The sequence below is a fragment of the Hemibagrus wyckioides genome, linkage group LG23 (genome assembly GCF_019097595.1).
Source record: "Hemibagrus wyckioides isolate EC202008001 linkage group LG23, SWU_Hwy_1.0, whole genome shotgun sequence".
Taxonomy (NCBI): Eukaryota; Metazoa; Chordata; class Actinopteri; order Siluriformes; family Bagridae; genus Hemibagrus; species Hemibagrus wyckioides.
Window position 1 is genome coordinate 9,563,345 of NC_080732.1, and position 116,070 is coordinate 9,679,414.

Here is a 116,070-nt window from a genome sequence, read left to right on the forward strand (position 1 = left end):
TAACATACAAAGAAATTTTGATTGGAAAAGAAGAATATATGAGCAGATATAGATGATAGACAACTTGACTGGGCTTCTAACTTGAATCATGCTTGAATCATCAAATGAGGTGACTCAACCCAGCACTGCATCTTATGAATGTGTGCTGCCCAGTAATAAAACTGAAAATTTGGTAGCGCCAGACCACCGCGGGGATTACATTTCTGAATGTAAATGGTGTCAAACTAAATTATCAGTATTTCAATTAGCATGAAAGGAAAGCCTTTTGAGCTACAAAAAATCTCTTAGTACTGCTAGATAATTGAAGATAACAAGAATAATTAATTTTTATTTAGTACTGTAGTAAAACCACTGTGGAAAAACATACACCATCTATATGCAGCTGCAGTGACTTCCCTTAGCACTGGCTATGTGCCTAAATGTTTTTTTTTTGTTTTTTTAAGTCAGCCCACTGCAGGGATTACATCTCTGAAGTAATGATTGTAAGAGCATACAATGATAGTTGATGTTCGACGACATTCCTAATGACACCCTTAAATAAAGTAGATGATCACAACGAAATGGCCAACGGTTCAATGAGCAAGGCAAATAGAGATTAGAGAGGGCAGCCGTGACATGTCCCACATTCCAATGGAAAATATTCTGAGCGCACATTGTTTGTTTGAGTGCTGGCTTGTGGTGATGTAAAAAGTAATTTCACCCAGCTACTAACATTATTACCAAAGACAAATATTTTAACATTAATATTTAATATTTTTTTTATTATGGAAATAAATACTCCCACTCTACCCTATCAAATGCTTTCTCTGCATCCACTGAGATCACAGTCTCAGGTACTTTCTAGGAATGTGCTGAGATTAAACCGTTTTGTTCTTCGGAAATAATACTGAGCAACACCCTCTCTAGGTGCAGAGCTATAGTTTTTGCCAGAACTTTTACATCAGCATTTAACAAAGATAGGGGCCTATAGGAACCACATAAATTTGGATCTTTATCACTCTTCAAAAGAAGAGCTATTAAAGCATGGGTCAGAGTAGTTGGAGCCTAATATTTTTAAACTAGCGGTTAACCCCTGATTAAAAAACCTTCAACCATTCTTAGCTGTCAAACTATAGGCCAATCAAACCTCCCCTTTATTTCCAAGATCCAAATCCAAATCCAAGTTTTATTGGTCACATACGAAATCATACACAGTACGACATGTAGTGAAATGCTTTTTATGACTATCTTACACAAAAAGAAAGAGTAAAAAAAAAAGAGAAAAATTTAAAATTTAAAGTGTGGAAAGTCATATATATATATATGTCTATCTATATCTATATCTATATATATTATATATATATATATATTATATATATATATATATATATATATATATATATATATATAGATATATATCATATATATATATATATAATATATATAGATATAGATATAGATATATAGATATATATATGTATATATAGATATATATGTATATAACATAAATATATAAATATGTAGTATCAATAGCAGTGAATATAAATATGAAAAAGAAAAGAAAAGAAAAACAATATAATAAAAATATTAACAAAAAAAATAGTAGTATAATATATATGTATACATATACAAATATAAAACTGCTTTATAAAAAACAAATATAAAACAAAAATATAATACACTAATATAATACAGTACAATGGTTAACTTTGAAATGGTGTCACAAAAGAATACAGTATGTACAGTGTGCATATGTAGATAATATATAAATATATATGTAGATGTCTATAGGCAAATATAAATGTCCAATTTAACAGGGAGTAAAGTGACGGTGCAGTGTGCACACAAAGATGTACAGGAAAGATGTACAGTGAGAGTGTATTGTGTGTACAGAATAGTGCAGAGTACAAAGTAGTGCAATTATTGCATGTGCAACAATCAGCTGAGGTAGAATGTCATGTCGTGTGGGAGTATGTGCAGAAAGTCCAGACTCTAGGTGTTCTGGTTGAGGGCCCGAATGGCCTGCGGGAAGAAGCTTCTCCTCATTCTCTCTGTGTTCACCTTCAAGGAACGAAAACGGTGTCCAGGTCAGGAAGCTCGGTGCGGATGGTACGCTTGGCTGATCGCACCACCCTCTGGAGAGCTTGCCTGTCCTGTTTGGTGCTGTTCCCAAACCAGGCTGTGATACTTCCCGTCAGGATGCTGTCAATGGTGCAGGTGTAGAATGTCTTTAGCACCTTTGAGGGCAGTTTAAAGTCCTTCAGGCGTCTGAGATGATAAAGATACTGCCGGGCCTTCTTCACCAGGGTGTTAACGTGGCAGGACCATGTCAGGTCCTGTGTGATGTAAACACCTAGGTACCGGAAACTGTCCACTCTCTCCACCGGCGTCCCGTCGATAGTGAGGGGCTGGTAATTCCTCTCCTGCTTTGTGCTAAAGTCCACTATCAGCTCCTTAGTCTTGCTGACGTTCAGGAGGAGATTGTTGACCTGGCATCATGTCTCCAGGTTTTTAATCTCCTCTAGGTAGGCCGTCTCATCGTTATTGGAGATCAGGCCCACTACCACAGTATCGTCCGCAAACTTCACGATGTTGGTGGAGCTGGAAGTGGCCACACAGTCAAAAGTGTACAGTGAGTACAGCAGGGGGCTCAGAACACAACCCTGGGGGGCTCCAGTGCTGAGGGTGAGTGAGGGTGAGACATGGTTGCCCACCCGTACTGCCTGAGGTCTGTCTCGCAGGAAGTTGGAGATCCATCGACACAGGGACGGGCTGAGTCCCAGGATCTCCAACTTAGTGGTGAGTATGGAGGGAATTATGGTGTTAAATGCTGAACTGTAGTCAACAAACAGCATTTTGACATAATTCCCCCTTCTGCTGTCCAGATGGCTCAGGGCTGCATGATGGAGGTGTGCGATGGCATCCTCAGTAGACCGGTTGGGACGGTACGCGAACTGTAGCGGGTCCAAGGTGTCAGGTAGAGAAGAAGTGATGAAGTGTCTGATGAGTCTTTCGAAGCACTTCATCACCACTGAGGTCAGGACCACTGGGCGGTAGTCATTCAGGCAGGCTGGCTGGGGTTTCTTGGGGACAGGAACAATGGTGGACCGTTTGAAGCACGTCGGGATTGTAGACTGTTCCAGGGAGAGGTTGAAGATCTCAGTGAACACAGGAGCAAGCTGGTCAGCACAGGCCTTCAGGACCCGACCCGTGATGCCATCTGGTCCTGCTGCCTTCCTGGTATTCACTCTCCTGAATGCCTTTCTCACGTCGTGATACGAGATGATGAATGCGCTGTCCTCTCCGGCCTGCTCCTCGTGTGTGCTGCCTATAGCACTGTTAGCATCCTAGAATAGGTTGTAGCACAGCTGTTATGCTCATACCTACATAAGAATAACATTCAGGAAATATGTCAGTCAGGATTTAAACCTCATCATAGCACAGAGACAGCACTGGTTAAAGTGGTAAATGACCTGTTACTGGCTTCTGATCAGGGTTGACTCTCCTTATCTCCTCCATTAGTGTTCTGAGTTTCCAGTGTGACCACTTCTTCTTTCCGGACCTACTTGATCCATCCAGATGCTCTATCGCTCATTGGAGTCTTGTCGCTTGGGAGTGCTCACTGCTGCTGGGGATAGATCTGCATGGACTACCTGTGACACAGGGGACCTCTGTGGATAGAATCACTTAGAGACTATTATGCTGTCTTTGAACTTCCATTGCACTTGTCAGTTTTCGTCAAGAAGAAATTAGTGCTAAGTCTATAATGAACTCAGAAACTACACTGACCTATTAGTTCCTCAAGAGCTCTTGGTTGCTGTTGTAGAAAGGGCATTATCAACATTTACATTACTTACTGTCCAGTGTCACCCAAATGAAAATGAGGTTCCCTTCTTAGCCTGGTTCCTCTCAAGGTTTCTTCTTCATATCATCACAGGGAGTTTTTTCTTGCTTCTGTCTTGCCTCAGGCTTGCTCATTAGGGATAAAAGTTAGGAATAAATATTAACTTAACTTTAAACGTTATAATTTTTTATTGACTCTAGTCTATCATTTGAAGCTCATGTAGATAAGTGCAGTAGGGTATTAAATATCGCTAAGATAAGAAATTTGATGTCACTTTATGATGCAGAATAAAAAACAGTTGATGTTTTGTTACCTCTAGGTTGGATTATTGCAATGCCTTAATGTGTGGATGTTCCAGTAGGAGCATAAACAAGCTCCGGTTAGTCCAAAACGCAGCAACTAGAGTCCTAACTAGAACCAGAAGCTATAAATGCACCACTCCAATCTTATCCACACTGCACTGGCTCCCAATCAAATTTTGCATTGATTATAAAATCGTATTACTGTCCTATAAAGCACTGAATGGTCTCACTCCACAGTACCAGAGCGATCGTTTGTTTTTTTTATGATCTGCCACACCTACTTCGATCAAAAGGTGCAGGCTATCTGCTAGTACCACAAGTAGCAAAGGTTACAGCAGGGGGCAGAGCTTTTTCTTACAAAGCCCCACAGTTATGGAACAGCCTTCCAATTAGTGTTTCGGACTCAGACACAGTTCAGGCTAAAATCACATTTGTTTAGTCAAGCTTTCAGTGTATAGTTTTTCTTTAGCAAAGAAGCAGATCTGGAAGGTCATGGGCATAGACTGTTTGGTGTACTGTTTGTTGGTTGTTTGGTTGGGTGCTGTCATGTTCTAGGTTTCCATGTTATCGTTTCATTTTGTTAATCATGTTTTATTTGTCCAGTGTCCTGTGTTAGTTTTGTTTTGAGTTATGTTAATAAAGCAGTGCTTAATTTATCTCACATGTGGGTCTGCTACACTGCGCATGGGAACTTGTGACTACCACAGAGATCAGGGCTTGATCCCTGCTTTGGGTGGTGAGATTCTTGTTGTGCTTTTTGAAAATCTCATTCTACATTTAGTCCCCCTTTGCTGTTATAACTGCCTCCACTTTTCTGGCAAGGCTTTTTTCCCCTCATTGTCATTTCCCCCATGTCAGATGAGGAGTCCTGGAGCACAGTACTCCAATGCACCCTAAAGATGTTCAGTGGGGTTGAGGTCAGGGCTTTGTGCAGACCATTTAAGTTCTTTCACTCGACATGGGCAAATCATGTCTTCATGAAGTTCACTTTGTGCACAGGTACATTTTTCATGCTGGAACATCACAGTAAAGCAATGATGATCAATAAAGAAGGATAGTTACCACATCTGATTAAGTTGTCTTCTCTGGAAAGTAGACTCCAGAAGGGGTGGTAATTTCGAATTCATTTCAGTGACTCAATTCTTTTGATTCCATTCACCAAAAAGTACACCATGCCAGTGTGTGTCTTTTTAGACATTGTTTCATTCACTCAGTATATTCATTTAAAAGATGCCAAATTTTCAAGAACAGATTTACTATAATGATTTATTAAAATTCACATGGCCTATTCAGAAAGAGGTCTGGTAAATTTATTTTCAAGAAAAACATTGCAGACATGTTGTAAATTGAAAGTTGAATTGAAAAACAGAGTGAGACGTGTTCTCTGACTTTTGGAGTCTCTCAGCTTGATCCACTGGGTGGGAGTATCTTCTTCCTTTTCCTACTGTACTGACATTCTCTTTTTAGATATATCTGCTGTAAGAGCCTATTTGCAGCCAATTATGCATGAGCAGGACATCAGATTATATATAATGATCACTGTAAACAATCATGAATGCAGTTTTATGATAGACACTGGCACACAGTTGTCAATAATTCTGATAGTGATTATAATTTTGATAGAAATTTGTATCTTTGTTTAACCAGAAATAAAATTATTATTTTGGGTGTGTGCCTCACACCATCGTCTTGGGTTCGAGTCTCGCTCCCGCTCACTGTGTGTGTGGAGTTTGCATGTTCTCCCCATGCTTGGTGGGTTTCCTCTGGGTGCTCTAGTTTCCTCCCACAGTCCAAAGACATGCATCTAGGCTGATTGGAGTCTCTAAAATTGCCCGTATTGTGTGATTGCATGCTTGAATGAGAGTGTGTGTGCCCTGCGATGGGTTGGCCGATGACTCCTGAGATAGGCACAGGCACCCTGTGACCCGAGTATAGATCAGATAAGCAGTACAGACAATCAAATGAAATGAAATGAAAAATTTTGGGTGTGACTGAAGACAGCTCTCACACTTACAGAACTGAACTTGTTCATTTATGTTTTTGTCGTAAGTCACTTTTCACATCTCTCTAATAGCAGCACAGATAAACAGATCCCCAATTCTAGACACTGAAGTGGGAAATGAAGATTTCACAATTCTATGTACAATTGGATTTTGTTCACTCCTACTCAGCCAAGGTCAGTGCTAGTGGGTTCAGTTCATTGTTTGTGTTGTTCAATTCAAATTTTAGCTGTCACTGCCAGTGCTCCAGCAGTGTTGTCACAACATCTCTTTATGCGTTTGAAGACAGACCAAGAGATTAGGATATTTGCCACGTTGCTTTGGGATGGGCCCAGAGCATATTACAGTATTGGATATAATCATTGCTATTTTACACACTCTTAGTAACGTATGACTGACAAAGGTCTCCTACCACTATCTATGCTTGTCTGAGACCCTTAGATTAGCTCTAGTCTGAAAATCTGGGGCAGTCCTGAAATTTGTTTAGTCAAGTCTTTTGTGATTAGTTTTTTCTTATGTAAAGGGTACCCTCATATCTGTCCTTCTGGCTCTCCCTTTTAGTTATTGTGCTATAGCTAGGCTTGTTGAGGTCCCTGCTTACACTCTGCATACAACTTACATTGTCTTTAACAATTAGATGATCACAAACATACTTGTCTTTCTCTTTGTCTCTCTGTTACGCTACACGAGACTGAAACTCAAACTTCTGGATTGAGTCTCATCACTGCAGCGGCTGCTCACTGCTGCTGAGGAAGACTACACATAGACAACCTTGAGATATATGGAATTGCTGTCGATAGTATACTTTAGACTGAAATTGGCACAATCAGTCAACAGTTGAAAGAACAAACTTCATGTTATAACTATAATGCATCCCCTGTTTACGCAAATGGATTTTTGACAATATAGTACTTTATATAATGTTTTATAATTGCATTCTCATGTCACCCAGATGAGGATGGGTTTGCTTTTGAGTCTGGATCCTCTCTAGGTTTCTTTCTAATGTTGTCTAATACCTTGCCACCTCTTGCTGGATCATTAGGAAAACTTTTCTATTTAAAATGTATAGCTAGTAATTTATGTTATATAGCTGCTTGCAACAATGTCCACTGTTAAACCCACATTACAAATAAAATTTATCTTCTACAGAACATTTTGCTCACAGACTTCGATTATCCTGAGGTCTCAGATTCTCAAGCTGAATTACTTTCTCATTCGCTGCATTCATGCTGGTTCTGACTGAACATCTGTCCCTACAACACACTACAGCACAGCTACGACATCAGAGACAAAGACGTTCCGATCTCATATAGCATATTTTGCCCTAACATTAGGATTCATGTTTACACAGTCCCTTTTACAAGGTTAGTTCTTTTGTTTTTGCAATACACTGAAGACATTTGGGTTTGAGGGCAAAATTCAATTCAGTCAGAAATATTTATATTTTAAATGTATAAACTTAAAAGAATCTAGCCATGGGGTCACAGTCCAGTGACTTCTGTGCCGGTCCCAAGCCTGGATAAATAGAGAGGGTTGCGTCAGGAAGGGCATCCGGCGTAAAACATTGCCAAATTTAACCATGTGAATCGTCGGTACTCTAAATTTCATACCGGATCGGTCGAGGCCCGGGTTAACAACGACCGCCATCGGCGCCGTTGACCTACAGGGCGCTGGTGGAAATTGGGCTACTGTTGGTCGAAGAAGTAGAGGAGGAAGGATAGTGTGTAGACAGAGAGAGAAGAGGAAAGGTAAGAGGGTAGGACTGAGAATAGGAACTCTGAATGTTGGTACTATGACAGGGAAAGTAGAGACCTGGCTGATATGATGGAGAGAAGGAAGGTGGATATACTGTGTGTACAGGAGACCAGGTGGAAGGGTAGCAAGGCTCGGAGTATAGGAGCAGGATTCAAGCTGATTTATTATGGTGTGGATAGTAATAGAAATGGGGTAGGTGTGGTCCTGAAGGAGGAGTTTGTGAGGAATGTTCTGGAGGTGAAGAGAGTGTCAGACAGGGTGATGAGTCTGAAGTTAGAGGTTGAAGGGGTGATGTTGAATGTTGTTAGTGGTTATGCCCCACAGGTAGGTTGTGAGTTAGAGGAGAAAGAGAGGTTCTGGAGTGAATTAGATGAGGTGATAGAGAGTATTCCCATGGGTGAGAGAGTGGTGATAGGAGCAGATTTTAATGGACATGTTGGTGAGGGGAACACAGGTGATGAGGAGGTGATGGGCAAGTTTGGAGTTAAGGAAAGGAACCTTGAAGGACAGATGGTAGTGGACTTTGCTAAGAGGATGGACATGGCTGTGGTTAACACTTATTTTCAGAAGAGGGAGGAGCATAGAGTGACTTACAAGAGTGGAGGTAGGAACACATAGGTAGACTACATCCTATGTAGAAGAGGCAATCTGAAAGAGATTAGTGACTGTAAAGACGTAGTAGGAGAGAGTGTAGCCAGACAGCATAGGATGGTGGTGTGCAGGATGACTTTGATGGTCTGTAAGAAGAAGAGGTCAAAGATAGAGATGGAGATGAAAACCAAGTGGTGGAAGCTGAAAAAGGAGGAATGTTGTGAGGAATTTAGACAGAAGTTGAGGCAGGCTCTGGGTGGTCAGGTAGTGCTGCCAGATGACTGGGAAACTACAACAGAAGTGATCAGGGAGAGAGGAAGAAAGGTGCTGGGTGTGTCATCTGGAAGGAGGAAAGAAGAAAAGGAGACTTGGTGGTGGAATGAGGAAGTTCAGGATAGTATTCAAAGGAAGAGGTTAGCCAAGAAGAAGTGGGACATGGACAGGACTGAAGAGAATAGACAGGAATACAAGGAGTTACAGCACAAAGTGAAGAGGGAGGTGTCTAAGGCCAAGCAGAAGGCATATGATGAGTGGTACACTAGGTTAGACAGTAGAGATGGAGAGAAGGACTTGTACAGGTTAGCTAGGCAGAGGGATCAAGGTGGGAAGGATGTGCGGCAAGTTAGAGTTATTAAGGATAGGGATGGAATGGTGCTCACAAGTGAGGAGAGTGTACAGAGGAGATGGAAGGAGTACTTTGAAGAGCTGATAAATGAGGAAAATGAGAGGGAAAAAAGAGTAGAAGGGGTGAACTCTGTGGAACAGAAAGTAGGTGAGATTAGAAAGAATGAAGTCAGGAAGGCTTTGAATAGGATGAAAAGTGGAAAGGCAGTTGGTCCTGACGACATCCTGGTGGAGGTCTGGAAGTGTCTAGGAGAGGCGGCAGTGGAATTTTTAACTAGTCTGTTTAACAGGGTTTTAGAGAGTGAGAAGATGCCTGAGGAATGTAAAAGAAGTGTATTAGTACCGATCTTTAAGAATAAGGGTGACGTGCAGAGTTGCAGCAACTATAGAGGGATAAAGTTGATGAGCTATACAATGAAGCTATGGGAAAGAGTAGTGGAAGCTAGGTTAAGGAAGGTAGTGGAAATTTGTGAGCAGCAGTATGGCTTCATGCCCAGAAAGAGCACAACAGATGCAATTTTTTTGCTCTGAGAATGTTGATGGAGAAGTATAGGGATGGTCAGAGAGAGTTGCACTGTGTGTTTGTAGACTTGGAGAAAGCGTATGACAGGGTGCCAAGAGAAGAGCTGTGTTACTGTATGAGGAAGTCAGGAGTAGCAGAGAAGTATGTCAGAGTGGTGCAGGACATGTATGAGAGGAGCAGGACAGTGGTGAGGTGTGCTGTAGGGCAGACAGAGGAGTTCAGAGTGGAGGTGGGACTGCATCAGGGATTGGCTCTGAGCCCCTTCCTGTTTGCTATGGTGATGGACCAGTTGTCAGAGGAGGTCAGATAGGAGTCTTCTTGGACAATGATGTTTGCAGATGACATTGTGATCTGTAGTGAGAGCAGGGAGCAGGTGGAGGAAAACCTGGAGAGGTGGAGATTTGCGCTGGAGAGAAGAGGAATGAAAGTCAGTCATAGTAAGACTGAGTACATGTGTGTGAGTGACAGGGAGTGAAGTGGAACAGTAAGATTACAGGGTGAAGAGGTGAAGAAGGTACAGGAGTTTAAGTACTTGGGGTCAACAGTCCAGAGTAATGGAGAGTGTGGGAAAGAGGTAAAAAAGCGAGTGCAGGCAGGTTGGAATGGGTGGAGAAAGGTGTCGGAAGTTCTGTGTGATAGAAAAATTTCAGTGAGAATCAAGGGGAAGGTGTACAAGACAGTGGTGAGACCGGCCATGCTGTATGGTTTAGAGGCAGTGTCACTGAGGAAGAGACAGGAGTCAGAGCTGGAGGTAGCAGAGCTGAAGATGTTGAGGTTCTCTTTGGGAGTGACAAGGTTGGACAGGATTAGGAACGAGTACATCAGAGGGACAGCTCATGGTGGACGTTTGGGGGACAAAGTTAGAGAGGCCAGGTTAAGATGGTTTGGACATGTCCAGAGGAGGGAGAGTGAGTATATTGGTAGGAGAATGTTGGACAGGGAGCTGCCAGGCAGGAGGAAAAGAGGAAGGCCAAAGAGGAGGTATATGGATGTAATAAATGAGGATATGAAGTTAGTGGTTGCAAGTGTTGAGGATTCAGAAGATAGGGATAGGTGGAGAGAGATGATTCGCTGTGGCGACCCCTGAAGGGAAAAGCCGAAAGAAGAAGAAGAAGAGAAACTTTAAAGATGAATATTAAACAAACAGTATTTCAGTTATCACTTCCTAATATTTACATCTAGATGTGTTCCACAACCCACCCAATCATCAACTGATCAAAATATTGGCCTTGTGCTCTTGCCTTTACCAGTAACTAAATTTGACAATATTCCCTCTCATTTATTTATTTATTTACGTTTGTTAGAGTGTGTAAGAGTCCACTGTAGGGTTCGTTACAGACGCATGAAATTTAAGTCTTTTAGTGCGTGGTTTTTCCTGTCCACTGTTTTTTTTTTTTTTTTACACCCTAGTACGTACAAGTAATCACATAAAAAATCGTGCTGTCTGTTCATTGATTAATTATTTCGTTCATTAATACTTTTGTTAAGAGGGACACCACATGAACACCCACTATACAAACATATTTAAATATATATACAATACGGTACTTTTTTCTTCCTTTATGTGTAATGCCATTAAGATAATGTGAAAATGTACGTGTATTTGACATTTCTACTCGTTAGGTCGCTAGTCACGGACTCGGTGATGGAGAGTGATCAGGCGTGTCGGGAGAAGCTTTTTTTCTCTTCAATCGTCTAATGCCCTTTTAAGGGTTATAGGACAATGTAGAACACGAGTGGGAGGATAGTAGAGGAAAAACTGAAGCGATGGGGGAAGTTTACGTGCGCGCGCTTGTGTGTGTGTGTTTGCGCAAGGTCTGACGTCTCCTTGAGCATGTTATAATACAGATCAGCTGAGATATATAAAAGCGAGAGCTTTTAGTTTCGTGGATCGGCCTAAAGAGAAAATCGCGGTTTCTAAACATCCCAACATACAGGTAAGTTAAAAAAAATCGTAATGTGTCAGTGATTAATAATATTTTATTAATATTTGCCAGTGGTTTTAACATAGTTTTTGTAATGTGATATAATGCACAATTTCTGGTATAATTTCCTGAAAATTTGTAGCCATCCTGTTTGGGGATAAAAGTTATAAATGCTTTAGTGAGAAAAGGACAGGTTTCAGAACATATGATTACTGATCAGCCTATGTTCAGCGTATGAGAGCAGCCTGTGTATCTTTACTGCGTTTCATTACTAAAAGTCTGTAAAGTCACTCTGTAAAACACGGAAGACATAACTTAAGCTTATTGTTATGTAATGAACCTGCCGGTCAAAGCCAGTTTATGACAGCGGATTTAGTTCTACTTAGATAAGTAAGCCAGTTAATAAGCCATCTGGCACAATACGAAACTATACAATCAACTATACAAACCTCCCCTCCCCAATACGTGTGATGTGCCAAAGTTGTTATTTATTGACATGTACCTATAAAATATCAGTTTTCTTTTGTGTTCTATACAGTTCTCCTCCGGTATGGTCTTCAAGGGTGGTTCTGTGTCTCGGCCCATGCGCACCCAGATGCCTAGGCAGCGCTCCTTTCCTCTGCGCTGGCTGACGGTGTTGATCGCGACTCTTCTCATCCTGTCCACAAGCGCCACCTGTGCGCAGTGCACCACGGTCGAGCAAGATCTGCATATCGTTCACAACGTCGACAACAGAAGTATGTAAACCGAAATGCTATTATAGACGTGTATTTGGATTTGCTTGGTACTGGGCAAGAGCCCACCATGGGTTTACAACACTTAGTCTACACCTAAGGTCTAATTTGAAGAATGTCTCATTTGACCACTCTTAAGCTGAAGATATCCTGGGGATATCTAAGGAATCTAGACATAGAGAAAATCACAAAATCACAGTAAGCACAAATACAAATAAAATTGAATCAAAATTTAAATACATTTTTAAATCGCCTGTGTTAATCGGGCATCCGTTGGGTAAATGATTAATAGAATTAAATATATATATTACTGCGCACTCTTAATGAATTTCTTTTTTTTCCCCTACAGGCCCTGAGATCGACCCGTTCTGGTATGTGGGTCGCGGCGTGAGACCCATTGGCCGCTTCGGGAAGCGCGATAGTGACGCACCCTTGCAGCAAGCGCTCCTACTACTGCTGTTCAGCGCGCTCAGAAACACAGAGAGCGCGCGCAGCGGAGTCTCCTCCCCCAAAACGGACTATTACTCAGAAGTGCACAAATCCTATACTTGAACACCTATACTAACACCAGAATTGTTATTATTACTAGACGGAAAAACAGCAACTAATTATACATAAAGTAGCTTACTGAAGTACTAGTACTACACTGAACTTTATTATCAAAAGCAAAAGGAAACATTCCATGCATAAACAATCTACATCACATAAACGAATTTAAAGGAAGCATACATGAATAAGTATGATGCTGTCTAAAACTACATAACTATTTATGAAATGTGCATTAGATACATGTCATTGGGTTACAAGTATTTAAAATCGCAATGAAGGTCAATTAGTACTACAAAAGGTGGTACTAAAGGGGCTGCACAATATCTCTCTATTATAGGTTATAATTGATCATTTTGTCTCCTAATGCCATATTTGATTGAATTTATTTCTCAGTTGCTGTTTTTACTTACAAATACATTTATGTACATATGCATCAATGCAATCTATATTCTTACTTAAACACCTGGACTGACTTCATTATTTGGTTGTTAAAAATGAACCCTTTAACTGTTTGAAGCAAAGAACCATTCAGTGTGTATGTCAGGTATGCAAACTTTATTAATGTATTCAAATTAGGCAAATTAAAATCTGAGCACATTTCATTGCTTTGTTTGTTTTTCTTATGTGAAAATGCAATGGCTTAAACTATCACAATGAAATAGTGAGAGGGAGTGCAGTTTCTAAACTTTACTTTCTCTCCTTCAAAACACAAGACGAACCATCAGAAACTAGACACACAATGAGTAGCACACAATGTCATACTGACAATTCTTGCAATTCTTACTAACACATCCTGAATATAACTTACACATCCTACTAATTTCTTTTTACAGTAGAAAAATACAAGGTATTGTCTATTTCTTCACTGTGCTTTTTCTTGGAAAATTTGTACATCTATCTGAAAGAAGAAACATGCATTTGTACACAGATATCATCACAGGACAGGACTGAAATGAAAGTAATAGAGAACTGGAATACAGTAATAGTAATATTGTCTGCTAGTAATACACAACAAACACACTAATCAGAGCTGGAAACTAAAAAAAATGATTTTGTTGATAACTTACTTTTATTTCCTTAATATTGCTAGCAATGCCCTAAATGCCCCCTGTTAACTAGGTATTTTTTGAGATTTTGAATTCTATTACTGTAATAGTTTTGTCATGGATGGCAGACACTAAATCTCCAATAAACAAGGCTAAACTGTTAAAATCAATTTGTATTGATGCTCAAAGTGAGCACTGATTAGTTTTAATTTCCAGAGGTATAATTTGGCCCATTCCATGCTTAGACCCCACTTAAGGCAAACATACATAAAATATCTAAAACAGCAGATGTAACAAAAAAATATTGAACTATCTCAGTAGGTACTATTCTCACTTTAATGAATACATACCTTTCTATTATTTTCACTGTAGTTACTAAATAATATTCTTTGAGAAGAATAGCTGTATAATAAACTGGCACTTAAAGGGGTTAAAGATGTCATGATAGAACTGTGGAGCACACAAATAAATACTGTGAGCAATGAGTTAGCATACAATTATCACAGTGAAATGACAGTATAAGAAATATACTGTAAGGTTAACTTAAATTGTACATTATTTGTCAGAATTAGCTAAAGACTAACTGTTTTGTGTCTCTGTGGCTTGTCATGTTTACCTTAGTTTGTGCATTTATGTAGATTTTTTGTTGAGTAACCATAGCCAACCAAATATGCACTTATACTAGAAAGGAAAATTTTGATCATATACATTGCAGTGTTTTTCTTGTGAGCTCGATAGTGGATAATTCGGGATCTGCATTTTCTGTCTTTTTAAGTTTTGATATGACATGGTAGTAGTCAAAAACTGTAGTATACACGTTACTATAAAATTCATCCAATTAAAATACATGGCTTTTCCTTTCATTTTTTTCAGTCAACTGGAGTTGAATATGGGCTAAACATAAAAGTTAGGAGAGTAGAGACTAAAGACAACCCTTCACTGTAGGACTGATTTGAGGAATTAACAGGAGATGATCATTTGCATTTGAATTTAATGCAAATTTCAAATTAGGCATCACTTATCTTTCTCTTGTTGGAGTCACAGAAATTTGTTATCAGATTACCAAGTAGCCAGTTTGGGCAAGGTCCTCTATATGCCACAGCTTCTGTATTATGGCTGTTCTGACTATAGCTTCCTAATAAACTAGGATATGCAAATTAATTTCACTGTACTGTATTGTTACGTGATGGACATGTTTATTTTCTGCAGTGAATGATGTACTAATGCAATGGCAACCCTAGAGAAAATTATACCCGCATTCATGCTCACTCACACACATTCTGGCAGATTCGCTTGTAATAACAAACTGTATGTATATGGATTTATGGACTGATTTTCTGGTGGGAATCAGTGTGGAATGTTTTTACTGGCTACAAGTTCAACATTGTATTCGAGGTGCTCTCCAGTTTCTAACACATTTGAACACTCCTGTTACATCTATGGGTCATTGTTATGAAAATACTATGGTAGAAATATCAACAACACAATAACAGAATGAATTATAGCCATGCTTCTGATTTGATCTGATGATTGACATATACAGGTAGATAACTGAGAGTCCTATCTGATTATCTGATTTGTCCTTATATCTGCGGTATTTTTTTTTCTTTAGTTTCAACATGACATTTCACACATATAACATTCTTAAGAAACACAGTTTGGCCTCTGTTTGGAACATAGATCATACACAATTATATTTTTTGTCACACTGTCAACATACAGACCAAAACTCAAACGCCAAAACACCTCAAGAAGGAATTTCGAGATTGCACAACAATGTGATATTTTATATATGTAAAACTCTATATATGGACTGAATGTGAATATACTCACTATGATGGTTTCTTTTAAGGCAGAAAGAAAAGAGTGAGTCCCTGGGAGGTGGCACACAGAAGTGTAGTAAAACTCCATTGTTTGGCTATGAATGTTAAGGGGCTCTGGAGTGAGATACAATAGAAAGGAAGAGATTGCTCCAAGAAAACACTTCATATCCCAATATGCTTCAGGCAGATGGGTGAAAGTGGGAGCTTGCTTCTCATGGAAGTCCTTCTTGTTCATTGGGATCTTTTTTGTGAGACTGGGGGATGGCTAAGGAGCTGTATAGTAGCAGATGTTTTGATCAAGGCACTGGTGTGGGCCTGAGGGTCAGTAGGCGGAAATGGTGAGATGGAGTTAGATGAGGTTGAGGTTCACAGACCAGGATGGAGGTTGTGTCTGTTGCTCTCATGGCTGCAACGATCTTGACTCTGCCTCTGAGTTTTCTGGAGAGAAAGAAACTTGTTTTAAGATCAATAGTTCTCAATCCATGTCTGATATGATTCCACCCTGAAGATACTCTTAAAAGTAAGCAAGTACAAGCAAGTGCTATTACCCTAACTCCCAAGCAAATGATTAACAAAAATATTTTTAATGTAAAATGGCACACTATTCTATACAAACCTGCTAGGGTCCATAATTTGGACAGGAAACTTGCATTGTGGGATTTTATGAGCACACAATCCACAATGCCTTAAGACATGACTACAAAATAGCAAATCTCCTAAAGCAGAGAGCTAGAAAGTCTGTAGAATGGTTTGCTATAAAAAAATTACAAAATTTACCTTTTGAAATTACATCTAAAGGTGAATAATTAATGGTGACCAGCCATCATCAGTGATAGAGCCAAAGAGAACTAATACTAATTAGAAATGAGCTCTTTATGGAAAAAAGGGAAGGTGAAGAGAAATTAAGGAGAGTGGGAAAAAAAGATAATATTGACTTATTCAGCTTCTCTAATGGACAGTGCTACTCATACAGACTGATGAATTTAGCTGTGCCTCTTCTTATTTTCCATGCTCACATTTTCCCTCTATATTTATCTTCATAATCAAATTGTTTAATCTTATTTAGGGGAAATAGATTCTCTGATGAATATCAATATAATGTGAAGGCGATGTGTAGTTCTTCTATGGATCAAGGAAAAGGTTCAGGCATCTTAGCATTGATCAACTGGTACACATGCACATTCGAAACGACACATGCACACATGCACACACTGGTAAGGTGCTGGCACAGACTTCACTATAAAATGAATTTATATTACTAATGTGCTTTTACAACAAAGATTTAATGTTTACATGTCAGTAAAGTAACATACATGACTACTTTTAGCATTTTTACTGAAAAAGGGTTATATATCTGTTTATACCTGGGCATAATATTAAACAGCAACTTGTCCTTTGAAAATCATATTTCCAATATTACAAAAACATCCTTCTTCCACCTTAGAAATATTGCCAAGCTTAGGAAAATTGTATCTGTATCTGATGCATAAAAGCTAGTTCATGCATTCTTGACCACCAGACTATTGTAGTGCATTACTAGGTGGTTGTCCTGCATCTTCAATAAACAAGCTACAGTTTGTTCAGAATGCAGCCACCAGAGTTCTTACCAGATCAAGAAAATATGATCATATAACCCCAATAATATCATCCCTGCACTGGCTACCTGTTAAGTTTAGAATTGATTACAAACTAGCACTACTTTAATACAAGGCTCTAAATGGTTTAGCTCCCACGTATCTACCCAGTCTTCTGACATGCAACAATCCACTACACTCTTTAAGATCACAAAACTCTGGACTTCTGGTAGTTCCCAGAATATTAAAGTCTACAAAGGGGGGTAGAGCATTTTCGTATTTAGCCCCTAAACTTTGGAATAGTCTTCCTGACAGTGTTCGATGCTCAGACACAGTCTCCCAGTTTAAAAGTAGATTAAAGACATATCTCTTTAGCCTGGCATACACATAATTCATCCCATAACCTCGTACTCCAGTACATCTGATTAAATGCACATCATCTAGTTCTGCTAATATCATGAACAGCAGCTATGCTAATTCCTTTCCACCTGTTCCTTTTTCTACTCATCCCGAGGCATCTGGAGATTGTGCTAGCTCCAGTAGACAGAGGCCAACCCTGTGAGGATCCTGAGGCATCCAGAGATGGACCAACTTCAGCTGGATTCTGCTTTGTGAGGATTTGGGTATATCAAAGCAATGCTGCCAACCCTATGTGGACTTCGAGGACATCAACAACCTGCTAATTAATACACACACTAACATTCTACATTACACTGTAGACTGTACATAACTGCAGAAAGGACATGAGGATGAGGTTCCCTTTTGAGTCTGGTTCCTCTCAAGGTTTCTTCCTCATACCATCTAAGGGAGTTTTTACTTGCCACAGTCGCCACAGTCTTGCTCACTCGGAATGAGTTTGTCTAACATCTAGGGCTTTTTACACTATGTTTTTTGTTTTCTATGTTCTGTAAAACTGCTTTGAGACAATGTTCATTGTTAAAAGAGCTATACAAATAAAATTGAATTGAATTGAATTCCTGTTTACTACTGGAGTAGTTACATTTTATTTATATTCTTTTAATGGATCTGTGCTTTACAGCATTTCATTACATTAACTTTTGACAGTAAAATGCTTTAATCTGTAATTGCTGTAATCATGCTATTTCCTGCAAAAATCTATTGCTGAGTAAATTTTCTAGATGGACCAGCATGCAAACAATATCAATGGCATATGACCAACTTCATGCAAGTTTGTTGCATGAACTATGATAAAGCTGTAAACATTCAGAAGAGGTAATGTACCTATGGTAGGTGGAGCAGGCAGCTTCCTTCTCTGCTGACGTGAGGAATCCAAGGTTTGAGGCTGAGCAATATAACTTTAAGTTAAAATACAAATATGCACCCAAATATATCAAATGAAAGGCACTTAATTCCAATAATTCTAACATTTATGGAGTACCTGCTATCCCTGCAACTAGAAATAATGGGCTTCCATGTAATTAAATCCATTATGCATTTTCTGTCTTAGCCCTCTGGATCAACCCAAGGTCTTAAATTAAATAAAAGGAAGTAACATTCTAGGACATTATAACATCACAAATACCATTACTCTAGTCTTTAATCAAATTACCATCTTAAACAAACAAAGACAAAATAATAATAAAAAAAAACATATAAACAAACAAACAAGAGCAGTTCCAAAAATTGGTGTTTTTGTTTAAAAGCCATATTCCATAGTTTTACCTTCTTGCTGCATTTTTCATACAGCATTCCAACATCTATGGATTTAATATTTAACATTCATATTTTATGTATACTCATTTGCTGTTTAATAATCATTTTGTGGTTTTGAGCATAATGTAAGATTTTAAGGAAATTTGTGGATGTGATTAAATCATCTGTACTAAACATCTGTTTTAAAAACTCTTTGCACTTAACAATTGCCATTTACCAACATAAGTATGTCTGATGAAAAATAAGTGTATACTATACTTATCAGCCATAATTTATGGAGAAGGTATTTCCCTAGACCACAGTATTAGAAAAAAGGCTCCAACATGCAGCAAAATGTAACTTATTCGATTTGTCCCTCGAGAAACCCATGCAACAGAAGATTAGACAGGGTTCTATGTAGAACCACTTTTAGGAAACGCAGAACCCTTTCTAAGCATATAAAAAGAATTAGACTGATTATAACGATAACTGTATATAAAAATTATTCCAATAAACAAATGCATGTTTAACAAAGACATTTGTTCCCTTAATACTACATAAAAATGTTACCATTACTAATTATTATAAATTTATCTATAATGTTGAATTTGCTTTTTTGTCTTTAAGAAAATATTCATAAAACTCACCTTGAGCTTGGGAAATCGAGAGCACACTGATACATTCAAACCAGCATGTTTAAGTGCTGATATTCTTGCCTCTATGTCTGAGATCTATAGAAAGAAACAGAACAGAGCAGTGATGGCTGGTGCTAAAAAAAAAATGGGGGGGGACTTTAAATCAGTTTAGTAATCAGTTAGTAATGCAGGACTTTAAATAGCCATTTATCAGGTGATTATGTATCATTATGATAAAAAAAATGAAATCGTTACTGTTAGTCAACTGTTAAAGCATGCAATAAATGTACTATGAATCAGTGAATTTGAGTTCAATGTGGGTTTATTATAAGTAATGAAGGTAATCATTAAAAAACACATACACATACTGGAAAGTTGCCTAATCACAGGCCAGTGGCACTATTTGAAAATAAATTTTGCTCTCCTTTCTTTCTGTCTTGCAAATTACTCAAAGAACTTCTGGTTAAAGTCAGTCATCTCAGTCACCAGTCTCGTTTCCATTGACAGCATGGCCAATGCATTCAATAAGAAGTGCTGGAAAAGGACTTTTTCTTTTCTTTTGTTCATCCAAAGGCCTTGTGAAAGGGTATTTTGTAAAGATATAACCGAATTTTCTTTTATCTCGAGATATTTCACTTGCTTCCACATTAATCAGTAACCGTCCATTAACTGACAATCTGCTGAGCATTAATGAGACTCGTTAATGGGGCCAAATATATTAAAACAATATTGATTCGCTAACAACAAAAGTGGGTGAGTTCGGGGTGTAGAGTGATGCGCCCCAAGGAAAATTTTAAACAAGCCAATGAGAGATCAGCCTCAAGTCACATGCTTTTCAAAAATTTACGGACCTACATACACAGTCATTTGTCCGGCACCCCACACACGCACACACACACAAACACACATGAATGAAATCAAGTAATTTTTTTAATTTGAAATAAATGATAATATGACTGGAATAGTATGACTGAATTATTTTTTCATTATTAAAATATATAATTATTGTTAACGTGTTAATGTAACATTCTTCTCTGGCTAACTTTAAAGGGGTGGCACCCTAGCGCCCCCTATTTACCCGCAGCTACTAGAACAGAGTGACATCTATGTCTAGCTAAGCTTTCTAAGAAGTGTTGCATCGCAAATATGAAAGTACATTGCAGCAAACACTTCTAAACACTTCTAAAATTCCTGTTTTTTGTTGAAATAGTTTAATTAATTTTTAATTAAATTAAAAGTAGGTTGTGTAATTAATTTAATTACACAACCTACCCGATGAATATTGCTGACTATGCTCTTTATGGCCACATACCCATCTTATAATGTTTATAATTTTATAAGGCCCAAGTCATCCCAAACTGGATCACTAAAAAGGATGAGTTCAATGTCTTTAAATGGTCACAACAGATGAATCCAATAGAGTACCTTTAGAACACAATTTTGCAGTAGTTACAAGATTAATCATAAAATAAGTCTAAAACCTTGTGGAATTGATGCCACAATGAATTAAGGGTTGTTTTTATCCATACAACATAATCAGAGTACAAAAGAAGACAAAATTGTTGGTGGTGCATCTGTGACCAAGTTTTCCCACGGTATCCAGGGTGATGACATACCACCACAAAGGACAAACCAGACATGAGTAGTTGTTGACACAAAAGGAAGCTTGTTTCCTCCAAAATCATTTGACATGAGACAGGTTCAATATTCATAGTTGGGCTGCTATAGCCAAAACTAAAACCTGTTTCAGTTTCAATGTCCAACCCTGTACACACACACCCACCCACACACCTGTAACTCAGACTGCTGCACTTGAACCGCTGCTGTAGCCACCTGATCCTCCAGGAAGGCCAGTTCAGTTTCAGTAGTAGAACTGCTGATGCTGCGTGCACAGTCCTCCAGATCACTCAATGCCTCCTCCAAGCCATAAACAGTACCCGCAGCCAAGTACACCTACAAACACACACACACACAAATGACCAATGAATCACAGATTTACAATTTGTTCACATTCCATATCACAAAAAGAGTCATAAGATCTTGAATTAAATGTCCTATTACTACTAGACTGTAGTCCAAAGACCATGACTATATTACTTAAACTATATTAACCCTGCCCACAACCTGCTGTACTTGCTGGTTATGAAGAATATTTTGTTTGTGAAACAAAAAATTTAGTAGCATATTTTGCAACCTATTTCTTTAAGCTCTTATTACTTTTATTAGCTTATGCTTCTATTAATTATTTTTAAGTCATTATATTAACTAGACTGTAAAATAACTACAAAATATGTTCACTTTGTCATAAAAAAATACAAAAAGATGAGTATACAGAATTGACATTTGATGATGTGACAAACTAATAAAATGATAGATAACAGAAAGAAAAGCAATCCTCTATATACCAATAAGACATACCATTATGAGCACTGACAGGTGAAGTGAATAACACTGATTATCTCCTCATCATGGCACCTTTTATTGGGTGGGATATATTAGGCAGCAAGTGAACATTTTGTCCTCAAAATTGATGTGTTAGAAGCAGGAAAATGGGCAAGTGTAAGGATTTGAGCGAGTTTGACAAGGGCCAAATTGTGATGGCTAGACCACTGGATCAGAGCATCTCCAAAACTGCAGCTCTTGTGGGGTGTTCCCAGTCTGCAGTGGTCAGCATCTATCAAAAGTGGCCCAAGGAAGGAACAGTGGTGAACTGGCGACAGGGTCATGGGCGGCCAAGGCTCATTGATGCACGTGGGGAGTGAAGGGTGGCCTGTGTGGTCCTGAAGAAGTGGTTACTGAAGAAGTTAATGCTGGGTTTGATAGAAAGGTGTCAGAATACACAGTGCATGATAGGTCAGGGCTGTTTTGGCAGCAGAAGGGGGACCAACACAATATTAGGCAGATGGTCATAATGTTATACCAGATTGGTGTATATAATCAGTACAAATCTCTTGGTTCTCAATTTCAGCTTTTACAAAGATACTATTAGTATGAATAACAAACACAGGAAAAGGAAATATTTTTCAGATTATTTGTACTTTACTATAATTGCTCCTATATAAGACTTTATTTATTTATTAAGAATTTATTTAATCCTCCTATTATCTTTGAGGTCAATTTGACCCCATTCAACATTTAATTCTCTACATATATGTTTGACATATTTTTTTGCTTTATAGTTAATGACTTTTCCAAATTTAATAGAGACAACCAGGTAAACATAAAATTATGATGATATGTTTTCAGTGTCATGTACACATTTTGTGGCATCAGTGTACCTTAGGGTCAATTTGACCCCAGGCTGTTTTAGCTGTATAAAACACATAAAAATACATTCATCTGCTTGTTTTTTTTTTTTTTGGATAATGTTGAGGTCACTATAACAATCAATTTTATAATCCTCAAGAACATCCCTCTATTTAAGGACCCTAATAACCTAAGATCAACATACTTGTGGTATTGTGATCACCACTGAGAGTTCTCACAATACCAAAGCAGGGGAAAACAATTTCTCAGAGACCCAGAGGGAAAAGAAATGTTACTATCCTTAATAACAGAAATTGTACTTCTTTCCAAATGTTATAAATAACAAAAATATGTACTTAGAACTAAAATAAAACCATTAAAAAAAAATCTGTGTCTTTCTGAGATCAGTGAGATTTTATGGTGATTTTTCTATACTTGCACAAATTCTGTGCGTTTAGGATATGGGGGTAATGGGGTGGGTTGGGGTGATGTTTTATTTAAAAAGCTATTTAGGTAGTAAAAAAAACATAAACTAAAAAGAATGGGCCACTCTCAGAAGCTCAGAAAACTCAAGCCTGGTACTGTGATAGGTTGCCACCTGTGCAATAAGTCCATTCGTGAAATTTCCTGATTCCATGATTTGGAGGTGTATCCCAAAACTTTTGGCAATTGCAACATCCCGAACTCAAACCCAGATCTCTGTGGAAGCCTCACACCATGGATAAGACCCATACACACGATTACAAAAGCGCTGGTTTATTAACAGGAGTATGACAAGACTAACACGAAACATAAATGCAACTAAGCATGGTTAACAGAAACACGACGTAAGCATGAAAACCAGGACATCACAGTGCCTGGACATCAAATAATCAAACATACAAACAAACTGACATCCTGTCAAACAGACAGGCAAACATATATACGAAAAATGACTGATGCAGACAGGACACAAGGGCGCTTTCTCTCTCTCTCTCTCTCTATACATATACATATATATATATATATATATATATATATATATATATATATATATATATATATATACATATACATATATACATACATATATATATATATATATATATATATATATATATATATATATATATATATATATATATATATATATACACACATATACACACATATATACACACACACACATATATATATATAAAAGGGCTGTCAATCAATTAAATTATTTAAATTAAATTAAAATATTTAATCGTGATTAATCGCATGATTGTCATGAGTTAACTCGTGATTAATCGCAACTTAATCGCACATTTTTATCCATTCTAAATGTACCTTTATGGGCATGGACAAATATTGAAATGTATGTTGTTTATTATTATTGAAATGTATGTTGTTAATTATTGAAATGTATGTTGTTTATTATCATTGAAATGTATGTTGTTAATTATTGAAATGTATGTTGTTTATTATCATTGAAATGTATGTTGTTAATTATTGAAATGTATGTTGTTTATTATTAGTGAAACCATATTCAACATAGAGCATGAAGACTAGACATGTTTCAAAGGTCATAGATATTGTTCTTGTTCATGTCTATTAAACATATGAAAAAAACCCCATAGAAAACAATTACTTCTTTCTTTGCACTGAGCTATTTACTTACACAAGCCTGTTAACATTTTCAGATCACTCATTTTAAACATGCAAAGTGTACATTTATTACTGAAACCACCTTAAATATAGAGCATAAAGAACAGACATGTTTTTCAAATAACTTGTTCATGACTATTAAACAGATGAAGAAAAGAACAGAAAACAGGTTCACATTACATCTCCGCTGAAAACAATCTAGTGTTGACTTTTGTCTTGTCGACAGAACCGTCAGACATCGTTTTATACATAAAGAAGACGCTTTTCTTTCTTAATTTCGGCTTGCTGCTGCATCTCCCATTTCCCAAACTACGGGCAAGGCCGAGGGTCAAACAGAAAATGCGCACTGCTTTAATCGCGCGTTAATAAAATTAGTGCCGTTAAAATGAATTTGCGTTAACGCATTAATAACGCGTTAATTTTGACAGCCCTTATATATATATATACACACACACATAGGTCAGCGCATCAAGGTAAATAGGGAACAGGTGACAAGGCGGGACGGCAGAACAATAGGAGGGCATGGTACAAAATACATGGGAAATACACAGCGAAGCAGGCTACGACGAACACCCCCTCCAGTCGTCTGGCAGGGAACCGTCCCAGTAGTTCCTGACAGCAATATAATATGTATATATAAATGGTCTTTATCACAGAAGTCATCCACTCCCCTTGTATGTATCATCCCCCATAGTTATATATATATTGTAAACATACCACTATGCACTTCTGGTTAGATGCTAACTGCATTTTAATGGCTTTGTATATGTACTTTGCACAATGACAATAAAGTTGAATCTAATCTAATCTAATCTAATTAACGGAGGAATGAACAATTATTTGGGCGCTGCAGGAATCTATGCCTGCGGCAACAAGTGCAAAAGCAGTCAAATTTGTTTGCTCAGTTTACTATTAGTTAAAACTCTATCCTACAGCTTTACACAGACATCTATTAAAGAGAAAGTGTAGATGTATCTGTCTGTCATTTCCTAATTATTCTAATAAGGATTTGAATAATAGTTAGAATAATGACAGATCTTACCTTATGTCCTATCAATGCCACATCATGTTACAATTCCTGAAACCAGCATCAGAAAAATGACAGATTTTCCACACTATCACAAAGATTCTATATAGAATGCCAAATAATCCATTTTTGTTTTACTTTGTCAACAGTATCTCTACTTCATTAACTATTGATGGCCATTGCATACAACTGCGCATATTACCAATATTGTTTGTACTGGCAGTTCTCATGCACAAATTTAGAATTTGTTTTACGCATGCTGTAATGAGACATCCCTAATAAATGCAGGCTTTTTGTTTATACATTTTAGCAGGTCTAAAATGGTCATTTAAATAATTATTTGTTTTTGAATTATCCACCACATTCATGCCCCATCTACAATTCATTCATCCCACAGTTTGAAGACCTTTGTGCTTTTATCTTTATCTCTTACCTGCACAGTAAACATGATTTTTTAAATTTATTTAGTTCACAGTATTAGACTTTGGTCTTACATTCTCCTCCATCTTGGTAAGATGCTGGTCCAGTTTTCTGCTGTCTGGTCCAGAAGAGAGTGGTGTCCCAGCTGGGGAATCGTGGGGGTCAGGACCTTTGCCTTCAGCCTCCCCTATTAATTCCTCTGTAGCATTTAGGACCTTCAAAACCTCTGTGGTGATGCTGCATAGGGAAGCAGCTGAATACTTCTGTCACTCACACACACACACACACACACACACAAACACACACACAAACACACACACAATGGTAGTTCATCATTTACACAGCCATGCATTAATAAATTCATAACTCTTCATGCACACTCTACACTGTAATGAAAGTATTATTTTCAAAAACTAAAATGTCATTCCTTAACTAAGAACCACAAGCACTGAACAGAGAGACTGTTAGAACCATTTACACAAGCACCTGCACAAATCAAACATTTTCATTCCCACTCTTGATACTGACCTACAGGGTTCAGTGATTTAAAAGAGGTTTGTGAAAACACAAAAAGGGATAAACAAAGCTTCACAGGAGCTCATACACTGTTAGTGATGCACTGGGAGTTAGCACAATAACATCCGTCCTATGCATGAATAAACACATAAATACAAGTACACATGTGAAGAAGCAGTATGCCAACACTGATGCAAACACCCCTCACTTCACACACACAGTGTACATCAATAAGGCACAAACATGTGCTGCCCACATTACCCTAAGCAGTGTCTGAATGTGAGAATCAGGGGGAAGAGTCATCTTGTGCTCCATTCAACAGGCACCAAGACATCCCAAAACACATCAAAGTCATGTTACCTTTGATTAATTCTTAATTCAGTGGTCCATTAAGAAAGTGACTAAGAAAGATGGAGCGCAACATGATACTGATGATCACTTCAGATGAGAGTGAAAAGCAGAGCACAGAGATGCATGATGTAACCCAGTGATCAATTAATGGTAGCCTGAAGCTTTGATCCACGGAAGAAGTAAAGCCTTCACAAAGGACAAGAGTAGAGTTATGAAAGTAAATGTGCTCATGTGTGTTTGTGTTCATGTAAGAAAAGAGCTCTGGCAGCACATTTCTGAATAAAAGCAGCATCTCCTTTCAGCTGATATTTTTAACATCTACATAAAGCCAGTAAGGTTGTACCAATGTAAGCTCAACCAAAACAACATGTGCAGGAACATATACAAAAGCACACATTCATCAATCACCCATAACATTAAAACCACTGACAGATGACATATATAACTCATTACAGCAGGCAAGGCATAGGATAGTTTAGGCAGCAAGTAAACAGTTAATTCTCAGGAAACATGGGCAAGCTTAAGGATCTAAGAAACCATGACAAAGGCCAACTTGTGATGGCTAGATGACTGGATCAGAGCATCTCCAAGACAGCATGTGCTGTATGCAGTGGTTAGTATGCAGCTGTATGCACCTCGAAAAAGTGGTCCAAGGAAGGAAAACCAACAGTATCATAAGTGCGTAAGGCTCACCGCTGTGTGTCAGCAAAGGCTGACTAGTTAGGTTTGATCACAAAGCAGCTACTGCAGCATTGCAAGAAAAGTAAAAGCTGGATATGATAGAAACATGTCAGAACACAGTGCATCACAGCTTTATGTGTATGGTGCTGTCTAGCTTGGGTCAGAGTGCCCATTCTGACACCTGTTCAAAGTGGTCTGGTCAGATGAATTTTCTAATACATCATGTGGACAGCGGCTACATTTGCATTGATGGGACCAGAATGCCATTAACCAGGATAGGTTAACTAAACTAACAAATTAATAAACATAGAACTTCCCCATTAATAAACTGTTAGTTAATAGACCAATGAGTATTTTTTAGAATGCTACTGGGTTACCATTAACTGGGGGCACAAGGTAGCTCAGTGGTTAAGATGTTGGACTTCAACCCCCAACTGCTCAGTTGTATTAAGGAGATGCATGGGGTTTCTCCTGTCTCACCTGATGTAAGAGGAAAAAGAGTAACTGCAGCCTCTTCTGCATAATGTGTTCACAAATGAGCAGTGTCAAGAGAAGTAGAAAACAAACATAGAAAGTAAAAGAGAGTGACATACAATTTTGCATAACAAACCAAGGGCTGGAAGAATATGAGGTAGAGACAGGACATGGGCCACAATGAGAGAGGAAGGGGGAAATGAAACGAAAAACCTTTAAGTGAATGGAAGGTAGAAGAACATTATCATAATGGGAAGAAGGCAAATTGTAAACAAATATACAAAAATAACAAATCACAAAGGTTGGGACAGTATAGGATGGGAAGAGAGGATGGGAAGAAGGGAAGACTTGGTGCCATACTGGGTCTTATTTGAGTGTGGAGAAATTCAACACGTGTGCCAATGATCTCACATGGACATGTTTGGGTGGTATATTAAGGACACAGTTGCAGAAAATATCTCAGCACACAATTCACCTGCAGGACCTTCTATATATAGAACAGCATCATTCTGAGTATATAATGCAATAAATCTTTGACTTGAATGTTCACATGCCATGTTCTGCACCAAAGTCTCATCAATTTGAGCCCACTATTCTACAAGCATCAACTACTATTACTTCATTAACCCTATCAGACTTGCCATGCAGGATTTGGGACAAAATTGTAATCAATTTTAAATTTTAAACAGGACAGATGCATTCCCATGGTTTGGGATTAAGCTCTGAAGATGAATTAATAAAAGAATGAAAGAAAGAATGAATGAATGAATGAATGAATGAATGAATGGATGAATGAATGAATGAAGAGAGTTGCAATTTTAATTGAATAAAATTATTATTGACTAACCAGCAAACCCTTGTTTGTCCATGTGCAAATGTGTATTTTTTTTTTATTTCCACTGATTGGGAACATCTTGCAGTATACTTTTGTATATCATAGATTCATACTTTTGTAGATTTATTTGGTGCTGGATTAAATAATAATTAACACACTCTACAAGGTAAGCAAAAAACCTTTCAAGAGATAGGAAATACTATATCTGTGCTGACATTAATGTAACCTCAGTTAGAGTGAAAGTTTTTAATAAAAGCAATTTTCTTCATATTTTTTGAAGGAAAGCTGACTTTTGTAGTCATGCAGTACACAAATATTTCTAAAATAATAATTATAAATAATATACATAATTTATAATTTATAAATTAAATTATAAATAATATAAAATTTATAAAATATTTAGCGAGCTTCTCCAATAGAAAACATATTTTATTGGCCCATTTAAGTCTGACCAAATCAACCTAGTAATGAATATACACAGATATTTCTGTTCAGATGGTGCTCATTAGGTCAATTCAATTTTTGAAATGCAAAATACAAGCAGAATAGATGTAATGTAGGTCGTAATGTGTTAATTGATTAGCCTACACTATATATGGTAGAATCAAAACCTCACAAATATTGAAGGAAATTTTCTGTGGTGAAGGGCAATTACAAAATGCACTTTAGAACTGTACTCTTCCTTCCTCGTGCTGCAATGGACACATGGCATGCACTTCCTGCAGATATGCACAGGAGGGGAAAAGTAGTCTGAAATGGAATAAACACTATTTTGTTTTCACCAAGTAAAGTATTACTTAGAAGAATGCATATGAAAGAGATGGAAGTGTAAGAGACCTGTGTGCATTGGAATTAACCCGCAGTGTTTTTCTTACTTACCTCTGTTGGCGATGTTTGCTCATCTGGGGCAGAGGCGCTGTGGCTGTGTGCTTCTGCTCTTTTTCCAGAGTCTCCCTCCAATTTGCTTCTCTGTAGCAACCCTCTATTTACCTTCTCCTTAGTCAAATAATGTCCTTTCTCACTGTGTTGGTCTTCCATACTCTTCTTTATATCCACTCCAGCCTCTTTTGCTTTCACAGTAATTATTGTCACTTGCTGTGTTTCGCTCTCTTGCAGGTCTCTTATCGTTATCATGTGTGGCATTATTTCTGCTGAATTCACTTTTTCTGCTTTTTTTTCATCCTCACTTTCTGTCTCCACCTGTCTGACTTGCCAACTCCTTTCAACTTGTTTTTCTCTCTCTATTTTTTTTTGTCTGTCCAAATCTTGTTTTTCCATTTGCATTTCTACTTCATCATTTCTTTCTCTATTCTGGTCTCTTTCTCTACGTCCCTGCCTCACCACATCACTTTCCTGACACTCTCTGCTAATCTGGCTTTGTAACCATCTTTCACTCAGTCTCTCCATTTTTATTTTATTCCTCTCCATTTCTATTTTGGCATTATTCTCTTTCTGTGACTCATTCTTTCTTTCTCTTTGTCTTACTCTATCACTTTCTTTCTCCCTTTCTCCACCATGTCGCCTATCAATGACTTTTCGGATTGGCTCATCATCTGATGAGGTCAATTCCTCCTTATTGATTTGATAAACCAGTTCAGAGAGTTTTGACCTCAGTTCATGGTCATTTTCAGATTGGGTATACATCGGGTTAGAGGCTACTGTGTTCTTGTATGCAAACTCAGGGGTCAAGGCAGGGGAAGTCACATGGTTGAGTGGGGTCACAGTGTCTGGTAAGTGATTTGTGGGAGGTGGAAGAGATGACGGTGTCTCCTGGTTATCCTGTCCTTTCATCATCATGGTGTTGAGCAATAGAGTGCTGTTCTCCTAGATATACACAGGGAGCAAATTAGTTATAACCTGAGGATAAATTAATAACCAAAATGTTGACGTAATGGTTCTAACTTATTGTATTCTTTTCTTTTATCCTAGTTTGTAAAACAAGCAAACAATTACTTATGTAAAAAAAGAAAAGAGATAGAAGCTCAGGAGAAAGAGACCAATAAAGATGCACTTATAGGGCACCTTTCATTTAGCCAAGATAATGTAGTAGTAGCAGATGCAGTATGTTCTCATAAACTGGGAAAAGGTTTGTATAAGTCTAAAGTCATGTTTTTTTTTATCATTCTTCACTTCTGTTTATTCCTTATGACGTATAAACCCATGATCTTCACGATAACCTTGGTGTCAAACATGAGCCTCTGCTTCCACCTAGTGGTGTAAAAGAATCTGTCAGAATAACAACCTGAATTTGCATCCATGGTTTTGATCAAGGGCATTAAAATAATAAAAATAATAATTTAAAAAAAGCTTCGAAATTTTGAGTACTGTGTGGCATTTGTTACAAATTGATCCAATGTTTATGAACTAAGTTAGAATTAGATACATGTATATGATAAATTACAAATGTATTGCTGCATTTATAATATATGCATATATAAAAAAACACATTTTCTAGTGCAAAGAAAATAACAGAATTTTTTTTTTTGCTCAAATCTCATATACTGGAAGGCTACATGAAATATGTGAAATAATGTCAATTCTCTCACCCCTGTGTACAGGACATTGTACACACGGCTCTCCTCAGCTGACTCGCGTTTGTTTCGCTTCCTACGTCGCAACCTTCGTATCTGCTCAGCTTGCTCCTCCCCCTCACTGCTATCTCCAACCACCTGAGGGTTAAAATTCACATCCAGGGCACCAAGCCTTGGTGAGTGTGACAGTCTAATAGCAGGTCCGTATTGCTCAAAGGGCATGTAGGGATGGGCATGTAGGAGTTCCAGTGAAGCTTCGTTTTTTTGGGTGACACTGTAAACAGGGATTTGTGTTTGTCTAGGGTTAATTAAAGAATTCTCCGAGTCTGAGTTTAGGGTCTCTGTGTTGGTGAAGTGACCCGAGGAGGGTGAGGTTACTTGTGGATAGTGCTCTGTGTCGCGTTGAGAGTTTGTTTCTTCTGAGAGACGTTGGCGAAACTGCAGCAGTGCAAGCCCCCAGCTATCACATTCTTCTCCATCCTCTGAATCTGACCCCATCTCATCGTATGCTGAAACCACGCCAGATTCCTTCTCTAGCACACTGAACACCAAGCTCTTCCGTTTGGTAAGCAGGCTTGGCCGTGAATGCTGGGAAGTCTGTAAAGCGATCCAGTTCCCATCCGGAGATTGTAGCACAGAAGAAGCACCTACACAAAGTAATATAATGAAAGGGCCAAATGTTAGCACTGTTCAGCATCAATTGTTTGCATTCCATTAGGGTAAATTTAGTTTTTAAAAAGTTTACCCTTTCCTTACTTAAATAGTTAAATGCTAATGCATCAAATTAAATCAATATTAAACACTCATAAAGACATGACAAGATCTAACATTGTAAGAGACACATACATTTATGCTACTATAGGAATGAAATATACGATGATTTAAAAAATGGTAACTGAATATATAGGTGTATTAGAATATAAAAATATTAAGATTAAATTGCTTTAAGTGATTAAAGTGTTGTTAAAGTGTAATTTAGAATAAAATGTATGTGTTGAAGAGAGAGAGAGAGAGAGAGAGAGAGAGAGCTCACTGGAGTTGTCCAGGCGGTCCACATTTTTCCACCCCAATATCGATGCTCGTGACTCTCTCCGCAAAGATGAGTAAATTTCAAGATTTGGCTCTGGTTCTGTAGCTTCAGACGCCTTATCTGCTTCAGGGCTTTTGTCTGGGGATTCATCACTAGTCAGAGATAATGCTGATAGGGACCTCTAAATAGACAAACATACAAAGGAATACACCATTAACCAGTGCTGCAGTATGGCTTCAATGAAGTTTCAATCAATAAATATATCCTGAATTGCCCTTGTGAGGATATGACCTCACCAAGAGATACCTCACTAGGAGAATAGAGGGAGGACCAAGTATTATTACTTATACTTAATACTTACTTATGGGAAGCCAGTGAAGAGTATACATGGATATGTAGATGTGGGACTCTTCCATGTCACCTGATATAACTAACCCTTCAGGTAGGAAGCAAACAGCTGCCATGCATGCAGTGCCATCCAAGACATGTGGATGAACAAGAGAGTCATGTGGTTGATGGTATAAAAGGCTGCTGAAAGGTTGGGGAGGATGAGAATTGATGACAGTTTGGCTGTACTACTTCCGGCACCGCCGCGAATGGCAGCCTTTCCAGCAGGTCCGTGCGTGCCTTGCTATTTTTTTTCCGTGTTTTTCTTTTTTTGTGTGTGCTTTTTGTGTGTTATCAGATTAACTATCCTATGGATATGGAAGGCAAAACTCATTTATTCGAGAAACCAACTCCTTGCTCTGAAAAAGTCCCCTGCCAGTGTGATTCCCCATTTACCTGACAAGGTGAGGAGGCGGTATCGTGGCTGCAGAGCCAGCGCTCAGCTAAAGGCTAAGCGGCTAGCGAAGAAGTGGTGATATAAGCCTTCGGTACCTTCTGTAATTATGGGAAACGTGAACTCGATACCGAACACGATCGACGAGCTGGCTTCGCTGGTGGAAAATGATAAAATCTACAGAGAGTGCAGTTTATTATGATTCTGTGAAACGTGGCTAATGTCTAGCATTCCGGATGCTAACGTGGAGCTAACCGGCTTCAGCATGGTCAGGGCAGACAGAGACACTAAATCCTGTGGAAGCGGAAAGCAGGAGGACTCCTACACGAGGTGGTGTAATCCTGGGCCTGTAAGCATAAAAATCTCCAAATGCTGCAGGGATATCAAACTTCTGGCTGTAAGTTTGTGTCCCTATTACTTGCCCAGAGAGTTTGGACACGCCATTGTTCTCATTGTTTTACATCCGCACACGTGCCGATGCAAAAGTAGCATGTGAGTAAGCTCACACCTTGCATGTATCACAGACTACCTGACAGGCAGACCTCAGAACGTGCGACTGGGGGATTGCAGGTCTGACACTGTGGTCAGCAGTACAGGAGCACCACAAGGGACTGTGCTCTCTCTGGTCCTGTTCACCCTGTACACCGGACTTTCAGTTTTACTCAGAGTTCTGCCACGTGCAAAAGTTCACGGACAACACTGCTATCATTGGCTGTATCAGGAAGGAACAGGAGGAGGAGTACAGAAAACTGATACAGGACTTCGTTGCATGGTGTGACTTTAACCATCTGCACCTCAAAACCACAAAGACCAGGGAGATGGTGGTGGACTTTCAGGAGGCCCAGGCCTCAACCTGAGCCTGTGGTCAAGTTTGTCAAGACCTACAAATACCTTGGAGTACAGCTGGATGATAAAATGGACTGGACTGCCAACACAGATGCTCTGTGCAAGAAAGGACAGAGCTGGCTGTACTTCCTAAGAAGGCTGGCATCCTTTAACATCTCCAAAAAGATGCTGCAGATGTTCTATCAGACTGTTGTGGCGAGTGCCCTCTTCTGTGCAGCAGTGTGCTGGGGAGGCAGCATCAAGAATAAGGACGCTTCACATCTGGACAAGCTGGTGAGGAAGGCGGGCTTGATTGTGGGCTCAGAACTGGACAGCGTGACATCAGTGGCAGAGAGGCAGGTGCTGAGCAGGCTCCTGTCCATCATGGACAATCCACTTCATCCACTGTACAGCATCATCTCCAGACAGAGGAGCAGCTTCAGTGACAGGTTGCTGTCACTGCCCTGCTCCACTGACAGACTGAGGAGGTCAATCCTCCCCCATGCCATGCGGCTCTTTAATTCCACTCAGGGTGGGAAAAGTCAGTGCTGACACTACTCTATGTCCTGAAAAGTCAGTGCTGACACTACTCTCTGTCCTGGACTGTACAACAAACTACAAACTATGCACTATGCAAAATACACTCTGGTTTGCACAGAACTCTTCAATACACTTTGAAATTTGCAGAGGACTCAAACACGCAGTTTTTGCACATCACATGCAGTTTTTGCGCATAAACGGTTTTTGCACTGTGCTTGTGGATACTGCTGGAAGCTGTACATTTTCCTTTGGGATGAATAAAGTATCTATCTATCTATCTATCTATCTATCTATCTATCTATCTATCTATCTATCTATCTATCTATCTATCTATCTATCTATCTATCTATCTATCTATCTATCTATCTATCTATCTATCTGATCTAGCAGCATGTAGCTTCTCAATGACAGACACAAGTTGTAGGATTGCAGGAAAAAATGACTTTCAGGATCTCACCTGTTGCTATATTTGGAAAATGATCCAGCTTAATGAAAAGGGGAATCCTGAATGTGTAATGTAGGAGTTGGAGTAAAATTTTGGAAGTTTTTCTCTGATTGCTGAGCAACATATATGACAGCTAAAGAAAAGGGCAATACATACATTATTCCTGATACCAGGGTCCTTTTGAACTGGTGTCTAGCTTTCTTGGTGAAGTTGATGGCTTGATTGGCAAAGGCATATCTAACACTAATAAAGTTCCCTTTCGAGGGTACTCAATGCTGTGTCATGGCTGACGCTATAGGAACACTTCATTAAGGAAGTTGTGTCTGAAGCTTAGATAGGACACATGACAAAGGGAATTATGCACCAACAAGTCCATATAAGGGCATCTTTGTCACATTACTCCAGCTTTTTTGTCTTCAGGAAGCATTCTGTGCATGTCTTCTCTGTCTAAACTAGGGAAAAAAGAAGATATTTAAAAGACTAGGAAAGAAAAAAATAGATATAGCGAGCAAGGATTTGTGTGCATTCGTGTTCCCATTTTATCATGGAGTACAACACACATGCTCTTTGCATTGTTTGTTGGGAGAGGAGCATGCCCGGTCGGCTCTCGAGGTAGCACTCTGCGTGCATTACAAGAGGTTTCCTCTTCGCAAGCTCCAATCTTGCTTGGCTGTATATTCCAGTCAAGCTTGGGTTTTGCAGGTTGAGTTGGGGGAAGCGGAACAAGAGATAGGTTCTTCCCTTTCTCTTGTACTCTCCCCTGACACCGATATCCCCATTTTGGATTCAGGAGCTCACACAGCAATATCTCATTATCCGGAAGACGATATGTTGTTTTCTGCATTGGGCTCTGAGGAGCTTAATAGAGGCGAGGAGGGGCATTCCTCTCTCAATCTGCCACTGCAGTCAGTGGCGTTGAAGAGGAGTTCCTTGAGGTTATAATGTGCATTGTCGCTAAAATGATTTTAAACTGGCCTGAAGGCAGCTGTCGTTTTTCCTGGACCTCCATGCCAAGATATCGAGGTCCTGGGGGAATCCATGCAAATCTTTTTTCCCCGGCCTCCTCTAATTGTGTGGGGCTTGAAAATCATGGGTATGCAGCCACGCCTAGAGTTGAAGAAATCCTCCAGAATGGAGATAGCCTGCGCTCCCTTCTCTGCTGTGTAGAGTCACCTCAGACATTGTGGGGAAGGCCTACATGGCAGCAGGCCACGCTGGTGCATCACTGCACACCACAGCAGTCTTGCAGGCCAACCAGGCTGACCTGCTGAAGGAACTCGATTGTGGCAAGGGATTTAACTCCGAGACAATCTCTGAGCTACGCCAAGCCACAGATCTTGCGCTCTGTGCCACAAAGCAGACAGCCCATGCCATGGGCCATGGCTGTGTTAGCTGCCATGGAGAAGCACCTGTGGGTTAATTTAACAGAGATTAAGGACAGAGATAATTCCTTTCTCCTGGATGCCCTGATTTCGCCAAAGGGCCTGTTCCACGATGAAGTGAGTATGGTCATCAGCGGGCACCAGGAGGTGAAGCACCAGTCATAGCCACAGGAGAGGCTGCGCTTACTTTGCCCAAAACTGAATTTGAAAATTTTCTCCATTTTGGTGGGTGTTGTCAAAAAGCTTACATATCAGTTACCCAGTTTTTTTAAGGAATGAAAACCGAAATCCAGAAAAAAAATCTTTCAAACATATCCATATTTTTGTGGACTAGTCCTCAGCCACTGTATAAATCTTGAAGACTGATGTGATATATCTTACCCAGGAAGTTTTGCGACAGGCCTGTGTGATAGTACTAGGCTGGGAAGTGGTGCGTATGCTTGATGCTGAGGTAGTGGAGGGCAGGTCACTGTTGTGAGTCTGAGACCAAACAAAGTCATACTCTGCCTGCATCTCTGAGCGTTGCTTCCCTCTATTAATAATCTACAGAGAAAGAGAGAAAGTAAAAGACAGAATTACTATTTCCTTACATTCATTAATTGGAAAATTATAATTCAAGAATAAATGCCTACACTCACTTTTTGGACAATTGTTGTTGCAAGTTCCTCTACAAGCTCTTCTCTATGATCACGAAGATATCGGGCTTCATTCTGCTTCTCCTAAACAGTGAAAGAAGGGTGGAGGAAATATATTAGCAAGTATGGCTGGCAAGATAATTAAAGAAAAGGTTACTTCAAAGTTGAAATGATCTGAAAATGATCCACCAATCTATGCAAGAATGAGAGAGTGAATGAATGAATAGGTACTGTAGATGTATACCTGGGGAAGTTGGATGAACAAATAGATGAATGAATGCATGAATTTATAAAATAATGGAAATATACAATGGATATAATAAGGAAGAATGTGTCTGAATGACCACACTGATGGGCTGGTGGTTGGATGGATGCTGGACAGATGGATGAATACTGAAGATAAAGGAATTGATTTTTTGATCAGTTAGTGGATGGATCTCTGAATTAGTATATTAATATGTAAATGTATACATACACTATATTGCCAAAAGTATTCGCTCACCCATCCAAATAATCAGAATCAGGTGTTCCAATCACTTCCATGGCCACAGGTGTATAAAATCAAGCACCTAGGCATGCAGACTGTTTTTACAAACATTTGTGAAAGAATGGGTCACTCTCAGGAGCTCAGTGAATTCCAGCGTGGAACTGTGATAGGATGCCACCTGTGCAACAAATCCAGTCGTGAAATTTCCTCGCTCCTAAATATTCCACAGTCAACTGTCAGCTGTATTATAAGAACGTGGAAGTGTTTGGGAACGACAGCAACTCAGCCACGAAGTGGTAGGCCACGTAAACTGACGGAGCGGGGTCAGCGGATGCTGAGGTGCATAGTGCGAAGAGGTCACCGACTTTCTGCAGAGTCAATCGCTACAGACCTCCAAACTTCATGTGGCCTTCAGATTAGCTCAAGAACAGTGCGCAGAGAGCTTCATGGAATGGGTTTCCATGGCAGAGCAGCTGCATCCAAGCCATACATCACCAAGTGCAATGCAATGCGTCGGATGCAGTGGTGTAAAGCACGCCGCCACTGGACTCTAGAGCAGTGGAGACGCGTTCTCTGGAGTGACGAATCGCACTTCTCCATCTGGCAATCTGATGGACGAGTCTGGGTTTGGCGGTTGCCAGGAGAACGGTACTTGTCTGACTGCATTGTGCCAAGTGTAAAGTTTGGTGGAGGGGGGATTATGGTGTGGGTTGTTTTTCAGGAGCTGGGCTTGGCCCCTTAGTTCCAGTGAAAGGAACTCTGAATGCTTCAGCATACCAAGACATTTTGGACAATTCCATGCTCCCAACTTTGTGGAAACAGTTTGGAGCTGGCCCCTTCTTCTTCCAACATGACTGTGCACCAGTGCACAAAGCAAGGTCCATAAAGACATGGATGACAGAGTCTGGTGTGGATGAACTTGACTGGCCTGCACAGAGTCCTGACCTCAACCTGATAGAACACCTTTGGGATGAATTAGAGCGGAGACTGAGAGCCAGGCCTTCTCGTCCAACATCAGTGTGTGACCACACAAATGCGCTTCTGGAAGAATGGTCAAAAATTCCCATAAACACACTCCTAAACCTTGTGGACAGCCTTCCCAGAAGAGTTGAAGCTGTTATAGCTGCAAAGGGTGGACTGACATCATATTGAACCCTATGGATTAGGAATGGGATGTCACTTAAGTTCATATGCGAGTCAAGGCAGGTGAGCGAATACTTTTGGCAATATAGTGTATGTGGATAGATAGATAGATAGATAGATAGATAGATAGATAGATAGATAGATAGATAGATAGATAGATAGATAGACAGACAGACAGACAGACAGACAGACAGCGGGTTGGATGGATGGATGGACTGAGGATGGGATGAGTGGACCTATAAGAGGAATGTAGAGAAGGGACAAACCAGACTGTCCCTGTAGCCCTCTGCTTTAGTGATTGCTTCTTCTATGGCCTCTTCAGCAACACGCAGGGCAACAGTGAGAGTCTCTGCGATGCTGTGACCTATGAACACACACACACACTGCATGAATTCAATACAAATTTAAATAACTGATATGAGATGTGGCATAACTGGATTGTGCCATTCTACAAACACAACTATAAACGGCTTGTATTTTATATAGTAGAACCAGAGTTTGCATCATGAGAATTTTTTGATGCATCATGTTTTCAGGGACCAGAATGTCAAAGGAATGTTTCCAGCATCTTGGGTAATTCATGCAACAAAAAGGCTGTTTGAGGCTGTTTTTAGTGCAAAGGGAGGCCATACCAAGTATTTGTATAGTGTTCCCAACAAACTACTCAGTGTCTGCAAATGAGTATGTCTGATGTCCTATCTATGCATACTGTATATGTATATTTTCGGAAACATAGTTTTTACCCTTTCCTCATAAACAGTGTTTTCAAAAATATCTCTGTCTACATGACAACAGAAACTTTATCTTTAACTGTTGGTCAGTTTGCTACCACACATTACACAAAAACATACACTTTAGGACTTACTTTCACTTTGCTTAGAGAATGCTGAGTCACTGCCACAGACACTGCCATCGATATCATTGCTGCCTTCAGGGGCACTCACTTCTAGATAAACATGGACATAGACAAAAGAGATAGTGTAAAAGAGTATTAAAATATCAGTGTAAGCTTTATTTTTGTGTAGTAAAAGCTCTGGCTAATGTGATGTGCATGGGTCAATTTTTAAAATTCTGTTTTCACATAAATGTTTACAGCACTGCTTCATGGTACACCCTCTTAGCAGTAACACAGTACAACACCAATAGAAAGATAAATACAACATACTATATAAATTAAAGACTGTGTTGTTTTATTGGAAACAAATAAACAAATTATTAAATGCTGATATACACTGAACAAAATTATAAACACAGCACTTTTGTTTTTGCCCCCATTTTTCATGAGCTGAACTCAAAGATCTAAGACTTTTTCTACGTACACAAAAGGCCTATTTCTAGTGCAAACAAACGACATGCTTTCACCTTCCTTTTCCCTACACAGAGGCACCAGACAGGGATGCCCACTGTCCCCACTGTTGTTTACCCTTGTGATAGAACCCCTTGCCCTCTGGCTGCGATCAGAGGAAAGCTTCAGAGGCAGAGCATGTCGCAACACGATCCATAAAGTTTCATTATATGCAGACGACTTGCTTTTATACGTTTCAGACCCAACTCATTCTCTCCCTGCAATATTTAATATCCTGAACCAATATGGAGCAGCCTCTGGCTATAAGCTTAATTATCAAAAGAGCGAGCTCATGCCCATCAATGCATTAGCCAAGGAACACCCACACTCTATAGCACCATTTAAGTGGGCACTTAACGGCTTCCGCTACCTGGGCATTCATGTCTCCACATCCCTTCTCTGGAAACAGAGAAGAACCTTGACCGCTGGAGGGCTTTGCCACTTTTGCTGATAGGCCGAATAAACTTAATTAAAATGGTGGTTCTCCCAAAGTTCCTTTATCTCTTTCAACACATTCCCATTCTATTAGCCAAATCATTTTTCGACAGGCTCAACAAACTGATTCGCAGGTCAATTCTGCAGTCCCCTAAGAAGAATGGGGGCCTTGCCCTTCCTAACTTGAGACATTACTATTGGTCTGCCAATGTCCAAAAACTCCCATGGTGGATGGAAGAGCAGGAGCCTCTGCCTATGTGGGTGTGTTTGGAAAGAGACTCTTCCCCATTTTCTCTCTCCTCCATACTGGGTTCACAACTGCCACTCCCAGTCTCTAACCTTCCGAGTCACCATCTGTTTCGTTTCTTTCAGATCAGAGACTACGTAAAGAAACAGTTTCCCCATTTCCCAAATTGCCCCCCTGAAAATCTAACAGAAAGTCTACTGACAGTGGGCACTGCCACTAAGAGATCCATCTCAGTTTTCTGCGGTCTTATGTGGTCAGCCTCCTCATAACCTCTCACTGTGGTTAGAGCTGCATGGGAAGATGGTCTTAACATTAAATTTGAAGATAACGAATGGGAGACAGCGCTGTCTTTAGTACACTCGTCTTCCATATGTGCCCGTCACAGCCTGATCCAGTGTAAGGTTCTTTATAAAATCCACTACACCAATGCAAGACTGGCTAGAATCTTTCCCTCTGTTAATGAAGCCTGTAACAGGTGCAGTTTAACTCCAGCTAATCATGTCCACATGTTCTGGTCGTGCCCTAAATTAACATCATTCTGGACACACATTTTTGACACTCTAAGCAGGGCATATGAACACATTATTGTCCCCAATCCATTATCTGCAATATTTGGTATGTCCCTCACAGATCTGCCCAGAGCAGCAAAACAGGCACTGGCATTTACCACCCTGCTAGCCTGAAAACTAATTTTGCTCCATTGGAAGCTCGCCCATCCCCCATCACATAAACACTGGGTCAAGGAGGTTCTGTACAACCTACTTGAGAGGCTTAGATTTTCTCTCAGGAGCTCTGTAGGGACGTTCCATAACACATGGGACCCCTTTCTGGAAATTACTACCTCACCCGAACATCCCCAAGACTTAGAGGAGGGGAAGGGAAGGGTTTTTTTGTTGTTGTTTGTTTTTAAAATCTTATTTATTTATTTATTTTGTACATGTGTGTATGTATGTGTATGTATATGTATGTATGTGTGCATGTGTGTATGTATATATGGATATGTTTATGTATATGTGTGCATGTATGTGTATATATATATATATATATATATATATATATATATATATATATATATATATATATATATATATATTTATATATACACACACTATATTGCCAAAAGTATTTGCTCACCAGCCTTGACTCGCATATGAACTTAAGTGACATCCCATTAGGGTTCAATATGACGTCAGTCCACCCTTTGCAGCTATAACAGCTTCAACTCTTCTGGGAAGGCTGTCCACAAGGTTTAGGAGTGTGTTTATGGGAATTTTTCACCATTCTTCCAGAAGCGCATTTGTGAGGTCACACACTGATGTTGGACAAGAAGGCCTGGCTCTCAGTCTCCGCTCTAATTCATCCCAAAGGTGTTCTATCGGGTTGAGGTCAGGACTCTGTGCAGGCCAGTCAAGTTCATCCACACCAGACTCTGTCATCCATGTCTTTATGGACCTTGCTTTGTGCACTGGTGCACAGTCATGTTGGAAGAGGAAGGGGCCAGCTCCAAACTGTTCCCACAAAGTTGGGAGCATGGAATTGTCCAAAATGTCTTGGTATGCTGAAGCATTCAGAGTTCCTTTCACTGGAACTAAGGGGCCAAGCCCAGCTCCTGAAAAACAACCCCACACCATAATCCCCCCTCCACCAAACTTTACACTTGGCACAATGCAGTCAGACAAGTACGTTCTCCTGGCAACCGCCAAACCCAGACTCGTTCATCAGATTGCCAGATGGAGAAGCGCGATTCGTCACTCCAGAGAACGCGTCTCCACTGCTCTAGAGTCCAGTGGCGGCGTGCTTTACACCACTGCATCCGACGCTTTGCATTGCACTTGGTGATGTATGGCTTGGATGCAGCTGCTCTGCCATGGAAATCCATTCCATGAAGCTCTCTGCGCACTGTTCTTGAGCTAATCTGAAGGCCACATGAAGTTTGGAGGTCTGTAGTGATTGACTCTGCAGAAAGTTGGCGACCTCTTCGCACTATGCACCTCAGCATCCGCTGACCCCGCTCCGTCAGTTTACGTGGCCTACCACTTCGTGGCTGAGTTGCTGTCGTTCCCAAACACTTCCACGTTCTTATAATACAGCTGACAGTTGACTGTGGAATATTTAGGAGCGAGGAAATTTCACGACTGGGTTTGTTGCACAGGTGGCATCCTATCACAGTTCCACGCTGGAATTCACTGAGCTCCTGAGAGTGACCCATTCTTTCACAAATGTTTGCAAAAACAGTCTGCATGCCTAGGTGCTTGATTTTATACACTTGTGGCCATGGAAGTGATTGGAACACCTGATTCTGATTATTTGGATGGGTGAGCGAATACTTTTGGCAATATAGTGTATATATCTTGCTTCATACAACTATTTTACTATTCATTATTATTTTGAGTACTAATACTGGATGTGTGTATGTGAATGCCATGAGTATGTCTGCGTGTCTTTGTTCATTGGGGGAAGGCCTGCGACGGGAAGGGTGGGCGGAATACGGGACATGGGTTGACATACAGCTGAACTTTTATCTATATATGTCTCTTGTTATCCTCACACTGTATGTCTGCTTGTTAAAATTGTTCAATAAAAAGAGTTGGAAAAAAAAGGCCTATTTCTCTCAAATATTGTTCACAAATCTGTCTAAATCTGTGTTAGTGAGCACTTTGCCGAGATAATTCATAGTCCGAAAACTAGTCAGTATCTGGTGTGACCACCATTTGCCTCACACAGTGCAACACATCTCCTTCACATAGTGTTGATCAGGTTGTTGATTGTGGCCTGTGGAATGTTGGTTCACTCCACTTCAATGGCTGTGCGAAGTTGCTGGATATTGGCAGGAACTGGAAAACGCTACCATATACGCCAATCCAGAGCATCCCAAACATGCTCAATGGGTGACATGTCCGGTGAGTATGCTGGCCATGCAAGAACTGGGATGTTTTCAGCTTCCAGGAATTGTGTACAGATCCTTGCAACATGGGGCCGTGCATTATCATGCTGCAACATGAGGTGATGGTCGTGGATGAATGGCACAACAATCGGCCTCAGGATCTCGTTACGGTATATCTGTGCATTCAAAATGCCATCAATAAAATGCACCTGTGTTCGTTGTCCATAACATACGCCTGCCCATACCATAACCCCACCGCCACCATGGGCCACTCAATCCACTACGTTGACATCAGCAAACTGCTCAGCCACACGACGCCATACACACTGTCTGCCATCTGCCCTGTACAGTGAAAACCCAGGATTCATCCATGAAGAGAACACCTCTCCAAAGTGCCAGACGCCATCGAATGTGAGCATTTGCCCACTCAAGTCGGTTACGACGGCAAACTGCAGTCAGGTCGAGACCCCGATGAGGACGACGAGCATGCAGATGAGCTTCCCTGAGACGGTTTCTGACAATTTGTGCAGAAATTCTTTGGTTATGCAAACCGATTTGGATGTACTGTTGGCCGTTTGGATGTACTGCCAAATTCTCTGAAACACCTTTGGAGACGGCTTATGGTAGAGAAATGAACATTCAATTCACGGGCAACAGCTCTGGTGGACATTCCTGCAGTCATCATGCCAATTGCACGCTCCCTCAAAACTTGCGACATCTGTGGCATTGTGCTGTGTGATAAAACTGCACATTTTAGAGTGGCCTTTTATTGTGGCCAGCCTAAGGCACACCTGTGCAATAATCATGCTGTCTAATCAGCATCTAGATATGCCACACCTGTGAGGTGGATGAATTTTCTTGGCAAAGGAGAAGTGCCTTATAGACTCTGTAGTACCCCCTCTGTGTTCCAGTGTCTCATTAATGATGTGCTTAGAGATATACTAGTATTAGTGACAGCAAACTGGCCCACTTCCAATACTGCTAAAGAAGAATCTATGCTTTTTTGCCTTTCCTGAAATCTCTCAATGCTTCATTCAGGGCTTTAGTGCCATAGCTCTCCCACTTACCTCTCTCAAGCAAGGCAGTCGCAATCACCTGGCATGTTACTCAGCATTCTGATAAGACATGTCCCAGCTAAGGACCCTGACAACCAAATTCATTACTTGTGCTCACTTCACTATCTACATGGATCACCAAGGCTTTAAGTGCACTGGTGGCCCTGTATGTTCTGTGATGTTCAAGACCATAACTCCATGCACCATACATGCCCAGGCAGCCCTACCCAGAGTTAAAAATATGTAATTGCCTATGCTGCAACATCCCTGGTCCCACCTGGCCCTAGATTTCCAGACCTACCCAATTCCTCAGGTAAAACAACTCTCCCAGTGGTCACTGAGCGATTCTCCAAATCCCTGCACCCCAATCTCTCCCCTTGTCTCCCATCAGCCTTCACCATTGCTGAGCTGATGTTTAACCATGCATTATGATATTATATCTCATAGGACATACTATTGGAGATTAATGTCAGTTTCATCACTGTAAGTGTCATCAATGTCTGTACTATCCAGTATCCAACACATACTCAGAATGCCACTTAGCTACACAGCTCATCCCCTTTCAATGTGTCTTAAGAAACCAAGCACCCCATTGCCCTGTTCGGTGCCATCTCTTGGACCTGCCATCTGTCCTTAGACAGTGGCCTAGTTTGTCTCCTTTATATCTCCTTTGTTTAAAAGACAGTTGAAATTAGGCAGGGGGTAAATCATAAACAGGCTTGTCAATATCTGCAAGTAAAAGTCCATGGTTTTATGGGTCCTGTGGGCAAACAATAAGAATTCCTGTACAACACTGGTCCTAATACCAAAAGGCAGGGGTGATTAACCCAGGGACACCTCTGTTTTTTTTTGTGAGCACACAAGGTTCATGATGGTTCATCACAACCACTCACTGTGACCTATTCACTCAGCTCTGTCTATACAACTGACATATAAAACCTTTGCTTGACATTGTTCATTAATTTTAAATTGTTCTTTAGGATTTAGATTCTGCCTTGCTCTTTGAAATTCTGTTTGACTATTACCTTACTTTGTGCCTGTCCCTCCACATTGTGTTTTGTCTAGTCCTTTTGATATTATCTGATTTGGGCTAAAATGTGTCATACGACATCACCATAGCCAAAGCCCTTTTTGATTCATGTGTGTTGAACATGAGTACAGCCAATTCAAGCAGTTTTCTGCAAAAAGCACAAAATAGGACAACAAAAAATCTCTGCAAAATCCTGAAGGGACAGTTTGGTAGATAAATAACCTATTTTTGTGGCACTGAGCCAGTTTAGTTTGTTAATGAAATAAAGTTTATTATTGTGAAACAATAAAGTTTGGTTTTATTTGAATATGTTCCCTTTCAAGGGAATTCGATGCTGCATCTTGGCTGAGGCTATGGGAATGCTTCATTGAGGAAGCTGTGTCTAAAGCTGTGTGCACACACCAGTTTATTGACTTGGATAGAATGTGTGACAAAGGGAATGCACGCCAACAAGTCCATATAAGGGCATCTACATCACATTACTCTAGCTTTACGAAGGTGATGTTTGTGCTGATTGTTTTCCCTGTCTATCTAGACTAGGAAAAAAATCAGACATTTAAAAGATTAGGAAAAAAAATATTATGATGAGCAAGCAGTTTAAGAGGTGTGCATCCGTGCCCCTGTTATATCACGGAGGATGACACGCATGTTCTTTGCACTGTTTTTTTGGGAAAGGAGCATGCCCGGTTGGCTCTCGAGGGAGCCAGATGTGTGCATTGTGAGAGTTTTACTCTTCACAAGCTTTGATCTCACTTGGCTGTATTTTCCAGCCAAGCTTCTGCACCTCATGGCTCGTGTCCCACATCCCCCGAGACGGCACAATGGCTTTGATCATGGGGTTCACAGGTTGAGTTGGCAGAAGCGGAACAAGAGATGGGTCCTTTCCTTTCTCTTATCCTCTCTCTTGACTCTGAAATCCCCGTTTCGGATTTGGGTGCTCGCTTGGAGATTTCTCCTATTGTTGTCTGTGTCGGGCACTGAGGAGCTTGATGTAGTCAAGGAGAGGCATTCCACTCTTGACCTGCAAATGCAATCAGTGGAGTTTGAGAAGCTCCTCAAGGTGGTAATGCATGGCATTGATAAATTAAGCTAAATTAGCTTCACAACCTCTTCCTGACTTTAGGCTAATGTGCCACCCCTATGCAGGCAACTGCTATTTTTCCTGGATGTCCATGCTGAGGTATTGAGGTCCTGAGGGAATCCATATTCTGTCCACTTCTAATTATTCGGCCATTGAAGGGCTTGAAAACTTTGGGTATGCAGCCATGCCTATGGTTGAAGAGACACTTGCAAGCTATCTCTCCCCTACATCGCCCACATGGAGGAAGCCTGCGCTCCATTCTAAGCCATTCTTAGCCCTTGCGAGGAAGGCCTACACAGCAGCAGGCCAAGCTGGTGCGGTTCTGCACACCATGATGATCTTTCAGGCCTACCAGGCTGACCTGCTAAAAGAACTCAGCTGTGCTGAGGGACTGAACCCCAGAACAATCTCAGAGCTCCGTGCCATGAAAGCAGATGGCCTGCAACAAAGGCCACTCCATAGCTGTGTAAGTTGCCAAGGAGAGGTGCCTGCAGGTTAATTTAACAAGGATTAAGGATAGGGATTGTAGTGGAAAATTTTAAACTTTCTGTGATAATGTATGTGCGAGGCTTGTGTGTACGTGCAGATTGACCATTGTGTGCAAAAAACTTCAAATATGCTGACAGTTGAATTCTTGAAGACAATATGTCCTGTTCTAAGGGGAACTAAGTTGGCAGGGTAAGGAACTGAGAGGAGACACCTGTCCAACAACTATAGCTTGAAATTTGAACTCATGCAACTTCTGTTAAGAGTGTATGCATAAAAGCAGCATGAGAAAAAGGGGAAGCACCTCTCTCTCGCAGATGCACTGTATGTGTGTGTGTGACTGAGATGTCCTGCGCAGTCTTTTTTATTAATAAACTTTTCTACTTTTACTATGACTTTAGTCAAGTCTCCAACTTATTTCAATTTGTTTAACTGATTTCTACCACAATTCTTTGGCACCCCAAGATGGGACCCTGCAGTTGAGCAGCTGGAGGAGACAGAGTAAGCGCGGCACGCAGCGCTTCGAAGGTGTTACTTTTTCTGACGCTCTCGTATTGGCTATCTGAAGCTGAGCAACTTGGAAAAATCCCCACGCCGGGGGTCAACATCAGTTGAGAGGTAAGTTTCAATTTCTGCAGATTGCCTAGGAAAGACTTATCTTATACCTGGGATTTGGTCATGGCGCGACTGGGATCGTCGTAAATTGGGCAAGATAACAGACACTGACTAGAGTCAGGAGATAGTGGACTAGAGTACCACGACGTGGGGTGAAAGACCCCCACGAGATGTCTCATTTTCTTTGCCTAGGCTTTTAGGGACTTGTCATAGTGAGTCTAGGAAAAGGAAGTCAGAGCAAAGGTTGACAGAATTAACAAGCTATCCCAAGTCCATGTCCAGTCACACCAGAGGCAAAACCAAGCTGACAACTAGCAGACCAGATCCCTACGAATCAACCATCGAGGAGCATGATGCCAAGGCCGACATCGATGACCACCGGCTGAAAGATTTCCGACTCCCAATGGTTGAAGTAACCGGGGCTGGAGGGGGCCCAATGCTTGTGCAACAACCGTGGACCCCTGCAGACATAGAAGAGGTCCACAAACATCTTCCAGACCTGAGGGAAGTCGGAGGGAAGAAGTTTGCCGAAGAATTCTCTAACTTCTGCAAAGAATTCAGACCAACTTCAAGTGAGTTAATGAGACTCCTCGGGAGGAAACTGGGAGTTGATGTCACAAGGCTGAGAATGGCGTGGCCTGCGAACCCAACCGCAATGACAACCCTGGAATGGGAAGACGAGGACAATGCCCAGTATAGGGTCCTGGTGAATGAGAGAGTGACAACGGCAGAAGCAGCTTTCCCAGTGAGAATGGACATGACTAAGATAGCAATGTGCAAACAGCGAGAGGAAGAGACCGTTTCACAATATCTGACCAGACTGATGGAGGTACATGATGCTCACAGCGGTCTAACAAAGCCTGCAGATATGTCCGCTGAAGGGGTGACGCCTTACGAGGCACACCTTAGAGATAGCTTCATGAACGGACTGAAAGAAGACATTGCAAGAAAAGTTAAAGACACATGCATAACATGGAACACTGGCAAACTCACACTGATTGAGCAGCATGCCGTCCATGCGGAAAAGCTCTTGAATCAAGATAAACAGAAGAAGCAGAGAAGGCGTGAAGATGACACACAAAGCACAGAAGGCCCTTCTCCAGATGGTCGCTGTTCAAACCCAACAAGGGCAATGTTCCAGGAACAGAGGACGTGGTAGAGGCTGGGGTAGAGGCCGAGGAGGAGGACCAGGGGGAAGTGGATGTTTTGTTTGTGGATCCGACGGACATTGGATGAAGGACTGTCCCAAGAAGTCGTCTCATCAGAGTCAGCAAAACAACGACAACATGGAAAATTGAAAAGAGGAGAGGGGAGCGGAGGAGGGGGTGCCAGTAGGGTTGGGTGAGTCACAATTTTTCATGCTATGCAAAAAAGACATGCTTAAGCTAACCCTAACCTCTCCTGTCACTAATGTAGTTGTAGTTCAAAATGCTCTCTTATTTAGAACAAAAATTTGAACCTAAGGGAACTTATGTTAAATATCAGACAGAAGGTTACACAAAATTGCTCACATTGGTACTTGAGGGAAAGCCTGTCCGATTTTTGGTAGACTTGGGGGCAGGGAGATCAGTGATTAAGTCTAGTGAATTTGCCACACCTCCTAAGCTGAGTGGACGATTTCTGCATTCTATAGGGGCGTCGGGGGTTCTGGTTACAGAACAGTTCTCAGTACCACTAAAATGCAGATTGGAGGGCTTGAGGCCATTAAAATTCTCTTTTTATCATATCTGAATGTTGCCCGGTAAATCTCCTAGGGAGAGATCTTATGTGTGAGCTTAATATTAGCATTTCCAGTGATCACACGGGATTGTCTGTCAGTTATCCTGACGGCACGGAGTTCTGCTGTGTTAAGTATGATCCGAGCAGCTTGATCTATGTATACAAGTGGAAATTGTATGACGCCGCTATAGGAACAGTAAATCGTACATTCGTTGACAAGGCACATGTCCTTACTAACCCAGTATGCAATGACTTCATGGCACCTGACAAATTGCATTGCACAGCACATGCACACGAGGGTGGGCCAGATAGTGAATATGAGTCAGAATGGTTCAGAGAAGGTAGGGAAGAAGTTTTGTTGGTGAAGACATTGTTGTGGAATGCGCATTTTTGCATGGCTGAGGTAGACCTGTCTTGCATAAAAGTTAGAATGGGTAAGCTACACCCATTCACTGTATGGAATTCGGCCCCGCATGTCTCTCTGGCAAAGCCACCTGATGACAAATGGAAGGACATTGGTCCATGGGTTTTAAAGGTTGTGAAGCATAGGGACTGGGTCCCAACTTCTGACCCAATGGTCAAATTTAGCCCATGGGCAAATGCCTACAGCATGTCCCTCAACTGGGTGACTAAGGTAGAGAGAACTGTGGAAATGATTCCTGATGGCAATCATGAACCATCTGTTTGTGCCACATGCGTACAATTGGCCATTACAGATCCTAGGCTACAAGGGGTTCCAGAAACATTATGGGCAAAACATAAGTATGACATGGGATTAATAAAGAACTGTCCTTCGGTACAAATAACTCCAAAATCTGATTATAGGCCCTGCAAGCCTCAATACCCACTGAAACCAGAGGCCATTACTGGGATAACTCCTGTGTTCAAATCCCTGCTATAGGCAGGAATTATAATTCCATGTGAAAACTCTCCAGTACGCACTCTTCTTTTTCCAGTTAGGAAAATAAGGGCTCTAGGGGAACCAGAGGAGTGGCGCTTTGTGCAAGATCTGAAAGCTGTGAATGACGCAGTCATTCCTAGAGCTCCTAATGTGCCAAATCCCTACACCATACTTATGCAATTGACACCTGATTGCAAGTGATTCATGATAATTGATCTAGCAAATGCATTCTTTAGTGTGCCAGTACATAAGGATAGTCAGTTCTGGTCCGCGTTTTTGTTTAATGGAAAATCTTACACTTTCTCCTGACTGGGACAGGGTTACTGTGAATCACCAACCATTTACAATGAGGCACTAAAACAAAGCCTGGATTCACTTCAGCTGAGTGATGGTTCAATTTTACTTCAGTATGTAGACGATTGTTAATTAGCAGTACCTACTGAAGAACAATGTGAATTGGATACAATCAAATTGCTGAAACATTTAGCCGAAGAGGGTCACAAAGCTAGTTTATCTAAATTACAATTTGTGCAGCAAGAAGTCAAATTTTTAGGGCATTTGATTTCAGGTCAGGGTAAAACGCTTGAACATAGCCGAGTTGAAGCCATTCAGAAGATACCGAAACCGGTAACCAAGAGACAGCTGATGTGTATGTGTTCCTACTGTAGAATGTTCGTTCCAGATTATGCAATCCTTGAGGCCCCTCTGAGCACAATAGCTCACAGGAAGGGTCTACAGGCCCACAGTGCACTTAGTTGGATGCCCAAGGCTGAAAAAGCCTTCATGGCGTTGAAAAGAGCTCTGCAGACCACTCCCACATTGGGCATTCCAGATCCGAATAGGCCTTTCATCCAAGCAGTAGATGAAAAACAGGTATGTATGTCATCAGTCCTACTCCAAGTTGTGCCCAGAGGCTTACTTCTCAGCAAAACTGGATCCAGTGGCAGCTGGGCTGCCAATGTGCTTAAGATATGTTGCAGCTGCAGAAAAAGCGGTAAACGCGTCTCGAGATATAGTAGGTTACAGTGAGCTCACACTTTTAGTCCCACACGCCGTATCACAACTCCTCCTAGAACAAAAAACAGCACACATGACCAAGGCAAGGTGGTTGAGATATAATACAACATTGCTTGAAATGCCTAATATAACTGTGAAAAGATGTACTGTATTTAATCGAGCTACACTTCTTCCTACAGAAGCTGACAGAGAACCACATGACTGTGTCGATGTGATTAATGAAATTTGTATCCCAAGGCCAGACATTCAAGAGATGCCGCTCCAGAATCCTGACTTGGAACTCTTTGTCGATGGATCCTCATCCAGAGATGCTGACACAGGGTGAAATTGTGTGGGGTTTGCAGTAGTTACACATCATGACACTCTGAAAGCAGAACCACTTCCAGCCAATCTCTCCTCACAAGTGGCAGAATTGATTGAGCTTACTGAAGCTTGCAAAATAGTGGAGAACCATAAACAGGTGAAGGACGCCCTACCGGAACCCAAACAGACTGACCTCCATGACCTGAAGCCAGGTGACTGGATCATGGTGAAGGACTTCAGGCGGAAGAATTGGAAAGCCAGGAGGTGCCTAGGTCCGTCCCAGATCCTGCTAACAACTCAGACAGCAGTTAAGGGGGCAGAAAGGGCAACCTGGATACACGCCAGCCACTGCAAGCAAGTTCCAGAGCCAGAGATCAACTAAGATAGAATAGTGACAGTCACGCTGTCCCTGTTGGTGTTCTAAAACCTCGTAAAGGTGGGACGAGTGCTGATCGGGTATACCAGCAGCATACGAATGAGTCATGTTACGTGTGCCATGCCCTGCCAACGGCAGTCAATTCACACACGCTGCGATCGTCAACAGCATGGGAAAATACAACACTCACAGCAGTGGCTCAAACATGTATCACTCCAATGTGTTTGAAATCTAGCAATTTAGATGCAAATCTCACACATGCCACCTATATCAAGCAATCAGGAATCAGGTGGTGCGAGAGCAACACAGACAAGGACATGTGTACACGAGTGCTGAGGACAGCCTTATATGGCTATCAAAGAAACGTTGCAGAAACGAGAGGGATCAAAGCCATTTTTCCACCACACTTCAAGTTCCCTGCATGTTTCAAGGGCAACGGGAATCAATTCCTGGGTGTAACACATAATTCATCATGTGCCACTACCTACGATTCTTACAGCAGTAATAACAGTTGCAGCGAGAAACCATGTTCCGCCTTACATCTGGGAGAAAATGGCACGTTTCCTCATAGTGATGATTGGTACTGGGTGTGTGGGCAATGGGTATACACATTTCTTCCCAAATATTGGAAAGGCATCTGCGCACCTGCGCAATTCAACATATCCCTGATTTTGGTCACAAACAGTCCCATGGGTTTAAATCACCATTACCGTGCAAAAAGAAATACAGAAGACGGGTTTCCCCCACAAGAGCACCAACTCAAGACAAAATTCACTAAGTTCTGGGATGCCTTCTTCCCACAGTATTGGGTAACACAACTGTGGAACCAACTAGAGTTAACTCACTATCAACTAGCCACCTTTCTCAATGCCACTAATGCAGCAGTTGAGGGCATTAAAAAGGAACTCACAGCGCTGCGCCTAACAGCAGTGCAAAATAGAATGGCCCTGGACATAGTACTAGCAAAGGAGGATGGTGTTTGTCAAATAGTGGGCGACACATGCTGCACTTTCATTCCAGCCAATGATGATGACCATGGGCAGATCTCCACAGTACTGGAAAAGATGCATCAAGTTGCTGACCAACTTAAAGACGATGAAAAATGCCAAGTGAGCTGGGGACTGTGGCATACTCTGTTCAGGCAATGGGCCCCATACCTCTCACTAGTGGTACCAGTGGCCATACTTCTGTGCCTATTCGGGCCCTGTTTGGTAAAATGCTTACAGAGATGGATGATAAAACAGGTCACCAGATACACCATGTTGCTGCAGAATGACGAGGAGGACGGGAAACACACCATCAGGTCAGTAAGAACAACTAGCTCGCTGCAGGGGAATGACGTTGAAGACCCCTGGTGACCACCTTTCCAAGATGAGGATCTGACTCTGGACTGGCCACTAGACCCGTTGGACACGGATTATTCACCAACTCTGAATGTGGACACTGGTGAAGAAGATGATGTGTAAAACCTAAGTAAAACAATAATGATGATGCTATTTTCTTACTGAACTCTGCATACTCATTAGAGAGTCTTTTCTCTACAAAAACAGCGGTATTGTCTTTTCTGCGATGATCTAACTATGTGACAGCATAACTGAAAACCTGGTGGGAAGGCTATGATAGATGTTTGTTAGATTATTACTTTATAAACAGCTTAACATTTTATTATGTTGTCCCTTAAGGACAAAAGGAGGGATACGTAGTGGAAAATTTTAAACTCTCTGTGATAATGTATGTGCGAGGCTTGTGTGTATGTGCAGATTGTCATGTATATGTGTGCAAAAGACTTTAAGAAAAGATTTCTTAGAATAATTCTTGAAGACAATATGTCCTGTTCTAAGGGGAACTAAGTTGGCAGGGTAAGGAACTGAGAGGAGACATCTGGCAACAACTATAGCTTGAACTTTTGAACTCATGCAACTTCTGTTAAGAGTGTATGCATAAAAGCAGTGTGAGAGAAAGGGGAAGCACCTCTCTCGCAGATGCACTGTATGTGTGTGTGTGACTGAGACGTCCTGCACAGTCTTTTTTATTAATAAACTTTTCTACTCTTACTATGACTTTAGTCAAGTCTCCAACTTATTTACATTTGTTTAACTGATTTCCACCACAGGATAAGTCCTTTCTCCTGGACATCCCAAATTCGCTGAAGAGTCTGTTTGGCAATGCAGTGAGTACTGTCGTCGACAGGCATCAGGAGATGAAGCATAAGTCGGTGGCATTCAGGGATTCTATCTGCCACCGAGCGGCCTGGGCCGTCTTCCAAACGTACCCCACCCCGTTCATTTAGATTAGACAGAAGGGCTAGTGTTGCAAGCTCACTCTACTATGGGAATTGCCTCGTCCAGTGCCCTAGCCAGGGGTGTTCCCCTCCAAGAAATATGTGCCACGGCAGACTGGTCTTCTCCCTACACCTTTATCAGGTTCTATAGCCTGGACATGGACCCCACTCCAGGGTCCTAACGTCTTTCAGGGCTAATTGATATTGTGTTCTCGTTTCGCTTGTGCTCTCTTCGCTTGTGGGTATTAAAGTTTCCATAGTGTCAGCCATGACGCAGTGTCAAGTTCCCTTGAAAGGGAACTACGCCAGGTAACATATGTACGTACCTGAAAAGGGTACGCGATGCTGCATCGCTTGTCACACCCCGGGCATCCACTCGCGATTTCTTCAGGCAAGTAGAAGCTGGAGTAACGTGACATAGATGCCCTTATACGGACTTATATGGTCGGCGTGTATTTCCACATGTCCTATCCGAAGCATTAAATTGACGTGTGTACATTCTTCAACTTCAGACACAACTTCCGTAATGTAGCTGGTGTAGTTTTCCTCATACTGGCACACATATTAGAACTGTGCACATGTGTGTGTAGACATAGCCTACCTGGCAACTCTAACAGTGCACCTCTCTCAATAATGTGCTTCTTGTAGAGGGTCTTGAGTACTTTGGCACTGCCAAACCTCTTAAAGCGACTCTTGACGTTGTTATAATACCACTCCAAAGATTGGACCCTCAGAAGCCTGTAAATGCACACACATAACAATGAAGGAACAGAAATCATTATACATTTAACAGTTGATGTCTTGGTCAATTTCTCTAAAATTAGCATTTTACTCCCAACTAACACAATCATCTGGACTTTAAGTGACTCCAGTAAGTGTAATTGGTCCCCATATATTCATTTGCAACATTTTTTTTCGAGTTTTTGTAGAGTTAGACATAGATCATATTGCATCTTTCTATCTTTTATTTCCAGACTGAAAGCTGATTTCATGCAATAAAATCAATTATATGGTCTACCCTGTGTGTGTGTGTGTGTATGTTTATTTGTATAATTATAAATATATAGTACTAAAATCACTTACTAGCAAATGAGAATAAAAAGGAAAATAATGAGTACCCTTTAAGTTGCCCCAAGCCTGCATCCTATTTCCTCAATTCCTGTTAAATCCAAATATTTGTTATCTATTGTTAGAATCAATAATAATTTCATTATTGTATTAATCAACGCTAAATCCATGATCAAATTCATCTGGGCTTCTTCTGCGATTGTAGTATGAGATTTATTTTCTGTTTCAGTGTACACATCAACATATAAGAAATGTGATTGTGATATGATGTAATTCCTCCATCAATTTCTTGGTCAAAATTGATTTCCATCAAAACAATCTTTTCATCTGAAATTCTGTGCAAGATGATATTTCATAATGGTTCATTGGCTCTTCTTTTTTTATTTGTCAAAGACAAAAAGGACAAGGCTACCCACTCTTGCAATGTGCTCCTGGTGACATGCTTCTTGGGTGCCTGCCTTGTCTGCTCTCTGGGTTTGGCCAGATGCAGTTCCCGTGACATCCCTGCATCTGCTCTAAACACCTCACTCCCTAAATTATTGTTTCTTCCGGTTCTCCTAGTGCTATTTTTCCTTTCTCCTCTCTTTGGTTGCCCCAGCCCCGCTTAATCTCTCACGTCTCCCCTACTCTTGTTTAATAGAATCCACTCATTTTGTGTACTAATCATCTCCCCTGTATATACTGTATATATATACACAGTATATATATATATAGACAGCTCTGGGAAAAAGAGCTCTGGAAAAGAGACCCCTGCAAAATAATCAGTTTCTTATGTTTTTTCTTACAGGTGCATGAATTGGTGAGATGAACAATTTTGTTTCATTTTTGTGAACTGCTGACAATATTTCTCCTAAATTCAAAATATAACTATTGTACTATTGTTATTTAGAGTGTATATTTAAAGGAAATGACAACACATCAAAATAACCCATGATCATGCAGTATTTGCAGAGCTTTAATAACTCAATAAAACAAAATGCAAATAATTTGTAAACAAATTTTGTTAATGTTATAACATTAAGAAATCAGTATTTGGTGGAATAACCCTGATTTGCATGTGTTTTGGCTCCATGCTCTCTACCAGTTTTTCACACTGCTGTTGGGTAACTTTATACCACTCTTTTTCAAAAAAGCAAAAAGCTCAGCTTTGCTTGATGGTTTGTGACTATCCATCTTCCTCTTGATGACATTCCAGAGGTTTTCAACAGGGTTCAAATCTTATAAATATACAAGTTTAAAAAAAATAATAATAAAAACCCACACCCTTTGCAGCAATAACTGCATGACAAATCTGTGGCATTCGACTGATCAGGTTTTGCAGATATTCAGGTGTGATTTCCTCCCAGGCCTTTTTCAGTACTTCCTAAAGGGCTACAGTGCTGGTTGGACAGTGTTCCTGAACTGTTTGTTCCAGCTTCTCCCAGACCAGCTTAATAGGTTTCAGCCCTATCAGTACAGCTACCAAATTCACATTAAATCCACAATATATTTATGCACAGTGAAATCTGGCACAGTGATAGAGACCAGTCTCTGCAACTTGCATTATACCATTGGTGTAGATCCCTTAAGTTAATTTCAACCATTTTGGATTTTCTGCCATTTTCCTTTTTTTTTTCTTCACAAAAATAGTTTTTTTCGTTTGTTTATTCTACTACCATTTTTTTAAATGGAGCAGGTATATTTTGCATTAAAGGACGCAGTATACTTTGTCCACAAGGTATGATGTATTCAGACCAAATTTGTAAGCACAAAATGTTTTGCCTAAATTAACTACTGTTCGGCACTATAAATCATAAATTAGTAAAACTGTTCATAACCTTTAAGTTGCTCAACATTAACCACAATTATTTCTTTGGATTTCTGGAAAGTGCATAGTGTACTCAACCATGTGTGTGTGTGTGTTTGAGAAGAAGAGTGTTATATTAATGCATTTATTTATAGTAACTAAAAAATAGAATCAAATGGAAATTAAATATGTAAAACATGCTAAAAATTGATTTAAAAGCATTTTAATTTTTGTACTTCTTCATTTACTATGCCAATGTTTTGCTGCTCACACACACATTCCTGAGACAAATACATGCATGCATACATATTATCAGTACATTATCAGGTTGATGTAAACATAATGATGTGCATTGAACTTGTTTTTAACCCCACTCTTGTCTGTTCCCAAAGGAAATCCTCAAGCGGCTGTTTGTGCTGTACTTTAAAATCAATAAAATGTAAATTAAATCATTGCACTGTGGTAAACAGTTCTATCATTACAGTGGTGTGTGCAAGAGTCTCTGCTGTGGTTTATGAATTACTATTCAATCTCACCACAGCTAGTTTAGAGTAGCACAAGACTGCTGACCAGCCAATCAAGAGTTGTTTCAATGCTACTAAGGGTGGAGTTCAATGGCATTACAGCCACTGCTGTGGATCTATTATCCTCCTCCACCATTGAACTATGAGGACAACTCTATTAATAAGCTTCCACAATAATGGTCCCAGTTACAGACTCAATGATTTTAGCTGCCTGGCTGTTCCCACTAAATTAAAATTAACATGTTGGATGGGTCACTTAACAGAAGGCACTAAAACTTTGTACTTGCGAGAGTCTGTTCTGTAAAGTCAGCATAGAATTAATAAATATACATTTACAAACACACACACACACACACACACTTCTCTTACTATACTGAGAATATTTCATTGTGAGATACTTCACTGACAATTATTAAAGCAGCTAATTAATGCCATACCTGTACCTTCATCTAACCCCAACCTTAAAGGAGAAGTTCACTTCCAGAACAAAAGTCTACAAATTTACTCACCCCCTTGTCAGTTGTAAAGAAATTATGTTTTTTGAGGAAAACATTTCAGGATTTTTCTCCATTTAGTGGACTTCAATGGTGCCCTCAAGTCTGAACTTCCAAAATGCAGTTTAAATGCAGCTTCAAAGGTCTCTAAACGATCCCAGCTGAGGAAGAAGGGTCTTATTGAGCGAAACAATTGGTCATTTTCTTAGAAAAATAAAAAATTGCATACTTGTTGACCACAAAATCTCGTCTAGCACTAACTCACATCGACAGGTCACACATGATGTAGGCAGAACTTTTTTTTTCTTTTAACCAAGAGGAAACTTTTGACTCTTTTAATCAGTTAGTATAATTTTTCCATTGAACTATGCACCAACCATAAAAATCTACATAAAATATATATCATAGCAGAAAACCACCAGTAACAAAACCATATTTTTAGGAAAAAGAGAAAAAAGAAATAAAAAAAAATATGTTTACTTTGAACTACAGCTAAGGTAATATTACGTAATCAAGACACCCTGAAGGAGATAGTCTGTCTACTGTACACTTTTTTCTGTTTTCCACTGCTGTTCATGTCAAATTTCTGGGTAAAAGAATTCACATCACACTAAAAAGACAAGCTTAAATAATCATTTATGTAGATGAACAGTGTGCAGTACCTCTGTTAGCATTTGTTCATACACAGATGGCAAGGATCAGGAACTAGGGGGCATTTTAATGCCATGGCTGCACCTCTACGTATAATGCAGAAAGCCATAATAGGCACTTAATCATTTAAGTATAAAGCCCTGTAATCCAAGAATGGCAGTAGCATACAGTAGCCACTCCAGATCCAAGCATGATTTTTTCATGGTAAATGGACACCTGAGAAATCTGTGTTCATGTATATGACTGACAAACACTAATACAGCACATACAACAGCCAAACTGCATGATGAGCTGCTGGAGAAGCTATGCAATCTTGGTTTGCTGTGGAGACCAGGCCTCCAGTCCTCAGCACTGTCTGATGCGGGTGGCTGGTAGAGGGGACATGAGAAGTGAGAAAAGCAAGAAAGCTGAAGTGGGGCAAGATGGTTGGTGTTTGTACTAGGCTAAAAACAAACTCTAGATGGCCGGCTCTCCCATGCATCATACATTCCAGTGTTTGCTGGACTTTAATGCATTTAATTGTCCAGGGATCAGAGTACACATTGTGAGTTTTTAGAGACTGCCGTGTCTTTGTTTTCACACAGACATGGCTCAGTTCATCCAGTTAGTGAAGTAACCTTGTTTTGTGTCAACAGAAATACAGCTCTGTGCAGTAAGGCTTTTGGTGGTGGCTTGTGTGTTTATATCAACACAGAATGCTGCAAGAAATCTGTGCTTGTTGCTAATTATTGATCGAGTTTGTGACTATTGGATCTTGTTCTTCTTTCGGCTTTTCCCTTCAGGGGTCTCCACAGAGAATCATCTCTCTCCACCTATCCCTATCTTCAGCATCCTCAACACTTACACCCACTACCTTCATATCCTCATTTATTACATCCATATACCTCCTCTTTGGCCTTCCTCTTTTCCTCCTGCCTGGCAGCTCCATGTACAACATTCTCCTACCAATATACTCACTCTCCCTCCTCTGGACATGTCCAAACCATCTTAACCTGGCCTCTCTAACTTTGTCCCCCAAACGTCCAACATGAGCTGTCCCTCTGATGTACTCGTTCCTAATCCTGTCCAACCTTGTCACTCCCAAAGAGAACCTCAACATCTTCAGCTCTGCTACCTCCAGCTCTGACTCCTGTCTCTTCCTCAGTGAAACTGCCTCTAAACCATACAGCATGGCTGGTCTCACCACTGTCTTGTACACCTTCCCCTTGATTCTCACTGAAATTTATCTATGACACAGAACTCCCGACACCTTTCTCCACCCATTCCAACCTGCCTGCACTCGCTTCTTTACCTCTTTCCCACACTCTCCATTACTCTGGACTGTTGACCCCAAGTACTTAAACTCCTATACCTTCTTCACCTCTTCACCCTGTAATCTTACTGTTCCACTTCCCTCCCTGTCATTCACACACATGTACTCAGTCTTACTATGACTGACTTTCATTCCTCTTCTCTCCAGCGCAAACCTCCACCTCTCCAGGTTTTCCTCCACCTGCTCCCTGCTCTCACTACAGATCACAATGTCATCTGCAAACATCATTGTCCAAGGAGACTCCTGCATGACCTCCTCTGACAACTGGTCCATCACCATAGCAAACAAGAAGGGGCTCAGAGCCGATTCCTGATGCAGTCCCACCTCCACTTTGAACTCCTCTGTCTGACCTACAGCACACCTCACCACTGTCCTGCTCCACTCATACATGTCCTGACCTCCTCATACAGTACCACAGCTCTTCTCTTGGCACCCTGTCATACGCTTTCTCCAAGTCTACAAACACACAGTGCAACTCTCTCTGACCATCCCTATACTTCTCCATCAACATTCTCAGAGCAAAAATTGCATCTGTTGTGCTCTTTCTGGGCATGAAGCCATACTGCTGCTCACAAATTTCCACTACCTTCCTTAACCTAGCTTCCACTACTCTTTCCCATAGCTTCATTGTATGGCTCATCAACTTTATCCCCCTATAGTTGCTGCAACTCTGCACGTCACCCTTATTCTTGAAGATCTGCACTAATACACTTCTTCTCTATTCCTCAGGCATCTTCTCACTCTCTAAAACCCTGTTAAACAGACTAGTTAAAAATTCCACTGCCGCCTCTCCTAGACACTTCCAGACCTCCACCAGGATGTTGTCAGGACCAACTGCCTTTCCACTTTTCATCCTCTTCAAAGCCTTCCTGACTTCATCCTTTCTAATCTTATCTACTTTCTGTTCCACAGAGTTCACCCCTTCAACTCTTTTTTCCCCTCTCATATTCCTCATTCATCAGCTCTTTAAAGTACTCCTTCCATCTCCTCTGTACACTCTCCTTACTTGTGAGCACCTTTCCATCTCTATCCTTAATAACTCTAACTTGCCGCACATCCTTCCCATCTTGATCCCTCTGCATAGCTAACCTGTACAAGTCCTTCTCTCCTTCTCTAGTGTCTAACCTAGTGTACAACTCATCATATGCCTTCTGCTTGGCCTTAGACACCTCCCTCTTCACTCTGTGCTGTAACTCCTTGTATTCCTGTCTATTCTCTTCAGTCCTGTCCATGTCCCACTTCTTCTTGGCTAACCTCTTCCTTTGAATACTATCCTAAACTTCCTCATTCCACCACCAAGTCTCCTTTTCTTCTTTCCACATTCCAGATAACACACCCAGCACCTTTCTTCCTGTCTCCCTGATCACTTCTGCTGTAGTTTCCCAGTCATCTGGCAGCACTACCTGACCACCCAGAGCCTGCCTCAACTTCTGTCTAAATTCCTCACAACATTCCTCCTTTTTCAGCTTCCCCCACTTGGTTTTCTTCTCCATCTCTATCTTTGACCTCTGCTTACAGACCATCAAATTCATCCTACACACCACCATCCTATGCTGTCTGGCTACACTCTCTCCCACTACCACTTTACAGTCACTAATCTCTTTCAGATTGCCTCTTCTACATAGGATGTAGTCTACCTGTGTGCTCCTACCTCCACTCTGGTAAGTCACTCTATGCTCCTCCCTCTTCTGAAAATAAGTGTTAACCACAGCCATGTCCATCCTCTTAGCAAAGTCCACTACCATCTGTCCTTCAAGGTTCCTTTCCTTAACTCCAAACTTGCCCATCACCTCCTCATCACCTGTGTCCCCCTCACCAACATGTCCATTAAAATCTGCTCCTATCACCACTCTCTCACCTGTTGGAATACTCTCCATCACCTCATCTAATTCACTCAAGAATCTCTCTTTCTCCTCTAACTCACAACCTACCTGTGGGGCATAACCACTAACAACATTCAACATCACCCCTTCAACCTCTAACTTCAGACTCAACACCCTGTCTGACTCTCTCTTCACCTCCAGAACATTCCTCACAAACACCTCCTTCAGGACCACACCTACCCCATTTCTCTTACTATCCACACCATAATAAAACAGCTTGAATCCTGCTCCTATACTACGAGCCTTGCTACCCTTCCACCTGGTCTCCTGTACACACAGTATATCCACCTTCCTTCTCTCCATCATATCAGCCAGCTCTCTACCTTTCCCTGTCATAGTACCAACATTCAGAGTTCCTATTCTCAGTCCTACACTCTTACCTTTCCTCTTCTCTCTCTGTCTATGCACTCTCCTTCCTCCTCTACTTCTTCGACCAACAGTAGCCCAATTTCCACCAGTGCCCTGTAGGTCAATGGCGCCGATGGCGGTCGTTGTTAACCCGGGCCTCGACCGATCCGGTATGAAATTTAGAGTTTTGACAATTTACATTGTTAAATTTCTCAATGTTTTATGCCAGATGCCCTTCCTGACGCAACCTCTCTATTTATACGGGCTTGGGACTGGCACAGAAGTCACTGGACTGTGACCCCATGGCTAGATTTTTGTGACTATTGGATGCCGACCATTTTATTTACCACAGGAATTCACCACTGTGTTTATTGTTGGCAACACCAACATGCTGGATGCCACAAACGTCTGTGGTACATATTGTGTAGAGCCCTTCCCCCACCTAGACTACTTAGACCACATCTCTGTTATGCTAATCCCATCATTCAGACCAGTCATCAACCACTCTGAAGTATGTGAAAGCCTGGCCAGCAGGAGCCATATAGGCTCTCCGGGACTCATCCCTTTGAAGGAAACCCACTGCTGCGTCATGGATTGACATTATTTGAATGCAACTTGTGGAACCGGTGTCTGAAACATGTGTGAACACATGCAAATATCATTGGCTGAAAATGGGGGCAGGTGACATAGCAGTGCACATTAGCAATCCCATACAAAGGCATCTACATCATTAAACCCCATTTAACCCCAGCATAACTCCAGCTTCTTTGTCTTCAGGAAGCACTGTATCTGCCTGTGCCACATGGCATGGGCCTCATGTCTGTCAAGGTAGGCAGCCACCTGCAGGATATTTGTGCTTCAGCAGTTTGGTCCTCTCTGCACACATTCATCAGGTTCTATAGCTTAGATTTGGACTTGACCCTGGAGTCTCAGGTCCTGAGGGGTTGATCACTTGATCTGCTTCCAGGAGTCATCCAGGCATTCTTCCTTGTGTGGAGGTGTTGATACACATAACATCAAGCAATGATACAGCATTGGGTTTCCTCCCAAAGGAACATCTCAGGCTATGTATGTAAACTGGTTCCCTGAAAGGATCCCCTAAGGAAGCCAGGTTAAACGCAACCAACAGTGATACCAACAATTAGGATGAATGCATGTTATCAATGACTAGCTAAATTGGCAAGTGAATTAATAACATGACTGTCTCCAAGACCATTACCATATGCTCCAATCATAAGTCGTGGATGACAGTAAAGGTGTGTGTGGTGCTGAAAACCAAAGACTCTGTCTTCACAACAGGTAACAAGGTGGCCCTAAGAACAACAAAGGTTAAACTGATCCATAAGAGGCAAAGCATGCACACACCCAGAGAATCCACAGCCACTTCAAAGACAGTGGTGACACCCAGCACATGTGGCACGGCCTCCAGGCCATCACTAACTACAATAAAACGTCACCAGTGACAGTAATGCCTCCCTTCCAGATGCACTGATCAACTTCTCGGCTTGAGGCACAGAACAACGTGGTGAGGAAGATCACCCCTCCTCCCAATGACCAGGTGCTTTCCTGGCAAAGAGGCTTATTTCTTTCAATAAATCATGGTGAGATCTCCCCCAGCATGATTTACAAAGGGGAAAAAAATAGTTGTTTGCGCTCACATTTGTCTTCATCACATAGACTCAATGTGTTTTCAACCACATAATACTCCATGATTTTGTCTGTGGGTCATTTACTTCTAGATGGGGTGGCAAGAGTGCTTGATAACTGGTAGTTTAATAACCCCACTGCTTTTCAAACTCTGCATCCCAATGCACTGCACTCATATGTGCTGCAGACCTGTTGGATACTGGTTTACAGATCAGCAGCTTTATATTGCAGTAATTTGTTTATTAATTTTTTTTCAGTTTTTCACCATTGTATTGTGCAGCCACCATGGGTTTCAGAAAAATAATATGAAAAGGGAATTGCACACATTGAAAACATTCTCTATTGCCCCCTCAGACAACACTGCACTCACCACCACCAAATGCAAAGGGTGTGTCAACTCCATATTAAATTCATGTTCATGGAAAAGGGAAACATCCCAGTTTTGGAATGGCTCAGAGTCCCCGCTCTAATTAATCCCAAAGGTGTTCTATCGGGTTGAGGTCAGGACTGAGCTGGCAAGTCAAGTCTGTTGGGTTGAGGTGAGGACTCTGTGGAGTTCCTCCACACCAGACTTGTTATAGAGCAAGTTTGGTAGTTGACTTGGTAGTTGACTTATTGAAACATTTTAATTTAATTGTATTTAAATTTACTTTAAATATATGTGCTACCATATATATGTGTCCTCTTGCCAAACACATGCAGATATATACACACACCTTCCCCCTTCACAACAATTTTACCAAAATCCAATGTGATCCAATCCAATCAAACTATTTCTTTCCACTGCTTCTTTTTTCAATTAGCTTCCTGAGTCACTTTGTCACAGCCTGTGTTTGTGGATCTCACTGTGAAGCTTAAATGCAATCTTTAAGAGTCTAGGAAATCTTCCAGTTGTGTGTCTCTCTCTCTCTTTCTCTCTCTCTCTCTTTCTCACTGTGCATGCTCTATGGAGGAGTGAGTGTTGTGTGTAGAAGGTGCGAGAGTGGTTGGATAAGAAGCTGTGTAAAAGTTCAACTTGCCAGCACAGTGTAGGGGTTGTGTGTGTGGCGATTGTCGCAGAATATTTTTTAGTGGTTGGTATTGTGGTGTGACATAAGAATATTGTCTCTGTTAATCATATATTTTATAATGTTAATATATAATATAATATTGCCTCACACAAATATTGCAATTGTGATTTTTAATAATGTCAGTAACTTAAGCAACTAACCTGGTTCAGAAAGGCATTGTGAGTTTAAATTAAGAAAATCCCCCTTGGTTGTAAATTCTCCACTAGTTAAAGACCTGGTGTACTTTATAAGAGTGGTTTTTATGGATTTTAAAGAAAATTTAAATTCAGTTTTAATGGGTTTGACTATAGTATCTTCATTTCTTCCGATGCTCACATTGAATGTTTTAAATATGGCAAAACAAGTTATGTTGGACTCCTGAGATATAGTATAGATTGGATAAGTGGTACAGACAATGAAATGAAATGAAATGAAAAAAGTTATGTTGTTTGGGCCTGTTCTGAGAGGCAGAGTGACCCTGGTCTGAGCCTGCAGCTACAGTTTGGCCAGCTGCTTAGGGCCCCTGGAAGGGCTTCTGCAGTGGAGCGAAAGGAGAGAGAGCCCCAAGCCCAGCCTGCAGCCCAGAAGCCCACTGGAGTCACAGCAGCCCCGGAGAAGCTCTGCTTGTTTGAACTGGCCCCAGTGAGGCCATTTGGCTGAAATGTCCCCGGAAAGGCCCAGTGAGGTGGAACCAATCCTGGAAAAGGCCAGCTTGGCTGAACTGGACCCAGACAAAAGAGCTCAGTGGGTTCTGGCACACTGCTAGAGCCACCTGCTCTGGCAGAGGCAGGCACAGAGGTGCAGGACCAACACTCAGAATCATCAGTCATTACACCAGTGCAGGGGGATGGGGAGACATGGAGATGGAGGATGAGCCAATATTTAAAGTGCTGACCAAGAGGAAAAAACAAGGTAAGGGACAAGGGGCAAAGAAGGCAAAGAAGGAAACAAAAGTAGTAGGAAGAGAGTCAAAGACTGTATGCCAGATTCTGTATTCAACAAAATGGCAAAAAAATGTATTGAGGAGTTATTAATGTAATTGAGGAGTTTTTCCCATACCAAAAACAGTTCATCCTTGACTCTCAATGCCCCTTTTAACTGCCAGAGAGAACCTTCACCTGAGTGACCCACTTCCGTGTCGGGTCACTTCCGGGTCGAAGTTGGTGCGAACACCAACAGTGGCAAGATTGTGGCACGATTGGCATTGTGCTCATACCAAGCCTTGCATATTGCCATTTATACCTTTCCTGTGTTACCTTGTTTGTATTTTGAGCAAGTTTACTCATTTTGTGTTTTTCACGCATTTGTTTTCCCTGTTCTGATTGTTTTCCCGGTTTTAACTTCTACCACCTGTCTTTTGCCAATGTTATTATTTGTATTATGATTTGGATTGGTTTGCTATTGGATTTTGCGATTAAATCTGCACATGGATCCCAAACGTGCTGCCTCTGGGGATTCCTTACAGATAAGAATATTTCAGAAGAAAACAAGCTTTATTGATGTAGAAGTCTTTCAGTTAAACAAATTGATAAAGTGAATTGTGAAAGCTGACATGATGATGACACCGAATATCTGGTATGTTTTATATTGGAGAGGTTTTTACCCTGTTTATACCTGTCAAGGGCAGAGGATCTGGCAGCATGCATGAGACTGCTGTGTCTATGCGCTATCAATCAGCTCTTACACCGCTGGCGGTCCACCCTAACATCAGAGGAACGTGTTCATAATGGACTACCAGACCCACGAAGGTGACCAGACCTGCGAAGGCAGTCCTGCAAAGGATGGACCTTTTCCCCAGCTGGACCTTAATGGGTGTTCAGGTCCCCTCCTGGAGTACCGTAGTGAAAAGGAGATGGACTTTGAGACAGCATCAGGGAACCTGCACTACAGGGCTTCTGTTATGGTTTAAATAAGAAAAAATTATGTGGGAGGGTAGACATCCCATGGTGAAGTGTACTTGGTTTTAATGATGATATTAAAGCAGAGTGGAGGGTATTGTACACACCCACCTTTAACCAAAAAAGCTGCTGACCTCAGATGGAGGATTTTACATGGTATCATTTCCATTTTAAACCGTGATGTTACACATGATTGTCTATTCTGCTGCAGCTTTTATTCACTGCTCCAGGTTAAAGTAATTTTTTTAATGCTGATTTTAAGTTTCAGTGTTGAAAAGTAAAATGGCAATATACAGTACCTGAACAGAAAAAACAAAAGTGTACAAAATGTAGACTGTCATGACAAAAAAATTTAAATCAAGAATCCTGATTGATTTTAACTTCTACAAAAGCATAAAGCATAAATGATTTGCATATGTTTGAGGCAGTGCAGTGTTGTGAGAATGCTCTGTACTCTGTTGCAGAAGGAGAACTCTGCTTTTACACCTTGTTCTGTGGATGCAGGTCGGCATGTGTGTTTGTGCCTGTTTCCTTGAGGCTGTATATTGAACCAACATGCTATGATTGTTTATAGAACAACCTTCAATTGGATGCTCATATGTAGCCCCTCATTCTTTAAAGCTGGGTGTGTACTGCTCCTTAATGCCCTTATATATTCAAACTGAGTTTCTGAAGGTTTTATGCATGTGATAATGTGGTGTGTGTGTGTGTGTGTGTGTGTGTGTGTGTGTGTGTGTGTGAGAGAGAGAGAGAGAGAGAGAGAGAGAGAGCAAGAGAGAGAGATGAAGATAGAGAGAGAGAGAGAGAGAGAGAGAGCACAATTACTGACCTGCTCTTGTGGCAAAAGGCACAAACATAACCATGTTCGTGCTGGCTGTAGGAGCAGCAGGCTTTGCAGACATTGTAGCGACAGTCTAGGCAGACACGACGTGGCTTGAGAAAGAAGCTGAATGGCCCACAGCAGCGAATGCAGCACTGCTCATTAAAGCCACGCTGCTTGGCCAATAGCAGACAGCGTGTGTCCTCTTCCTCCAGCTCATGCTTCAAATCACTAAACAGAGAAATAAGAAGGGAGAGAGTAAATGAGAGAATGTAGTTAGAATAGGAAATGTTTAGAAAGGAGGGAGAGAAAGTTTAGATAAGAGAAGATATAGGTATAAACACAGGGAGACAGAAAAGATTAAATTGAGAGGGGCAGTAAATGAGTGAGAGAGAAGAGATGGAAATTTTAAGAGGGGGTATAGAGTGTGGAGAGAGAAGAGGAGACAGAGAATGGGAGAGAAAGACAAGAAGAAAGCCAGAGGAGGAACTGGGGGAATCAGAAGTGGTTCAGAGACAGACAGAGGAGAGAAGAGAATGGTTTATTGATAGAGAAGAAAATAAGGAGAGAAAGAAATAATGGAGAGAAGCGAAAGTTGGGGAGAAAGAAAGTAAAAGAAGAGCATATAGCATATGATACAGAGAAAAAAAAACAAGACAAGTAAAGAAACTGAGCAGAGAAAGGGGTACACAAGGTCTGAGAGAGATAGAAATAGAGAGAGAAACAAGGAAGGGCAGAAAATATAAAACTGAATTGAAACCAAGGAGGAAAATTTAGAATGTGAGAAAGAAAATAGAAAAGAGAGGAGGAAAAAGAAAGTTAATGGAGATTAAAGAAGACAGGGGATGACAGAGATAGGAAAAAAGACTGTGTGTGTATGTGTGTGTGTGTGTGAGAGAGAGAGAGAGAGAGAGAATGGAAAGTGGAATGCATAGTGTAATTCATATAGAATAAGTAAGTAAAAATTAAAGTAAAAGGAAGCTACAAAACACAGACATTGAAACACTCTTTGGAACACTACTACGTCTCACACACGTAGTCATCCTCATACTATGTGCATGTGAATATGAGTGCACACACACACACACACACAGACTCCTTATAGATGTTGAAGCATATGGGCACAGATATTGTTCCTGCTGTTTAAAAGAATGGCCCAGTTTAGGCCTATATAGTAGATATATTGCCCAGTGACACAATGTACACACACACGCACCTATTTTTCACATTTTTCTTACTGTCCATGTAAGCACAACTCACACAATTATTAAACTACAGCATCGGACAGTGTCTACACATAAATCCACCTTTAACCTTAGTAACCAGAAGAAACTTCTGTAGGGACATTTAGTCCCCATTAAGGCACAAAACATACACAATCAAGTGACTAGGATCAATAGATCAAGGGACCTGTGATCAATCTGTTCACTTTTAGTGCCAAAGTTCTACATGTCTGGAGTGAAAAGATATAAGGGGTTAGTGATTAGATTCCAGCCTCTGCCAGTTTCCATATTCTCCCTTGGGCATCTCTAAATTGTAAAGTTTGTGAATGGGTGCATGCGTGTTTAAGATTGTGCCCTATGATGGGTGTTCCCCAATTTGTGACCCGAGTCCCCAGGGATAGGCTCCAGATTTCCAGTGGCCCTGTCTAGTATTAGCAGTACTGAAAAAGGATAGATAGATGGATTTATAGATGGGGGTGACAGTAAAACTTAACAAAATAAAATCAATAAATGTTTTATTATTTATTTATTTATTTATTTTATTTGTTTGTTTGTTTGTTTAATTTATAACATTTTTTCAATAAATCGGCCCCACTAATGGTAAATGCTATCAATGCTAAAACTCAGCTACACATTACATACATGTAATCATGGAAAAAAGAAAGTACACCCTGAAAAAAAAGTGCCTAAAGTCATCATCAGCTTTTTTATAGACAAACAACATTAGTTGACAGCATAAAAACAACGTGTGTTCCTTGTTTCTAGAAGAATAATATAATATTTACAAACCATGAGGAAAAAAATTAAGTGCACCTTTCCTAATTCCACAATCATTAAGAGAGTAATTAGGTACCATATGTTACTAATGAAATGCAGAACATTAGTAAATTGCCAAGAAGAAAGACAAAGAATTGCTTCTTTGTCTTTCTTCTTGGCAATTTACTAATGTTCTGCATTTCATTAGTGCACTGCAGATGCTTATCAATCAAGGAAGGGTTATAAGGCCATCTCTAAACAATTTGAAATTCAGCATTCTCACCCTTACCCCAAGAGTGGGACCCAAGGTTGGAACCGGAGGGGCGATTCAGAAGGTGAAAACCTCTGAGTGTAGTCTTGTCCATGGCCACAGGGTAGCCCTTCAGAGGTGGGAGAAAGTGGTTCAAAGCTAGAAACACTGCTCTAATTTCCAGGCAGTTTATGTGCCATGAGAGATGTGGGCCTCCCCACATGCCATGAGTGGGGTGGCCATCAATAACTGCACCACAGCCCATGAGAGAGGTGCCTGTCTAAAGTGTTTGAGACTTCAACATGCCCTGAGAGTGGGAGCCAAGGTAGGAAACTGGAGACTTTTTTTTTTTTTTTTTACAAACGAAGGGCAAACGAAGCCTGCAGCATGTAACCCTTATAACCCTGAAAGGGAGGTTGAGAGTGTGAAGGTCCATGAGCCAGAAATTTGACAGCCTCATGTGCAGAAGACCCAAAGGGATCACACTGGCTTTTGCTGCCATAAGACCAAATAACCTGAGCTGAAGGACAGATAAGCCTTGGCCTAGCCCCATAATATTCATAGTGGTGAGGATCAAATTCACACATGCATGAGACAGTTGTTCCTGTATTGTGGTTAAATCCCAAATTACCCCAAGAAAAGTGGTTCCCTCAGTAAGTCGGAATGTAAACAACAAAACAAGATTCCTAATCCAGGTAGACAACAACAATACTAGGGCTTGATAACCACTGGAGATGGAAATACCCTTCTCCTGCTCTCCTGCCATATTTCCAGATTCCAGCCTGTTTGTGCTATAATCAGCTCTTATTTCCCCTGCTTTCTATGATCCACTCAGGCACAGACAATAGCTTCCTAGACATGAAGCTGGCTTCCCTTTCAGAACTTGGCATTGAATCACTGCCCACTGTTTACTATTAATTCCCTGGACAGCAGATACTTTTAGTTTTAAATTGTCCCCTTTCTCTGCTAGTCAGCAGGGAGGGTCACCAACTAGAGTTTTGTTTGCTTCTTCACATGCCTGGAATCTGTCCTTTTACCTATTGCTACTTCCAATTGGCCTACCAAAAGGTAATACACACTTCTAAAAAGTTCCATTCATAACTAACTCCCTCCATGCTTTTTAAGTTCATTTACCATGGAGGTCCATTTATCGTGGAACTCCATGTCAGCCCCTTCTTTGTTTGTGAAGTAGATAAGGATTTTATTAATGTAAGCATTGACAGATTTTCCCAACATATCACTAGATCATCATTAGTGATGATTAGTCACTGGAATTCTGCAGGTGTTGAAGATGAAGCAGTATTTGAAGTAACCAGAAGTGGTGCTAAAGGCTGCCTTCTATTTGTCCCTTTCTCAATTCAAGTCAATTCATGCTGTTTTATTGTCATGTCAACCATATACCCCTGGTACACAACATAGTAAAATGAACATCCCTCCAAGATCATGAAGTTACATAAAGCAGGGCCCAGAAACTTTAGTATGATTTGCTAGGAGGGTGGAGAGTTTGTGTGAGGAATGTGTGGAGCCATCCACAATACTGGTGGGTTTGCAGAATCAGTGCGTTGATTGTCTGTGATGGAGGTACAAGTGACCCCAGCTATCCTCTGTATCTCATACAGAGTTTTGCAACAGTGCAATTTCCTAACCAGGCAGTGATACATTCCATTTAGGTGCTGAAGCATAAATGTGTTGAAAGCTGAACTAAAGTCTATGAACAGCATTCATCCCTGATCCAGTTTGTGTAGATTGTGCTATAGAGATTATTGGCAGAGGAGAACTAGGATAAGTACTTTACTGTGACTTGCTTGAGGAATAGTCTGCTTGTTTTTAACAGGTTTTAAATTGCCCCCTTTCTTTTTCACAAAAAAGAAGGCAATGGATTACGGTGACATTGAGGGAGCAATGCATCCCTGTTGAAGAGCTTCCTCAATGTATTTGTTCATGGTTTGTATTTCTTTGGCTGATAATGGGTAAATGTGTTATGAGGTGGTGTGGTTCTAGCTCGGACGCTCAATGGCACAGTCATATGGCCAGACTCCTAATACCCTTGGGGAGTCCTGATACCCTTGGGAAATTTCCTCATGGGACTGAGTCTCAGGGCAGTAAAAAGAAGCTGATACAGATTGATGGAACTTGGAGGCATTTCTCAGAGGTTATTAAGACTTTTATTGTAGATGTGTGTAAATTCGCAAAGGCGACATCCGATGCTATAGTATGCTCTGGCCCCATCTCAATGTGGTGTGGTGATGCAGCTTACAGCAGGTTATGGTCACTGAAGTGCTAGATGTACAGGATGTGCTCCAAAATCAATGGGGGCTTCATAAAAATTTGGAGCAATTTTGAGGGCAAAGACTGTCCTTGTAGAGTGAGACAGTGTCCATCCCACTCAGGAAGGTGCTGCTTTCATTTCTTGCAGCATAGCATAGACCTAAATGAGGCCAATGATTTAAATCTGTTTAACAGGTTTGATAATGTGGCTCCCCAGCTCCTCCTGTGACCCCCTCCCTGTACAACAACCCTCCTCTTCCTCCATGCAACACTCCCCCCTCCATTATACCAGCTGAACTATCTCTGGATGGAACAGCATAGTGATCCCCTGCTGTTCACTTATCAGCCCCGTACTGGAGTAGAGGACGCAGCCATTGTAGACTGTATTTGGAAAGGTCAGGAGTATATGTACAGGAGTGTGGTGGACAGCTTTTGGAGTGGTGCAGATGAAACCACCTGCAACACAATGTCTCAAAGACAAAAGAGCTAGTGGTGGATTTTAGGAAGCAGAGGACTCCCCCTAGCCCAATCAGCATCATGGGCACTGAGGTGGACATTGTTGACAACTATAAGTATCTCGATATCCATACAGATAAGATGGAATGGGCCAAAAACATTGATGCACTGTATATGAAAGGTCAGAGTCACCTGTACTTCCTCAGGAGACTTGGGTCCTTTAATATCTGTAGAACCATGCTGCAGATGTTCTACCACTCTGTGGTAGTCAGTGTCATCTTCTACACTGTAGTGTGTTGGGGTAGCAGGGTGAATACGGCCGATGCCAACAGACTCAACAAGCTTATTAGGAAAGCAGGTTTAGTCTGTTTTTTTCAGCTAGATGTGTTAAATATAAAACATAAAAATTTCAGACTACATATGTAACCCATTTCCCTCAGAAGTGAACAAGATGCTGCACCATGGTTTGACACTATGGAAATGCCCAAGCACGTGCAAACACACCAATTTCAATGGTTGACGGCATTACCTCTGTTGCAGCCACCAAAGCAGATGGAGTGTTGGATGTAGGCCCTACACGCCCAAACTAGGCACAGTAGGTGCAGCATTCTTTTTCTGGAGATCATGAGGCAGAGGAATAAAGGCTTGCAGGATGAATGGCTGGCCATTTGCTGAGGGCACCTTCAGGATGCAACCCAGTCTGGGGTGCAAAATAGCTGTAACTATTTGTAACCAAACTCCAAGCTGTTGGAGGGCCTGCAAATTTCCTCCTATTTTTAGGGAGTTTCAGGCTAACAGAAAAGTCATTTTTAGCATTAGAAACATCTCTGATCTTGTTCGAAGGGGGCCTCTGATAGCCTGATAGCACCCTCCAGCCCAAAGCTGGATAAGCTGCACCAGTCTGGAAAGGGGGCACAAATGCAGCCTGCCCTAATGATTATTGTAGGAGACCACCATGGTGTTGTCCATGCAGACCAACACATGGTACCCCTGAGCTGTGGGAGAAAGTGTTTCAAGGTAAGAAACACAGTCCACATTTCCAGGCTGTTTATGTGCCATGTGAAATGGGGACCATCCCCTTGTGCTGTGGGTTGGGCCATCAAGCACTGCACCCCAACCTGTGAGGCATCTGTTGTAATAGTCTTGCAAAAACAAAATGCCCCAAGAATGGGACAATGGAAACCAGAGCCTTTTCTACAAATGAAATATAGAAAGTCTACAGAGCATAACCCTTATAACCCGGGACTGGTGACTGTGGGCATGAAAACCCTTGCTTTTGAACCACAATTGAAATAGTCTCATTAGCTCTTTGAATGCTGCCAATTGACATTTAGCCTCCTGGGACCTGATGACAAGAGTCACAAGAGACAGTGTCACCGAACAGGACCTGAATGGAAATTGGAGTGTCCAGGAGAAAGGCATTGTATTTCTCCTTAATCTCTGTCAAATTGAGCCACAGATGCAACAACAATTACAGCCATGGAACAACTGATAGCACATGGAATTTACTTGGTGGCACAGAGGGATAGGTCTGTGGCCTGGTGGAGCTCAGTCACTAAATGGTGGGGGCGTGAAGGTGAGGTGAAGGTAGGTGGCGGGGAGTGAAGGTGAGCTGAGCATGTCTTCAGGTCCAGGAAGAACACAAGATTAACCAGTCTAATTCCCTCCCCTTTTCTCCCTGATAAGTGAATATTAATTAAATATATTTGATTTGAAATGGGTGTTCAACTCCTGAACCAAAAGTAGGAAGGACAAAGTTACTATAACGCTTTCTACCTTCTGTCTAATGTGACAGAGCAAGCAAACTATGTTTCAAAACATCTTAACATCTTAACAAGAAATTGTTATTTAAGCTTCTGTTGATATCAATAGCCATTGCAGTAATTCATAAAATAGTTTTTTTAGGGGTAGTTTTTGTTTTTACATTCTAGAAATGTAAAATACTGCTTCAATATATGAAAGCATGTCTTTTGTTTGTACATAAATATTGAAGGAAATGTACTTTTATTTTGAAGCTTAGGAATGCAGTTAGGCTAAAACCAAAATGTTATATTATTGAACTTGCTTTTATTTTTGTTGAGCAGAGATGCCAGGTTCAATGTATAATGTCTCTATTGCAGAAATCAAAATCGTGTAAATCAAAAATGTGCACCACTCTTATTTCCCCAAAAACTCAACATTACATGTATGCATGTACACTATATTGCCAAAAGTATTCGCTCACCTGCCTTGGCTCGCATATGAACTTAAGTGACATCCCATTCCTAATCCATAGGGTTCAGTATGACGTCAGTCCACCCTTTGCAGCTATAACAGCTTCAACTCTTCTGGGAAGGCTGTCCACAAGGTTTAGGAGTGTGTTTATGGGAATTTTTGACCATTCTTCCAGAAGCGCATTTGTGAGGTCACACACTGATGTTGGACGAGAAGGCCTGGCTCTCAGTCTCCGCTCTAATTCATCCCAAAGGTGTTCTATCGGGTTGAGGTCAGGACTCTGTGCAGGCCAGTCAAGTTCATCCACACCAGACTCTGTCATCCATGTCCTTATGGTCCTTATTATGCACAGGTGGCATCCTATCACAGTTCCACGCTGGAATTCACTGAGCTCCTGAGAGCGACCCATTCTTTCACAAATGTTTGTAAAAACAGTCTGCATGCCTAGGTGCTTGATTTTATACACCTGTGGCCATGGAAGTGATTGGAACACCTGATTCTGATTATTTGGATGGGTGAGCGAATACTTTTGGCAATATAGTGTATGTATGTACAGTATATCACAAAAGTGAGTACACCCCTCACATTTTTGTAAATATTTTATTATATCTTTTCATGTGACAACACTGAAGAAATGACACCCTGCTACAATGTAAAGTAGTGAGTGTACAGCCTGTATAACAGTGTAAATTTCCTGTCCCCTCAAAATAACTCAACACACAGCCATTAATGGCTAAACCACTGGCAACAAAAGTGAGTACACCCCTAAGTGGAAATGTCCAAATTGGGCCAATATTTTGTGTGGCCACCATTATTTTCCAGCACTGCCTTAACCCTCTTGGGCATGGAGTTCACCAGAGCTTCACAGGTTGCCACTGGAGTCCTCTTCCACTCCTCCATGATGACATCACAGACCTGGTGGATGTTAGGGACCTTGCGCTCTCCCACCTTCCATTTGAGGATGCCCCACAAATGCTCAATAGGGTTTAGGTCTGGAGACATGCTTGGCCAGTCCATCACCTTTACCCTCAGCTTCTTTACCAAGGCAGTGGTCGTCTTGGATGTGCGTTTGGGGTCGTTATCATGTTGGAATACTGCCCTTCGGCCCAGTCTCCGAAGGGAGGGGATCTTGCTCTGCTTCAGTTTGTCACAGTACATGTTGGCATTCATGGTTCCCTCAATGACTTGTAGCTCCCAAGTGCCGGCAGCACTCATGCAGGCCCAGACCATGACACTCCCACCACCATGCTTGACTGTAGGCAAGACACACTTGTCTTTGTACTCCTCACCTGGTTGCCGCCACACACGCTTGACACCATCTGAACCAAATAATTTCAACCTCTGCAGCAATGCTGGCAGCACTCATACGTCTATTTCCCAAAGACAAGCTCCGGATATGACGCTGAACACATGCACTCAACTTCTGAGTGGCTGAGTGTTGACTTATTTTGAGGGGACAGTTATACAGGCTGTACATTCACTACTTTACATTGTAGCAGAGTGTCATTTCTTCAGTGTTGTCACATGAAAAGATATAATAAAATATTTACAAAAATGTGATTGGTTTACTCACTTTTGTGAGATACTGTAAATGGTTGCTTTTTATTTACTCTAGGGTATATTTTTTTCACAAAAGACACAACCGCATTATCGTTTCTTTTTAAATCTTTGCTATACATAATGTTTTTTTCATTTCATTGTCTGTACCACTTATCGGATCTATACCCAGGTCATGGGGAACGTCTGCCACAGGCATCGTCGGGCATCAAGGCAGGACACACTCATGGAGTGCTAACCCATCGCAGGGCACACACACACACACTCTCATTCACTCACGCAATCACACTACAGGCAATTTAGAAACTCCAATCAGCCTAGAAGCATGTCTTTGGACCATGGGAGGAAACCCACCAAACACAGGAAGAACATGCAAACTCCACACACACAGTGAGACTCGAACCCTGGACACTGGAGGTGCGAGGCAAACGTGCTAACCACCAAGCCACCGTGCTGCCTAGACAAAATATGGTTAAACGAAAAACCTTTAGCTCTGTGACACAGAAACATACACAGTGTTGTCCACAGCAAACTGAAGTAAAGTCTTAATTAATAAATGATTTCTTTCTCAAAAAGTAATGAAGAGAATCAGGAAAGAGTTCGTAGTCTGGCACGTTTCCGTATAAGTCAAAAAACTCTCTTGAGGTTTCATCATTGAGATATACAGCTAGCCAATGCTCTCCCGGCATTTGTCTCGGATATGTATTCACTATGAACAAGGCAGGAAACTATTTCAGGGTACTCGTAGGTAACTCATCGCAGGCCACCACACCTCGGAATATTTTATCTATTTCACAGCAACTTTTCATAACAGCCATTAGTTCTCAGGTATCCATGCGTTACTGCTAATCAATGAGCATGTTTCTTCGGTTGTTTATTTCTGAAATACTGTCAAAACTGGTGTAAACGATAAGATTCACTGTTCTCGGAAGGGCATGGCAAAATCTGAGTTCCAGACCCATGTTCCCAGATTTTATTAATGACAAATGTTGACCACAATCGTTGTCAGGATTCAGGTTGAATGCAAATAAAATACAAGCATTCGAATAGTCTTTTCTGTTTATCGCCAATGCCTGATCCTTTATTTGCTTTCCCGATGCTAAAATTAAAGAATGGAATTCATGCTTATGCAGGATATTGAGTACCATCTACGTACAACGCTACAAACTCTGTATTGTAATGGTTAATCTTAAAGAGGTTTTAATTGTATGCCCCGCTGACGGCATCATTGTCTACCATTCCAAAGATGATGGTTTTAGGTAATGGTCCGAGGAATATGTTTTCTTGAGAACAATGGCGATTCCCCACTGTTAGGCTGAAAGTCTTCATGCAAGCTCTTTCAATAGGGTACTTGGCGGTGGCTATTAGTAGTGCTTGAGCATGCCCGAGCATTTCCGGTGGTGATATAGAAACTTTCTTGACGAAAAGGGATGTATTGAGAATTTTTAGAGTGAAATTGGCATTGCCTTCCTTCATCAAGCAAAATTCAACTTTACTATGAACCATTTCAATTCTTAAATCTATGCCATTCAGTAACAGTTTATCATCAGGTCAAATGTGTTGCTTTCAGCACTGAATCGGGCCCTTTGTTTAAGACCCTCGTTTCAACCATCAGGATCAGTGGCATCCATATGTCTCGCTGTGTCTTTGTAGAATAATCTGGTGCAAAATTTTGCTTCCAGGGTGTCTTTACCATAGTTGAGGAGACATTCAAAGGTAGCATGGTATGGGTATGTGCTGCTCGATTGAGAAATAAGTCGATCCCCTAGCATGACGTCCACTTGTGAAAAAAGCAATGCTATAGGGTAGTTAACAACCCCCACCTTAGCTATGTTGGTCCCATCTGCATTGATGATTTTATAGGTGAGGTGTAAAAAAAGTGTTGTTCAATCCAGGTAATCCTCACTATTTCCAGCCACGAAGAACTCCAGGGGACCTTAGCAGAAAACTGAGGTATTTTGACATAAGCATATTTTTTAAAACTCGTTTGGGTATAAGGTAATATGAAAATATCCAATTCAGACTTTGTATACTCTGAGGATAGGCTGTGTAAGAAAGCCATGGTGTTAGAAAATGTTCAGCTGCTTTCTTTTGCGTGAGATGGGAGGATGCTTGTTGCCTCTCTGCTTGGTCTTTTTCACACTGGTTTTGATTTTAGTTACCCTGCCTCTATCCTGCCTTATTCGGAATCGTGTGTCATTGCTCAGGGGGTCTTTTAGATTTTTCACACGTAATCAACACAAGACCTGACCCATCCTAATTCTGAGTTTGCGTCTTGTTCATAATGTTGCTCACTACATCGCTTACAATACCCTTGGACACTGTTTATAAATGAGGTTTTGCAATAGCTAACCCCCTCTTGAGGAATGGAACCGGCATTCTACAGGTGGAACAAGTGTTTAGTGGGCCTGAAATGTAGTTTAACTATAAACTTTCGGTAACTAAATGATATATGCTTGTTCTGATCCGATTTGACTTCGAATACGATATTGTTAATTTAGTTCTTAGTTACGTGTGTGTAGTGTTGCTTATCATATGTTATACTAACTATTTCGTTGTTTTCAACCATTATATTTACGCATCTCAGTAACGGGGCAAAGCTGTCACTGACTCGTTGATACTTTATAATATCTGCATATACATACATAGTGTAAAACAAAGTGCTTCTGGTTCATGCGGTGTTAAAGGCCTCTCAGGATTAATACCGAGCATATGTGCTAATTTTCCCCGGTTTTAAAGATGTGTGATTTTGAGGTTTCCGTTCTGATTTTATTTTTCACAGGGTTATAGGATAAAATGCGATTCTGCAAGTCTCAGCTCTCTACGAGCAAGGGAAAGCGGTTTTTCAGACAAACGCATGTGTGCAGCTGAATGGGGCAGTTTTCTTTGACTTTTTTCACGTTTGGGGTCAACTATGATATGAAACGTGATTGTTTACATTAAAATGCCAAAATTCATAAGAAACATGGGAAAGTGATAAAAAAATATAAATTTTGATATGAAATATGATTTTTTTATATTAAAGTACAAAAATTCATAAGAAACATGGAAACAGTGATATTCCATGAAAATTCACTTAACAAAGTCAACTTTCATCATTTTTCATTGAACAGGCTTGTGCCACAGCGCAGTGTGTTCTCTGCATTGTGCTTCTCTGGCGCTGAAAATGCGATTCTGCAAGTCTCAGCGCTCTACGAGCAAGGGAAAGCGGTTTTTCAGACAAACGCATGTGTGTAGCTGAATGTGCAGTTTTCTTTGACTTTTTTCACGTTTGGGGTCAACTATGATATGAAATGTGATTGTTTACATTTGTAAGGACCACCCACTGGCCCAACGATGGAATCCAGCATTGTGGCTGAAGGGATCTCGTATTCTACCTTTGCTTTGCGCTTCTAGAAAATTTGCTTCATTTATTAAAATTTTGATTCATTCTTTGACCTCTCTGTATAATGATAATCTGACTCCATTTAATAATTAATATAAGTATAATCTGATGCTGATCACAATTTAGAGGGTTGACTATTCTTAATTTAAGTAGATAGAAAACTGAAATGATTGAACATCTCTATTTAAACTTAAACCTGGTTTTCTCCATACATGTTTAAGTTTCATTTTGTTCTAATTTAACTTTAAACCGAGGTATTCTCCATTCAAGTTTAAGTCGAGGCTACTCCATTCCAACATAAACCTAGGTGTCTCCATTCCGATTTAAGTTCACAATCTAAGATTAAAAGGTGTATAATAATGATTTTCCATAGGCTCAGAATAAGTCAATATTAAAAATTTTATTTTGCCAGGCAGGTTCCACTTAAGTCAATCTATTCAATTAGAAACATACCAAACACAGTAACAATTAAAAGGATCAGCATACCATGAAAAACATAAGTTACAGAGTTAAAGTCATACCTGGCAATAGAGACACATAATAATAGTGTGCGAAGATCTGAATGCAGATGCTTCCCTGAGTCTTTTGCCAATGCACCTTATATACCCAAGAGAGACGAAGGGTCATACAATCTATGAGTCCACAGAAGGCCTGGTTTTGGACAGGTCGTAAGGACACATCTGGCTTTTAGTTTTGGTTCACACCAAATGGGTTGTAAAGGACAGATTGTTGTCAGATTGTTGTCTTGTGACCTGCGATGGGGTTGAATAAGGTCAGAAGTGCCTGTGCTTCAGATCTAACCAATATGATGATATTTTCATTGCTATTGGTGATGTGTTGAAAACCAGTGGCCACCTGGTTTGCCAACCAAGCTGAGAATTGTGATTGTCCTGTTATTTTGTAAGTGTTGGCAATTGAATTCACAGAGCCAAAGAGATCTGCTAAATTCCCAAACAGCTCTCTGCACAATGCAGAGAGCACACTGCGCTGAGGCAGGAAACAAGCCTGTTCGATGAAAAATAATGAAAATTGACACTGTTAAGTGAATTTTCATGGAATATCACTGTTTCCATGTTTCTTATGAATTTTTGCACTTTAATGTAAAAAATCATATTTCATATGAAAATTCAAATTTTTTTATCACTTTCCCATGTTTCTTATGAATTTTGGCATTTTAATGTAAACAATCACGTTACATATCATAGTTGACCCCAAACGTGAAAAAAGTCAAAGAAAACTGCCCCATTCAGCTGCACACATGCGATTGCCTGAAAAACAGCTTTCCCTTGCTCGTAGATTGCTGAGACTTGCGGAATCGCATTTTCAGCGCCAGAGAAGCACAATGCAGAGAGCACACAGCGCTGTGGCAGGAAACAAGCCTGTTTGATGAAAAATGATGAAAATTGACTTTGTTAAGTGAATTTTCATGGAATATCACTGTTCATTTTAATTTTTTACTTTAATATAAAAAAATCATATTTCATATGAAAATTCATATTTTTTATCACTTTTCCATGTTTCTTATGAATTGTGGCATTTTAATGTAAACAATCACGTTTCATATCATAGTTGACCCCAAACACATGAAAAAAGTCAAAGAAATCGAGAAAGAAAGAGGTCGAGTCTGGCTAATTTAATATATTTGCTGATTTCCGCAACCAATTCTTTGATACTTTTATAATAGCCTTGATTTGTATTAAATTGCATGTTTTGTTTTTTATTTCCATCCTTCAGAGCGATGTAACAAGCGGTGTACTGTTGCGATATTGTGTGCCAACTATGGATATACTGAACCTCTGAAAGTGAGACTTCCCAGTCTCCTTTCAAATTGATTGGTTTGGCAAATTTAGTAGTATAGTAAGAGATCTTCGTATTAGGATAAATGTCCATCGATGCATTGCTTGGAAGGGTCACAAAGAATCCACACTCCTCCATAGTTTATTAATTATAGTCGAAGTTATATTCATGACGAGCTCTTTTAAATTCTAACACAATGTTAACTACGGCTTTTTCCGGGTTTCGAGTCTTTTTTTTCTGAAAACATTTTCTCTATTTTGAACATCTTGTCTTTGCCAATGATAATCTTTTGTAACTCAGACTCATAAAATGTTCCCTCAATTTTTTCTCCGTCATAGTCTTGTAATTTATATACCAGGGGATCTCTCAGTATCTGTTCAGGAATTGTAAAATATTCACCCGTAAAATTTTGCTTGTATCCTTTTTCGAACTGTCCTTTTGAGTGGGAAATCCTGACCTCACTGCTTTTATATTTGAATTTTACTTTCTTTAATTTCAGTGAGCATAGTCCATAAAGAGTTTTAAATAACCTGAAAGAATTGGCTTTGTCGACCTTGGCTGGCTTCATTTTGATGCTGGGATCCAGCAGCTTCTGAAGGAGAGGAACACCACCTTTTGGACTATCAACAGGACTATCTACAGCATGGCTTAATCTAAACTGAAGAGAGTCTGACTACAGGAGGAGAATTTAGGGCCACCTGAACAGCAACAAACGCAGGCAGGTGTGGCAAGGTGTCCAGCAACTACAGGGCCAACCTCAGAGCTGCTGATAGTGATGCCGTGCTGGCAGAGGAGCTGAACATCATCTTTGCCCGCTTTGATGTGGAGCCACCGGAGACAGCTTCAGTACAACCCATTGTCCACAGCAGCTTCACCCTTACAGCAGAGGAGCATGAGGTCAACCCGAGGAAAGCTGCAGGACCCAATGGCATCTCAGGACATGTGCTGGACCAGCTGGCTGGAGTCTTCACTAGAATATTCAACCAGGCCCTGTTCAAGTCCATTGTCCCACCCTGTCTGAAGTCCTCCACCATAATCCCTCTGCCCATCTTTCAACGATTACCGGTCAGTTGCACTCACTCTGGTGGTGATGAAATGCTTTGAAAAATAATAACTACTGACCATACCAAAAGAGTTGATGTGAGGATAAAAGGGTTCAATTCTGGCTTTACTGGCAAAAGGATACAGTGAGCATTAGGTTGCTCTATCTTTAATAAGGCAGCGGTTCATAATAACAAACTTATTAACAACTTATTTGTCACTTAACCATAGGATGACATCAAGTGACCTACAAAAAGAATGGCAAACGGCAGCTAGGGTGACGTGCACAGCAAGGACGGTTCGAAAAAGGCTCCTAGAGGCAGGGCTGAATTCATGCAAAGCTAGAAAAAAGCCCTTAATCAAGAAGAAGCAAAGAAGAGCCAGGCTGAGATTCGCAAAAGACCATAAGTATTAGACCAAAGAGAACTAGAGTAAGATCATCTTTTTTGATAAGTCCAATTTTCAGCTTTGCCTAACACCTGGTCATCTAATGGTTAGATGGAGACCTGGAGAAGCCTACAAGTCACAGTGTTTCGCACCCACTGTGTGAATTTGGTATAGCATTGGTGATGATCTCGGGGTGCTTCAGAAAGGCTGGAATCACACACATTCATCTTTGTGGAGGGCATATGAATCAAGCCATGAACAAGGTTGTCCTAAAAAAAACTTCCTGCTGCTTTGACAGTGTTCCCCAACTTTGAGGGTTTTTTTTTTTTTGAGAAGTATTATGCTTCATGCCACACAGCCAGGTCAATCAAGGTGTGGCTGGAGGACCACCAAATCAAGACTCTGTCATACCCAATATAATCTCCTGACCTGAAACCCACTGAGAACCTCTGGAATGTTATCACAAGGAAGATGGATGGTCACAAGCCATAAAACAAAGCTGAGCTGCTTGAATTTTTGTAGCAGGAGAGGCATAATGTCTCCCCACAGCAATGTGAAAGATTGGTGAAGAGCATGCCAAGATACATGAAAGCTGTGATTGAAAATTATGGTTATTCCACCAAATAACCAAAGTAACACATTAGTATTGTGTTGTTTAAAAATGAATATGAGCTTAATTTCTTGCATTATTTGAGCTCTGAAAACACTGCATTGTTTTTTATTATTCTGACCAGATGTCATTTTCTGCTAAGGAATGATCTAAATGACATAACATGTCCAATATGTTTATTTGGAATTTGAGAATTGTTAGAAGAACTGTTCATGCTGTCAATAGATCAGAGAATAAAACAAAAATGTTCATTTTACTCAAAATAGAAATTGATCATTTTGCAGGTCTCTTCATTTTTCCAGAGCTGTATACACTACAAGAAAAAGTCCAGACCAGTATATAGTCTGTGTGGTGTTTCTTTGTACAGTAAACATACACTGATCTGGCATAGCATTATGACCACTGACAGGTGAAGTGAATAACACTGATTATCTCCTCATCATGGCACCTGTGGATGCGAAATATTAGGCTGCAAGACAAACATTTTGTCTTCAAAGGTGATGTTGTTAGAAGCAGGAAAAATGGACAAGCGTAAGGATTTGAGCGAGTTTGACAAGGGCCAAATTGTGATGGCTAGGCAACTGGATCAGATCTCCAAAACTGCAGCTCTTGTGGGGTGTTCCCAGCCTGCAGTGGTCAGTACCTTTCAAAAGTGGTCCAAGGAAGGAACAGTGGTGAACCGGTGACCAGTGAAGGCTTGCCCGTGTGGTCTGATCTGGTTTTGGCAGCAAAAGCGGGAGCATCACAATATTAGGCAGGTGGTGATAATGTTATGCCTGATCAGTGTATGTAGACATGTGAAAGCAGGCGATTATAACATCATTGGAATGTGATGTTGCAGCAATTATAAAAATGTAATGTGCTAAAATTGCAGACTTAGTGCAGAGATGTATAGCTGAATATGAGAGTTACCAAGTGTGATAGTAGCATAGTTTCTGGGGAGGAATGTCTGGCTGCCTTAGCTACAGCATTGTTTAACAGATTTGTTGTCCCCAGTGAATCACTGGCTGATAAACCTGAAATTTAAAATTTTTCAAAACTAGGCTGTTGCTGAAAAAGGACATGCCCAATTTAAAATGAGTATATCTTAGCAACTACAAGATGTATTTGAATAATTCCAGAAAAAGGGTAACACATGATATTGCTGCAGAAGTGTCAAAATAAGTTTATACAGTGGAACCTCAGCATATAAATGCCCTTCCTTATGAATTTTCACCTTAACAATTGAAATTTTGCAAGAAATTAGCATCGGTATAAGAATCATTTACGGCATACTAACAAACCGAACCGAACTGAACACCAGCGAAGTTGTAAGTAAGCCTGGGAGACATTCAAAACTTGTCTGCGTCAGTGGAAAGCCAAGCAAAGCCAACCAAAGCAAGTTTACAAATTTTATGAATTTTTTTTCAGTCAGTGAAAGTGTCAACCCACGATACCAACGTTGCCTTCAGCGTGTATTTAAATTCATATGCCGAGGTTGCACAGTATATATTATCAGGTCAGAGTAAGGAAAAAAGTAACATAGCAAAAAATTAAATAAATCCGCCTGACAAACTTTTACAATTTTAGAGAGTGTATCTCTTTGGATTCATGCAGTTGCAGACTAAAACTTCAATAAATCCATCGTATAACCTCTCACCACTAAAGTAATATAAGTTCTCAAAATAGACCTGCACAAAGCAGAAAGAAAGCAAAATCAATGTAAAGTATGTTTAAATAAACACTGTTCGAGCCATGTTCAATAACATTAAATCCCCCAAACTGTTATTGTCCAATAAAATAATACTGAATTTTTATAAAACAAATTTTTTTCGTATGATAATGAGACAGGAGGGGTGCAGAAAGTCAAGTGATAATTCTGCACGTCCTAATTTGCATATCACAACGATGGGGTCTCATATTAAGTTGAAACGTAAGGGAAAAAAATCAAAGATTCAGTGAAAAAGAGGTGTACAGCTGCTAATGAAACCTACTTACAACAAAAGTAGAATACACACGTATGCCCTATGAGGTATATTTTGTGTTCGGCCTATAACAAGCTGTATGTAACTTCCGAGCCACCCACACCCCGCGGGGCTCAAACCCAGATCTCCTTGGTAACCGTGTGCGCCCACACTGCATGAAAATCAGACCCATGCGCAGGATTAAACGAAGCACTGCTTTTCATAACGTAGCACAGCGTTCTCCACGGCTTCTCCAGACTCTTTCACATCTGTCACATGTGCTCAAGGTGAACCTGCTCTCATTTTGTATTGCTCGGCACTGCTCATCCAGCTGCTCTTTGCACAAAGGAGCAAATAACGGTCCTGCTGATGGGTTAAGGACCCTCTACAATGTTGTCCAGATCTCCTAGAGTAATTGCCTGTCTCCTGGAATCTCCTTAATACTCTTCAGACTGTGCTGGGAGACACAGCAACCTTCTGGCAATGGCACGTATTGATGTGCCATCCTGGAGGAGATTGACTGCCTGTGCAACCTCTGTCTCATTGTTGCCCATCTAGTGCACCTGCTGTAAATTTCATTTAGACCAAATCAGCTGAAACTGATTAACAACCCCCTCTGCTACTTAAAGCCTAGTTCACACTACAGGATTTTAAGCCTGATTGGCAAATTAACGAGCTCACCGACAGATCGGGCTGTGATCGTGGGAAAATCAGCGGGTGATCAGCGCTCGGCAATCTTTATGTGTGAACTACTCAACGACGCATCAAAGAGGCTCGCTGATGCGCCTGTGACACCTCGCAGACAAAATCCAGATATCTGGCATGTTAAATATCTGGGACGGTCGGCCGACTCGACATCACGTGGTGTCAATTGTAGCTATGACCTCCAGCCAATGAGAGAGCAAGTCAACAAGTTGAGGTCACCGGAAGAAAAGCAGCAGCAGCAACATGGCTTCAAAAATAGTGTGGACACAACATTTATTTTAATAAATTAACATTTATTTAGAGCGAGACTCCTGCCGACGTCCATTTTCAAAACAAACCTCTACTGAAAGTCTCGCATCATTTCCGGATCCACCTGTCGCATGTGTTTTCGTGACAAAATGTGGTTTGGGGACGGCGTTGAGTGACAAGAGTTGTTGTCAGATCGTGTGGTGTGCGACCCCCTCTTGTGGATCATTTACAAAGCGTCGCGTAGTGCAAACACCACAAGGACAAAAAGACATACAGTGAAGTCATGTAGTCTAAACAGCAAAGCGATCTGCCGACGGTTAAAGTCTTGTAGTGTGACCAAGCCTTAACTGACCATATTAATATCCCAGGCATTTAACTGACTTGATGCTATACTCTGATTAAAAAGTGTTCCTTCAATTTTTTCAGCAGTGTATTTGCCTTTATCAGTCAGATGTTACTAAGAGTAACATTATAGATGAGTGTAAATTAACAAAGGTGATGAATTAATATACTTTGGCCCCTATCTCAATGCAGTGTGGTGATGTAGCTTGGGTAATGTGAGTCGTGGGGAACGTGAGATCTCTACCCAAAAAGATGGATGAGCTAGCGGCTCTGACCTGGGAGATCTCTGGAGATTTTAATCATGCCAGACCAGAGACAATAAAATACTGGACTTATTTTATACCAACTTCAAGAGGAAGATCGGATCACAACCTGGTTCATCTCCTGCCAGTTTACAAACGCCTTGTATGTAGCCAACTGGCTGTCTCCCACAGAGTGAGGACATGGTCTGATGAGACCAGTGAGGCTTTGAAAGACTGTTTTGATACAACTGTGTGGGAGGAATTGTGCAATCCACATGGGGAGGATATTGACAATTTAACAGATTGTATTACGGATTATGTCAATTTCTGTGTGGAGAATACTGTACCCACCAAGACTGTACAGTGTTTTCCCAATAGCAAGCTATGGATCAACCCTGATATAAAGGCTCTCCTTAAAGAGAAAAAGAGGGTTTTTAAATCAGGAAATAAGGAGGAGCTAAAAACTGTACAGAGAGAACTGGAAAAGAAGATCAGGGAAGGAAATCATGTTACAGGAGGAAGATGAAGGATTAACTGCAGCAGAACAACATCAGCGGTGTGTGGATTATAGACCACTATACTCATCTCTGACCTCTGGCGAACCTATCAATGGACCCACTTCAGTTTGCCTACCAACCAGGCAGAGGTGTTGAAGACGCTGCCATCTTCGTCCTTAATAGGGCTCTTTCACACCTGTAGAAGGCTGGGAGCATAATGAGAGTCATATTTTTTGACTTCTCTTGTGCATTAAAAACCATCAAACCTGCGCTTCTGAAGGATACATGGGTGTGGACCATCGTCTGTCTACCTGGACACTGTATTACCTCACAAACCAAACACAGTATGTGAGGGCTCGCGAATGTGTGTCTGACGTGGTTGTCTGCAACACGGGAACATTCCTGGCCCCGTTCCTCTTCGCTGTCTACACTGCAGACTTCATGTTCAGCTCAGCATCCTGTCACCTGCAGAAGTTCTCTGACAACTCTGCCATCGTCAGCCTGATCACAGATGACAATGACAAAGAGTACAGAGAACTAATCCAGGACTTTATGGATAGGTACCAACAGAACTGCCTCCAGATAAATGCAGGAAAAAGAGTTGGTGGTGGATTTTCGATTACCCTAGCACCAGTGAACATTCGAGGACAGGACACTGAGTGAGTGGATTCCTATAAATACCTGGGTGTTCCTTTGAAAACCAAACTGGACTGGGCAGATAACACAGATACAATCTACAAGAAAGGACAGGGCAGGCTCTTTCTGCTGAGGAGACTAAGGTCTTTTGGAGTGCAGGGAGCACTACTGAAGACCTTTTTTGACTCTGTGGTGGCCTCAGCCATCTTCTATGGAGTGGTCTGCTGGTGCAGGAGCATCTCTACTGCAGACAGGAAGAGACTGGACAAGCTAATCAGGAAGGCCAGCTCAGTCCTGGGGATGCCCCTGGACACAATACGGGAGGTGGGAGAAAGGAGGATGGTAGCTAAGCTATCATCCTTGCTGGAGAACGACTCGCACCCTCTGTATGACACAGTTACATCTCTGAGCAGCTCCTTCAGTGAGAGACACAGGTACAGATAGATACAGTTCTTTTCTCCCTACTGCTATTATTCTCCCTACTTCACAATTAGAGCTGCTCCCAATGAACTAGTTGCCAATATACACATTGTTAGTACTGATTTTTATACTGTGTTATAACTGTAAAATAACCTGTCATCATAATACACACTGTTGCGTGTGATATTTTTTAAAACTGTGCAATTACAATAATTAAAATTCTGTGCAATAACAACAGTACAATAACAGCAATTTAAGTTGTGCAACAACCTAGTGCAATTGTTTGTCCGTTTGTGAAATTATTATTGTTATTTTATTTTTCTCCTGTATTTACAGTATATAGATTTTCATATATGCACATTTTTTCTATTTTTTATTATTTATCTTATTCTACTCAGGAACGTTCTGCTTTCATTTCTTGTGGCATAGCTCATAGTTTTAGAACAGGCCTAGTTAATCAATCCAGAGCCAAAGTCAGGGCCATGCTGAATTAACCTGACCACTCAGGTTTCACCATATTGACTGTATAATCCAGATTCAGTTACATACGTTAGTGAAAATGATAAAGTAGGTGCCACATAACAACCTGCACATAAAGTCAATGCATATGAAGTTCTTTATACTAACATATGTAGCCACAAAAAATAAATCTACCAAATTGACTCCACTAATTATTTACAGACCCCCAAGGCCATATTCCAAATTTCTTCATGAATTTGCAGATTTCATCTCACACCTCGTTACTTCTTTAGACAAGGCATTAATTGTTACAGATTTTATTAATCAGTTTGTTAATCCAGAAAACCTGCTGGGAATGATGGTTGTGTACATTCTAGATTCACTAGGGTTTAATCAGAACAAAATAGGAGACACTAATAATGGTGGTCATGCTCTTCATCTAATACTAACATTGAGATTTACTACAGAACAAAAAGTCACATTTCCACAATCTGAAGCTGTTATATTTTGAATATTTCTTGGCACACTCTGTTCTGGGCTGACAGTGTGATACCATTTGTTTTGACACAATTGAAATTATTTGTATGACCTTGCCTATCATTTGATTTTGGCCTGGACATTCTTTCTGTTCTGTTCTGATAAACCTGTACAAAGCCCAAACACTTCATAATGGACTCATCAAAACGTCAGTAACTGTGTAAAACCCCACATCTGTTTATTCATTACTTTATTTAATTTAGTAATAAGGTATCTTAGTCGTAATATGTATTGTGCTATGCAGATTCATATCAGCTACTGCACATTGTTTGAGAGCTTGAGATTCAAGATTCAAAGAACTTTAATAATCCCATGGGGAAATTCCTTTGCCATGTTACAGCTGCTCTAATGAAAATAAAAATATAAGAGAGAAAGAAAGAAATATATACACTGTTTTATAAACTGTAAAATAGAATAAATAAATACAAATACTGTAAAAATACTGTACAAATACTAGTGTAGATCTGTAATATTGCACACAAGGATTGTAAATTGGTGATAATTTAAGAAGTGATAATGGTAAAGTTGTACATGATAGATAATGGTGAAATTGTAATGTACATGAAAGGTCTATAATTACTATAGCACCCATTATGTCCCAACCCTTAAAGGGAGGAATTGTGCAGTTTTATTGCCACACAGATGAAAGATCTAAAGCACTCAGTGCTACACTTGGCAGTGATCAGTCTCTGGCTAACTGTGCACTTCTGATCAACCAGCACTCTGTGTAGTGGATGAGAAGGGTTGTCCAGGATTGAATGGAGTTTTGTCAGCATTCTTTTCTCAACAACAACGTGAACTGGGTCCAGCTCCATGCCAAGTACAGAGCCAGCCCTCCTGATTAGTTTATCCAGCTTATTTCTCTCTGCCACCTTCATGTTACTTCCCCAACAGACTGCTGCATAGAAAATGACACTAGACACCACAGACTCGTTGAACATCCACAGTATGGTGTTGCAGATGTTGGAGGACCTGAGCCTTCTCAGAAAATACAACCTACTCTGTCCTTTCTTGTAGAGTGCTGTTGAGCTTTGTTTTCCCAACATTGAGCTGCAGGTGGTTGAGTTCTCTGCTGTCTGATACTCTAAGGTATTACCTCCCTGGATACATCCGACAATCTCAGTGTCATCAGAGAATTTCTGAAGGTGGCAGGATTCCGGGTTGTGCCTAAACTTTTCCATGAGGAGCACAAGTGCTGCAGATCACAGTGTCGGACACACAGTTCTGTATTCAGATGTACTGGGGACGTCTGGTGAGGTAGTCCATAATCCATGAAACCAGATGAGTGTACACATTCATGTTCTTCAATTTCTCTCCAAGTAGGGTGGGCCTGATGGTGTTAAAGGCACTTGAGAAGTCGAAAAACATAAACCTCACAGAGTTCCCCAATTTCTCTATAGGTGTGGGTATACGTGTGGTGAAGCAGATGTATAATGGCATCGTTCACTCCGAGTTGAGGCTGGTTGGCAAATTTTAGGGGATCAAGGAAGGGTTTGATGGGGGGTTGCATGGAACTGAGGATCAGTCTCTCAAAATCTTTCATCAAATGAGAGGTCAGCACTACAGGCCTGTAATCATTAGGGGCACAGGGCCGTGCTACCTTTGGTACCGGTACTAGGCATAATGTTTTCCATAGAACCGGGAACCTCCCCAGATGCAGGCTTAAGTTGAAGATGTTCTGGAGTACTCCACAAAGTTGCAAGGCACAGGCTTTCAGTATTCTCGTACTGATTCTATCTGGGCCCGCAGCCTTTGAGGGCTGAAGCCTGCTTAGTTCCCTTCTCACTTGATCCACTGAGATGGTGATGGTTCCAGAGGAATCTGGAATAGTAGCCACTACCTGAGGGGGATGAACTGGTGAACATGTAATGAGGCAGAGGGATGGTTGCATCTGAGGCTTGACATCAAATCTACTGAAGAATAGATTAAGCTCATTTGCATAATCAATATTACTCTCAGTCACCTGGCTGCTGGTCTTGTAGCCAGTGATTGTCCTCATGCCTCTCCACACCTCCCTCATGTTTTTATGCTGCAGACTTTTCCAGTTTCCTCCTGTACATCTCTTTTCCCTCCCTTATTTTGACAGACAGCAGTCTTTGAGCCCTTTTAACTTCCTCTCTGTCTCCAGACTTAATCTAATTAGATTAGATTAGATTAGATTAGATTAGATTAGATTAGATTAGATTCAACTTTATTGTCACTGCACATATGGGTACAAGGCAATGAAATACAGTTAGCATCTAACCAGAAGTGCATTTCGCAGTGCAAATAAGTAGCATATATAATAAGTATATAACAATAAATAATTTGCATATATAAACAATATACAAAAATATATAAATAATTTGCATATATAACAGTATATAAACAGTATACAGTGGGAGGTAAATGCAATGAGTAAATGTAATGAGTGCAAATGAGCAATGATTATAGTAAATGCAATGAGTGCAAATGAGCAAATGATTGTAGTGGTGCAATAAAGAAGGTATTGTATACCATGATAATAATTAAATATGTTAGCAGTATACAGAGGAGTTATGTACAATGAGTGCAATGATTTAGATGTGTGCAATGAGGAAGATATTGTATACTAAGGTAAATAATTTGTATATGTAAACTGTACACAGAAAGGGTTATATACAGAAAAAGGTTATATACACTATATACTGATATAGGTTATATACATATATACTGATAATAATGTGCTCAGTCAATGTGTGTGTGATCGGGTGGAGGCAGAGTTCAGCAAAGAAACAGCTGTGGGGAAAAAGCTGTTCCTAAACCTAGTCCGGAGGCTCCTGTAGCGCCTCCCAGAAGGCAGGAGGGCAAAGAGTCTGTTGGCAGGGTGATAAAAATCCTTTATGATTTTGCGTGCTCTGGTAAGACAACGCTTCCTGTAAATGTCCTCGGTCTTAGGAAGTGGAACTCCTAAAGCCCTCTTTTTATCATTGAGTGTGGCTTTAATGTCTTTGGTGATCCAGGGTTTGTTGTTGGGGAAGCAGTGGATGGTTTTTAGAGGCATGCAGATTTCGACACAGAAATTGATATTCCGTGATGCAGTCTGTCAGTTTGTCAATGTCCTCACCATGTGGCTCACAGAGTACCTCCCACTTTGTAGCCTCAAAGCACTCCTGCAGGGCAGTGTTGGCTTCATCAGACCATTTCCTCACAGGTTGCCGCTTAACCAGTGGCGTGTATTCTGGCAGAAGATGAATCAGGTTATGGTCTGACCTTCCTAAAGGGAGGAGGGCTGAAGAGCCATAGGCCCTTTTAACATTTGAATACATCAAGTCTAGGGTCCTGTCACCTCTGGTGTGGCAATCAACATACTGCATGAATGTGGGAAATGTCTTCGTGAGGGATGCATGATTGAAGTCACCAGAGATGAGATACAGGGAGTCAGGGTGTCGAGTCTGAAGTCTGGCAGTGCATGAGTGTATGAGGTCACATGAGCGCGCAGCATTCGTGGATGGCGGAATATAAACAGCAACTAAAATGGTATGAGAAAACTCTCTGGGCATATAGTATGGAGGAAGCCGCACAGCCACAAGTCCAATATCAGGGCTGCAGACACGCTCTTTCACAGACACATGATCCGGGTGGCACTACATATTACTAATATAAACAGCCAGTCCTCCTCCTTTCCTCTTACCGCACTCCTCTTGTCTCCGATCTGCCCGCACTGCACTGAAGCCGTCAATATTAATGCTGGAATCAGGTATGCCATCATGTAGCCAAGTCTCAATGTAACACATCAAACTGCATTCACAAAAGATTTTCTCCCTCCGTACTAAAGCTGTCAGCTCTTCCAACTTGTTGTCCAGTGATCTTACGCTCCCCATAATGAGAGACGGGAGATACAGTTTATATCTCCTCACTTTCTCTTTGTGCGCTGCTCTGTTCTGCTCATTCTTTCCTTTTCTCGATTTCTTCCGCTTCTGCATCCTCTCACTGTCCTCCTCCATATCTCGTCTAAAATGTTTAAGGTCTGATACAAAGTAGCGATCAGCATATCTCTGGTATAAACAAAGCCGGCATCGTGTTGCTGCGCACCGGTCACTCGGAGAGTTGAAAACAGAAGTCCAGAGGTGAAAATAACAATAAAATCTCTCTCAAGTCGCATGGTTTGAGAGGGAAGAGCTTATTACTAGTTACAAAAAAAAGTTAAAAAGAAGGATGGAAAAAAAGATAAATTAAAGGTAAATTAAGGAGAGCAACTGAAACGGGCTGCTGCACTCTTGCGCATGCGCACTTGACTACTTGAGGACACCAAGTCTGTGATACCTTCTGGCTTTCCCATTTAGTTATGCTGTAACAATAACTATTACAAAACCATAATGTCCCTTTCACTCTGCACATAGTGTACATTGTCCTTAACCATTACATGGCAAAAGTATACCTGCTACTTTTAAAAAATTATGTTCAAAACCTCCTTTCTATCTCTCTAATTCAAGCCACACATGCTTAACCTGTGGTATTAGTGATCCCTTATGCTCTCTGGACATGCCAGGCCCTTCCCTACATTTGTTTGGAGTTCTTTTCACCTGAAAATCACTCATTGCTAATGAGTATGGCCCCACATGGAAAGTCTAAAGATCACCATGAGATTACTGTACCACAGAGAAATAAAGATGGCCATAGCCTTGGATAGCCTTAGGACTATCACCAGTTTTGCACTTAATTCTCCATCACAGAGCAATTGACAACGTAATTGAATTAAATCTATAATGAATTAAAAACTTAATCTAATGCTCAAAAATTGATCTGATGAGGTCTCATAAGATCCTCTTAGGGTTACTTCCTGATCTCTAGGAGTTTTTCCTTACCACCATCACCTCAATAGGGATTCATTCAGGATACATTATTACATATAACATTTATATCCAGAATTTATATATTTCTGTAAAGCTGGTTTGTGACAATGTCCATTATAAAAAGCTCTAGACTGAAACTGAAACTGAAACGAAAACTGGGGGATTTAACCATATACAACAGAACAGATGTCAGACATGACCAAATAAATTATGACTCATGAAAATACAGCCTAAGTATGTATTTTCATGAGTCATAATTTATTTGGTCATGTCTATGACATTTCTGCAAAGCATAATGGTTTCTGAAATGTATATGTTGCTGTCCTGCATACTGTATCACATAATCCATTGTGTCATACAGCCTATAAAAAAATAACTGTCAGACAACTCCATGGAAACTAATATGTAGACTAATATATAATTGGTAATTATTACTTACATTTTTTCTTCTTGATCTATGTCAGTATCCAGGCAATGGAGTGATGTATGCTGCCTTCAAAGCCCATCTCAATTCATTTTTTACATGTATCTTGATATACCTTGTAATGTAACTGATATGAGACAGAAAAATGGCAAATCCCTGCCTTCTATTTTGGACATAATTTAAGTTTCAGCAGAAGCTGGTGAACTGGTTACAGAAATGTCACTATAAAATGGTCACAGAAAGGTGATTTTGACTCTCTATCTCACCATGAGAAAAGTGTCACCCTTGGAAAAATGTAAAATTATTTTGTTTCACCAACATACACAATTCACAGAATATACAGAATACACAGATCTCAAATAAACAAACAAACACTTACCTGAGGCGATCCTCCTCTTTTTTCCGTAGTTTTATATCTCTCCGTACCACTTTGAGCACATGCTGTGCCTCATCTTCTGTCAGTCCTGAAAGGTCCAGTTTTCGTCCCATCACTGTAGCCAGGTCAAATGTCAAGCAGAGTCACCAATATCAGTGGGTAAATAATGGAGAAAAGCCTTCCTTAAAAAAAAGAAGAAAAAATATAGTTTATATTTACTTGCATTTCCAAATGCTCAGTGAATATTTTAACATTATTAGTTTGTAGATACAGTATCTCACAAAAGTGACACCCCTCACATTTTTGTAAATATTCTTATTATTATATCTTTTCATGTGACAACACTGAAGAAATGTCACTCTGCTACAATGTAAAGTATTGAGTGTACAGCATATATAACAGTGTAAATTTGCTCTCCCATCCCCTGTGTCATGTGACTCGTTAGTGTTACAAGGTCTCAGGTGTGAATGGGGAGCAGGTGTGTTAAATTTGGTGTTATCGCTCTCACACTCTCTCATACTGGTCACTGGAAGTTCAACATGGCACCTCATGGCAAATAACTCTCTGAAGAGAACTGTTGCTCTACCTAAAGATGGCCTAGGCTATAAGAAGATTGCCAAGACCCTGAAACTGAGCTGCAGCACGGTGGACAAGACCATACAGCGGTTTTACAGGACAAGTTCCACTCAGGACAGGCCTCGTCATGGTCGACTAAAGAAGTTGCTCAGCGTCATATCCAGAGGTTGTCTTTGGGAAATAGACATATGAGTGCTGCCAGCATTGCTGCTGAGGTTGAAGGGGTGGGGGGTCAGCCTGTCAGTGCTCAGACCATACGCCGCACACTGCATCAAATTGGTCTGCATGGCTGTCGTCCCAGAAGGAAGCCTCTACTAAAGATGATGCATAAGAAAGCCCGCTTTCAGTTTGCTGAAGACAAGCAGACTAAGGACATGGATTACTGGAACCATGTCCTGTGGTCCGATGAGACCAAGATAAACTTATTTGGTTCAGATGGTGTCAAGCGTGTGTGGCGGCAACCAGGTGAGGAGTACAAAGACAAGTGTGTCTTGCCTACAGTCAAGCATGGTGGTGGGAGTGTCATGGTCTGGGCCTGCATGAGTGCTGCCGGCACTGGGGAGCTACAGTTCATTGAGGGAACCATGAATGCCAACATGTACTGTGACATAAACTGTACAATTCCACCCTTTAAGTGTTGGGACATTTTTATGTGCAATTTCATGCGCAATACATAATAATGCGTGCTATAATAATTATAGACCTTTCATGCACATTACAATTTCACCATTTTTTCTATCATGTACAATACAACTATACCATTATCAACAGATATAACATTATCAACTATAACATTATCAACAAATTATCAACAGTTTACAATCCTTGTGTGCAATATTACAGCTCTACACTAGTATTTGTACAGTATTTGTATTTATTTATTTTACAGTTTATGAATCAGTGTATATATTTCTTTCTTTCTCTCTTATATTTTTATTTTCATTAGTGCAACTGTAACATGGCAAAGGAATTTCAAAGGATTAATAAAGTTCTTTGAATCTTGAATTTTGGAGTGAATTAGATGAGGTGATAGAGAGTATTCCCACGGGTGAGAGTGGTGATAGGAGCAGATTTTAATGGACATGTTGGTGAGGGGGACACAGGTGATGAGGAGGTGATGGGCAAGTTTAAGATTAAGGAAAGGAACCTTGAAGGACAGATGGTAGTGCACTTTGCTAAGAGGATGGACATGGCTGTGGTTAACACTTATTTTCAGAAGAGGGAGGAGCATAGAGTGACTTACAAGAGTGGAGGTAAGAGCACACAGGTAGACTACATCCTATGTAGAAGAGGCAATCTGAAAGAGATTAGTGACTGTAAAGACGTAGTGGGAGAGAGTGTAGCCAGACAGCATAGGATAGTGGTGTGCAGGATGACTTTGATGGTCTGTAAGAAGAAGAGGTCAAAGATAGAGATAGAGAAGAAAACCAAGTGGTGGAAGCTGAAAAAGGAGGAATGTTGTGAGGAATTTAGGCAGAAGTTGAGGCAGGCTCTGGGTGGTCAGGTAGTGCTGCCAGATGACTGGGAAACTACAACAGAAGTGATCAGGGAGAGAGGAAGAAAGGTGCTGGGTGTGTCATCTGGAAGGAGGAAAGACTATAAGGAGACTTGGTGGTGGAATGAGGAAGTTCAGGATAGTATTCAAAGGAAGAGGTTAGCCAAGAAGAAGTGGGACATGGACAGGACTGAAGAGAATAGACAGGAATACAAGGAGTTATAGTGCAGAGTCAAGAGGGAGGTGTCTAAGGCCAAGCAGAAGGAATATGACGAGTTGTACATTAGGTTAGACAATAGAGAAGGAGAGAAGGACTTGTACAGGTTAGCTATGCAGAGGGATCAAGATGGGAAGGATGTGCAGCAAGTTAGAGTTATTAAGGATAGAGATGGAAAGGTGCTCATGAGTGAGGAGAGTGTACAGAGGAGATGGAAGGAGTACTTTAAAGAGCTGATGAATGAGGAAAATGAGAGGGAAAAGAGAATAGAAGGGGTGAACTCTGCGGAACAGAAAGTAGATAAGATTAGAAAGGATGAAGTCAGGAAGGCTTTGAAAAGGATGAAAAGTGGAAAGGCAGTTGGTCCTGACGACATCCCGGTGGAGGTCTGGAAGTGTCTAGGAGAGGCAGCAGTGGAATTTTTAACTCGTTTGTTTAACAGGGTTTTAGAGAGTGAGAAGATGCCTGATGAATGGAGAAGTGTATTAGTGCCGATCTTTAAGAATAAGGGTGACGTGCAGAGTTGCAGCAACTATAGAGGGATAATTTTTCAATTCAGTTCAATTTATTTGTATAGCGCCTTTTACAACGGACATTGTCTCAAAGCAGCTTTACAAAAGAAGAGAAAAAAAGGAAAGGAAAAAAAGAACTAAATAACTAAAAATAAAAATAAATTATTAAATTAAATTATTAAACTATTTTATCCCTATTTTATTTTATCCCTAATGAGCAAGTTTGTGGTGACGGTAGCAAGGAAAAACTTCCTGAAATGATCTAAGGAAGAAACCTTGAGCGGAACCAGGCTCAGAAGGGAACCCATCCTTATTTGGATGACACTGGACAGTAAAAAATGTAACTGTAACTGATTAATGTCCTTTCTACAACAGCAATCAATGGCTCATGAGGAACTAATAGGTCTGTAATTTCTGAGTTCATTATAGACACTAATTCCTTGCTGTCACAAGGTAGCAGATCTGTGATGGTGTGAAAGTCCCTAAGTGGCTCTGTCCATGGCTGTCTCCTGGGTCACAGGCTGTCCACACAGATCCATCTGCAGCATCAGTGAGCACCACCAAGCGACAAGACTCCAACCAGGGGTAGGTCACACTGGAAACTGGCAAACACTGGGAGCTCAGGAGTGGGGTGTATAGCTCGACAGAGAAAGACAGAGAGAGAAAGAGAAAGATATTAAGTATGGTTCTGATCATGTAATGTTTAAAGACAATGTAGATTATGTGTAAAGTGCAGGCAGGGACTCTGGCAAGACTAGCTATGACAGCATAACTAATAGGGAGAGCCAGAAGGTTGAGCCATAAAATGAAGCTATGGGAAAGAGTAGTGGAAGCTAGGTTAAGGAAGGTAGTGGAAATTTGTGAGCAGCAGTAATTTTTGCTCTGAGAACTTTGATGGAGAAGTATAGGGATGGTCAGAGAGAGTTGCACTGTGTGTTTGTAGACTTGGAGAAAGCGTATGACAGGGTGCCAAGAGAAGAGCTGTGGTACTGTATGAGGAAGTCAGGAGTAGCAGATAAGTATGTCAGAGTAAGACATCTATGAGAGGAGCAGGACAGTGGGGAGGTGTGCTGTAGGTCAGACAGAGGAGTTCAAAGTGGAGGTGGGACTGCATCAGGGATTGGCTCTGAGCCCCTTCCTGTTTGCTATGGTGATGGACCAGTTGTCAGAAGAGGTCAGACAGGAGTCTCCTTGGACAATGATGTTTGCAGATGACATTGTGATCTGTAGTGAGAGCAGGGAGCAGGTGAATAAAAACCTGGAGAGGTGAAGGTTTGTGCTGGAGAGAAAAGAGGAATGAAATTCAGTCGTAGTAAGACTGAGTACATGTGTGTGAATGAAAGGGATGGAAGTGGAACAGTAAGATGAAAAACAGGGTGAAGAGGTGAAGAAGGTACAGGAGTTTAAGTACTTGGGGTCAACAGTCCAGAGTAATGGAGAGTGTGGAAAAGAGGTAAAGAAGCGAGTGCAGGCAGGTTGGAATGGGTGGAGAAAGGTGTCGGAAGTTCTGTGTAATGGAAAAATATCAGTGAGAATCAAGGGGAAGGTGTACAAGACAGTGGTAAGACCGGCCATACTGTATGGTTTAGAGACAGAATGAGTATATTGGTAGGAGAATGTTGGACATGGAGCTGCCAGGCAGGAGGCAAAGAGGAAGGCCAAAGAGGAGGTAAATGGATGTAATAAATAAGGATATGAAGCTAGTGGGTGTAAGTGTTGAAGATGCAGAAGTTAGGGATAGGTGGAGGGAGATTATTTGCTGTGGCGACCCCTGAAGGGAAAAGCCGAAAGAAGAAGTTTTTGGTTTCGTTTGCCTTGCTGACTGTTTCTTCCATGTTTTGGATTCTGTGCCTGCCATTACCGACTCTGTTTTGACTCTTTGCTGTGTCTTCCAAATTAAAATAACACCACATATTGATTCTACTGGCAACATGATGTCTTAGTGGTTAGCATGCTCGACTCACACCTCCAGCGTCCTGGGTTTGAGTCTCGATCCTGTTCACCGTTCACGATCCCGTAGTGTGTGATTGCGTGAGTGAATGAATGTGTGTGTGCCCTGTGATGGGTTGGCACTCCATCCAGGGTGTATCCTGCCTTGATGCCTAAGATAGTCACAGTCTCCCCATGACCCGATGATAGATCGGATAAGCGGTACAGACAATGTAACGGAATGGAATGGATTCTACTCTGCCTGTGTCTGCCTCCATGTCATAGATACAAATATGTGGAATCCTGACAACTTCTCTCAGACTAAAGAAGCTGCTCGGATGAGTAGTGAAATGTTTTGATCTAACAAGAAAGAGTCCAGTTGACAGTTATATTGCTAGTTATATAGGACAACAAGTTTGTCTGTAAAGACAGAGTTTATAGCCGAAAACATATATGGCTTTGCTACAGAACTGTCCAGAGATACAGGTCTGTGGGTGTGTGTGTATAGATTCATGGGGCCGAAGCAACAACAATATCCAACTATTTGTCTCAAAATTACTTTACAATTACCAAACAGAAAATATTGAGGAATATATATGTCAACTATTCCCAAAGATTATTGGGGGATTGATGGGGTTAAAATTTGTACTGCAGCCAGCCACTAGAGGGCTGCAGACTCATTTTGGCTTCATTTTTAATCTACTTTAACTGTGTCCACTGACACACTAGGGAGTTTGTGGGGGTGGGGGTGGGGGGGTTCAGTGACTGAGTGCACAGGGCCCTGACATGTGAGGGGCCCTGCCTCAAAACAGAAATCAGGCTACCAAAAAGAAAAGAGAGGGAAAAGAGGAAAATAAAACAAAATGAAGGGAAACAACTTCTCACAAGTTTATTTCCTAAGAGAGCAGGTGAGAACATGGCAATGTTATTTTGTGTGTAACATCATGATTGCTAGCGTGTGTGGTAGACTGTATTTGATAAAAGAAACAATATGTTCCAAGTGTTTATCATTCTTATCTCACTCTACACCTTGAAATAACATGTATAGTATGCAAACCTGAGGCAATTTTTAAGAGACAAAATATGAAAAATATAAAACTTTTCAAACAAAACTGACCATTTTTAATGAGCATTTTTGTGTCCCTTTGTGCATCCATCTAGCCCCGATTATAGCATGGATCATGAGATGATGGGAAAGGGGCCCCCACACACTTTGCATAGGGCCCAAGAATCGAAGCTACATCCCTGCTCACACATACTGTACAGTCATTGGTGGAAATTGCGAAATGGTCAAAACAACTCCTGAAATCACTCAGATCTAGATAGCTGTGGATGCTTGGAACTTAAATTCTGAAGACACTGTGCAGAGAGGGACACAAAAATGCTCATTAAGAATGGTCAGTTTTGTTTGAAAAGTTTTATATTTTTCATATTTTGTCTCTTAAAAATTGCCTCAGGTTTGCACACTGTACAGGTTATTTCAAAGTGTAGTGTAAGCTCTCAAACATGGTGGACACAGAAAATGGCTTGTGACCAGTTTCAATTCCTACAGTTCTATTAATTATTGAGGCTAACAATTTAATCAGCTAGCACATCTTTTATACAATGTTAAGGCAGATACAATGCTGGTTCCTTGCACAGTACAGTTAAAATTACACTATACAGTGATACCCCGCCCTACAGCATTAATTGGTTCCAAGAGAGAGGTAAGTCGATTTTCGCCGTAAGTCAGAAATGCCCCTATAAAGTGCTATATATGTTCCTTATAATGACACTATGACACAATAGATGACCAGGTACTTACAACCTGCCCAAATGTACCTATAATCCCCTAAAACTGTTATTGTTCCCTTAAATGTAAGTGTTCGTATACAATCCACATGTAATTAGATGTACATGAATAAATAGAAATACGAAATCAAAAATACTGTACAGTACTGTATAAAAGCTATACTGTACAGTGTATTAAAGACTTAGCTTACAGCACATAGTATTTATTAAAAAATGCATTAAAAAAACATTAACAATGGTCACTTTACCTTAAACTTGGCATCTGTTCTGCTTGGTGTACACGAAAAAGGTTGAGTTGGAAGTGGCGAGGGGGAGTGTATTAGAGGGGGATGAAGATGATGACGATCTGGGTGATGCTGATGCGGCGTTTATACCGATGTAAGGTTGTGTAAAGCTCCGTAAATTGGATTTAATTTTTCAGTTTAATATTTAAGGATGAGCGACAAAGTCGGAATCGAAATTAGTCGAAACAACGTAAGACGGGGCACTACTGTAATTATATTTTACATCAGCCACAATCCCAACTTATATTGGGATCAACATCAAAAATGCCGTCTGTCTCAGAAATACTGCAGTGAAATACTGTGTGACTGCACAAAGCTCAACAAAACACTAATGGTTGGAACAGATCTGCTAGCTAAGCTGAATGACCTTAAAAAATTACTGTTTTTGCTGATGTACTCATTTCTTTAGGGGTGCACATTCTGATATAGCTGATCAGGTTGCATAATGTGCCTTATTCATAATTTACAAAAATAAATGACTCAATTTTAACATTTGTAGCCTAAAATGTAACACAATGTTCATTTGAATTTGATAATATCATTTTATATGTGGTTTTAATCTTAGGTTTACAAACAATATCAGCAAGGGAAAACCCCTCAGTGGCAACTTAAGATGTGGCACCTTTAGAAATTCCATAGACAAGACACAGGAATTAAACATATCCACTGCTGATAAATATGAGCTCCAGTTCAACACCAATTTCAGCTGAGCCAGGCTGTCCATATGCCTAGAAAATGACTCATGTCTCTCTTGGCTTATTATTATGCTTATAATTCATTGCTGGTTGTAGGCTTTTACAACTAGCAATTTGTTTAGTCTGCAGTGTTTATGTCAGATTAGAGTCTAGATCCAACACAGGGAATGCCCAAAACAGGCATCATCTCTATAAAAAGGCAGTAAGCACTTTATGCAGGTCATCAGCTTCCATAGTGCTCAGACAGTGACAGCTTCAGGATTGTTCATCTTGGAGCATGGTTCATTTCATTACATGAACTGAGATCAGTTTATGTTATGTTAGGGGAAAGGGATGCTAAAGCATCCTAGCAATGTGTAGCCACCAGTTTTTTTTATAGTGTTCCACTGGTACAGCAAGGTAAACAACTTGGCCATGCTCACAGTGCTTAGCTACAGTAGACAGTAGAGGGTTGGGTAATGTGGAGTAAAAGCTGGGCAGAAAAGCTCCTCAAATGACAAACAGGTAAACAGATGGAAACCCACACCCTGCCCTTTGCTATGTATTAGCAGATTATCTAATGTAGCAGGCATAGCACTGAACGGTGCACAGTGCATCATTTTGCAGTGCTTAGCCATAGGCTGGTGTCTATTGCTTAGTGAAGTGCTGACTTGATTTGTTTACATATTAGCACACAGGCTGGAGAAGCAGACTGATAAGGGTCAATATACAGTCCCCTCTGAAAGTATTGGAACAGCAAAGCCAATTCTTTTGATTTATATAAGAGTGTAAATCAGAATTTCAGCACTTGATGACAAACAGAACAGTAAGGGTTGTGAAGAAAAACCCAAATACAACAGTCAGTGAGATCACCAACAACCTACACAAGGCAGGCAGAAAGATATCATAATCCACCATTCAAAGAATTTTCCTTTGAGAGGAAAAATATAGAGGTCACACCACAAGACGCAAATCACTCATGAGCAATACGATTAGGAAGGCCAGTTAGGAATATGCCAAAAAAAAAGGAAAAAGAAAAAAAAGAAATGAGCCACAAAAGCTCTGGAACAAAGACTAAACTCTACCAAAGTGAAAACTGTAAAGAAACAATTGATGCAAAACACCCAAGCCCATCAGTCAAGCACAGTTAGGTAGAGGCATGGCTTGGGCTTGCATGGCTGCAAATGATGGTAGCAACAGGATGAATTCAGAAATCTACAGAACATTATGTTTGACAGATTGCACAGAAAGGCTTTTTATATGACATTGAAAGTGCAAAAGGGCAGGGGTGATTTTTCATTTAGCATATGGAATGAAATAGAGAATGGCTATAAGATAAAAGGCTTCTTTTAAGCTTCAGTTGATGACCACCAATCATGTTGCACTGTTCCTACCTGCACAATTCTGTTAGCCAACACACACATACCTTGGATTTCAAAGACAGGTTTATGTCTAGAAATTGTTGTCCATGTACTGTAGTATGTTCAAATAAACTCAAATAAAGTTCAAATAAAGCCATCACAAATGCATATCTAAGGCTAAGCAAAGAGGCCAGATGACAGATGACAAAGTTTTCAGTATCTCAGTGCATTCATGGTGCAAGGAAGATCTTGACAAAACATAAATTTTCACAGAAAGATAGTCTGAAAGTGAAAGAATCAAATCACACTGACTGGCTCTACATATCAGCTCTTCTGTAAGGAGAACATCAACCATGCAATAAATTATTTGAAACCAGATGGCATTTTTCAAGTACACTGACTAAACTGCATTAAATCCTACAAACAACTGAGAATTCCAGATAGGTTGTTTATTGCTGTAAATATCATTACAGCAATACCTGCTTAACCAAAGATCAACAATTATGTTGTTACTAATGGCTAATTTTTAAATATTTAACCCCCAACACCTTTTTGTCATAGAATCTTCAGACAAGGAAGTGTGAAAACATTTGAGAATCCACTGCCGCATAGATGTTGATGGAGTGAATGTTAGAATTTGCAGTTGTTGAGACACATGTTTAAAAACCAAAGCAGAAAAAAAGGTGGGAATATATCTTCAGTAATCATCTTATTCTGGACAGGGCCATCTGGATGTTATCCCTGGGAACACTGTGCACGAGGCAGAGACAAACCCTTTAGACGCCATGCACACATACATTTTTTTTTTGTCCTAGCGTTAGTCCCACGCAATGGCAGGGTCCACTGTTTTTGCAGCGGATCATTCGATCCATGCATGATTTGGCACAAGTTTTTACGGCAGATGCCCTTCCTGTCGCAACTCTCCCATTTTTTCCGGCTGGGGTGGCAATATAGCTAATCCTCCTATAAGTATGTTTTGGGAGGTGGAATTAAAACAGAAATCCTGGGGAAAATCCACATAAACATAGAGAGATATTCAAAAAGACAGCAGGCCAAACTAGTAAAATCTTCCTGATGAATCATTTTCTAATGAGGTAGATTACAGTTGATATATCTGAAAATAGGTTTTCTTATGTACTGAATGTCATTATCATTTACATCATTTGTATTAGTTAAAACATGACGTCTGATTTAACACCAGCTAGAGAAAATATTCTGAGCATCCTCTTCAATCAAAACCTTGACTTGCAGCCATATGACAATTTATAATACAACAATGTAACTGAAGAATGAAGAGACTACCAGACTAATACTTATCACTCTGTTAAGAACTAGTATGTGAATTTCAATTTAGTTAAATAAGGATTAAATTTACTTGGCACAGATTTGGTAAATAATATTAGTTTTTTAACTGCTAAAGGAATGCTTGCTCATCTCTTCTAATTTGATCATTTACACAATCCATATAAATTGTGCTTTGCTATCTAATTAATTCCAATTTAGCCATAACTATCAATATATCAAATTAGCAAAAACATAGCCTTGTGTTATGTTAGCTAAATTATCTTTTAATAATTGTCATTATTATTAACAACAAGGTTGTTCACACTGGGCGTTGTGCCATGGCGTCTTTTGTAGACAGTTGGGCCAGTTTTATTTATATTACTCTTTTGTAGGGTATCTGAACGTTCTGAGGTGATGCGAAGGTCCAACGAAATAAAGATATCCAGTATAAACATCCTCAAATCAGTGCTACTGCCCCTTCACTTCCATTGTTTATACTTATTTCCCACTTTTTGTCATACCATTTACAGTTATGCAGAGAAGAGGTGACTTGGTGTTTTGATTGCAAAAGATGTTCCCTTACCTGCACTACAGTGGCAAGTTAAAATGACACAATAAATGATGCATATAGGTTTTAAAGAGTTATAGTGGGCATTAATTTGGACTGGTATAATGCACTGGGTAATTTGTTTAAATCAAACAACCATATGATCATAAATGCTTTGGGGATCATTGATGGATGAGGGAAAATATGTAATGTCACTGCATATATAGCAAAGCTGGGCTGTTTTAAATTTTTTTTATTTCCTATTTTTTCCTTTTCTCTTTTATTTAAGTAATTTAAATTAAATTAATAAAAAAGAACAAATATTGGGAAGTATTGGGAAGCATGTTTATTTGGAAGCATATGCATTCTAAGCCCCTGGGCCTAACCAGAATTTGGGACTGAACCAGGGACCCTGAAGCAGCCATATTATATATATTACCAATACAGAATATATATATATATATATATATATATATATATATATATATATATATATATATATATATATATATATATATATATACACACACACATACATACATATATGGAATCAGGAATTCGCATTCAAAGTCAAGCTCGATCAGAGCTGCCTCACTATAGATGGACTCAGCGACACGCCTAGCTTTCCATAAATGCATGTGACATGTCTTCTGTGTTGTTTGACATTTAAAGATATAACTGTCAGATAGAATATTAGTAAATCTCTAACCTATGATGTTCCAGTGCATATGACCCAGCTGGTAACTATAGTAACGGGACTAATATGAAATGCAGGAAGGATTCTGAACTGGCCTGTCTAGTCTACAACCGATTTAACACATCCAGGTTTGGAGAGTAACTGAAAAAAAATGTTAATTTGACAGGCAGAATATCATGCAAGCTATTAACCTAATGCTGCAATGTAACCGCACCTGCCTGCATTGCCTGGGATACGTTAGGCTGTGATCCTGGTTTCCTCACATTTCAGCGGTGCAAAGCATAGATTTCACACCTTCACAAACCATACAGTCAGTTTTAACACAATCAAAATATCTACGGATACAGATTATTCTGACACCTGTTTATAATCCGTTAATCAAAATAACCACTACTGGTGGTTCCGCATTTGTCGGCGCATGCGGTCCGTTTCCCCTTTTGTGTCCAGTTAGTGCCACGTTCTACAATTCTGTCTCACACAATCGAGGTTTACATCAGCGATTATCTGCACGCTAAACTTCGGTTCATAATTCATTCAAGCAACCAATCATCCTTAGGAGTCCCATTTTTCAGAAGCATCTTAAATAACTTACCCAGGATGAACCGGGGCCGGATGCTAAACACGTCTGCAGATAGAAAATTCCTGTCTCCCGGACGTGTTTTGGTCTCGTGCGGCTGCTTTCAACCTGTTTTTCCCACGCCGCCGCGACTGGCGTCACGCGGTTGGACTTAACAGCGAACCGAATGCCTGCAAGCCGATTTGCGGGGATTTTCGTCAGTAATGTGTGCTCCGCGTTTTGTGGTGGAAGCTAAAACATGCTTCTGTCTCAGGATGGAGGGTGTTGATGATGAATACCGATAAATGATTGGCCGGATCCCAAATCGCGTGGTAATCGATATAGAAGTATACTTTATCAGTATAGTACAGGTCGTGCATCATACGTCTACGTGTCCAGTAGACAGGCATTGGGGAGACACTCCCTTTAAACAACCTGAGACTAATTCTGAGCTCTTTGATTTTTTATTTATCCAGAAATTGTGCTGATATCCCGCACCCTGATCTGGTTACTATGCACGTTATGCTAAACAAATTAACATTCCTTTTTCATACCTAAACGTTACTGTACACACGGATGGTGCGTTCAGGATTCATCTGTAAAACAAACAATAAGAAACACAAAAGGCATGCAAGACGCAAAATAATTAAATGGTCGATATAAGTTTGTCATCATTCAATTTAAATGTATTCAAAACTTTGGAAATACCATTTTTGATAAATATGCTGCACATGTATTATACATTCACATAGTTAGAATATTACTGTATTAATATATTCCAAAATAAACAGAGTGACTTACTATTAAAATTATTTACTTTTTTTTTTTTTCAAGACATCCTAAATAAACATTCATGGCCCAGGTTAATTGGGACAGTCTTGGAATGTTTTGTGTTCTCTGACCTGAGGCCATGAGGAAAATTTGTTTTTAGACAGCTTAAATTTATCACATGATTTGTACAAATTCTTGTTTAATCTAACAATTTATGTCTGAGCTTTTGTTCACAGACATTTCCACATGACAATAACAACATTTTTGAGCAGGCCTCCTGTCAGTGAAACATTGAAAGTCTCAAAACTCTTAAGTACAGACCACTTTACTGCCATTTATTCTCTATGCAGATGGCATGCTGTATGCTTGATTTTATTATATTTTGTTACTATACTGATGAGAAAAAACCTATTGGCTAACCCAAGGGTGACTTGATAGTATCAGGAACAAAATAATGGATGTTCAACCTCTAACAGCATCCCGATGATATGCAGTTATATATCTCATCAAAACCAGATGAAATATGTAAATTGTCCATAGTAACTGAGTGTGTCAAAGATTTTCTATTACTAAATCCAGATAAGACATATATTACTTATTGGTCCAAAAACCAGTACACAAAAGCTCTCAAAATTCAGCTTGCATTTAGAAGGATGTACTGTTACTACTAGCTCAACAGTGAAAGACCTGGGCGTAATATTAGACAGCAACTTGTCCTTTGTATTTCTGATATTACAAAAACAGCCTTCTTCCACCTTAGAAATATTGCCAAGCTTAGAAACATTTTATCTGTAGCTGATTCAGAAAAGCTAGTTCATGCATTCATGACCTCCAGACAGGACTATTGTAGTGCATTACTAGGTGGTTGTCCCGGCATCTTCAATAAACAAGCTACAGTTAGTTCAGAATGCAGCCGCCAGAGTTCTTACAAGATCAAGAAAATATGATCATATAACCCCAATATTATCATCCCTGCATTGGCTACCTGTCAAGTTTAGAAATGATTACAAACTAGCACTACTTACAAGGTTCTAAATGGTTTAGCTCCCGTGTATCTAACCAGTCTTCTGACATGCAACAATCTACCACACTCTTTAAGATCACAAAACTCTGTACTTCTGGTAGTTCCCAGAATATTAAAGTCTACAAAAGGGGGTAGAGCGTTTTCGTATTTAGCTCCTAAACTTTGGAATAGCCTTCCTGACAGTGTTCGATGCTCAGACACAGTCTCCCAGTTTAAAAGTAGATTAAAGACATATCTCTTTAGCCTGGCATACACATAATTCATCCCATAACCTCATACTCCAGTACATCTGATTAAATGCACATTATCATCTAGTTCTGCTAATATTATGAACAGCAGCTATGCTAATTCCTTTCCACCTGTTCCTTTTTCTACCCACCCTGAGGCATCTGGAGATTGTGCTAGCTCCAGTAGACAGAGGCCAACCCTGTGAGGATCCTGAGGCATCCAGAGATGGACCAACTTCAGCTGGATTCTGCTTCATGAGGATTGAAGTATAGCAAAGCAACGCTGCCAACCCTATGTGGACTTCAAGGACGACAACAACCTCTTAATTAATACATACACTAACATTCTACATCACACTGTACACTGTACATAACTGCAGAAAAGACATTGTTCATATCACACTCTTTAGTGTTTAGAATAATTTATAATCACACTCTCTGGTGTCACCCAAATAAGGATGAGGTTCCCTGTTGAGTCTGGTTCCTCTCAAGGTTTCTTCTTCATACCATCTAAGGGAGTTTTTCCTTGCCACAGTCGCCACAGTCTTGCTTACTACGAATGATTTGGTCTAACATCTAGGACTTTTTACATTGTGTTTTTTATTTCCTATGTTCTGTAAAGCTGCTTTGAGACAATGTTTATTGTTAAAAGCGCTATACAAATAAAATTGAATTGAACTGAATTAATCCCTCTGATTCTTCTTACAATTCTTGGTATATTTTTAAATTTTGATCAATAGTTTTAGCCAGGGGTTTTGCAATAGAGCTCCCTGACATGTTAATACATTGTCCTTAATGCCCACTGTCACTATTAGACAAAATCATGTCATTTTTATAAGAATGTTTTTGAGCAAGGGTCACCTAAGTCATTGGATAAGTTACATTATGATGCAGGGCTTTGCACAGTATCTTGACCTAGAACAGGATGAAAGCAGCCACTAAGGAAGAATGAATAAATGAATGGACAATTGATAAAATACTAAATTATTAAATAGCTAGCCATATTACTCTAGGGGGAAATTATAGATTTCCAACTAAATTTGGAACGCAAACATGGCTAATTTTCTGAATATGGAGCAATTGGAAAATTGTTCCTCTGTACTATTATTTTCAACAGGAAGAGAAGTTGTGAGAAAAGTATTATTGTGTATAACCATTGTAATTGTAGTATGGATATTTTTTACAACAATACAAAATTGTTATAAAATGTATTGGCCAGTAAAACCTTGGCATCATGGACCACAAAGCAATGTGTTTTTGAAGAACCAAAGCATAACTGAGAGAAGTTATTATTAGACACAATTGTAAAGCTCTTTAGCTTCTAACCACACAGTGTGTACATGTACAAAGCTCATAATTAATTAAACTAAAATAACTGATTCAGTCTGCGTGTGAGAGTTGCCACAATAGTTACATAAGAGCTTGTTTGTTTAGTGCACTAATAACATCAGAACAGTGCTAATCCCATCTGCATAATATCTTGCAGATTATTAAAAAAAACAAACCTTTATTACAGCAACAATAACCCAGTCATTCTGCATATATAAAGGTTTATGCAATGTTATTCTGAACATATAATATTCCTTAAATACAGTCCAACAAGTCCATCTTGTAGGTTCAATTCATTGCTTTTATTGCTTATGAATGAAGTTATTATTGACAGATCTGTGTTTGAGCAGACTCTATTCAAGATTCAAGAAGCTTTATTGTCATTTCAACCACATATAGCTGACGCAGTACATAGTGAAATGAAAACAACGTTTCTCCAGGACCTGGTGCTACATAAACATAGAACAAAGAGTTCAACACAAAACACCACCACAGAGCTAGGACAGAAGTTTGTCTTAGCCACGTAAAGTGCACAGTGTGCAGATAGGTGCAAACAGAGCATAGACAAGACAGTGCAAAAGACAATAAATACAAGAAAGACAACACAAAAGAACACAGGACACTTAACACCGAAAAAGAAAGAAAGAACATGTGTAATGGAATGTAAGTGAAATAAAAAAGTGAAATGTAAAAAAAAAAAATTAAAAAATAATTGTGCAAAATATTGTGCAAAAGTACAACAGCAGCGGTTGAGGTAGTACAAAATAGAAATAAACAAATATAACTATAGCATCGGATGACAGGTAGAGGTAGTGCAATAAGTAATGAACAATATAAATTGTGTGTGCGTGTGTGTGCGTCCACACAGTCAAGAGAGAGAGTGTGTGTGTGTGTGAGAGACAGAGTTGTATACAGTTCAGTCCTGGTTGTTGAGGAGCCTGATGGCTTGAGGAAAGAAACTGTTACACGGTTTGTACCTCTTTCCAGATGGCAGGAGGGTGAAGAGTGTGTGTGAGGGGTGTGTGGGGTCAGCCACAATGCTGTTAGCTTTGCGGATGCAGCGTGCAGTGTAAATGTCCGTGATAGAGGGGAGAGAGACTCCTATGATCTTCTCAGCTGTCCTCACTATCCGCTGAAGGGTCTTACGATCCGAGACGGTGCAGTTCCCAAACCAGGCAGTGATGCAGCTGTTCAGGATGCTCTCGATGGTCCCTCTGTAGAACACAGTCAGGATGGGGGAAGGGAGATGGGCTTTCCTCAGCCTCCTCAGGAAGTAGAGGCGCTGCTGGGTTTTCTTTGTGATGGAGCTGGTGTTGAGTGACCAGGTGAAGTTCTCCGCCAGATGGACACCAAGGAGATTTGGTGCTCTTGACGATCTCCACCGAGGATCCGTCGATGGACAGCAGAGGATGGTCACTCTGTGCTCTCCTGAAGTCAACAACCATCTCTTTGGTCTTGTCGACATTCAGGGAGAGGTTGTTGGCTCTGCACCAGACTGTTAGATGTTGCACCTCCTCTCTGTATGCTGACTCGTTCTTGCTGATGAGACCCACCACGGTCGTGTCATCAGCGAACTTGACGATGTGGTTGGAGCTGTGCATTGCTGCACAGACGTGAGTCAGCAGAGTGAACAGCAGTGGACTGAGCACACAGGCCTGAGGAGCTCCAGTGCTCAGTGTGGTGGTGCTGGAGATACTGTTCCTGATCCGGACTGACTGAGGTCTCCCAGTCAGGAAATCCAGGATCCAGTTGCAGAGAGAGGTGTTGAGGCCCAGCAGACTCAGCTTCTCAATCAGCTGCTGAGGGATGATTGTGTTGAATGCTGAACTGAAATCTATGAATAGCATTCGAACGTTCGTCTTTACAGTCCAGGTGTGTGAGGGCCAGATGGAGGGTTGTGGTGATGGCGTCGTCCGTGGAGCGGTTAGGACGATATGCAAACTGCAAGGGGTCCAGCGAGGGTGGTAGCTGTGACTTGATGTGCCTCATGACGAGCCTCTTGAAGCATTTCATCACGATCGTTGTGAGTGCGACGGGACGATAGCCATTGAGGCAGGAAACTGTAGACTTCTTTGGCACAGGGACGATTGTCGTTGTCTCGAGGCACGTTGGGATGATGGAGCTGCTCAGCGAGATGTTGAAGATGTCAGTGAAGACATCTGCTAGCTGCTCTGCACACTCCCTGAGAACACTGCCAGGAATGTTGTCTGGTCCAGCAGACTTCCGTGGGTTAACTCTGCATAGAGTTCTTCTCACATCAGCCGTGGTGAGCACTGGGTCATTAGGAGGAGGGATGGTCTTCCTCGCTGTTGTGTTGTTCTGTGCTTCAAACCAAGCGTAGAAGTCGTTCAGCGCATCTGGAAGGGAGGCGTCACTGTCACAGGCAGGTGAAGTTGTCCTGTAGTTGGTGATTGCCTGGATGCCCTGCCACATGCGCCGGGAGTCTCTGCTGTTCTGGAATTGGCCATGGATTCTCTGGGCGTGCGCATGCTTTGCCTCTCTGATGGCTCGGGACAGTTTGGCCCTTGCTATTAAGGCCGCCCTGTCCCCTAATCTGAAGGCAGAGTCTCTCGACTTCAGGAGAGCATAGCATTTTATTATTACATAGATATTAAAATAGAAGATCCAAAAATTCAACATATACATCATAGTGGATATTGCACCGTCTCGGATCACAAGACCCTACAGTGAATAGTAAGAACAGCTGAGAAGATCATCTGAGTCTCTCTTCCCTCTATTATGGACATTTACACCACATCTACAAAGCAAACAGCATTGTGGATGACCCCACACACCTCTCACAAACACTCTACTCCCTTCTGCCATCTGGAAAAAGGTAGCAAATAAAGTTTTTGACTTTGAACATCAGAACCCTCTTTTTACAGGTAATGAGGGTGCAGCTTTGTGAACAACATATTACAGCAACATCAATCTCCAGCCCTTCAGCAAACAACCTGCTTTCTGCTATAGCTAAATTTTAAAAATTTTGACCCATCAGTCAAAAGCACCTGCTGCCATTTTTCTGCACACCACTTCATACGTTTTCCTGCATAATTGAGTCGCTTAGCCTGGTTACCATGCCAGAGGTATGGCTTTTTGGCAATTCTTCCATGCAAACCACTTCCGACCAGACTTCTCCAGACAGTAGATGGGTGCCTCTAAGTCCCACTGGTTTCTGCCAGTTCTTTGCTGATGGCACTCCCGGACATCTTCTGATGTCAAAGGGAACAAAGCATGATGTGAATGTCATCTGCTGCATTAAGTTTCTTTCAATGATCACTATGTCTACAGTTATCAGTGTTGCCCATTTCTTTGTTCGTCTTCAAAATAGTTTTATCACCTCTGAAAACCCCAGGTCTTTGAGAGACCTTGATGATGCAGTAAAACTACCTTGTGTCTTGTTGCTGTGCTCACTCTTGTCATGGTGTGTGCCCTGTGACATGAAACTTCTTGTTACCCCTTTTGCTGCCAAAACCACCTGTGGATCCTTTAAGTCCTCTAAGTTGCAAGATGGGGCCTCCATGGACTGGACTTGTTTGTCCAGCACATCCCACAGATGCTCGATTGAATTGAGGTCTGGCGAATTTGGAGGACAAGTCAACACCTCAAACTTGTTGTGCTCAAACCATTCCTGAACCATTTTTGCTTTGTGAAAAGGTGCATTATCCTGCTGAAAGATGCCACCACCATCAGGGAATATCGTTTCCATTAAAGGTTGTAAACAATGCTTAGGTAGGTGGTATGGTCAAAGTAACATCCACACAGATGGCAGGACCCAGCAGAACATTGCCCAAAGCATGACCCTGCCTCCACCAGCTTATCTTCTTCTTACAGTGCATTCTGGGGCCACGTGTTCCCCAGGTAAGTGACACACACAGCCAGCCACCCATGTGATTAAAATAAAATGCAATTCTAAAAAAAATGTACTGTGCATTCTGACACCTTTCTATCAGAACCAACATTAACTTCAACAATTTGAGCAACAGTAACTCATCTGTTGGATTGGACTACACAGGCCAGTGCATCCAGATGTAAATTTAATTTAATAGAAACATGACTATTCCAAAACAAGTATATAGCAATTAACAAATCTGGCCCACCTTGATACTATATCCCCCACCTTGCCAAACTGGTAGAGGAGGAAGTGTTGCAGTTAACAACAAAATTCTTGATACTAAATTAACACATAGCCAACAAAAAAAATATCTACTCAGTAGTTTTCACTAATTAGTGTTTACATATTTACTCCACATGAATTAACAGATTTGGTCTTTAACCTGGAGGTTCCTGTAGAAATTGTTGGAGACTAGTGTTCTCGTGGCAATCAGGACCCACTTATTATAGTGGTAATGCTGATTTAATTCTGACACTTGGATTAAATAAAGAAAATGTAATCATATCTGACACCTCATGAAGCTATTTCAGATTACTACCTCATTTAAAATGTGTCTTAGAAAATGTGCACATCGCCAAGCTACCACATCAAGCATACAGTTACTGTGCACAATTTTATTGAAAATGTGGTCAAAACTGTTTTCCCCTTTTGACCCCAGAGACCTTGACCATATCTTATTTTCTGTTACACTCTATTCAGTTTCTTTGTATAGCACCTTTTACAATGGACATTGTTTCAAAGCAGCTTTACAAAAGTAGAGAAATAGAAAAAGGAGAATTTTTTTTTTATCCCTATTTTATCCCTAATGAGCAAGCCTGCGGCTCTAGATCAGGGATACCAAACTAATTTTAAGTTGCCGGTTGCAACTGTAAGACTGTATAAATGTAAAATATTCCTTAACATTGTTAGATAACATTTGTTGCATTTAATTTATTCTTTCTTCAATTCCAAAAATATTGTACATGCATTTACACAAATGTAAAAATGTGTGCAACCACACTTATTATAACATAAATCCCTGCATTTTATCAGGTACATTACTACAGTTATCAAATATACTCCATTAATCAAAGAAATATCATCAAACACACGTCATTACCTTAACTTTTCTCAATATTTGTTTTTTGTCACAGTTGAGATGGGCAGAACTATGGTACAACAAATAACTATGAAGCTCAGTTATTTTTTGTACCATAGTTCTGCCCATCTCTGCCCAGGAACATGTGTGAGATGTGGTACTTCACGAAAACAAATGCCTGCAGTAAGCCCTCTGCAAGGCAGTCATCCAACCAATAAGAGGGTTTTGATTACAGTAAACATTTTGCTGCATGAACGCATATACCTGTAAACACACAATACATTGCTACACATGTAAGGTAGTATTTGCAATTATTATATAAAGCAGCAAGACAAATGAGAGAACAAGAAAAGAGAAGCTGTAAAAAAAAAAATAAAGAATACATACAGTAGTGGCAGCATAAATCAGGAATGAAAATAGGTCCAGTATAATATAGATTATTGTA

General features: G+C 40.6%; 2 protein-coding genes across 9 annotated transcripts; one reads left to right on the forward strand and one right to left on the reverse strand.

The window, feature by feature from the left end:
- The first annotated feature begins 11,397 nt into the window (after positions 1-11,397).
- Positions 11,398-13,374, forward strand: prlh2 (prolactin releasing hormone 2). The gene is made up of 3 exons (XM_058376930.1): positions 11,398-11,555; positions 12,082-12,280; positions 12,627-13,374. The coding sequence occupies exons 2-3, from the start codon at positions 12,094-12,096 to the stop codon at positions 12,827-12,829; spliced, it is 390 nt and encodes a 129-aa protein (XP_058232913.1). The 5' UTR covers positions 11,398-11,555; positions 12,082-12,093; the 3' UTR covers positions 12,830-13,374.
- A 48-nt stretch (positions 13,375-13,422) lies between these two features.
- myripb (myosin VIIA and Rab interacting protein b) lies at positions 13,423-109,612 on the reverse strand. Of its 8 annotated transcripts, none has more exons than XM_058376925.1 (16): positions 107,338-107,666; positions 95,382-95,560; positions 67,800-68,021; positions 54,912-55,048; positions 39,401-39,478; positions 38,802-38,899; positions 36,909-36,989; positions 36,652-36,813; positions 32,301-32,478; positions 31,283-31,914; positions 29,616-30,560; positions 25,954-26,142; positions 21,349-21,510; positions 19,570-19,653; positions 18,512-18,572; positions 13,424-16,133 (listed from the first exon to the last, which is right to left on the reverse strand). In XM_058376925.1, the coding sequence occupies exons 2-16, from the start codon at positions 95,489-95,491 to the stop codon at positions 16,096-16,098; spliced, it is 3,177 nt and encodes a 1,058-aa protein (XP_058232908.1). In that variant the 5' UTR covers positions 95,492-95,560; positions 107,338-107,666; the 3' UTR covers positions 13,424-16,095. The 8 variants fall into 8 exon arrangements, with proteins under 8 accessions (XP_058232909.1, XP_058232908.1, XP_058232907.1 ...); XM_058376924.1 differs by lacking the exon at positions 107,338-107,666 and adding an exon at positions 109,476-109,612 and having other exon boundaries at positions 13,425-16,133; positions 39,401-39,481; XM_058376923.1 differs by having other exon boundaries at positions 13,425-16,133; positions 39,401-39,481; positions 95,382-95,556; positions 107,338-107,665.
- Positions 109,613-116,070: the final 6,458 nt, after the last annotated feature.

Excerpts from the sequence above, each read along its gene's own strand:
- prlh2 (XM_058376930.1), top strand. The coding sequence starts at position 12,094 with ATGGTCTTCAAGGGTGGTTCTGTGTCTCGGCCCATGCGCACCCAGATG. Across the intron at positions 12,281-12,626 it reads TCACAACGTCGACAACAGAA|GCCCTGAGATCGACCCGTTC; the intron begins GTATGTAAACCG and ends TTTCCCCTACAG.
- myripb (XM_058376924.1), bottom strand. The coding sequence starts at position 95,491 with ATGGGACGAAAACTGGACCTTTCAGGACTGACAGAAGATGAGGCACAG. Across the intron at positions 68,022-95,381 it reads AAAGAGGAGGATCGCCTCAG|TGATTTGAAGCATGAGCTGG; the intron begins GTAAGTGTTTGT and ends TTCTCTGTTTAG. Across the intron at positions 19,654-21,348 it reads TGCAGCAGTCTGAGTTACAG|ATCTCAGACATAGAGGCAAG; the intron begins GTGTGTGGGTGG and ends TTCTTTCTATAG.